We start from the raw sequence: 144,179 nt of genomic DNA on the forward strand, positions 1-144,179 counted from the left end.
TGAATACTCGCCCTGAGGCGACCCGGGTCAGTCAGCGCGCGTGGCCAGGTCTCGGTCACCAGTAGTTTCTGGTTGCGACGTGATTAACATCTCGCTGCGCTCTCTTATCCCGTGCGACCCTTTGTGTCCCCACGCTGTCCCCACGTGTTCAACCCTCACCTTAGATTCCTTTATCCACCTCTTTCACCTGTGTCCCTGTGTTGCTTGGTGCTTTAGTGTTCGATTATGGAGCATCCTCGTCGTTGCCCTGGGCCTATGGCCGGTAAATCTTGTGGAGCGTTCCTCTCTAAGCCGGAGGTTGATCCCCACACCTTGTGTTCTTCGTGTAGGGGCAGTGTGTGTTCCCCCTCAGCCACGTGTCCGAGTGCGAGTCTTGGCCCGAGATCCAATGGGCTCTCTACGGGACCAAGAAAAAGAAGGCATCCCAGAGATCACCCAAGAAGGCGAGCATCTCCTCTCCTTTAGCGTCGCCTGATGCTCCATCGGAGAAAGGTTCCCTGCCGCCTTCCTCTACCCAGAGTAGGGGACGAAGTAAGTCCATTGCGGGGTATAAGATGACCAGTTACCTGACCTCATCTTGGATAGCAATTCAGTAAACAGTCTTGATTCAATCATTGTTACTCATAAGAGAATTTTAAATTCAGGTTGTGCATTTCATGATTATCATTTTCAATTATGACTACACGGTTTAAAGTTTCATCAAACTGTTCAATAAGTTTTAACTAACTCGATCATTTGCCTTGTACAAGATTAATGTTATCTATTTTGTTATAGAATATAATGCCATATTTGAAGTTCATTCCTTACACTAATAAACAAAATTGTTAATGCAGTGTCAAATAATTTACTCGTGGATCTTGTGAGTAAGAATATCTGAAGTGTTACTGGGATGATTTGCAAAGGAGTTAATTTTAATGTTTCATAAATTTGTTTGAGGAGCCATGAACTTATTTCTTGCTTACAGTATCTATGAGTAAAGATGTATTTAATATTTATTTTAAAATCTGTGACAATTATGAATTAGATCAAAAGCAACATTTATACTAACACTCCAAGCTTTCTGTTTGCTACAAGCTAAGTAGTTGGATTTTGTTATTTTGGGAGTGCAACACTGTTGATACGTGGTTTATTTGTTTTAGATCTAATTGTAGTACTTTAATTTTGCTTGTTATATTATTTATATTTGTATAATATCGTGGATAATGACATGCCTTTATCTTTGGACAACACAAGTTGATATCTTCTGATAGTGAGTGATAAGATTCACAAGCTCTTACTTCCATTTGTTAAACTTCAAAAGTCCTGTGCATCATGTCTAGAAAGCGTATGTACGGGCCAACCCCAGGAATAAAGGCAAGGAATTGTTATATGTATTTCTTATTATCTACTTGTAATTTTGTTGTGTTAGTACACAACTGTATAGGCCACAGGTATCAGAATGTACTGTATAGGGTACAGTAATTTATAAATGACAAGGTTTATAGTACAATATGTATACAGTATATGTACGTTCAGTATGTTACGTATTTAAATCCGACTTACGATGAAAAAACATTTCCAACACAGAGTATGATCAGATCCCCTGTTATAACTAACAAACAAACAAACACACACTTTTTTTCCACTGATTTACAGTAACAAGAGGAGGGATAATGCCAACTTCAAAACTGAAAAGTTTACTTCCTAATGCTGCAACTATGGCTTCCTTCCACTTACACCACTAGAGTGCTCTATTCCTTTGTTTAAGAACATGTATTTGTTGAAGCAAACAAACTATTAAAATTTTTAAATTTTACAGGTGTTTAAACTTGGCCTCAACAAAAAGGACAGATGTTTGGATTATATGAGTTTTTTCTCCTGTTTGGTAAACAGTGGTTCAAATGTCTTGTACAAGCTTTCGTTATTCAAGACTTTTTATGTGGGGTGATGAAAATAATCTTATTTGTGTGCTGTCATGAATATTTTGTCCAAGTCATTAGATAGAATTTATAGTGTTCATATAGGTAATTCCCCATCTCTACCAAGCAAGAAGCTACCTAAATTTAAGGTATTTGCCTGCCTATAACTTACTGTGTACCAAGATTTATATGCAGCTCCTAGTCCTCGGCACAAGAGCAAACCCAGAAAGCAAGTAGATTTCATAAAACAAATGATGTGAAATAAAAGTGGCAAGATTTTCCCATTTCATTCAAACATTTATCAGAACACTGGCACAGTAAAAAAATTTAGCTAAGCAGGTATTAATCTAAAACTCCATGGTACTTGGACTATGCAGCTTAACGCATGTATTGTAACAGGACACAAAGAATAATAATGGTCTCTGATCAGTCTTCATGAGGAGAATCCAAGGGGTGTGCTGACACAAGGAGCCCTCTTTCCCACAATCCACTAGCTATGGCCATCTGAAAAGAAATATAAACATTAGGAAACTTGCATATAATTTTTTGGAAAACTGTAACATTTCTTTGCAGTTGATTGAATTTTTATTTCACAATAAAAATGGTAAAAATAAAGTGTCTTCTGTGCTTCTGGTAAGCTGAAAACTGAAGAACTTCAAATGTTGTCATTGGTTATGATGGAGAGATCATAGTACTGTACTTGGTATTATTCATGGGATGTCGTCCTTTTTCTTTTTTCTCTTGTGATTTTACTATAGAAACAAATCTACCAACAAATACAAGAAAAAGATCCTAATTTTTCTTGCAAATTTTAAATGGCTTTCTTCAGTGTGGTTGGTTCTTTACATACCCTACACAATTTTATATTGAAAATACTAGCAACTGAATAAGAACTGACATTACACCTCAAGCATTTGTAACTAGGTCTGCAAATTTATATGAAACTTACCTGATGTTCATAATGGTTCTCTAGAATTTTACCCAGAAGCTTTTCAGCTAAGATAGTAATTAACTTGATAAGCTCTTGTCATCTTCAGCTTCTATTGTTCTAAGAAGGCCAGAGAGTCTTAGGGCCAAAGCATAAATTCTAGCCTGCCATGCGCAGTTTTGAACCCTAGCCAAACTGCAATAGTTTTGCCTAGAGGTTCTCGTGCACCAGTGATAAAAAACCTACAATAACTGACGAGTTGGCGGGACCATCCTCGTTAGTTAACCTACGGTTTCTTTGGAAATGAGGATTCCAGACCCCTCTCTGTTCACTGATACGTCACTTGAAGATTGGAGTGCAGCTCTAGATTTTCTAAATTACCACGGATGTGGATGACGACGACAATAAAATACACTCGTGGTAATTGTCTTATTTTTCGGCTAAGGATCTCATGACTAAGACTTTTCCAGTAGGGGGATTTTTTTCTTGTAAGTGTCGTTAATGAACTACAACTTCTTTCTTTTATATCTTATCTCTCTTGCCTAGATTCTGAGCTAAGAATGAATTCAAGGTGAGAGGTTTGCCTCAATTTATTCATATTTCCTCTTTAGGATAGGAAGCTAAGTATTGTGTTCCATAATAGGTTTCTTTGTCCTGTGAGAGCTGTTAAGTACTATTTGGAGAGGACTGCGGACCTTTGAAGAAATGTTCCTAATTTGGTAAGTGGAGTTAGGATTTCTAAACGTCCTCTGTCCAAAATGGCTGCCCTTGACAAAAGTACTGGACTGGGTGGTGAGCCTAAGGTACAAGTTTACTGTATTATTTTAAGACTATATTTCATCATTTCCTATCTCTTTCCTTCAGTCTCTTATCTTCATCTGTGTGAGAGTCAGCAATATGAACATGGGGGAAGATTCAGGGAGATAAACAATTTTGATAAAAAAACTTATTTCTATACTCTCCTGATGTTCATATACATGCCCTCCCTCCTCCACCGACTAGTGACATCAAGAGGCGAGGTTAGTTTTGACTTAAAGACAACGTATGTACGTTGGTAACCACGCGAAAGTTATCAAATCCTAGAGTGACGTTTTGACAAAAAAAAGCATGTATAGAATACAATGCCAATGTTGCTGTCAAAACCTACATTGACTTGATACTGTACAAGAGGCCTAAACCTATGGGAAAGAAAGAAAACATGAAAGTTTTAGTTTTGAGGTAATCGCTGATCTGAGCCGAGCTTTGAAAGAGAGAATCAATCAGAACATCAAGTGACTTTAGATATAAGAAATATAAAAATTTCATTTTTCAATGAGAACCATAAGAGAAAATGAAACAAGTGATCTTTGTTTAACGTGCACATATAAAGAAAAAGTTTATGAAGTTTAGAATTACTTTTATAAAAATATGCCTATTACTCAGATCACAGATCACTCAGTTCAGTAATCATCCTCTTGGTTTTTATTATAACTTGAAAGAAAATTGAAGTTAGCATATGTGGAGAATATAGAAAAGAGAACACTAATTCAAAGCATAGTAAGAATTAACATGTATACTAAAGGGGAACATATAATTGTAAAGATGACAAATTTGGAAGTAATTTGTATTTTTCCTAATGAAGCTTCAGTGAAGCTTAAAGATGAGCAATAAGACTTTTAGTAAGGGTTACCCATCCATCCGCTAGTTAGCGGGGGTGGAGGTAGTTTGCTACCCCGCTCACTCACACCTGCGTTGAGTAACCACTTTTCCTTGGAGGTAGGACTTCTAGGGGGATAGGTGCTGGCGAGCCAATTTGTATAAATAGCTACAGGTTTGTATAATTAGGAAAGATGCAAAATACTTCCAAATTTGTCATTTGTGCCATCACTAATACAAACCAATGCTATTTGTAGGGGATGACTTACCCTTTAGGAGGGTGGAAGTGAGCATCAATCTCACTTGTCAGTATTTAACCCAGGTTTTTTCCATACGAGCCCGCTAAATACCGTGCTGCGGTCTACGCAAGCTGTGTGCTTGTGATACGACACCGTGACTGGTCCAGGTAAGAGTTCTCAGAGTCATCGGACTCTTCCGAGGGTACCATGGACATTACCCAATCCTTCGTCGCCAGGAGGTATGGGGACGTAACGAGTATATTTATCTATACCAGGTTACACATGGGAAATGTTTCTACCAGCAGACAGCGGAGGTCAGCTTTGCAGAGTACCGTAGATGCTGTTACCCCACAGGGTGGAAGATGAAAAAAAAAAGGAAGCCAGTTATTCTGTCATTCATCCCAGACTTAACCCTAGTTACACTCTCCCCTCCCCCATCTGCTACTTGTCCATCAAGGAGCCTGAGGTCTGGAATGGATTCTCTGGGGAGGATCTCTCTTGTGGACAAGAGCAATGGCCACCCGCAGGAGACTTTTCCTTGGAGAAGGAGAAAGTCTGGAAGACTCATGTCATCAATAGCCTGCCAGCGAGGAGGCAGAGAATTGACTTGTCTTTGGTGGCTAGGATCCTCTGCAGGGGAAGCATTCAGAGAGGCAGGAAGGTGTCGAGAAAGTTTCAATTAAGAAGTCTCTGGGGGAGGGTCTCGCCAGCGAACGAGAGGAAATATAAAAAGAAAAGAAAAACTCCCTCGGGAGGACAATCTTACCCGGACATGAGAAAGGTGTCTCCAGAGAGATCAGAAACATAATAAGGACTGCACACTCCCTTTGCAGACTACCATCGTCGGTCAAAGGAGTGCTGCTTCGTAAAAACTATAGAAAAAAAAAATACAATTAATTAATTAACTGATAAAAACAGAGTTATTACTGTAAACTAATTACTGAAGAAAAAACATTTGGGAGAACAGCCTACCCCCATAACGGGAAAGTTGTTCCCAAGCAGAGGATCTGCCGGTCGCCCATGTAACGAGAGAGAGCGGTGTTGTCAGCAAGGAAGAGCATAACCGAAGTCACGCTCTGGGTAGGACGCAGGCAGTCTTCCTCTGAACTTGCATGGAGTGAGCGACGTAAACATCTGACTGGAGAAGAAGTATTCACACGAGGACAACTCCCCTGTGGCAGAGGCTGGGTCACTGCACTCGTAGAAGCGTGGGGAGTCCACCAGCCTAAGGGTTCTCCAGCGTCAAAGGAGTAAGGATTGTGAGAGAAGGTTCTCTGCCCCCGAGAACATGCCGCAATATGCTGTCACACAAACAGTAACATTCAGTGTAATGAAAAGAAAGCTTTAATATATATAAAAACATTACATGAATGTTTTCATATATGAAAAAAAAAAAAAAAGTCTATATTAGTAAAACAAGTCAAATGGCTGGTTATCCTTTGGGAGGAGAGAGACAGGTGAGAGCCAAAAATAAAGGGGTTACTTAGCCCAGGTGTGCGAGTGAGCGGGGTAGCAAACTAACCCCCCCCGTAGCTACTGGATGGTTAACCTTCGGTAAAAGGCTTATGGCTCATCTTTCAGCTTCGCCAAAAGTAATATCCCCTGTAAATAGCATTGGTTTGTATTAGTGATGGAACAATATGACATTTAGTGAACATGATAAAACCCAGTAACTTTCTTCTTGGTAAGATGCATCCTGACAGATTACATACCTTTTCTTCTTCAGTCGCTAAAGGCAGACTTTCAATTGCAATATAGGATGGATAGGTATGAATTAAAGCCTCAACAGCAGGAGCAACTTCAGGGGTTATTTCCAAAAACTGCGGCTCCTCTTTGTGATACTCTCTACTATTTTCCAAACAATGGTAGATATGCACTTTATCTGCTTCTTCTGCCACAAGTCTGAAATAAAATTATTTTCATGTTATTTCCTAGCAAATATATTTTAATACTCAACTACAATCAACATCTGATAGATCTTGCTCCAGCAATTTCTAATTGAATATTTAATTTACTCTCTAATCCATTTACATAAATTCACAGTAATACACACGCTAAAATCCTAATGATATAAATTTGATTATATATCAGTTAATTCATCAATGTTCTTTTCATATTGGTTTAATGAACAGGTGGCCATACACAACATAAAAACGTTGTCTAATAATCCTCTACACATGTCGTCTGTTAGCTGTCTAGCAGCCTTGTTTCTTTTGGACACACTCTTGTTTTCATAAAAAAAACCTGCTGGCTCCTGCAAATGCATAGGGTAAGGCTCTTGTCTCGCCACCAGGTAACACCGCTTCTGCTCTTGAAGCTGGTGCGAGCAGATGTCCTGGTTACCTCTACCAGCTTTGGAATCTTGATTCAACTAGGAATGAAGATTCACAGTGGGGGGACTAGATTATTGTCGTAGACCAGATCAACCATACTTCGACTTCAGACCGACCTTCCCATTGCACTTCATGCATTTGATAGCCATTTTTTGTATATTAAGTGTAGGGGAGCAGACTGTAACCTGACTGATGTATGTGACAAACGTAGAGATTGGTCTCTCAGTGACAGGCCAGTATATGTTGACCCTATGACTGCCTTGGCTAAGTAAAGGAAAGTGTGGTTCAGTGGAACTAGTAGACTCAAGATTGGTATCAGATAATCAAGACCTAAAGTCTGTTGCATCTTAACTGGCAACTGGAGCCAAAAAACGATGTGGAAACTTGTCGCTGATTGGCTGTTGGTTCAGGCATCCTCTCATCCCGCTGACCAACGACGAAGCAAAACATTGCATTTGTCTGTGGTACATGATGTTCATTTTTGCTTTATACCTCACTTAGTTTGCGTAATATCTACCTGGTTCTTTGGTCACATACAGATTATAAGTAGATGATGAGTATTACCTTTAGAAAAAATTTCCATATCTTAAAAGAATATACATAAAAATGTTATTTTTATTAATAAAATAAATTTTTGAATATACTTACCCGATAATCATGTAGCTGTCAACTCCGTTGCCCGACAGAATTCTATGGAGGGATACGCCAGCTATCACAATACTAGAAGGGGGTGTACTTACCAGCGCCACCTGTGGCCAGGTACTCAATCATTTGTTGTTGACACCTCCTCAATTATTCCTCGGTCCACTGGTTCTCTCTGGGGAGGAAAGGGAGGGTCGATTAAATCATGATTATCGGGTAAGTATATTCAAAAATTTATTTTATTAATAAAAATAACATTTTTCAATATTAAACTTACCCGATAATCATGTAGCTGATTCACACCCAGGGAGGTGGGTGAAAACCAGTGTACATGATTAAAGGATAGCTAAGTATCCCATATTTCATATAACAGTTATCTCAAATAACAATGAAATAATAAGTACCTGGTAAGGAAGTCGAATAGAACCGTTACTCTGCCTTTTATTTAAAGTTCGTCTTCCTTACTGAGCGCAGCGTTCCTCTTGGAGGCTGAATCAACCCAAAGGTGCCAAAGTACAAGGGGTTGCAACCCTACTAAAGGACCTCTACCAAACCTTTAACCCAGGCGCTTCTCAAGAATGAACAGACCACCCGCCAAATCCAAGGATGCGGAAGGCTTCTTAGCCTACCGTAACAACCATAAAAACAACAATAAAAGTATTCAAGAGAAAGGTTAAAAAGGTTATGGGATTAAGGGAATGTAGTGGCTGAGCCCTCACCTACTACTGCACTCGCTGCTACGAATGGTCCCAGGGTGTAGCAGTTCTCGTAAAGAGACTGGACATCTTTCAGATAAAATGATGCAAACACTGACTTGCTCCTCCAATAGGTTGCATCCATAATGCTCTGCAGAGAACGGTTTTTATTAAAGGCCAACGAAGTAGCTACAGCTCTTACTTCGTGGGTCCTTACCTTCAGCAATGCAAGGTCTTCCTCCTTTAAGTGAGAATGTGCTTCTCTGATCAGAAGCCTTATATAGTACGAAAGCCCATTCTTGGACATGGGTCTCGAGGGTTTCTTGATGGCACACCATAAGGCTTCTGACTGTCCTCGAATAGGTTTAGACCTCTTCAGATAATATTTGAGAGCTCTGACAGGGCAAAGAACTCTCTCTAGTTCGTTACCTACCATGTTGGAGAGGCTAGGTATTTCGAACGATCTAGGCCAAGGACGTGAAGGAAGCTCGTTCTTTGCTAGGAATCCAAGCTGAAAAGAACATGTAGCTGATTCGGTTGTGAAACCAATGTTCTTGCTGAAGGCATGAACCTCACTGACTCTCTTAGCTGTTGCAAGGCAAACGAGAAAAGCAGTCTTGAGGGTAAGATCCTTGAAGGAAGCTGACTGGAGAGGTTCGAACCTAGATGTCATAAGGAACCTTAAGACTACGTCTAGATTCCAGCCTGGAGTGGAAAGACGACGTTCTTTAGACGTCTCAAAAGACTTGAGAATGTCTTGAAGGTCCTTGTTGGAAGACAGGTCCAAACCCCTGTGGCGGAGAACTGAGGCCAACATGCTCCTATACCCTTTAATCGTAGGTGTTGAAAGGGATCTCTCATTCCTAAGATGAAGAAGGAAGTCAGCTATTTGGATCACAGAGGTATTGGTGGAGGATATTGAATTGGCTCTACACCAGCTTCGGAAGACCTCCCACTTAGACTGGTAGACTCTACGAGTGGAAATTCTTCTAGCTCTGGCAATCGCACTGGCTGCCTCCTTCGAAAAGCCTCTAGCTCTTGCGAATCTTTCGACAGTCTGAAGGCAGTCAGTCGAAGAGCGTGGAGGTTTGGGTGCAACCTGTCTACGTGTGGTTGACGTAGAAGGTCCACTCTTAGAGGTAGAGTCCTGGGGAAGTCGACTAGCCATTGAAGTACCTCTGTGTACCATTCTCTTGCAGGCCAAAGGGGAGCAACCAGCGTCAGCCGTGTCCCTTCGTGCGAGACGAATTTCTGCAGAACTTTGTTTATAATCTTGAACGGAGGGAATGCGTACAGGTCGAGATGGGACCAGTTCAGAAGAAAAGCATCCACATGAACCGCTGCAGGGTCTGGAACAGGGGAACAATAAAGCGGAAGTCTCTTGGTGATGGAGGTGGCAAACAGATCTATGGTAGGTTGACCCCACAAGGTCCAAAGTCTGTTGCACACACTCTTGTGGAGGGTCCATTCCGTGGGAATGACCTGATTCCTTCTGCTGAGGCGATCCGCTGAAACATTCATATCGCCCTGGATGAACCTCGTGACCAGTGTGAGGTTTAGACCTCTTGACCAAATGAGGAGGTCCCTTGCGATCTCGTAAAGGCTCCTCGAATGGGTCCCTCCTTGCTTGGAGATGTAAGCCAAGGCTGTGGTGTTGTCTGAATTCACCTCCACCACTTTGCCTAGCAGGAGGGACTTGAAGTTCAACAGGGCAAGATGAACTGCTAACAGTTCCTTGCAGTTGATGTGGAGTAATCCTTGTTCCTTGTTCCATACTCCTGAGCATTCCCGTCCGTCCAAGGTCGCACCCCAGCCCGAGTCCGATGCATCCGAGAAGAGATGAAGATGGGGGGTCTGGATGGCCAATGATAGACCCTCCTTGAGAAGGAGATTGTGCTTCCACCACCGGAGAGTGGTCTTCATCTCTTGGTTGATAGGGATAGAGACTGCTTCTAGAGTCGAGCCCTTGTCCCAATGAGCTGCAAGATGGAATTGAAGAGGGCGGAGGTGGAGTCTCCCTAGCTCGACAAACAGGGCCAGTGATGAGAGGGTCCCTGTGAGACTCATCCACTGTCTCACTGAGCAATTGCTCCTCTTCAGCATGCTCATGATGCACTCTAGGGCTTGGTTTATCCTGGGGGCCGATGGAAAAGCCCGAAAATCCCGACTCTGAATCTCCATTACCAGGTACACAATGGATTGGGAGGGAATGAGTTGAGATTTCTCTATATTGACTAATAGACCTAGGTCTCTGATTAGATCTAAAGTCCAAGAGAGGTTCTCCAGACAACGACGACTCGTGGAGGCTCTCAACAGCCAGTCGTCTAGGTAGAGGGAGGCTCTGATGTTCGATAAGTGCAGGAATTTCGCTACATTCCTCATCAGATGAGTAAAGACCATAGGAGCTGTGCTTAGGCCAAAACACAGGGCTTGGAACTGATAGACAACCTTTCCGAAAACGAATCTCAGGAAAGGTTGGGAGTCTGGATGAATGGGAACGTGAAAGTATGCATCTTTCAAGTCCAACGAGACCATCCAGTCCTCCTGTCTGACCGCTGCTAAGACCGACTTGGTCGTCTCCATTGTGAACGTCTGCTTGGTGACATACTCGTTGAGAGAGCTGACGTCCAGCACCGGTCTCCAACCTCCTGTCTTCTTGGCCACAAGAAAGAGACGGTTGTAGAAGCCCGGGGATTGATGGTTCCGGACTATAACCACTGCCTTCTTCTGCACAAGTAGCGACACCTCCTGTTGCAATGCTAGCCTCTTGTCCTCTTCTTTGTAGTTGGGAGAGAGGTTGATGGGCGATGTGGTCAGAGGCGGTTTGAGGCAGAATGGAATCCTGTAACCGTACCTCAGCCAACTGACAGACTGTGCGTCTGCACCTCTCTTCTCCCAGGCTCGCCAGAAGATCTTGAGTCTGGCTCCTACTGTTGTCTGGAGAATCTGAGAGTCAGTTCTTTCCCTTAGATGTCCTGGGTCCTTTCCTAGACTTGCCCCTGTGAGAGTCTGGACGGGAGCTTCCTCGGCTGGGGGCTCTACCACGAAAGGGCGGTATGAACCTCGTAGCCGGGGTATCAGCCACTGGGGAGCGATAAGTCTTGGGGACAGAGGTGGTAACCTTAGACTTACGAGCCGATGAGGCTACAAGATCGTGCGTGTCCTTCTGTATCAGGGCAGCCGACAAGTCCTTAACTAGCTCCTCGGGAAAGAGGAACTTTGAGAGTGGAGCAAAAAGGAGTTGTGACCGTTGGCACGGTGTAATGCTGGCGGAGAGGAAGGTACATAGTTGTTCCCTTTTCTTCAATACCCCTGATACAAATAACGACGCTAGCTCACCCGATCCATCTCTGATGGCCTTATCCATGCAGGACATTATTAGCATGGCAGAATCTTTGTCCGCAGGAGAGGTTTTCTTGCTGAGGGCTCCCAGGCACCAGTCGAGAAAGTTGAACATTTCGAAAGCTCTGAACAACCCTTTCAGAAGATGATCCAGGTCTGAGAAGGTCCAACAAACCTTCGAGCGTCTCATCGCAGTCCTCCTAGGCGAGTCCACCAGACTTGAGAAGTCAGCCTGGGCAGAGGCAGGTACTCCCAAGCCTGGTGCTTCCCCTGTTGCATACCAAACGCAACCTCTCGAAGCGAGCTTCGTTGGAGGGAACATGAAGGAAGTCTTGCCAAGGTGTTGTTTAGACTGAAGCCACTCCCCTAAGATCCTTAAAGCCCTCTTGGAGGATCTAGCTAGGACAAGCTTAGTATAGTTGGACTTAGCTTGTTGAACGCCCAGCGAAAACTCAGATGGAGGAGAGCGGGGAATAGCAGAGACGAAGTGGTCTGGGTAAATCTCCCTGAGTAGAGCCAAGACCTTTCGAAAATCAATAGACAATGGAGAAAGCTTAGACTCCTCCACGTCTGATGAGGGATCAAGGTCTGCCTCCTCATCATCCGACACTTCATCAGCAGAGGGTAGCGAAGCGATAGGACCAGAATGCTGAACCGCAGAGTCAGAACGGGTAGGAACAATAACAGAGGTTTCCTCATCTTGAGGGAAAACCTGAGGCTCAGACTGCATAGGCTGAACAACAGACGAAGCAGAAGGCAGGCGCATGGGTGAAGGAGGTTGACTCCTAGCAAGAGTTGAACCCAAGGATTGCACAAGCTGAGCGGAGGACGGAGGCGGAGTAGTCCGTTCCTGTTCCTGTGAGATGAGAGGAGCATGAAGAGGTTGAGGCTGCGCAGAACAAGGTAAAGTTCTCGCAAGCTGAGGCTCCTGAGGCGCAAGTCCAGGGTGTAGAGGAGCTTGCCTAGAGGAGGGTTGAGCTCGCTGCAGCGATGGTTGAGCAGACAGACTCACGGAGGGGAGAGGTTGTTGTACCCCAACCGAGAGTTGCACCACTGGTGGAGCAGCAAGGGGAGGAGGAGGAAGAGTGGAATAACTCTCCTGATCCCAAAGCAAGGGTTGCCTTAAAGAAGGCTGAGGCTGAACAACACTGGGAACAGCAAACTCCGAAAGTGGCTCAACATCGTACGCCTGGCAGATGGTGCTGCGACCAGGCGGAGCAGGTGCAGGCTGGGCGAGCACAGGCGGAGCGAGAACAGGTGGAGGGAGTGTAGGCGGAGGAGGAGGTGCAACACTCTCAGCCCGACACTCACGCATCAAGTCCGAAAGCTGAGCTTGCATGGACTGAAGCAGGGTCCACTTGGGGTCGGCAGAAACGATAACAGACTGAGGTAAAGTCACAGTCGGGGTCTGTATAGGCAGAACCTTACTCCTCTTGGGCGGAGTACAGTCGACCGATGACTGAGGCGAGTCGGAGCTGAGCCAATGACTACAACCTGGCTGAGCACTCGCTGACTGAACTCTACGTTTAAGCGGTCTCGAGACCTGAGACCAACGTTTCTTCCCTGCATGAAGATCAGCGGACGAGAAGACGGGCTCAATCGTCTGCAGGTGGGAGTGACGGTCTAAGGAAGACACGCCCGCAACCACCGAGGATAATTCTGTGCGCCTAACAAGGCCTGTCGAACCCTTAAGCCCTTCGACATTGCTTCTCCCCTGGGCATGGGAGCTTGCAAGAGGTCCCGGACTGGGAGGACGACTGGCTCGCACAGAAAAATCCTCACGCACCACACTGGCACCACTAGCACTTGGCACTGCACAGACACTAGCACTCGTCACAGCACTGGCACTATTTCCACCCACTGCACTCTTGACCTTCAGTTCTTTAACCTCGGCCATCAGAGACTTATGGTCACTTACCACTGATTCTACTTTATCTCCTAAAGCCTGAATAGCACGCAAAACAGTTGACATATCAGGCGGAGGGCACACAGTAGGTTCGGGGGTAGCCACTACAGGGGTAGGAAAAGGTAGGGGATCATGAGGTGAGGAAAACATAGAAGAGTGAGAAGAACTTCTCCTAACTCTACCTCTCTCTAACTTAGATGAATATTTTAAAAGACGGACAAAATCCAATTCCGAAAGTCCGGCGCACTCCTCACATCGATTTTCTAATAGACAGGGCCTGTCCCTACAGTCAGAACAAGCGGTGTGAGGATCTACCGAGGCCTTCGGAATACGCCTATTGCAAGACCTACATCGTCTATGGGAGGGAGCTTGCGAAACGTCAGACATCTTGTTTCAAAGAGTTAGTCAAAAGGGTGATCCAAAAACAAGCCAAAAATTCATTAACCGTTAATCAGTATTTATATAAAAGCTATCTAGCTAATATAAAAAGGATTCCAGTATGCGACAGCCGTTAATCTAAGAGAATACTTCACCAAATATCCATGAATAAACTCGAAGACCATAAGCGTATCCCAGAACGTCTAGCTGGAAGCACGACAGAGGAATAATTGAGGAGGTGTCAACAACAAATGATTGAGTACCTGGCCACAGGTGGCGCTGGTAAGTACACCCCCTTCTAGTATTGTGATAGCTGGCGTATCCCTCCATAGAATTCTGTCGGGCAACGGAGTTGACAGCTACATGATTATCGGGTAAGTTTAATATTGAAAAATAAGAGTTGATGTGACACAAATGCTGAAAAGATTTTATATAAACTTTTTTTATATGCTGTTTTTATCCTACAAATAGGTGGATTTTGCAGAAAAAATCCTCTTGAATGTCATGAACCTAAAAAAACAATGCAAGGAAGGAAAATAAAGGTGAAATACTTGCCCTTGTATTGCGATATTGTCATAATCTAAGTGAGGTATAAAGGAAAAATGAACATCATGTACCGTGGACAAATGCAATGTTTTGCTTCGTCGTTGGCCAGCGGGAGGGGAACATGCCTGAACCAACATCTTACACCCGTTCTCTCCCTCACCACTTCGTTCCTAACCCTATCTACTCGAGATACACCAGCCATACTCCTCAGACACTTCATCTCAAACACATTCAATTTCTGTCTCTCCATCACTTTCATTCCCCACAACTCCGATCCATACATCACAGTTGGTACAATCACTTTCTCATATAGAACTCTCTTTACATTCATGCCCAACCCTCTATTTTTTACTACTCCCTTAACTGCCCCCAACACTTTGCAACCTTCATTCACTCTCTGACGTACATCTGCTTCCACTCCACCATTTGCTGCAACAACAGACCCCAAGTACTTAAACTGATCCACCTCCTCAAGTAACTCTCCATTCAACATGACATTCAACCTTGCACCACCTTCCCTTCTCGTACATCTCATAACCTTACTCTTACCCACATTAACTCTCAACTTCCTTCTCTCACACACCCTTCCAAATTCTGTCACTAGTCGGTCAAGCTTCTCTTCTGTGTCTGCTACCAGTACAGTATCATCCACAAACAACAACTGATTTACCTCCCATTCATGATCATTCTCGCCTACCAGTTTTAATCCTCGTCCAAGCACTCGAGCATTCACCTCTCTCACCACTCCATCAACATACAAGTTAAACAACCACGGCGACATCACACATCCCTGTCTCAGCCCCACTCTCACCGGAAACCAATCGCTCACTTCATTTCCTATTCTAACACATGCTTTACTACCTTTGTAGAAACTTTTCACTGCTTGCAACAACCTTCCACCAACTCCATATAACCTCATCACATTCCACATTGCTTCCCTATCAACTCTATCATATGCTTTCTCCAGATCCATAAACGCAACATACACCTCCTTACCTTTTGCTAAATATTTCTCGCATATCTGCCTAACTGTAAAAATCTGATTCATACAACCCCTACCTCTTCTAAAACCACCCTGTACTTCCAAGATGGCATTCTCTGTTTTATCCTTAATCCTATTTATCAGTACTCTACCATACACTTTTCCAACTACACTCAACAAACTAATACCTCTTGAATTACAACACTCATGCACATCTCCCTTACCCTTATATAGTGGTACAATACATGCACAGACCCAATCTACTGGTACCATTGACAACACAAAACACACATTAAACAATCTCACCAACCATTCAAGTACAGTCACACCCCCTTCCTTCAACATCTCAGCTTTCACACCATCCATACCAGATGCTTTTCCTACTCTCGTTTCATCTAGTGCTCTCCTCACTTCCTCTATTGTAATCTCTCTCTCATTCTCATCTCCCATCACTGGCACCTCAACATCTGGAACAGCAATTATATCTGCCTCCCTATCATCCTCAACATTCAGCAAACTTTCAAAATATTCCGCCCACCTTTTCCTTGCCTCCTCTCCTTTTAACAACCTTCCATTTCCATCTTTCACTGTCTCTTCAATTCTTGCGCCGGCCTTCCTTACTCTCTTCACTTCTTTCCAAAACTTCTTCTTATTCTCTTCATATGACTGACCCAGTCCCTGACCCCACCTCAGGTCAGCTGCCCTCTTTGCCTCACGTACCTTGCGCTTTACTTCCACCTTTTTCTCTCTATATTTTTCATACTTCTCTATACTATTACTCTGCAGCCATTCTTCAAAAGCCCTCTTTTTCTCTTCCACTTTTACCTTCACTCCTTCATTCCACCATTCACTGCCCTTCCTCATGCTGCCTCCAACAACCTTCTTGCCACATACATCACTTGCAATCCCAACAAAATTTTCTTTTGCTAACTTCCACTCCTCCTCTAAATTACCTGTTTCTCTTACTCTCACCTCGTCATATGCCATTTTCAACCTTTCCTGATATTTACTTTTTACCCCCGGTTTTATTAGCTCTTCAACCCTCACTAGCTCCCTTTTACATCCACCTACTCTATTCCCCCACTCTTTTGCTACAACTAATTTTCCTTCCACCAAAAAATGATCAGACATACCGTTAGCCATACCCCTAAACATGTGCACGTCTTTCAATCTTCCAAACATTCTTTTAGTTATCAACACATAATCCATTAATGCCCTTTCTACTACTCTTCCATTTGCCACTCTTACCCATGTATACTTATTTTTATCTTTCTTTTTAAAAAAGCTAGCACTTATTACCATCTCTTGTTCAACACACATATCTACCAGTCTCTCACCACTCTCATTTTCACCTGGTACGCCATACTTCCCAATGACACCTTCTACCTCTCCAGCGCCCACTCTAGCATTTAAGTCACCCATAACAACTACATAATTCCTTCTACCCAGTCCTTCTACACACCTAGTTAATTCATTCCAGAACTCATTCCGCTCTTCTTCACTTTTCTCACTACCTGGCCCATACGCACTGACAAACGCCCAACATTCCCTACCCAACCTAACCCTTACCCACATTAACCTAGATGATATCTCCTTCCATTCCACTACTTTACCTGTCATCCATTCACTCAGCAATAAAATCATAATGTACCTTATACAATTTCCTCTGATGAGACGAATGAGTGTATCTGGTAGTAACTCTACGCGATTAATAGCCGTTTTTGTCTTGGGACACCATCTCTCCCCTCCTCCATAAGCACTACATTGTTTGTCCTCTGAAATTGAAAAAGAACTGCAATACAATCCATGAACATCAAAAAATAAGAAAAGTTCATCAATACGACAACATACATACCACTAGAGGTAAGGGAAGAGAAAATACTCTTGGGTAAAAACAAATATTTATAACTACAAAACAAAAGAATCACTTTAACTTACTGGCTATTTATTGGACAAAATAAATGAAAACCTTAGTGAGGTTTTCCTAACACAAGATGGTCCAGACTTCTACAAGCAGCTAATATTTCCATGCACTAGATGTATGTAGTCATGCATCACCTTAAATTGTTATTTGGTTCCAGGAGTAAAGTAACCCTACAAAAAACACTTAGATACTATATCAACCCTTACAAGCAATCTCATAATATTGCTAACTTATAGGAATATGCTAATGTGCCTGCCTTTCATTCCAACAAGCGAGTTGTCCCATTTATTTATAGATCCTGCCTTTTGCTCATTGATGTGAGTTCTTCATTCTTAGGTCAGTAAAAAACTTGTGGCAACCTGATGTCCAATAATAGCCAGCTTATAGCATAAACAATTCACTGTATCTTTGAAATCATGATGACAAGTATTAGTTATGAATTTAACACATGGATACCCTACTACATGCTGTACACTGATGACAAATAGTCATACATTCAATACAAAGGTATACTAACATATACACATTTCATTATACTGCCAAGAAGAAGTACTGTCAATAAAAGCTTGACATCTGAATGACATAATAAATATGACTATTATTTATACCACCATTTTTATGCATTTTAACCAATTTATACACTTTTACCTGTATTTCAATATTTCATTTGTGGTATCATAGTCTTTTATTGCTTTATTTTATGGATTTAGTCTAACAATTTGGCATATGCAAAAATTATCCTTTTTCTTTATAGATATAATTGTACTCGGTAAAAAAAATTAAACATTTCTAACTAACCTGGTGTTAGATATGGAGGCAAGCAATCGTGGATAAAGGAAGCTCCTCGCTGATCAACGCAAGCGTCAAAAGGTGCATTTTCCATCATACGCATTACTAAATCACAGACCTGAAAATATGTGACATGAACATCAATTCTTGAGTCATTTCCAATGTTACTGATGTCATAAAATCTTTATAAAGAATCTTTTTAATTTTCGGCTCTGATGATTATAATGAGAGAATAATAAAAATCTGGATCCAAAATCCGTTTGCTTTTTCTTCTATAAACAAGAATGGCTACTACCATACTCATTTTAAACCATGATATTTAGATCCCTGAAAATAATGGTGAACATCAAAAGTTATTTGTGATGGATAATGACAACAATAACGCTGCTGAATCCAAATTTTTACAGTGTTGCATATAAAATACCTGTACATAGATTAAAGGAAAGTCCATGTTATACAGGAATAAGTTAAAAATTGGTTAATTCAAGAAACTACAGTATATCACAAACTGTGAATCCATCTGTATAAAAAAATCAAGGTAAGATGTTCTCTTAGAATTAACTACTAGTTCTATATCTCATCAAATCATTTTGTGTTATGTCATTTTGAAGTTCATTGTTTTAGTTTGGAAGAGAAATTCATCTTATTTCTTTTTCCAAATTTTGTTATACTTATTAGCTCTAATATGTATAAATTTAATAAAAAGGTAGTTAAAAAGTTGAACAGTAGAACAATATATAGTATTAACAATGATAAGAGGTTGCTTTGGGTTTAGAGGGTGTCTAGGGAGTTGTGAATTATTTGATTGTTAAGATGACAGTCTTGGAACCAATAAACAACTAACATTTTATGACTGTATAAATAACCGGGTAACTATGGATCACTTTCAATATAATCTACAGGAACAATCTTCAACTCCATAGTTTGAAAACATCCACCTTCTGAAACACACTTGAGATTTGTCGACCTTTTGTTTTCTCAAGAATTCTTGCATTTGAGGATGCTGAGGAATTGCTACTTGATAAGCCATAGTAACTCCTCAAATGAATCATGGTTTTATAAATTTGCAATTTGTTATTAACTCCCAAGACTTTTAAAGGCAATAAAAATCAGAATATATAATGGAATATAAATTCACATGAAAACCCTAAAAACTTTGTTGACCAATATGCCAGAAAACAAACCATATTTTTCTGTACCTTTTTCTTAAAACCTTCTCTTTCTTCTGGATGACGGTCCATATGGACAATTCCCATGTAATCAAGGTACTGTCTGGGAATTCCTCGTCTAAATTCAACATCTTCAGACATTGCCAAATTCAAAGCCTGTGGCAGCAGCTGTAAGGAAATATGAAAATAAAATAAATCACAAAAACTTCATTAAAGATAATCAATATATCAATAAACTCCATAAGCTTTGCTATTACACAAGCAGGTAGAATAATTATTAAATTTTCAAGATTGATAGTAATGGACTGTAATACAAAGAAACTATATCTTAATGACATGGCAAAGTCATAACATCAGTGATAGACAAGTATGTGGTGTGAGTGATGCACTTGCTGATAGCACTTTATCAAAGGTTGCTTACATTGTCTTCATTAGTGCTTTACCTCTGCAAACTCTTTCATAACAATGATGATAATGATACAATATCCTCACAAACCATTTCCTTAACACAAAACTTTGATAATACAAACCATTGTATTATTAAAACTATTTTACCCATTCATATCTGTTAGCATACATACATACATATACCAAAGGCACTTCCCCCAATTTTGGGGGGTAGCCGACACCAACAAGAAACAAAACAAAAAAGGGGACCTCTACTCTCTACGTTCCTCCAGCCTAACCAGGGACTCCGCCGAGTTCAGCTGGTACTGCTAGGGTGCCACAGCCCAACCTCCCACATTTCCACCACAGATGAAGCTTCATACTGCTGAGTCCCCTACTGCTGCTACCTCCGCGGTCATCTAAGGCACCGGAGGAAGCAGCAGGGCCTACTGGAACTGCGTCACAATCGCTCGCCATTCATTCCTATTTCTAGCACGCTCTCTTGCCTCTCTCACATCTATCCTCCTATCACCCAGAGCTTTCTTCACACCATCCATCCACCCAAACCTTGGCCTTCCTCTTGTACTTCTCCCATCAACTCTTGCATTCATCACCTTCTTTAGCAGACAGCCATTCTCCATTCTCTCAACATGGCCAAACCACCTCAACACATTCATATCCACTCTAGCCGCTAACTCATTTCTTACACCCGTTCTCACCCTCACCACTTCGTTCCTGACCCTATCTACTCGAGATACACCAGCCATACTCCTCAGACACTTCATCTCAAACACATTCAATTTCTGTCTCTCCATCACTTTCATTCCCCACAACTCCGATCCATACATCACAGTTGGTACAATCACTTTCTCATATAGAACTCTCTTTACATTCATGCCCAACCCTCTATTTTTTACTACTCCCTTAACTGCCCCCAACACTTTGCAACCTTCATTGACTCTCTGACGTACATCTGCTTCCACTCCACCATTTGCTGCAACAACAGACCCCAAGTACTTAAACTGATCCACCTCCTCAAGTAACTCTCCATTCAACATGACATTCAACCTTGCACCACCTTCCCTTCTCGTACATCTCATAACCTTACTCTTACTCACATTAACTCTCAACTTCCTTCTCTCACATACCCTTCCAAATTCTGTCACTAGTCGGTCAAGCTTCTCTTCTGTGTCTGCTACCAGTACAGTATCATTCGCAAACAACAACTGATTTACCTCCCATTCATGATCATTCTCGTCTACCAGTTTTAATCCTCGTCCAAGCACTCGAGCATTCACCTCTCTCACCACTCCATCAACATACAAGTTAAACAACCACGGCGTCATCACACATCCCTGTCTCAGCCCCACTCTCACCGGAAACCAATCGCTCACTTCACTTCCTATTCTAACACATGCTTTACTACCTTTGTAGAAACTTTTCACTGCTTGCAACAACCTTCCACCAACTCCATATAACCTCATCACATTCCACATTGCTTCCCTATCAACTCTATCATATGCTTTCTCCAGATCCATAAACGCAACATACACCTCCTTACCTTTTGCTAAATATTTCTCGCATATCTGCCTAACTGTAAAAATCTGATTCATACAACCCCTACCTCTTCTAAAACCACCCTGTACTTCCAAGATTGCATTCTCTGTTTTATCCTTAATCCTATTAATCAGTACTCTACCATACACTTTTCCAACTACACTCAACAAACTAATACCTCTTGAATTACAACAATCATGCACATCTCCCTTACCCTTATATAGTGGTACAATACATGCACAGACCCAATCTATTGGTACCATTGACAACACAAAACACATTAAACAATCTCACCAACCATTCAATTACAGTCACACCCCCTTCCTTCAACATCTCAGCTTTCACACCATCCATACCAGATGCTTTTCCTACTCTCGTTTCATCTAGTGCTCTCCTCACTTCTTCTATTGTAATCTCTCTCTCATTCTCATCTCCCATCACTGGCACCTCAACACCTGGAACAGCAATTATATCTGTCTCCCTATCATCCTCAACATTCAGCAAACTTTCAAAATATTCCGCCCACCTTTTCCTTGCCTCCTCTCCTTTTAACAACCTTCCATTTCCATCTTTCACTGTCTCTTCAATTCTTGCGCCGGCCTTTCTTACTCTCTTCACGTCTTTCCAAAACTTCTTCTTATTCTCTTCATACGACTGACCCAGTCCCTGACCCCACCTCAGGTCAGCTGCCCTCTTTGCCTCACGTACCTTGCGCTTTACTTCCACCTTTTTCTCTCTATATTTTTCATACTTCTCTATACTATTACTCTGCAGCCATTCTTCAAAAGCCCTCTTTTTCTCTTCCACTTTTACCTTCACTCCTTCATTCCACCATTCACTGCCCTTCCTCATGCTGCCTCCAACAACCTTCTTGCCACATACATCACTTGCAATCCCAACAAAATTTTCTTTTGCTAACTTCCACTCCTCCTCTAAATTACCATTTTCTCTTACTCTCACCTCGTCATATGCCATTTTCAACCTTTCCTGATATTTACTTTTTACCCCAGGTTTTATTAGCTCTTCAACCCTCACTAGCTCCCTTTTACATCCACCTACTCTATTCCCCCACTCTTTTGCTACAACCAATTTTCCTTCCACCAAAAAATGATCAGACATACCGTTAGCCATACCCCTAAACACGTGCACGTCTTTCAATCTTCCAAACATTCTTTTAGTTATCAACACATAATCCATTAATGCCCTTTCTACTACTCTTCCATTTGCCACTCTTACCCATGTATACTTATTTTTATCTTTCTTTTTAAAAAAGCTAGCACTTATTACCATCTCTTGTTCAACACACATATCTACCAGTCTCTCACCACTCTCATTTTCACCTGGTACGCCATACTTCCCAATGACATCTTCTACCTCTCCAGCGCCCACTCTAGCATTTAAGTCACCCATAACAACTACATAATTCCTTCTACCCAGTCCTTCTACACACCTAGTTAGTAGACCCACCTATAATTACAGAACGACTCGTAATTCTGATTAACTACCAGGTTTAAACAGCCCCATTCTCTTTAAGGACCCTGCTTTCTCAGAGGAACAGAGATAAAATAATTCCATTTTACTCGACTAACAAATTCAACAAAGAAAATGGGTCCCAGATGTACATACCCGAGCCAACAAAATACCACATATCACTACAATTCATAAATGTAAGAACAATGGAAATTATTTTCACTTGACTATTCCACATCCTGTGCATTCTTAATTCTTTATTACCTGTACTGATAAATATCAAATGTTTAAAGTGCTTTGCATTTTCTTAATTAAACAAACAAGATTTCAGCAAAGCTTACCTAAGATGTTAAAATTTATAATGAGGTGTTGGTAGTTACTGGTAGGTGGTAGGGAACTATATCCCCTTGTCAGCATATTGAATATCCACTTTTGACCTTTATCTAGGACTTGCAGGATGGTTGAGGCAAGAAATGTAACTTAAAGGATAGAGGTTTGCATAGTTTTGAAAAATGCATAGCACTTAAAAAATTGTGGATTGTGGCTGCACGAATCCAAACCCTAGTCCTTAAATAGGAAACACAACTTTAGGAAGAGGTCCTTATAAACAAACTGGTTGGTTTAAACGCCTGGGGTCAGACCATTCAGACCTGTAGAGGTGAGAAAATGTCAACTCCTATCCACCTCCTACTGACCTGATAAAAATTCAAGTGATAGGCTAGGTCTCTGCTGACAACAGACGTCATGGAGGAACTAAATCCTGATAAGGATTTGATGTCTGAAATGTATGGTCAATTTAAAGAAATGGATTATATACATTAATGACCATCATTCCTCAAGTAAGTAGGATGGGGGAGATGCTTCTGGATCCGATACAGCGTAATGGTATGACTGATACACCCCAAGGGAGGGGAAAGAAAGAGGAAAGAGGGACAGACATTCTTACCTCTAGTCCTAAACTTACGATGCAATCGCTATTTTAGACAAGATGCTTCTTTTCTTGTTAGGGAGTTAGGTTCGCTACATAACCTGCTGAGCAACTACCACTGGTCCCAGAGACGTTGTGTTTCCTAAGAACTTGTAAGTATGTTCTTGAATATAGTGGGCTGTAAAGGTTGTCTGCCATTCCAAGACTCTGGCTTTCAAAATTTGTGCCATTAATAGGTTCTTTGTAAAGGGTAGCATTGAACCAATCCCTCTGACTTTGTCAGTGCCTACTTCAGCGGGTTCTGGATCCTCAGTCGACGTAAGATATGCTTGTACGATGGTTTCTTGAAGTCAGAAGAATATAGTGTTCTTGGAGATCTTCCTGAATCTGTCATGCCCTCACAGGACAAAAACCCAACTCGCCTAGATTATACGTGGTACCTTTAAGGGAGGAGATGGCAAAAGACTCACAGCTGGGGTAGTGAACAGCAAGGTTCTGAGTCTTTACAATAAATTAAGGAATGAAGAACAAGACCTTCTTCCATCCCTAGGTATGAAATGAGGATATTCGACATTCCATGAAGTTTGCCTATTTGTTTTGTTGAGGCCAAGCCAAGGAGGAAGACTGTCTTGTCAGATCTTTATCTGACACAAAACCTCTAAGGTTTGTCCGGGGCACTTTTGAGAGACCTGAGAGCTTGGCTGACGTCCCACGCAAGTGGCTCGAGTTCCCTAGGAAGAAATGACTGGTCAAAGCTCCTCATGAACATAGACAGTTACCTTGATGAGCAAAGAGCAGCATTTACGGAAGACGACACTCCATAGCAGTCCCCTTGATGAGGTTCGTGTCTTCCAGCCACTAAGCTAGTTCAACTGTTACTTCCAGGAACGCTGCTGACCAGAGTTGTTTTAGACACCACTGTAAGACTGCTGGTGAAAACCGATCACTAGTACAAGGAACGTAAACTCGTGGTGGCTTTGGTATGTCACTGCTCCTCCCACGAAATTATGCCGAGGAACTGTTCCAATTCTCAAAACACTTCTAAATTGGTCCCCTGTGCTACAGTGACTTATTTGAGGCATTATGACTGCTAGAAAGGAAGAGATAACAGGAACGTGAATTAGTTACCTGGTGATTCAGACGTTAACTATAATTGTGTGGTTCCCCATCATGGTTACTAATCATAAGATTACCGATCCTGATATTTCTGATCACCATACTGGGCTGATCCCATAGGAAATGATCATGAAGAACAAATATGAGGTACCCTATCTTGCTGGAAGCAAACACCATCGGAATGATCCCAAGAAGATGAAACAAGAAGGGAAAATGCACAAGAAACCCTTGTCAGTTGTGAAAGGGAAAGGGAAATCTCACAGTCTGTGTAATAAACGAGAACGACCATAGGTTCCTCTTCCACCAGTAGCGTGTAATGGAAGAGCTGAAATGAGGCAGATGGGAGAAGTTGATAATCATATTTGTGAAACTTGTGCATATAGAAGTTGGTACGTGTGTATGATTAGTCTTCGTAGATGGCTGTAAGCACAGATGATGGTAAACATGGAGGACTAAACACATCTAACACATCTCTTGGGGGATGCCTTTGAAGTTTGTGCAAGTGAAGGAATCACCAGTGTCCAGGAAACGTTCCTGGCAGGGGAGGGGCAAGATCATGGTTCCACTTCCAGACCAACAATGCTAATGCCTTCTCTTACAAAACTTGGCACTGGTAGCAGAGGCATGAACCCTTGTATCTTGACGCCTTCCCAGGAGTTGAGTTTTGACACAGCGATGTTCCTCCCACAAAACCAAACCATCACTCCAGAATCAAGACTGATCGATCATCCTGTGTTTCAGTGATTTCTTTATAGGCAAGTATCATAAGCTAATTTTTGGTTGTCATCTCTTGAACTCTGCAACATGCAAAGGGGAAGTAACAGTAGGAATGTGTACCTATATCTCTTTACCAAATACAGTTTCTCTCTTTTGGAGAAAGAGATCATCCAGGAAGGGGGAGGAAAGGGGAAAAATGTTTAGAATCCATGTTTCTTCTCGGCCCTCACTCCCTCAGGCACCTGACCGAGAACAGGTAAAAGGAGTGAAAACACACACTTATAATGGCAGAACACCTCCATAGTGTTGCGTGTGCTTATATTTCTTTCCTCTAAGGAATAACTCTCAGCACTTACTCTCCCATAGAGAGAGAAATGGTAGGAGTTACGCATACGTAAAAACTTTGTGAACTTCTTAGCGAAGATGAGGCAGGGGAGAAGGGAAAATTTTAAGTTCTTCACTGGATTCTGGAATGCCAATAACAACACTCTCACGGGAATGGAGACCACAACAGTAGTACAACCAGGTGTCTTTCAGGATTGGCAGACACTGAAGAAAAGGGAGATACCTCTTACTTTCAGACTCAGTGGCAGAGGAACTCTTCTTCCAATGAAGACCAGTGATGTCCAAAGAAAACTAATATTCTTAGGTTTACATTGTCATCATTGTAATGGCCCCACAAGAGATAGAACAGCAACAGACATGCCATCCGACAGGAACAAGTACAGTATATTGGATTCTGGCAGGTAGAACAGAAAACTGTTACACAATTATCAATATTGTATCAAGAAACACTACACATCTTTAGCTTCTTCCACTAATACTCTCCGAACATAAACATCTGTAAGATCATTTATTCAATCTAAAAGAAAAGTCAAAAGATCAAGACAGCCAGATGAGTATGCCGAAAAGCTTAACGAACATTTTCCAGCTTTGCTTTATTTATACTCCCATTACGGTCAAAGGTTTGTATTACATGCAGAAATAAATATAACTTTCATAAAAAATATCTTAAATTATTAACCAATCTTATTGAGCACAGAACTGTCTTATTCCTCACTATAAGGGTTTGTTCTTTCATGAGGTAATAACTGGAGCAAGCTAATATTGTAGTAGTTGGAAAGCTGAGAAAGGATAAACCACAGGTAAGAGGTGAAAAGCAAATCAAAAAATTGTGCAACTGGTGTACAAAATGCTGCGTATAAATTTTAGCATCTAGTGTGGGCCACCCAAGGGACATTAGAAGTAGTAGTAGTAACCAAGCTACAACCCTAGTGGGAAAAGAAAAGCAGGATGCTATAAGCCTAAGGGCTCAAACAGGGAAAATAGCCCAGCGAGGAGAGGAAATAAATAAACTACAAGAGAAGCAATAACAAATAACAACATTTACTGAGACAAATCTTTCAATATATAAAATACATATAAAAATGTTATTTTTATTAATAAAATAAATTTTTGAATATACTTACCCGATAATCATGTAGCTGTCAACTCCGTTGCCCGACAGAATTCTATGGAGGGATACGCCAGCTATCACAATACTAGAAGGGGGTGTATTTACCAGCGCCACCTGTGGCCAGGTACTCAAGTACTTCTTGTTGACACCTCCTCAATTATTCCTCGGTCCACTGGTTCTCTATGGGGAGGAAGGGAGGGTCGATTAAATCATGATTATCGGGTAAGTATATTCAAAAATTTATTTTATTAATAAAAATAACATTTTTCAATATTAAACTTACCCGATAATCATGTAGCTGATTCACACCCAGGGGGGTGGGTGAAAACCAGTGTACAAGATTAAAGGATAGCTAAGTATCCCATATTTCATATAATCAGTTATCCACAATAACAATGAAATAATAAGTACCTGGTAAGGAAGTCGACTTGAACCGTTACTCTGCCTTTAATAAGATCGTCTTCCTTACTGAGCGCAGCGTTCCTCTTGGGAGGCTGAATCAACTCAAAGGTGCTAAAGTATACAGGGCTGCAACCCATACTAAAGGACCTCATCACAACCTTTAACCTTGGCGCTTCTCAAGAAAGAATTGACCACCCGCCAAATCAACAAGGATGTGGAAGGCTTCTTAGCCGACCGTACAACCCATAAAAAGTATTCAAGAGAAAGGTTAAAAAGTTATGGGATTATGGGAATGTAGTGGCTGAGCCCTCGCCTACTACTGCATTCGTTGCTACGAATAGACCCAGGGTGTAGCAGTACTCGTAAAGAGACTGGACATCTTTGAGATAGAATGATGCGAACACTGACTTGTTTCTCCAATAGGTTGCATCCATAACACTCTGCAGAGAACGGTTCTGTTTGAAGGCCACTGAAGTAGCCACAGCTCTCACTTCATGTGTCCTTACCTTCAGCAAAGCAAGGTCTTCTTCCTTCAGATGAGAATTTGCTTCTCTAATCAGAAGCCTGATGTAGTAAGAAACTGAGTTCTTAGACATTGGTAGAGAAGGCTTCTTGATAGCACACCATAAGGCTTCTGATTGTCCTCGTAATGGTTTTGACCTTTAGATAGTACTTAAGAGCTCTAACTGGGCAAAGTACTCTCTCCAGTTCGTTCCCCACCATGTTGGACAGGCTTGGGATCTCGAACGACTTAGGCCAAGGACGGGAAGGAAGCTCGTTTTTAGCCAAAAAACCGAGCTGTAAGGAACATGTAGCCGTTTCAGATGTGAAACCTATGTTCCTGCTGAAGGCGTGGATCTCACTTACTCTTTTACCTGTTGCTAAGCACACGAGGAAAAGAGTTTTTTAATGTGAGGTCCTTAAAAGAGGCTGATTGGAGCGGTTCAAATCCTGATGACATAGGGAACCTTAGGACCACGTCTAGATTCCAGCCTGGAGTGGACAACCGACGTTCCTTTGAGGTCTCAAAAGACCTAAGGAGGTCCTGTAGATCTTTGTTGGAGGAAAGATCCAAGCCTCTGTGGCGGAAAACCGCTGCCAACAAACTTCTGTAACCCTTGATCGTAGGAGCTGATAGGGAGCTTACGTTCCTTAGATGTAACAGGAAGTCAGCAATCTGGGTTACATTGGTACTGGTTGAGGAAAAACTGCATTGGCCTTGCACCAGCTTCGGAAGACTTCCCATAAAGACTGATAGACTCTGAGAGTGGATGTCGTCCTTGCTCTGGCAATCGCTCTGGCTGCCTCCTTCGAAAAGCCTCTAGCTCTTGAGAGTCTTTCGATAGTCTGAAGGCAGTCAGACGAAGAGCGTGGAGGTTGGGAGTACCTTCTTTACGTGAGGTTGACGCAGAAGGTCCACTCTAGGAGGAAGAGTCCTGGGAACGTCGACCAGCCATTGCAGTACCTCAGTGAAACATTCTCTCGCGGGCCAGAGGGGAGCAACCAACGTCAGCCGTGTCCCTTTGTGAGAGGCGAACTTCTGAAGTACCCTGTTGACAATCTTGAACGGCGGGAATGCATACAGGTTGAGATGGGACCAATCCAGCAGAAAGGCATCCACGCGAACTGCTGCTGGGTCTGGAATCGGAGAACAATACAAGAGGAGCCTCTTGGTCATCGAGGTAGCGAATAGATCTAAGGTTGGCTGATCCCACAGGGCCCAAAGTCTGCTGCAAACATTCTTGTGAAGGGTCCACTCTGTGGGGAAGACCTGACCCTTCCGGCTGAGGCGATCTGCCATGACATTCATATCGCCCTGAATGAGCCTCGTTACCAGCGTGAGCTTTCGATCTTTTGACCAAATGAGGAGGTCCCTTGCGATCTCGAACAACTTCCTCGAATGAGTCCCTCCCTGCTTGGAGATGTAAGCCAAGGCTGTGGTGTAGTCGGAGTTCACCTCCACCACCTTGTTAAGCTGGAGGGACTTGAAGTTTATCAAGGCCAAATGAACTGCCAACAACTCCTTGCAATAGATGTGAAGTGTCCTTTGCTCCTGATTCCATGTTCCCGAGCATTCCTGTCCGTCCAGTGTCGCACCCCAGCCCGTGTCCGATGCGTCCGAGAAGAGACGGTGGTCGGAGGACTGAACAGCCAATGGTAGACCTTCCTTGAGAAGAATGCTGTTCTTCCACCACGTTAGAGAAGACCTCATCTCTTCGGAAACAGGAACTGAGCCCGTCTCTAGCGTCATGTCCTTTATCCAGTGAGCAGCTAGATGATACTGAAGGGGGCGGAGGTGGAGTCTCCCTAACTCGATGAACAGGGCCAGCGATGAAAGTGTCCCTGTTAGACTCATCCACTGCCTGACTAAGCATCGGTTCCTTCTCAGCATGCTCTGGATGCATTCTAGGGCTTGGAAGATCCTTGGGGCCGACGGACAAGTCCGAAAAGCTCGACTCTGAAGATCCATACCCAAGGAGACAATGGTCTGGGATGGAACGAGCTGAGACTCCTCAAAATTGACCAGGAGGCCCAGTTCCTTGGTCAGATCCATAGTCCATTTGAAAATCTCCAGACAGCGACGACTTGAGGGAGCTCTTAAAAGCCAGTCGTCTGACGGAGCCGGACACAAGATCATGATACTGCTGCACAGTCTGTAAACTGTCAATCATGGGCAAGCGAGGAAGTACAGTGACAACCCGAATCTGTCTAGACTGTCTGGGTCGTACAGACAACTCCTTAACGGGTTGCTGAGGTTGCCCACTGCGTCACAACAAGTCCCTTCTGTTGGTTGTTGAACGTCTTCCCCGTGACACATTGACTCCGTAAACAAAAAATCCTCTAACAAGGACTAAGCTTGGACTGCATGTCATGCAACACAGCTCAAGGTCTATGGGAGCAGGTGTGGTAACAGACGGGATTAGCGGCTGAAGTGTAACCATTACCTTCCCTGTAAGCATGTTATGCTTAAATAAAAGTCCATAAGAGGTTATGCAGCTAAAGGCTCCCTCCAAATGACAGAGTCCTCAAGGGAATATCAGAAGGAGGGAGAAAAGAACTTTCTCATCTACAGGGACCTTATCCTAGAAAAGCTAAGTTCTCTGAGTGAGGGTTCACTGGTGCAAAGCAGCAGACTAGAAGGCAACGTTATGAAACTGCTTGACAGTCTAGTGAGTTGGCAACAACCCAAGATGTGTTGAGAAGCATGCGGTAAGGTATGCAGAGCATGATGTATGCAGAGTATGCTGTATGCAGAGCATGCTGAATGCAGAGCATGCTGTATGCAGAGCATGTTGTATGCAGAGCATGCTGAATGCAGAGCATGCTGAATGCTGAGCATGTAGGAAGTAGAGCCTGCTGTAAGCAGAGCCTGCTGAAAGGAAAGCAGAGCGTGTGCATGGCGTTTAACATTTCTCAGAAATTCCATGACCAGTGCTAGAGTGCTTAATGCATGCTTGCATGGGGTTTAAACCATGGTAAGCTGAACAGCAGAGTCAGAACGAGCTGGAACAACAACAGAGGTTTCCTCAACTTGAGGGAAAACCTGAGGTTCAGACTGCATAGGCTGAACAACAGACGGAGCAGAAGGCAGGTGCAAGGGTGAAGGAGGTTGACTCCTAGCAAGAGTTGCACCCAAGGATTGTACCAGCTGAGCGGAGGACGGAGGCGGAGTAGTCCGTTCCTGTTCCTGAGAGATGAGTGGAGCATGAGAAGGTTGCATGGTGTAGATGAGCTTGCCTAGATGAGGGTTGAACTCGGTGCAGCGCTGGTTGAGCAGACAGACTCACGGAGGGGAGGGGTTGTTGTACCCCAACCGAGAGTTGCACCACTGGAGGAGCAGCAAGGGGAGGAGGAGGAAGAGTGTAACTCTCCTGATCCCAAAGCAAGGGTTGCCTTAAAGAAGGCTGAGGCTGAACAACACTGTGAACAGCAAACTCCGAAAGTGGTTCAACATCGTACGCCTGGCAGAAGGAGCTGCGACTGGGTGCAGCGAGTGCAGGCGGGTGCAGCACAGGCTGAACGGGTGCAGGAGGTTGGTGCACCACCGGTGCAGGCGGGTGCAGCATAGGCTGAACGGGTGCAGGAGGTTGGTGCACCACCGGTGCAGGCGGGTGCAGCACAGGCTGAACGGGTGCAGGAGGTTGGTGCACCACCGGTGCAGGCGGGTGCAGCACAGGCTGAACGGGTGCAGGAGGTGGGTGCACCATAGGTGCAGGAGGTGCAACACTCTCAGCACGACACTCACGCATCAAGTCCGAAAGCTGTGCTTGCATGGACTGTAGTAAAGTTCACAACATCGTACGCCTGGCAGATGGTGCTGCGACCAGGCGGAGCAGGTGCAGGCTGGGCGAGCACAGGTGCAGCGAGAACAGGTGGAGGGAGTGCAGGCGGTGCAACACTCTCAGCCCGACACTCACGCATCAAGACCGAAAGTTGTGACTGTATGGACTGCAGTAGAGTTAACTTTGGGTCGGCAGACACTAAGGTCTGCTGAGGTAAAGCCTTAACAGCAGAGATCTGTTGTGGCAGAACCTTACTCCTCTTAGTCGGAGTGTAATCACTGCATTCGGGTTGTGAACTTTAACTTCGTACGTCTGGCATAGGTCTGGACTTAACGTTTAAGAAGTCTTGAGACCTGAGACCAGCGTTACTCTGCCTTTATTTTCTCCCCTAATCTCTTCTGCAGACGAGCAAAAAAAAAAAAAAAAAAAAAAAAAAAGGGCTCAATCGTCTGCGGGTGGGAGTGACGGTCTCGGTAAGACACGCCCACAACCACCGAGAATACTTCTGTGCGCCGATCAAGGCCTGCTGAACCCTTATGCCCTTCGACATTGCTTCTCCCCTGGGCTTGGGAGCTTGCAAGAGGTCCCGGACTGGGAGGACAACTGGCGCGCACAAAAGTACCCTCACGCACTAATCACTTATCACTTTGATTTCTGTTTGCACTTATTTCACTGAACTCGAAACTTTAAGTGGTTTGTACCTGAAATACGCAATTCTATCCTTTCTCAAAGTTAGTAATTGCTAAAACAGAATTACAATGTAACAGAAAAAAATAATGAAAGATAAATCAGTGGTTGGAAAGAGACTAAACACTAGATCACTCTAGAAACGTTTAGTTTCTTCCCCTAAAGAGACTAGGGAGAAGAGCCAAAAATCGATAATGACGTTACTCGTACGCCTGGCAGGCTTGAATGAAACGTTTATCCTCTTTCTCCCTCCGTCTCTATCTCTCTCTCTCTCTCTCTCTCTCTCTTGACTTAGAACCTGAGAGAAGAGCCCAATCATATATATCGTTAAAACATATTATTGTTAAAGGAAAAAAACTGAAAAGTTCCTTTATTAGGATCAAAACCATTAAGTTAAGAAAGAATGAACAAAACGCTAGACACGGTTACTCTTACTGCAACGTGAAACCGTGAACATTCTTTCTCTATCGTAACGATAGAGTGCAAGTTGAACGTTCTACAACTGCAGAGACAAAACAAAACGTTAGTTCAGCTTTGAAAACAGTACGAGACTGTCAAAGAAAAAACTTTCAAACTCTGTGGCGGAAATAGCATAATATGTTAACAGGTAAAACCGAAATGACGGGCTCAAAGTTTATTAACTTCGGTAAAAGACCGCCTACTATTAGGAAGGTCGAATATAAACAAATATAAAAATTAATTTTAATGAGTTTATAATAAAAGGAAGTTAATCGAAGAGGCCTATAAGAGGCGGAGAGATATAAAATAAATCTATAACTTTGTTACTATCTCTCTCTCTAGCAAAATTAAGAAAGAGAGTCTATACTCTCTTAGACACCAACACTTCCGTCTAAGGAAAGGGTCGGCCATTGAAAGGTGAACGAGAGTTCATACTCTCTCGTCACCAAAATTAATCAAATTAATTCCAAAAGCTAACTAAGCTAATATAGAAGTTTTCCAGTAAAGCGATAGCCGAAATCAAAGAGAAATACTTCACCAAAGTCGTGAAAATACTCCAAGAACATAAGCGTATCCCAGAACGTCTTGCCGGAAGCACGACAGAGGAATAATTGAGGAGGTGTCAACAAGAAGTACTTGAGTACCTGGCCACAGGTGGCGCTGGTAAATACACCCCCTTCTAGTATTGTGATAGCTGGCGTATCCCTCCATAGAATTCTGTCGGGCAACGGAGTTGACAGCTACATGATTATCGGGTAAGTTTAATATTGAAAACTTCATATATAAAAACTTCAAAAAAACATGAGAAAGATAAATGAGATAAAATAGTGTGCCTGAGTATACTCTCAAGTAATGTGGACATTACTATTTTCAAGGATTACATGAAGTCTCATGTAGTACTCTTATTCTATATAATCATATTTCATATCTAATTACTTTAAAATATGATAATTTCATCATGTTTTTCACTGTATTGCAGAGATCATGGTACATGATAAATGATACTTGACATAAAATCCCACTGGAAATCAGGGTCAAGAATTTTGAGCTATGAACCCCTGGCAAAGAGAAATAGATTAGCCAGGCACCAACTACTATGTCTAGATAGTCTGATGTTGGATCCCTTGTTCTAGGATCAGAGCAAAGTTTTCCATACTCCATAAACATCAGACCAATATATATGAAGCCTTATGTATTATCTTTTTTTTAAATTCATAGCTTGTGGCCTATAAAACTCAAAATGAATCAATGACCCATTACTAGAAAGTCGTAAGCCAGACAATGTTTTGGTAGATGAGACCAGTCAATAAGTGCTAGAGGAAAGAAGGAAAAGATATGAAAGGGGTGAAACATGAACAATGGAAAAGCCACTACACCATCTTGAATAAAAGATATTCAATATCAACCTGAGGCAAGCCAGTCATCCATGAACTTGCCTAAATATAAGAAAACTTAACAAAAGATTGGGAAGAGCCTTACTACTGTATAATGATATAGTGTAAATGAAAAGTGGGTGCACTGCTTTGTAGAAATTATACAGGAATGGGTTTGCTCGACTATGCCAAGAAAATACTGATTAAAGTACACAGGGAAAGACTAAGAAAACTATTAGGTAATCTGCATCAGCAGTTCTTAATGCCCTCCCTTTCTACAATCCTTTGTAGCTTTTACCATTACTATAATTACATCCAAAGGGCTTCAAGCTGATTCCTGATAGACACCAACATTTACCACAGTCTTCTGATACCCTTGCCCTTGCTTCATCAACCCACACTCCAACAGCATATTTTTGTCAGGAATAGAGCGATAGCAGTAAAAATCATCACTTTGCCTTTTATGTTTTTCAGAAAATGAGAAAGGTATAAAAAAAAAACACGAAAATGAAGAAAATAGGGAAATATAAAGTATAGTTATGGTATGATTTAAAAAAAAAAGTTTTCAAAAAAAAAAAATGAAAAGAAAAAAAAAATTTGCTAAAAAAAATGGGGAAAACCTGAATCATACATGAAAGTATGTAACTCACATTCTAACTGGCTGCAAACCATAAATACAGACAAAAAATAATTAGTCATGGCTATTACCAATGACAAGTAACACTGTCTAGCAAAGTATATATTTCGGCATTAATAGAATGAACAATTAAAATAATTAATTACCTTTTCCAGATAATGACCCCAACTGTTTTTCTGATACGTTGATAGAGTAATATGTAGTGAATGCTCGTTTTCCACAGCATGGCCCTGATGAATATATCCACGAGGAAAATATAAAAGATCACCTGGTTCTAAAATGGTATCTAATATTGGCTTTCCAATAATCTTGTCTGTAAGGTTTGGACTGGAATAATCTGGTAACACCTCATCATCATTCCTGTAACAATAGATTTGTCATAAAAAATTACTTTGAAGAAACCATAATAATTCATAATCCTGGACTTAATCTTACTAATATAAAAAATTTATGCCCCTCAAAATTCATGCAAAAGTAAATGGTGCTTGATATAATGATAAATATTTTGTTCTACAACAGCATGGGCCTTCCTATAGGCCTCAATCTTGCTAGTTGTAGATTTTCAATTCTGACAAACTGTTCTTTATACCTACTAATCATGTCTTCAGATATCTCAAATTTTGAGTTTTTTACTTTTTTTCCACCTTTTGGACAGCACATCTTACCACCAACTCTAATCCATTTATGAGTTGAAATTATAAGGTCACACCACATCAAAATATTTAGCATTTTCTTAGTCAATATCCATGTTTCTATTTCATATAGTACAGGCCTTATGTACCCACAATAAGCCTTTGGTCTCTACAAATTTGACATTGTCATTTTTCATTACTTTAGTCTTGTAATTTCTAACCATTTCATCCTTGCTGCTGCCACTATCCTCCTTAATGCTCATCTAACCCCTACATCTCAATTCAGTGTTTTTTCAACATAACAGAAATGTTCTCCTCTTCTTAGAGCTACCCAAATACCACAGTGTTCCAAACTCTTCTATCTTCTCCGCTTCTCATGTTATACATTTCAAGGATCTAAAATCTTACCCAATATACATTACATAATCCAGATGTCTTGTGAGACATATTTGGCACGAAGTACAGCACAGAGCACACTTCTAATACCCGATTCAGTTTTCTCTATTCCACTCTTCCACATTTTAAAGATAATCACTTCCTTCCCCTCAGTTCTGCTGTTAGAACTGTCATTTGCATACAGGTGTTACCAGAGAACCATTTCCAGCAATCTTTGGTAGTTTTCTCATTTATGATAATAAAAAAATATTTGAAAATGTGGTATAATTGCTTCCTCAGCATGGCACTTTACCAGGAATTGCCTAATTTTAAACACTGCTTCAGTTGTTGACCCTTCAGGCAAAAAGCAAAACTGACAAAAATAAATCTTTGCAAATTTTCTTACGTCTCTTCTGGCTGCTTTTCTAATATTTTCATTGCATGTACAAGATGTCTTATTCCTCTGTAATTTCCACACTACAGTTTGGGATACTCCTGTTACCTGTAGCAATTAGGTTTTCATACCATATGAAAAAGTCACAGACGTAAACAAAAAATCATTCTGATTTCATTGTCATTTCTTACCACAGGTGGTCCTAGTGCTTTTAATGCTTAGTCTTCCCAGGAACCCTTACATTCTCTATTGGTTAGTCTATCATACCACTATATTCCAGTTCACATTTACTTTCTACCTTCAGCAGCATTCATATTTCTTCCACATTTTCTAAGCTATATTGCTATCCTGAATATCCTAAAGCCACTATCATTCCAGTACAGTAGAAGTTAATTTTCTATTTTTAACTTTTTCAAATCCATCCTCTTTTTTGTGTAAACCTTATCTCTTCTCTACTTTCATTTGCCATACTTGGATTTCTTCTCTTCAATTTCTAACTCTACAACTTAATTCCACCAACATTCTCTTTCTACATATCTCTAATGTTAACCTAACACACATTTCTGCAGCTGTTTGCACGGCATTTTTCAGTGATTTAAACAAATAACTTTAAGATTCTATATTTGATATTCTGATAACTATATTTCTCAATTTTCTGCCCAGTATTTAAACAGTTTGTGCAACCTTTTCACATGCCCATCTATCCAGTAATGTTAATTTTTTTTTTTTTAAATAGCCTCACTGCTTGATCAAGTAATGAAAGCTGATATGCAGAGTAGTAGCACTAATGTCAAATTCCTACTTAAGGAGTGGAAGGTCAAACTGAAATTTTCTACTGTTGAGATAATTTTTTTTTACTCAAGCAAAACCTTAGTCACCACAAAATCAAACAAAATAATCAGTAATCATAATCTACAAACCAGTACTTTTAAAATAAAATAAAATAAATCACAATAAAGTTGATTTGAACTTTCTAAATAACCTAATGATGCAAGATATGTAACATGCACACAGACAAACCAAATGTTTTACTCATTGGTTACATTAAATTCTTGCAAATTAAGGATGCAAATGACCATTTTAAATGGGCATAAAGAGCTTTTAGACACATTTCATTGGCTATGCAATATTAATGACAAAACATACTCATATGGGGTATAAAAAACTCTTCTATAGCAATGTATAAAGGCAAAGAGTGCTACACAATTGGTTTAAACACATTACTATACCATAATGCTAAAGGCCTATCATGTTTTTCACTGTTATCCCTAAATTTGGGAGTCGGTTGCCTGATGCACCCTCTCTAATGCCTTCTATCAAAGGCCTATGGGCATCTATATATAGTATAAATAAGTTCAGTTTGTACAAGACAAAATGAAGTAGCACCAAGTTTGAATTCTAATGATTCCAGAGCCTCGAAATCTTTACAAACTTTTGTACATTCTACTACTCATCCGTTCCAATCCTACAATTCTACTCTTCATTAGGCAGCTAGAATGTTAGGCAGAAGATCGAGCAGATTTTTCTCTCAATATCCCTTCTCTCGCTAAAATAAGTACTTTTCATTAGTTTCATACTACTTATGTAGTTGGTGTGGTATATCATATGATTCCTTTACAACTCTGAGGGGGTTAACAAAGTTTCCATAAAAATGTTAAGTTTTTATGGCATTTTAACTTGAATAACTACAGGTTTGGTTAGCTTTCTGCACAGGGAAAGCACAGAGTTTAAATATCCGTTGTGAGAAGCATGATACCTCACGGTTCCTATTGGTAATTATGTTTCAAGTTACTGTTTATAGGAACAGCGTATATACTAAAAAGGGGTAAAACTTATACATTGTTAACAGAACAGCTGTCTTTTGTGGCTCAATAATGGTCAAGTAATTTAATTCTAGTCAAAAGGAATTACAGGGAGAAGTCAACGGCCATACCATATTGAAAACACCACTTCTCGTCTAGTCAGTACTTGGATGGGCGACTGCCTGGGACCACCAGATACTGTTGGCAATTAAATAGTTGTATTTAGTTTTATATTGATAAGTCATGCTAGCTTACCATCCAAGTTAATGATCAACCAATCTAGTTTTTAATTTATCTAACTTTCTTGGTTATTTTCAAAGGCCAGTGGGACTTCTCCTGTGGGCAGTAAGTTTGTCTTGCCTACCATTTCTTTAAAGTATCCTAATTAGTGTTTCTTCAGTAAGGGTTCTGAATATTCACTACACCTTACAGAGCAGAGTTCCTCCAGTTTGAGTCTCAATTTCTTAATTTACTTTATACGCTCTGCAGCTTAACCCTTACATTGCTGCAAAAACAGAGTTGGGTGGTTGGATTCATATAACCCAACTCTCGCTAAAGCAAGCACATTTAAACAATATCGTTTTAGTTTGGGAAATGGTGTTTATATCATTGACTCTCTTAAAATATTTGTTATTTGGGATGTTTCAGCTCACTTCATAGGTTGCATCACACGTTCACTCCGGATGACAATGTATTTTTTATCTCTTACAACCTTCGTCTCTAGTTTATCACAGATTTTCTTTAGTGCAGTAATTTCTTACTCTCATGTTTTTATCACCTTTACAAGTCTCACTGTAAAATATAAATTTTATATAGGGGTCTCAGTATTTGCATATCTGCAATTATAGCTGCTTTATATGACATCAAAATAATGAGGCAGACGACCGAGTTTGGTAGCTGGAGCCTTGTATCTACCTCTTGCTAAAGCAAGCATTTTAAAACAATAGTTCTTTTATTTTGGAAATGGCATTTCATATCGCAGACATTCTTAGATTATTTTGTTAGTGTAGTATTAGCCAAGCTGATAGGTTACATCGCATGTTCACTCCGGATAATGGATCGTTTTCGTTCTCTTACAAGCTAGGTCTCTAGTTCATCACAGGTTTACTTAAGCAAGATAATTTCTTACACCAGGGTTTTATTATCATTACAAGTTGAGCTGTAAAAGTCTTCCACATTATACTGTATTAGATTATTGATATTTAGCTAAGAATTATAGTTAATAATAATGGGTTAATTCTATAATAATAAATTTTATAAATATAATTATAATTATCATAATCAATATTTAGTTAAGAATTATAGTTAATAATAACGGATTAATTTTATAATTAAACTCATGAATATCACTCTGGCATTACACCCCTTGGAAGGTGCCATTATCGGACATCTATATCCCCCAGGGAGGTGCTGTTACATATGGTTGACATTTTAGCTATATGCCTCAGCATGTGCACAACACTAACATTCCAGTTGTAAACAGGATCAGTGTTAGGACATGTAGTACGTAGTAAATGACAAATTGTAAAGGAAAAGATCTGGGTAGGGTGATTCAAGTGTCCTGGATCTAATAAAAACCAAACTTAGAATTAAGTTAATGTTCAACTCAATTCTCCATAATTTAAACCATGCATTAACCCTGGATAGGTACGCTCCTCGGACACCCCTTTAAGGGTATACTCGGACGCGAACGACCCCGACGCCAAAAAAAATTCTTGAAAAATCAGTTTTTGCAGTAACCTCCTTTTTTCTTTTGCCAAAAAAAACTTCAATGAATGCTTAAAACAATTGTAAAGATAAATACTACTCATCTGCAGAAAAACTATTTATTATAAATATTTTAAAAAATTAAGTAGAAAAAAAAAAGACCTGACATAAAAATTCATAAAAAAAAAGTTTATACAAATATACACAAATCCTTTTAGGAATTGATTCTTGAATGTTTAGGACACATCTTGATGTATTTTGGATGAAGTCAGACCCATGTAGGTGAAGACCTGAAATGAGAAAAAAAGGGTAACTTTTTTTGGCCAAAAAAATTTGTCCAAATTTCATGAATTTTTTTGGGTACCCAAATGAAATAGGAAGTGGCTAATTTTTTTAGGGAATAAACATATGTTATCCTAAAATAGAAATATGTAAAAAAATCTTCATTATTTTGTAATTACATTTATATCAGGGGCCATATCTAAAGGTAATTTTTTGAGTACTTAGAAATTTCGTAAAAAAATACATATATTTAATATATAATATGATATTTATGCAGGTAAAAATATACCAAAATATCACAAATTCTATAGGGAACAAGAATATATATAGATAGGGCAACTTACGCTTCGGATATGTCCACAAAATGGCCGCCAACCACACTGACTCAGACTCCCTAATCTGCCACTTGAAATGTAGGAAGGGTATGTCAATTTCAAGGTGTTATTTACTAATCTAATTATTATTGGATATGCATAAATATTGTATGGTGGGTTGCTGGATAATTGTCGATTATTTTACGACTATAAAATTAAAATTCTGACCCAAAAAAATGTTTTTGAAGGGAAATAAAATCGAAAAAAAAAAATGTAAAATATAATATTTTAGCTAAAAAAATTTGATGATATTCAATCAAAAAAGAAGTAAACAAAATTTTCCCACAAATAAACATCTAGAGGAATCATTACTCTGTGATAGTTCCTTAGTACGTAGTAATTTTGAAAGAATTGGGAAAAAACGAAAAAATGGCAATCACCGGAAAATCGAACACATACCTATATATACGCCATATCTGGCTAAAAAAAAGATAGGCATGGGTAGCCAGATCATCTAGAAACACTTTCCAACACTATAAAAATATAAGTTTTGCGACACTACTTGCCAATTCCTTACGGTAACATGACTAAGCAAAAAAATGCAAAACAAATAAAAAGGGGCACTCGCGGAAAAATGGCTAACATTCTAATATACGGCATTTCAGAAAAAAAAAATTCAGCCACGTACTAGGCAAACCATCAAGGCACATTTTCCGACAAATAAACATCTAAATGAATCATTACTCTGTGATAGTTCCTTAGTACGTAGTAATTTTGAAAGAAATGGGAAAAACAAAAAAATGGCAATCACAGGAAAATCGAACACATACCTATATATACGCCATATCTGGCTAAAAAAAAAAGATAGGCATGGGTAGCCAGATCATCTAGAAACACTTTCCAACACTATAAAATTATAAGTTTTGCGACACTACTTGCCAATTCCTTACGGTAACATGACTAAGCAAAAAAATGCAAAACAAATAAAAAGGGGCACTCGTGGAAAAAAGGCCATTCTAATATACGACATTTCAGAAAAAAAAAATTTCTTCCACGTGCTAGGCAAACCATCAAGGTACATTTTCCGACAAATAAACATATAAATGAATCATTACTCTGTGATAGTTCCTTAGTACGTAGTAATTTTGAAAGAAATGGGAAAAAACGAAAAAATGGCAATCACAGGAAAATCGAACACATACTTATATATACGCCATATCTGGCTAAAAAAAAAAATAGGCATGGGTAGCCAGATCATCTAGAAACACTTTCCAACACTATAAAAACATAAGTTTTGCGACACTACTTTCCAATTCCTTACGGTAACATGACTAAGCAAAAAAATGCAAAACAAATAAAAAGGGGCACTCGCGGAAAAATGCCCAACATTCTAATATACGGCATCTCAGATAAAAAAAAAAAGACATGCACGTGTTAGCCCAACCATCAAGGCACACTTTCTAACACATAAACATGAAAAAAAAATCAATAATATACGGCAATTCCTTACTACGTAGTAAATTTTTACAAATATTGAAAAAAAAACAGAAATTGGCAACCGCTGTTAAATACCCAATATACCAATAACTACGTCGTATCTGACAAAAACAAAATCACGCATGGGTAGCCAGATCATCTAGACACACTTTCCAACACTAAAAAAGCAAAAGTTTTACGACACTATTTGGCAATATCTTACGGAAAAATGACTTGGCAAAAGAATGAAAAAAAATGAAAAAGGGGCACTCGCGGTAAAATGCCCGACATTCTAATATACGGCATCTCAGATAAAAAAAAAGACATGCACGTGTTAGCCAAACCATCAAGGCACACTTTCTAACACATAAACATGAAAAAAAAATGAATAATATACGGCAATTCCTTACTACGTAGTAAATTTTACAAATATTGAAAAAAAACAGAAATTGGTAACCGCAGTTAAATACCCAATATACCAATAACTACGTCGTATCTGACAAAAACAAAGTCACGCATGGGTAGCCAGATCATCTAGACACACTTTCCAACACTAAACAAGCAAAAGTTTTACGACACTATTTGGCAATATCTTACGGAAAAATGACTTGGCAAAAAAATGAAAAAAAATGAAAAAGGGGCACTCGCGGTAAAATGGTCCTCGTGGTGATGAACGACATTTTAACTAAAAAAAAAATCATGCACATGGTAGCCAAACAATCCACCAAGACTTTCCACAACTGATAACCTATACAAGTTGCACCATTCTACGACAATTTCATAATACGTAATAACTTTGATAATTATGCAAATTACCTTGGAAGGGTAAACTCGGTTGCGCTCGACCCCGACGCGTCTCAGAAATCGGGGAAGGAGTACAGCTACAGCAATGCACATCTGGACACTACTAGAGCGTGTAGGGGAGACACCTCCTGCATGTCGATCACCCACAAATTCAGTCACGGGGGTGAGTCACGTGAGAAAAACTTTTTTTTTTTGACGCTCGGGGTCGCGAACGACCCATCGTACCTATCCAGGGTTAATACTGCATGATCTGATAACTGTTATTGTCAATAAATAATCACACATATTAATATCTCAATCCATGACAAGACGCAACAAAACATTACACAGATTAAATAATTTAAAACACTTACACACTGAGCTGAGATTTTTCTATAGATCTCTGTAATAAAAAAATATAATGGGAATCACTAACCTTGGTGCATAAACTTTCCATCTTTTCCTTCCTTCCAACTGAAGTATAAATGCCTCTATATCATCCCAGTGTGGAGCAAAACCTTGTGTATCTGGAGGAGTCAGGTAACTGTAAAAAAGCAAACATAATATGATTGTTATAAAATAAAATTAAAACATTAGGAACAGATAATCAAAACCCTCTTAGAACAAGTCTGATATAATTCAAAATCAAAGCTCAATATATGTACAACATTTAAGCCTTCATGTGTAATGAGAATGAAAATAAGGCGAAAAATGTAATAAAAGTTTATAATTTAACTAAATACAGCAAAAATAAATGCTGAACTTTAATCAAAGTTGATTTAGGAAATACTGTATGGTAAAATTTGTGTAACTGAAAGCAACATGTGTGAGAATGAAAATGAATCTTTCAACCAGATAAATTCAAATAACTTTCCCTAACTTCCTTTTCTTTATCAATGTAAAAATTTAGTGTCAGCAAATAACCAGATGTTAATACTTATACAAACCCTTGACAATAATATACAGTATCAAAATTTTCCTCATAAAGACGGGTGATTAGATCTTTAAAATTTCTTCCTTTTATTGATACTTCTAATGGAAAGGAAAAGGAGGACAAATTGATAAAATGAAACATCAAGTGTGAGAATTAAAGCAGATTTGGTATTGGAAAGCAAAGCAGAGCTGCTGCATAAATAAAGTCACACACTAGAATGATGGTAGTAGATGAGCATTGGATGAGAAAGGTCAGACAAAAACAGTGTTTTTTAATATTTGCCATGCACAGTACAAAGCTTTTTCACATCAACTATTTCATCTCAACCAGTTTGTCTCATCTCATTCATCCTAATTTGTGTCACTAATAACAGTAAGAAATGAGTTAGCAGCTAGAGTGGATATGAATGTGTTGAGGTGGTTTGGCCATGTTGAGAGAATGGAAAATGGCTGTCTGTTAAAGAAGGTGATGAATGCAACAGTTGATGGGAGAAGTACAAGAGGAAGGCCAAGGTTTGGGTGGATGGATGGAGTGAAGGAAGCTCTGGGTGATAGGAGGATAGATGTGAGAGAGGCAAGAGAGCGTGCTAGAAATAGGAATGAATGGCGAGCGATTGTGATGCAGTTCCGGTAGGCCCTGCTGCTGCCTCCGATGCCTTAGATGACCGCGGAGGTAGCAGCAGTAGGGGATTAAGCATTATGAAGCTTCATCTGTGGTGGATAATGTGGGAAGGTGGGCTGTGGCACCCTAGCAGTACCAGCTGAACTCGGTTGAGTCCCTTGTTAGGCTGGAGGAACGTAGAGAGTAGAGGTCCCCTTTTTTGTTTTTGTTTCATTTGTTGATGTTGGCTAACCCCAAAAATGGGGGAAGTGCCTTGGTATATGTATGTATGTAATAACAGTACTCTAGCCAGCTCCTTTATTACCTCCTAATTACAACTAGTACCCAAATTTCTTGTTAACATTTCACCACTTCCCTACAGCTTCTAACCATTGTCTAATTTCTATCTACCTTGGAGACCATTCAATTTTGAGGAATTATTTTTCACTTATGGAGCATTTATGGTGAGCTTGTGTTATTTCAATCTGCCTTGGAAACTATTCAATTTTGAGGAGCTGTTCAACTTTTACAAAATTCCTTATGCCTATGGTGAAGAAATAAACCCAACCAATGAACTTGAGCTTTTATAGGCTAAGAATTTCTAAGCAATGGAAATATGTATATTCCGCCACACCCTTTGCAGAGGAAGTGTAGAATATGTCAAATGATTCAGCATATGTATAGGCAAAAAACAAATGTTAACCTAGAGAAAAGAGCTTTTGGCCAGATTGCAAGGCAGTCCCTAAGTACCCCATTTCCCCTTGTGGTTGTATCTAGGCGGGTGATATGTGTTTTGACAACTTCAATCTCAAGCATTTCAACCAGGAGTGATTCCATACTACATCCTATAACAGTTATTTTATAGGAACAGGAAAAATAAGTTAATAAAATTTCTATCCTCCAAAAAGCCTCCAGTGATTTTAATAGTTAAATTTTCTAATAATAATAATAATAATAATAATAATAATAATAATAATAATAATAATAATAATAATAATAAACAATAATACCAATAAAATAATAGCAATCCTATTGGCAGTAATTCTTTTCTTTTTTGCAATATCTTTTACTATGAATGCTTCTCATTAAATTACTGTACATCAAAATATGACAACATACTGCAATAATAGAATGAGAATTGAAAAAAGGAAAATGTAAATATACAATTAGTAAGATAGATTTTGTTATTGACTGTAAATCAACTCTTAAATGTCAGTATCTGTTGCTAAATGTGAGGTGGATATCAGATTAAGGCAAATTTAAAGATGTTAAACAGATTAGGAAAATTCCAATTGGAAAAAACAAAAAACAATACTGATAGTTTAGAGATACTACAAAGATATTTTATAATTTGCATCATGCTTTCAGCCAATTATTACTTTCATCACGCTCAAGTGGTGTCATTTATAAGAAGTGGAGTTGAGAGAAAATTGAGCAAATATAAATCAAATTGAAAAATATTTCTAAAAATATGAATTGTAAAAAATAAACAATTGATAAATAAAATGCATTCTGCAGTTATTGAAACTTACACATTTGCACCACAAAAACTGTTAAAATACTCTTGCAGGCTGGCGAGACACTTCCATACTCGGGGATGAAACGTCTGTGGGTTCAGCATACGTATACTACAGCCATTATTATAATAATCCCAAACAACAGGCGGATGGGCTTGTCCAATGGGATTGTGTGTCTCTCTCTTGCCATCAGTGTAAGAGGTTATATCCAAGTTCTTGGAATACAAAACCACTTGCTAGAACAAGAAAATAAAAAGCACTATTAACACCACTGCCAAAAACAGTTTAGTACATACATACATACATATACCAAGGCACTTCCCCAAGTTTTGGGGGTAGCTGACATCAAACAAAAGAAAAAAAAAAAAAAAAGGGGACCTCTCCTCTCTACGTTCCTCCCAGCCTGACAAGGGACTCAACCGAGTTTGGCTGTATAATGTAACAATAATGTACAACTACTGAACCTAAAACTAATCCTCATAGAAGGGTTCAACTTGATGTGTACCTTGAGTAGCACACTGCAAATTATACTAAAGGCTCTTTAAAACATGATATTTTTCCTATAAATATATTTTACTAACAAACAATGAAACTTCTACAACTTTATATTCTTCCAATTTACACTTTACATTTAACCCCTTCGCTACGAGGCAGCGGTCCCCACTTGGTAGCTGTATACAAGAATTATGACTATCGCATTTATTTTATAACCTGCAATTACATGCTCAATTTGTATATTTGTATGTTTATTTCATTACTCCTGAGTGATTACATAACAATTCCTCAATAGATAGCCTTTGAAATATATAAAAAAAACAAGTCAATAAAATATTTCACTTTATAAAGAAATATTAAAAAGATATGTTTTCTTTGACATAAAATATCTACAATAATGTATAATTACAAGGCATACCATTGACAAACTTGTCAAAGAGAGAGAGAGAGAGAGAGAGAGAGAGAGAGAGAGAGAGAGAGAGAGAGAGAGAGAGAGAGAGAGAGAGAGAGAGAATCGGCCGTAGATTTCACCATTCAATCATGTGTACAAAATATTTCTTTATAATTAGAAGATCAGAAAACATTGTTCATTACTGGCTATCTATCCCTAGGCATATAGCTATTCACACACATCAATACATATACCCTACCCCTGAAATAAATAATAAATATCTAGTTCTTGGAAAAAATTGTAATACGATATAAATGAATGAATTTTACAACACATGACAATCATCCTTTTGCTTGTGAAGAGGGGTAGGTAAGACTGAGATGTGAAATGCATCATTCGTAATTCTGCCTTTGGCTGTGGCGGGCCATGTAAATGCTTCTGAGGATGTTGTTAGGGATGGCTGGGTGAACATGGTACTGTATGTACTTCCAACTGGTTTGGTGCAATGGCAAAGAACAGCTGAGATTCTTAACAATTACAGTATTGTGAATGTAGCAATCCCCATTGCCAATGCAACCATACAGTCGAGTGTCACTAGTCACTAACAATAATTTTGGTGGCCTGTCTCACCTGCTCCCTCCACCTCCTTGCTGGCTCAGTAAAATGCACTAAACTTTTTGACCTCAAATCTTACAACCCTCATATTGTCATTTTAAATTCTTTTTCAAAATCTTTCGACCATTCCCCTTTTAAGAACTATCTAACCTCTTTTGTCTATCCACTCCTCTCATAAGACTATGATAAAAGAATAAGAGTCTTAATACCACAGACCTGCGCTCTATTTTTTTTTTCACCCCTTCACTACGAGGCAGCGGATACGCTATAAACAAGATTTGTCACCATCGGATATACATGTTCACTTACTCGATAATAACCTAAATTTCCATGTTTATTAGCTTTACTGCTGGTTACAGAATAAATTTATATTTCACTCTAAACAACCAAAATAACTTTTCCATTCATTGTGAAGTGATTATAGAATTATTTTTCAGAAATTTCTTTTATATAGTTATCTCTAAATAATGGTAAAGGACTGTTATTCTAAGTATTAAAAACTTTACATTCAATGAAGTGACTATGTTATTCCATAATAATTCCACGATACATAGCCGTCGAAAGATATAAAACTTCTTGTCAGTAATAATGGTCTTTACCTTATACAGAAATGTAATGAAAATATCCACTTGTTTCCTTTGATACAAGAACTATTATATAATGTATAATTTATAAGATAAACAAAAAACGAATGACAAAAATATATTTCTGCTCCTGAGAGAGATGTAATATAATCTAGAGTGCATTAGACATAAGGTTTACTTGTTCTGCCATTCCATCTTGTGTGCGACTCACTATGAACTAGATAATTTCTCCTTCCTGTATTTCGTAGCTTGGTAATAAAGACTGCGCATGTAAGAACATGACAAATATTCGTCATCATTCTCCAGATTGCCCGGAATATACTTCCGAGCGGGGCCCCTCTGATATTCCATAGAATGTCAATAAATGGAAATAATGATAGTAGGCTAACTTTTACTCATGAAAACAATGAACAATACTCATATGAAATACAGAAGACATGAAGATTATATCATTTTGTAGAAATGGTAGTTGAGAAAAAAGGAATAAATAAGAAAAAGATTAATCTCATCGTGTGTCAACTTACATTACTGGTAAAACGTTTTGGTCTGAGGCGGAGAACTGATGGTGTTTGAAGAGCTATGTTACATGTTTTCTCTGTGATTTGAACACTACGCCAATAAAGAAATACATTAAAATAGTCTTTACCAAATCCCAAATAACTAGAAATGCCATTATTTTCATTGGTGGTAAGGTGAGATGTGAGGATCTCTATGTCTCTAAGCTTGGGGTGTCGGCGGGGTTTGAGTAATGGCTCAGGTAGGAAATGTCGCCACTGGCTAGAGATAGTGGTGTGATATATTATATAGTTAAAAAAACAGACTAGAATAGCTCTTATATAACCAGAAATAAAGGCTAGAATCCCAAAGACTTCGTTGGTTGGCTGTCGAAAGTAAGAGGAGGGGCTGATATCTGTGAGAGGAGATTTTTTAAGTGAAATTTCCAGTGTCAATTGTGTATGATATATGACCATGTGTTATATTCTTTCGTAATATATACGAGTTATAAGAGAAATTTTAACCTCCATATGATTTATATTTGTAATTGTCATATCGACGTCCCAGAGTGTATTACCAGGCATGTTTTTGACGTATAACGACGTCATCGTAGCGAAGAGGTTATGAGCAAATCCTACAGGTGAGCCCTCTGAAACTCTAAAAATATGACTCAATGGCCTTGTTAAACTAATTCATAACAAAACTCTTGGACTAAGATATAAAAGACACCAGAAATAACTTTGTACATACTGTACATAGTCTTTAGAACCCTTTTTTATAATTTAAAAATTTTTTTTTACTTATACAGCAATTGTAGCTTGTACAGATGATACTACTTTCTTTGCATCATTTCTATCTCCTGAATATAGAATCTCTAGAGATCTAGCTAAATTTAGAGTATGGTTCAAATTATGTATTTTGATCCTAGCAAAACTCAAGATCAATTCATTGATAATGTTTCTTTCACTATTTTAACCTCATAAGTATTATTGTTTTTACAAAATAACTTTTGAAAAATACCCATTCCATCTCTTCTTCAATTGCACAAGATAGTATATTTGTTTACTACCAGAGACACCCAGGCCAGCTGCACAAGACATAAAAGGTTCATGATTTTTTTTTCTTCAAAATCTACCTCTTTGGCAGTTCTAGCACCTACACTGATACCACTATTTAGCAGCCAAAGACTGCTACTGGCTAAACCAACATTAGGATTGACATGGCCAATACCAGCTGTATCATGATGCAATGGTTTGTTCGCCTGGGCAGACATTGCTAAAGGCATATTGAAAATCTGTACTTCTGGCATCATAGGTGTAATAAGGCATGTTACATTAAAAATCATGGCACAGTAGACCTGGTCATTGCCGCTTGGTTGAGAAACAGGATGAATACGATAAAAATTCCTGAGCCATTCTTCTATCTTGAAACCAAACTGTCTACAGTACGAATCAGGATTGCGGAAAAGCATTTTCGAAATAGAGGAAACCATACAAAATTGAGAGATCGAAGTTTAGGAGGAAGCACTCGACTCTATAAAGTGGTGTGTAACATCAAAATGTTCAACAGATGGTACTGTACATAAAAACCAATAAGCATAACATACAATAAAGCTCATGCACAATGAAGATCGCTGTCACGTAAGACTGCTGTCCCACAGGAACAAGAATGAGGATACTAGTAGGTTAAACAAAAAAAACTGTCACACAGCTACAGTTATCGGGAAACAATTGCTAAAAATCTTTTCCATAATATACCTTGCACATAATGATCTGCAAATCAATTATCTAAAATATAAAGCAAATAAATAAAACAAATAGCCAGTTGAAGGCACCTGTAGTATGTCTGTACTATTGAACAGCTGGAAACAAAGTGGGAGCTTAATACCAACACCTTAAGTTTTAACAGCTGCATCCAGCATAGCTAAAAGCATAACCCTTTTAAAGGATAAAGGTATGTATTCGTATAGGAATAAACTTGAAATGCTAAAAAAACAATAAAAATCTTGCAGCTTACCTCATGAAGAATTTTGTCAAAGTCTTCAGTTGAGAACAGTCCTTTGTAATAATCTTTTTTATTGCGTTTGACTATCAAAGGTGCAGTCTCCCAGAATTTTCTGAAAAGTAAACATAAATCTATAAATGGTTCAAGATGAGTACCTAAAATAAAAGTATAGTACACAGAATTAAATGGTAAATCTAATTTTCTTCAAAATATTATTTCAATACTTACCTGGTCTTTAAGTGTTATACCTTTCTAAAAGTGTGAACGTCTTGATAAACATTAAAATACAGTAGTAATTTTTGTTCAATTGAGTATCTTCCCTGGAACTAGCATTTGGTCCAGCTGCATAATGCCATGATTGCTGCATTCAAAGAGAAGGGAAGAAGAAAGTAAAAACAACCAGACATGAAGTAAGACTAGGATTAAAAGGTGTTAGATGTGATGCTTCTTCTCCCATGAGGGAGCTAGCTTTGCACAAGAATATGTTGAGTAGCTACCACTGGTCCCAAGGGCAAAATGTCTGGGGATTTGTGGGTATATTCCCGCAGACAGTGGGAAACGAAGGTTGTCTGACACTTCCAGACTCCTTCCTCCAGGACTTGCGCCACGAACAAATTCTTCTTAAAGGCTAGGGTGGAGCCGATACTTCTAACTTTGTGTGCGCTTCCTCTAGCCTATCTATGTGCAGTTTCATCCGTTAAGTGGAGTAAGCACGTCAGATAGTCTTATGAAGCCAAAACAAAACTGTATTCTTGGAAATCTACTTCCTTATCATTCCAGTGCTGAAGAAATATCTCTGATGCCCTGGTCAGTAGTGCTGAGTTCTCTTGAGATAACTCAGTAGTGTCCTCACAGGCCAGAGACGCATGTCATCGCGATTGATGGTCACATCTTGGCTGGACGCAGTGGTGGGGAAAGAAAAAAAAAAAACTCACCAGGTGAGGTTTTTGTCTTCCAGACAGTATACCAGATCATCTCCCACTTCTTGCTCCACCTGAACCTGGAAGTGGGGAGGATCAGCTGGTGCTGATCAGTAACATTTCACATACCACTACTGTATAGCAATTTTTGGGGGAGACGCCCGTGAAGCACAAGTTTCTCCACTAACAAAAAATATTGTAGATGACATTGTCCCTGTTGCAATTGCCTGATACAGTAGATAGAAAGACTCTTGCCTCTGCTGTGTTTATCAACATTTCCAGGTACTGTATTCCATCCATCTCTTGGATGGAGTACCAATTGATTACGATCCACAAATACCAAAAGGAAAATAGTCTGACTTCATTCTCTGCTGCTAGAGCCAGGGGTTTCAGAAATTCAGTAGGTTATGTCAAGAATGTCAACAAAGAGTAAGTGAGGGGAGGATGAGAACTGGTGAACAATAGGCGGTATCCATCATGTAGGACCTCTATCACCCACTTCTCTGCTCCGTGTCTCTGCTATGTCACCCAATGCCTCAGTAGCATCACCTTACTCGCGGGAACTGGAGAATGGAATCACTGACATCAATGACCCCTACCTCCCTTTCTACCTCTACCACACTTTTACGCTCAGCAGGGTTGGGGGCGAAAGGAAGGGACATTGTCCCTAGCCTTCAAGATGGAAGTTACTAGACCCACAGATCAAGGAGACCACACATGTACAGGATGGAAACATGAAGCTCTGCAATGATGGCACTGGGAACGGTGACATTTTTAGCTTACAGACCAAGTGGTGTGAGGATCTTTTGTTTTTTGGAGACCTAGAATGCTGTGGTCTTTAATAAGGTATACAACACAAGGGGGTTTCAAAGGTTTGTTTCCTTATAAGAATAAAATTCCCTTCACCATAAGCTTACCTATTGATGTGTTTCCGCTTACAAGCAAGAGAAAAACATTATAACAAACAAAAACAAAACAAGGTCCAAGAGTCCAGAACCATAACTGTACCCATTGAAGAAGACAAAGTGGCTATTATGGGACAAGAGGGTGGGCAGGACTCTTCCCCCCCCCCCCCCCCCCCCCAGCACCACATGGCATTACTAGATTACCTTTTTAACAAAAATACTGACTGTTCCAAAGCCATGAGGATGTGTGTGTTTCATACAATGAAAGGTTTGGATTCACATAAGAACAAACATATACAATACAAACAGAACTACACAGTACTAGGCTAAAACAACTGATGTATTTTTATAAGTCCGGACAATTGTAACAAAACTATAAGAATGCTACACTAACAAATACTATAAAACAGTGAAATAACAGAAAATAATAAAATATCATCTTACTGAGAACTCTTCTTCACTATATAAGTCTGGGACAATTACAGTATAACAATACCGTACTACAAAAATACTGCACTATAAAACAGTGAAATAACAGAAAATAAAGAATTATCTTACTTGAAGAACTCTTCTTCACTATATGGTTTGATTATCCACTGGAAGGTTTCTTGGCCTACTTTCCGGCTGTCTCCACAATTAACAGCATCCAATTCCTCTCCTGTAACTAAAATGAGAATGGCAATCCCTTACAAAGACTGACTAAAGAATCTCTTGCCACCAAAAAAAAAAAAGAAAAAAAAAACACAAAAATCATTTCTTGAAAAATGTATTAACAAACATCACAACCATATTAGAACAGGTTATTTTATAAAAAAAAATCCAATTCATGATATAAAATTGAAATCTACTCAATTAAATATTAAAAAATACATTCCATGAATGCAGACAATGAAATAGTTATAGAGATAAACATATTCAGCGACTGCTTAATTTCTAACAACATATCTCGAAAACAAAATTCTTTAATAAATATTGGCAGTATCACATCTCCAATTTACCAAATTAAAGTGACAAGATTTAAAAGAAGTCTTTTTTTTCAATCATATCACTGAATTAACTCATCCAGTCCGCTGACTTTGTACATACTGAAGAAAACCGGGTTGTTGCCCTTCCATTTTCTTTCTAGACGATTATCCCTTTAAGGGGACTGTCCCCAATGGTGTTTGACATAACTTGAAAAAATAAAAAATAGTTTTGTTTCTATGTATGCAGAAACATGTCGTGCATGCTCTCCAGAAGTTTCAGTCAATTATTTTTACAAATAAGGAAGATAAAGCAGTCTTTAAATGATGACATCATCCTTATTGCGTCATCTGCATGACTGAGTTTGACAGAATAGTCTTTGTGTTTAATTTTGCGATTTTCTCAATTATGTTTCAAAATATCGTACGTCTGGCAGAGATGGAAGGCATTGGTAGAGAGTAGGCAGACGTAACCTATGATCTACGAGAAGACCAGCCAGTTTCCAAAGACGTATAGAAGTTATGATGCATGCGTTTGTTTGCTTGCATTTTGTACGTACAATGTGTTTTCAGAACGTCCTCATGAACTGTATAGCAAGGCCAATGTTACCTAAGGTCAAAAAAAGACCAAACAGAAAGCAGAGAGCAACAAAAGAGAGCCAAGAGAGGGAAACATGAAAAAGAGTACAAAGCTGGAACATTCTAACTAAAATTCTGGAAACAATGAGAGGCCGCTGGCAACTCATGACACCCTTACACCAAGTGTAATAGTACACTTAAGGTTTAATTACCTCGTTTAGGGAGCCTTCATATAGGAATAGAAAATAAAAGTACAAAGTAAGGTTACCATGATAATGTTATTTTGATGTTTCTAAGAAAAAATCTAAAATTTATAGCAAACCTCTGGGAGCTCATAACTCAAAAACATGTTATTTTTATTAATAAAATAAATTTTTGAATATACTTACCCGATAATCATGTAGCTGTCAACTCCGTTGCCCGACAGAATTCTATGGAGGGATACGCCAGCTATCACAATACTAGAAGGGGGTGTATTTACCAGCGCCACCTGTGGCCAGGTACTCAAGTACTTCTTGTTGACACCTCCTCAATTATTCCTCGGTCCACTGGTTCTCTATGGGGAGGAAGGGAGGGTCGATTAAATCATGATTATCGGGTAAGTATATTCAAAAATTTATTTTATTAATAAAAATAACATTTTTCAATATTAAACTTACCCGATAATCATGTAGCTGATTCACACCCAGGGGGGTGGGTGAAAAACCAGTGTACAAGACTAAAGGATAGCTAAGTATCCCGTATTTCATATAATCAGTTATCCACAATAACAATGAAATAATAAGTACCTGGTAAGGAAGTCGACTTGAACCGTTACTCTGCCTTTAATAAGATCGTCTTCCTTACTGAGCGCAGCGTTCCTCTTGGGAGGCTGAATCAACTCAAAGGTGCTAAAGTATACAGGGCTGCAACCCATACTAAAGGACCTCATCACAACCTTTAACCTCGGCGCTTCTCAAGAAAGAATTGACCACCCGCCAAATCAACAAGGATGTGGAAGGCTTCTTAGCCGACCGTACAACCCATAAAAAGTATTCAAGAGAAAGGTTAAAAAGTTATGGGATTATGGGAATGTAGTGGCTGAGCCCTCGCCTACTACTGCATTCGTTGCTACGAATGGTCCCAGGGTGTAGCAGTACTCGTAAAGAGACTGGACATCTTTGAGATAGAATGATGCGAACACTGACTTGCTTCTCCAATAGGTTGCATCCATAACACTCTGCAGAGAACGGTTCTGTTTGAAGGCCACTGAAGTAGCCACAGCTCTCACTTCATGTGTCCTTACCTTCAGCAAAGCAAGGTCTTCTTCCTTCAGATGAGAATTTGCTTCTCTAATCAGAAGCCTGATGTAGTAAGAAACTGCGTTCTTAGACATTGGTAGAGAAGGCTTCTTGATAGCACACCATAAGGCTTCTGATTGTCCTCGTAATGGTTTTGACCTTCTTAGATAGTACTTAAGAGCTCTAACTGGGCAAAGTACTCTCTCCAGTTCGTTCCCCACCATGTTGGACAGGCTTGGGATCTCGAACGACTTAGGCCAAGGACGGGAAGGAAGCTCGTTTTTAGCCAAAAAACCGAGCTGCAAGGAACATGTAGCCGTTTCAGATGTGAAACCTATGTTCCTGCTGAAGGCGTGGATCTCACTTACTCTTTTACCTGTTGCTAAGCACACGAGGAAAAGAGTTTTTAATGTGAGGTCCTTAAAAGAGGCTGATTGGAGCGGTTCAAATCCTGATGACATTAGGAACCTTAGGACCACGTCTAGATTCCAGCCTGGAGTGGACAACCGACGTTCCTTTGAGGTCTCAAAAGACCTAAGGAGGTCCTGTAGATCTTTGTTGGAGGAAAGATCCAAGCCTCTGTGGCGGAAAACCGCTGCCAACATACTTCTGTAACCCTTGATCGTAGGAGCTGATAGGGATCTTACGTTCCTTAGATGTAACAGGAAGTCAGCAATCTGGGTTACAGTGGTACTGGTTGAGGAAACTGCATTGGCCTTGCACCAGCTTCGGAAGACTTCCCATTTAGACTGATAGACTCTGAGAGTGGATGTCGTCCTTGCTCTGGCAATCGCTCTGGCTGCCTCCTTCGAAAAGCCTCTAGCTCTTGAGAGTCTTTCGATAGTCTGAAGGCAGTCAGACGAAGAGCGTGGAGGTTTGGGTGTACCTTCTTTACGTGAGGTTGACGCAGAAGGTCCACTCTTAGAGGAAGAGTCCTGGGAACGTCGACCAGCCATTGCAGTACCTCGGTGAACCATTCTCTCGCGGGCCAGAGGGGAGCAACCAACGTCAGCCGTGTCCCTTTGTGAGAGGCGAACTTCTGAAGTACCCTGTTGACAATCTTGAACGGCGGGAATGCATACAGGTCGAGATGGGACCAATCCAGCAGAAAGGCATCCACGCGAACTGCTGCTGGGTCTGGAATCGGAGAACAATACAAGAGGAGCCTCTTGGTCATCGAGGTAGCGAATAGATCTATGGTTGGCTGACCCCACAGGGCCCAAAGTCTGCTGCAAACATTCTTGTGAAGGGTCCACTCTGTGGGGAAGACCTGACCCTTCCGGCTGAGGCGATCTGCCATGACATTCATATCGCCCTGAATGAGCCTCGTTACCAGCGTGAGCTTTCGATCTTTTGACCAAATGAGGAGGTCCCTTGCGATCTCGAACAACTTCCTCGAATGAGTCCCTCCCTGCTTGGAGATGTAAGCCAAGGCTGTGGTGTTGTCGGAGTTCACCTCCACCACCTAGTTTAGCTGGAGGGACTTGAAGTTTATCAAGGCCAGATGAACTGCCAACAACTCCTTGCAATAGATGTGAAGTGTCCTTTGCTCCTGATTCCATGTTCCTGAGCATTCCTGTCCGTCCAGTGTCGCACCCCAGCCCGTGTCCGATGCGTCCGAGAAGAGACGGTGGTCGGGGGTCTGAACAGCCAATGGTAGACCTTCCTTGAGAAGAATGCTGTTCTTCCACCACGTTAGAGTAGGCCTCATCTCTTCGGAAACAGGAACTGAGACCGTCTCTAGCGTCATGTCCTTTATCCAGTGAGCAGCTAGATGATACTGAAGGGGGCGGAGGTGGAGTCTCCCTAACTCGATGAACAGGGCCAGCGATGAAAGTGTCCCTGTTAGACTCATCCACTGCCTGACTAAGCATCGGTTCCTTCTCAGCATGCTCTGGATGCATTCTAGGGCTTGGAAGATCCTTGGGGCCGACGGACAAGTCCGAAAAGCTCGACTCTGAAGATCCATACCCAAGGAGACAATGGTCTGGGATGGAACGAGCTGAGACTCCTCAAAATTGACCAGGAGGCCCAGTTCCTTGGTCAGATCCATAGTCCATTTGAAAATCTCCAGACAGCGACGACTTGTGGGAGCTCTTAAAAGCCAGTCGTCTGACGGAGCCGGACACAAGATCATGATACTGCTGCACAGTCTGTGAACTGTCAATCATGGGCAAGCGAGGAAGTACAGTGACAACCCGAATCTGTCTAGACTGTCTGGGTCGTACAGACAACTCCTTAACGGGTTGCTGAGGTTGCCGCACTGCGTCACAACAAGTCACTTCTGTTGGTTGTTGAACGTCTTCCCCGTGACACATTGACTCCGTAAACAAAAAATCCTCTAACAAGGACTAAGCTTGGACTGCATGTCATGCAACACAGCTCAAGGTCTATGGGAGCAGGTGTGGTAACAGACGGGATTAGCGACTGAAGTGGAACCATTACCTTCCCTGTAAGCATGTTATGCTTAAATAAAAGTCCATAAGAGGTTATGCAGCTAAAGGCTCCCTCCAAATGACAGAGTCCTCAAGGGAATATCAGAAGGAGGGAGAAAAGAACTTTCTCAACTACAGGGACCTTATCCTAGAAAAGCTAAGTTCTCTGAGTGAGGGTTCACTGGTGCAAAAGCAGCAGACTAGAAGGCAACGTTATGAAACTGCTTGACAGTCTAGTGAGTTGGCAACAACCCAAGATGTGTTGAGAAGCATGCGGTAAGGTATGCAGAGCATGATGTATGCAGAGTATGCTGTATGCAGAGCATGCTGTATGTAGAGCATGTTGTATGCAGAGCATGCTGAATGCAGAGCATGCTGTATGCAGAGCATGTTGTATGCAGAGCATGCTGAATGCAGAGCATGCTGTATGCTGAGCATGTAGTAAGCAGAGCCTGCTGTAAGCAGAGCCTGCTGTAAGGAAAGCAGAGCGTGTGCATGGCGTTTAACATTTCTCAGAAATTCCATGACCAGTGCTAGAGTGCTTTATGCATGCTTGCATGGGGTTTAAACCATGGTATGAAAATGGAGATAAGGTATGCTGAACAGCAGAGTCAGAACGAGCTGGAACAACAATAGTTGTGGTTTCCTCTTCAAGACTCCGTTGAGGGAACACCTGAGGCTCAGTCTGCAAAGGCTGAATAAAAGACAAGCAGAAGGAAGGCGCATGGGTGGAGGAGGCTGACTCCTAACATGAGTGGTTGAACCCAAGGGTTGCGCTTGCTGAGCGGTTGGCGGAAGCGGAGTAGCAAGTTCCAGTTCCTGTGGTGTGAGCGGAGCGCGATGAGGAAGAGGCTGCGCAGAACAAGGTAAATGTCTCGCAAGCTGAGGCTCCTGAGGCGCAAGGCTAAGGTGTTGTGGTGCTTGCCTTGTGGAGGGTTGAGCTCGCTGCAGCGAGAGCTGAGGAGACTGACTCATGGACGGGAGAGGTTGTTGTACCTCAACCGAGTGTTGCATCACTGGTGGAGCAGCAAGTGGAGGCGGAGGAAGAGAGGTATAATCCTCCTGATCCCATTGTAAAGGTTGCCTTAAGGAAGGCGGAGGCTGAACACCACAGGGAACAGCAAACTCAGCACGTGGCTCAACATCGTACGCCTGGCAGGTGGTACTGCGATCAGGCGGAGCGAGCGTAGGCGGAGGGAGTGTAGGCGGAGGCGGAGGAGTAACACTCTCAGCCCGACACTCACGCATTAAGTCCGAAAGCTGTGCTTGCATGGACTGTAGTAGAGTCCACAACATCGTACGCCTGGCAGGTGGTACTGCGATCAGGCGGAGCGAGTGTAGGTGGAGGGAGTGTAGGCGGAGGCGGAGGAGCAACACTCTCAGCCCGACACTCACGCATCAAGTCCGAAAGCTGTGCTTGCATGGACTGTAGTAGAGTCCACAACATCGTACGCCTGGCAGATGGTACTGCGATCAGGCGGAGCGAGTGTAGGTGGAGGGAGTGTAGGCGGAGGCGGAGGAGCAACACTCTCAGCCCGACACTCACGCATCAAGTCCGAAAGCTGTGCTTGCATGGACTGTAGTAGAGTTCACAACATCGTACGCCTGGCAGGTGGTACTGCGATCAGGCGGAGCGATCATAGGCGGGGGGGAGTGTAGGCGGAGGCGGAGGCGGAGGCGCAACACTCTCAGCCCGACACTCACGCATCAAGACCGAAAGTTGTGACTGTATGGACTGCAGTAGAGTCAACTTGGGGTCGGCAGACACTAAGGTCTGCTGAGGTAAAGCCTTAACAGCAGAGATCTGTTGCGGCAGAACCTTACTCCTCTTAGGCGGAGTGTAATCAACTGAAGACTGAGGAGAGTCAGAGCTAACCCAATGACTGCATTCGGGTTGTGAACTTTAACTTCGTACGTCTGGCATAGGTCTGGACTTAACGTTTAAGAGGTCTTGAGACCTGAGACCAGCGTTACTCTGCCTTTATTTTCTCCCCTAATCTCTTCTGCAGACGAGCAAAATAAGGGCTCAATCGTCTGCGGGTGGGAGTGACGGTCTCGGTAAGACACGCCCACAACCACCGAGGATACTTCTGTGCGCCGATCAAGGCCTGCTGAACCCTTATGCCCTTCGACATTGCTTCTCCCCTGGGCTTGGGAGCTTGCAAGAGGTCCCGGACTGGGAGGACGACTGGCGCGCACAAAAGTACCCTCACGCACTAATCACTTATCACTTTGATTTCTGTTTGCACTTATTTCACTGAACTCGAAACTTTAAGTGGTTTGTACCTGAAATACGCAATTCTATCCTTTCTCAAAGTTAGTAATTGCGAAAACAGAATTACAATGTAACAGAAAAATCTAATGAAAGATAATTCAGTGGCTGGAAAGAGACTAAACACTAGATCACTCTAGAAACGTTTAGTTTCTTCCCCTAAAGAGACTAGGGAGAAGAGCAAAAACGATAACGACGTTACTCGTACGCCTGGCAGGCTTGAAGAAACGTTTATCCTCTTTCTCCCTCCGTCTCTATCTCTCCTCTCTCTCTCTCTCTTGACTTAGAACCTGAGAGAAGAGCCCAATCATATATATCGTTAAAACATATTATTGTTAAAGGAAAAAAACTGAAAAGTTCCTTTATTAGGATCAAAACCATTAAGTTAAGAAAGAATGAACAAAACGCTAGACACGGTTACTCTTACTGCAACGTGAAACCGTGAACATTCTTTCTCTATCGTAACGATAGAGTGCAAGTTGAACGTTCTGAACGTCAACAACTGCAGAGACAAAACAAAACGTTAGTTCAACTTTGAAAACAGTACGAGACTATCAAAGAAATTCTTTCAAACTCTGTGGCGGAAATAGCATAATATGTTAACAGGTAAAACCGAAATGACGGGCTCAAAGTTTATTAACTTCGGTAAAAGACCGCCTACTATTAGGAAGGTCGAATATAAACAAATATAAAAATTAATTTTAATGAGTTTATAATAAAAGGAAGTTAATCGAAGAGGCCTATAAGAGGCAGAGAGATATAAAATAAATCTATAACTTTTGTTAAGCAAAATTAAGAAAGAGAGTCTATACTCTCTTAGACACCAACACTTCCGTCTAAGGGAAGGGTCGGCCATTGAAAGGTGAACGAGAGTTCATACTCTCTCGTCACCATAATTAATCAAATTAATTCCAAAAGCTAACTAAGCTAATATAGAAGTTTCCAGTAAAGCGACAGCCGAAATCAAAGAGAAATACTTCACCAAAGTCGTGAAAATACTCCCAGAACATAAGCGTATCCCAGAACGTCTTGCCGGAAGCACGACAGAGGAATAATTGAGGAGGTGTCAACAAGAAGTACTTGAGTACCTGGCCACAGGTGGCGCTGGTAAATACACCCCCTTCTAGTATTGTGATAGCTGGCGTATCCCTCCATAGAATTCTGTCGGGCAACGGAGTTGACAGCTACATGATTATCGGGTAAGTTTAATATTGAAAAATACTTTTTCACATTTTGGTACATTTTTCCCACTTACTTATTGTTAAATTTTTAGAGAAAGATATTGAAAAGAGGAATAAAAATCCTATAATTCTGCGTGACAGAATTTCTATTTTATTTTATTTTCATTTTAACGATTATTTTGCGTCTAGACGAGCAAAAACAAAAACAAAATTCATAAAAAAGGAAAACCAAATTCTAATCCACAGAACTATACGGTTTATAGAGTAGTATTTATGCTATGATTTTCAATACAATTGGTGTCATATGAGTAGAGAAAACTGTACCTGAAATTTTTTTTAAAATCATGATTTTTGCTAATAAATAAAAAAGTTTTGGATCGTCTTTAAATTTTTATATGATGAAGGTATTATATATGCCTAAAACATATAAAGTGTATTTTGAATAATTAGAAGAAAAATGCAGGATATAGCGGATGGTCCCCTTAAGACCAATCGATAGGAGTTTATGTGCCACTCCCATTTCTCTCCCCATAGGAGAGGGTGTTGGGCAGTCTTTCACTGAGGACGAAGAAAAAACAATAAAAATTTGCACGCTATTATGCTTTCTCCTCAGCTTTTCGCAACGGCAGTTATCTTTTGGAACGAAACCACTCCTGTTAGCATAGCGAGCAACTTTTGGAACGACACCACTATGTGAGCATCTTCTGGAATGTTACCTCTTTTTGTTCATTATTGCCATTCTATTAGTAATCGCTCATTCCTATGGTAGTTCCATTTCTCTAGTTCACTCTCCCATTAGAGCAATACTAGGTACAGTGTGCTGCTAGGTCTTTGTTCACTCCTGAGAGCGCACCATTACACAAGTACACAATCACAAGCTGCAACCTTAACTGCTCAGTCGCAGCTTGTGATCAATCGCGCACCCTCTTACCTGCTTGTAATCGCCCGCACATCTTTCGACCTGGTCACGATTGATAGTGCATCCTCTCACTTGACTACTAGATCCCTCTCCCATGGGAGTACTGCTACTAGCCCTCATATTTGTTCCGCATAAATTCAATCCGAGGGAAGGACTCAGGTTAGTATAGTTAGGACAAATACAAACTATACTTCACAATGGGTCAATTTTGGGCTTAGCATGACGAGTGCTATTCTTGTGGTTGCACTTAGGCATATAACTTGAAGAAGTTACATGCTGGTGCCCTCATAGCCGTTTGCACATAGCCTCCCTTACTGGTCAATTTGTGAGCCCCGACTCTTGTTAAGATCTCCCCTTTACTCCGGAATATGCTGGTAACAGATAGTAAAGATATGCGCAAACACACCAATTAAGCATTCCTTCAGCATACCCCAAGACCTGTTCCTGAGCCCAGGCCTAAGGACAGTTGACTAACAACCATTTCAGAAAAGACAGGGTCAAGGGCAAAACAGAGAAGGGAGAGAAAAGCAGGGCCAGGTACTTGCTTCGACAGTAAATGTAACAAAATTGTAACAATACAGAGAAACATAGAATGGCATGCAAAATACCAAAGCTTTCTCCACTTTTAGACTCTTCCACTAGGAGCAGCAATTCTCCTACCAGTGGGAGAATGCTTGTAACCCTGATGGAGGATGGAATGGTATCTCAGGATAGAACAGTGAACTATGGACGTACTCCAGTAAATGTTTCGTCTCCTTTTCATAATCTCTTCTCCTCTAATTTGACCACCAGTGACATAATCATCCTACAGCCTGGAAGAGGTTTAGGTCATGCTGAAGAAGGAAGAAGTTGTCTGGGGAAGCGAGACCAGACGTAGACCTTTCATCCATGAAAGAGTTTGTCAAACTTCATCCGAGATGGAAACTTCAGAAAATCAAGCCATTGAACCTCAGGACGTCAATTGACCTGAAGGATGCATACTTCCAGATCCCAATCCATCCAGTCTCTAGGAAGTACCCCGATTTTGTTATGCCAAGCAGAGCGTACCAATTCAAAGTTCTTTGCGTTGGTATCTCAAATGCCCAGCAATTTATCACCAGAGTTTACTCTGGTATCAGCATGGGCACATGCCAAAGGCATTTGTCTTCTGCACTACCTGGATGATTGGTTAATATTGGCTGACTCGGTGGACGACTCTCTTCTACACTGGGACAACCTCCTCTTGTTCTATCATGATCTGGAGGTCTGGGGATCATGGTCAATTGGGAGAATGGCCAGAGACTGATTTTTTAGGGTAGACATTGACACCGTTGTGAGAAGAGTCTTCCTACCTTAGGACAAACCAGCACACCTTCAAGAGATGGCTTTCCCTTTCTGTCAACAGCCCCCATCTGACAGTGCAGCTTTGGCAAAAGTGGCTGAAGCATCTGCCTTCCCTGAAATGTCTCGTTCTAAACGGTCATCTCCCCCTGAGGTCCCTTCAACATCAGCTGAAGAGAGACCGGTCACAAGACTGCAGTCACTCTATTAGTAGTTCTGACAGGAGAGGGTCCCAAAACTTCAGAAATATGCTGTACAGAACAAACCCTTTGAAGGACTAGCCCCTGCTAACATGTGCACCGGAGCTTCATTGGTTCATGAACGCATCAAAAGAGGAGGGGGAGTTCACTTCTACTAACCCTAAAGTCAGTACCATGGACCAACCGGGTACGTTGATTCTATTTCAATGTGTTGGGGCTTCAATCGGCTCCCCTTGCACTCCAACACTTTTATCCTCTTTTGCCTGGTCACTCGGTGCTGTGAATAAGCAATAACAGCACTACCACAAAATCTTAGGTAACAAACAAGGTGGTACGGTTTCTTTGTAGCTTTACCAATTGACAGTAGAGATCCATGAGTGGTCAATGCTCAACCCTATCGCCCTAACAGCCGACATTATTTCCAAAAAAAGAGAATCTAGGCAAACAAACTGAGTAGGAGGATGCAATCATTGGCCTAGAATGGTCTTTGCATCCTCAGATAGTGAGCAAGACCCTGACTTTGATGGGGTCCTCCAATAGTCGACCTGTTTGCAACCTCGCTAATCAGAAGCTTCTGATATTCTGCTCACCAACACCTGACCAAGAAGCAGTGTTCGAGGATGCCTTCCAACATACCTGGAAAGGCGTGATCTGCATGATGAGGAGTCTCTTGAATTGAGTCCGGTCCACTCGCAACTTAACATGACTCTTATAGTGTCGAGAGGGCCCAAGTAGATTGGTACCCGGACCTTCTACTCCTCCTGATAGACTTTGAGAATATCACCTCCTTTGCCCGACATGCTCTGTCAACCACAAGCCCACAGATTCCAAAAATTTGGTAGAATCACATCGGCTTCAAGCGGGGAAGTTATCCGGCATCTCCTCTTAGACAAGACTTTTCTAGCAAATTCGTACGCAAAATATCATGATAATTGCGGGAATCATCAACTTCCATGCGCCAAAGCAAGTGGGTCATGTTCTGTGGTTGGGGAAGGGGGCTGTCTTCTCTCAGAGCATCAATGGCAGGTTTAGCCAAATTTTTACTTTGAAAGGCTACTCCTGAATGGCAGAGGCAAGGGACAGTGACATTGCCTGTCATGGGTAGATACCAAACTTTTGAAGGGATATGTTACTAAAGACAAAAATATCTATTCACAAAGTGTGAGCAGCGAGACAAGATTCGACTACCGTATTGTTTGGTCAAATTTGTCATCACTTCTCTTTCGTCAGCATTTTGAAAGTAAACCGAGCCTTGAAGAAGAGCAACTGCAGCAATAGGGGAACTCCTGTTTTGACCAAGATATCATCATCTTAATTAGTGGAGTCAGGATATTTTGAGAAACCGAGCCTGAGGGATATCCTTGTTTATGAAATATGTCATCATGGGTGGACACGTGCAACAGAAATTTCTTCTAGAAGCTTCCATGGCGTGATCGTTTTTGAGAAGGCCAATCGAGACAGAATTGTTAAAAAAAAAACTCTTCATTGGAAATGACTACTGCCCACTGTAATTAAATCTGCCCTTACATGGGTATATAAACTTCAAGAGGAGATTGTTCAGGGGAGATAAGATAGGACATAAGATAAGAGAGGAACTATGTCCGAAGCACATGAGAACCAAGTCCAGACGAGATAAGAAACAGAAACGACCAGGAGTCTGATAGAGTCAGTTTCCAACCTTCCCATCAGACGACAAATGTCTATCTCCAAAATCTTATTATGGTTGAGAAAAAGAGACAAATTGAAGCAGCCAGCCCTCCCTGCTTGTGACGAGAAGTAGCCAACACTGCCTGCAGCCTGGCCTTAGTTCAACACTATCATCGAATTCCTGGAGAAGACTTTTCATGTCCCATCTTGATGCCAACCTTTCTGTAACGTCTTTGAATCTGGTCATCTTGCCAGCTTCACCTGAACTTCAGCCGCCCTTCTGCAACGTTTTCAAGCCTGAAGTCGCTGTACCAGTATCGTCTTAGCAGCAGAAAACTATTTCTTAAATATTTCTACCTTACTGACTGTTCCCCTTTTCTATTGATGTTTTGATTGATTTGATTTGTCAGTTAAAGTAAACGGATTAGTAACACTGATTTTCTTTATAAGTTTGTGAATAAACGTGTTGTGTTTTTTCGTGAGTTTCTTTTTATATTATTTCCCTTATTTCAATGGTAGTTGTTGGAAACTTTTATTTTCATTAGTAAAATAAATGCCCTAGAGACCTACCACATGTGATCAGCACCCAAGACCCTCTCCACCCAAACTAGGACCAGGGAGGGCCAAGCAATGAATGCTGATGACTCAGAAGACAGACCTATTGGCTCCCTCAAACCACCCAACCTTAGCTCACAAGGATGGAAAGGTTGTAGACACTAAAGGTACTAAATAATCTGAGCGGGACTCCAACCCACGTCTGGCAAACACCATGCAGACGTTACCAATAACGCCACAACAACCTCCGTAGAGAAAAGCTCTGCTCGGTATTGGCAGTGAGAGGCTATTACTCAGCCTTAAAGTTTGGTCTTTGGGCTGAAAGGAGTTGATATTGCCACTTGGGGGATTTCTCCATGGTCATACAGTTTTGATCAGTCCTGACCTCACAAAAAGGTGATACAACCAGCTTCAGAAGTTACTAGTCTTTTGATCCTTTAAGAGGACACCTTCTAAAATGTTGAGGCTTACCTCAGGAAGGAACCTTCCCTTGAATAGGTTTCTTTCTTAGCCTAACCTTCAACAAGTGAGTTAAGTAAGCATCATTGGCTCTCCTTCAGCGGAACTCCTACCGAACGTTGGGGACAGGTCTTGTCTACTTCTTACTGAGCTTTTAGCTAAAACCCAGAATACATCAGTTCTCTATTCCAGGGTTTCTTTGTCTCAGATTGCAAGTCTGAGAGAGGTAACTCATGATCTTGATCAGCTCCTTTTGAGTTTTGTAAGGACAGTTGACCGTCGACTTAAACGTAAACAACAACTTGACCTCACCGGAGCCTCATCATTAATACCTCTTACTCCAGGTGGAGCTTGGGGTAAAACTCATGATATCAGGGGTGTAGTTACGACTGTCAATCCGTAAGAGCCTCTCTGGCGCATTTGCTACAGGCAGGCGTGTGAAAATGTCAGTCATTACTGAATGTGGAAATCAACCCAAAGGACCCTAGACATTAGGACATTTGGCATTGGATCGAGGACAAACGTTACCTGTTGCACTATGCTTAAAGTGAAGACTGACTGGCCCTTTGTTTCGACTTTCATCTTCCCCTCTATCGGGGCACAGCACCAGAAACCCAGTAAGCTGGAATCAATTTGCTTGCAAGCAAGCCCCACTTTATTTGTAGCTTTTCTTTTACATTATTATTAGCATTATCATTACTAGCTAAGCTACAACCCTACTTGGAAAAGTAGGATGCTATAAGCCCAAGGGCTTATAGAAGTGTCATTCAAAACACTCATTACTAAGGGGAGTGTGGCAAACTCATTCAAATACATATGGCTTACGGGTGGAACCAAGCAAACCCATTGATATACATATGCCTTGTCGTTATGACAGATTTTCTCATCTGCAACCTTTGTTGCTCGAGCCGTGGACCAGCTGGTACTGTCAAACCACGGGTGCACAAGGTGAGAAGGAATCTTAGCTCTGTACCACTTAACCTGGGATAAGTTTTCAACCTGTTGGAAGGGGCCTTCCTCCCATCCAAGGATGAGTTTCTTATATAAAGGACATAGGTTTGTATTTTTCTTGGAACAAATGACAAATTTTGGAGATCATTTGTATTTTTCTTAACTATACAAAACCGAGTCCTTTATTCATATTTACCACCCATCACCTAGACCCCATAAAAAGCCCAAGCTGCAACTGGGAGCTTCTGAACTCCTGAAAGGTAATTACTGCCAACCTGTTTACACCTTATCATAAAAATTACAACTGCCATGTTCTCTAGTTTCGCTGTTATCTCTCCTATGAAATTAATTCACTCCGGTTTTTATAGCGAGGAAAAATACAAATTATCTCCAAATTTAACAAATTTATGAGATCCATGATAATAAATAAAAATTCTATTTTGAAATTTATTATTTCAACACTTACTTGGCTTTACGTGACCAGAAACCTACTGGAGAGCGAGACCTGAGCAAGCATGCTCTCTGACCCCGGGTCGTCTCTGGGCGCGTATCACTCCGTCAGAGATGCCCTGCATAGAAAACAGCAGTAGGGTAAACTATACAAAATTCTGGTCGGATGGGAGGAGATCCCAGATACTCCTAAGAAAGTAGTTCGAGGTAAGTACTTCGTGTTGGAACAAAGAAGCATTAAGAACATTTTTATATACAGTACACTGTACCATGCTAGTATTTACTACTTACAAGCTTCTATGACGCACTCCATCTCATCATCACTTTCCTCCCATTCATTGCTTTCAACAAGAGCGTCTTCATCTTCATCTTCATCATTCTCAGAAGAAGTATCTTTACTTTCCACTGCCTTCTTTTTCACAAGCTTCCTCACTTCTGCTATTTTCTTTTTAAGATCTGCTTGTTTCTCAGTTTTTACACTTTTTGGTTTTTTTACATTATTACTCTTCTCTTTATTTAACTTTTTCACCTTTTTCTCTTTCAATGTTTTAGTAACCTTTTCATTTGTAGATTCATTTTCATTATCTGGAGCCAAGGCTTTCTTCTTTTTTGGCTTCTTTTTCTTGACATTTAATCCATTTACTCCATTTTCTATCGGCAAAGTTTTCTTCTTTTTGACAGGTTTAACGGCACCACTTCTAACAACAACAACACTAGTCGATTTGGGATCGGAATCTTCTGTTATTGAAATACCAGCCTTTTTTAATTTTTTGGTCTCTATCAATTTCTTCCTTTTCAATTTCTTTATCTTATTTCTACTAACAATTGCTGGGTTTTTGGTTACCTCTGGAACTTTCTGAAAAATAAAAAAGAAATATGTTATTTTCATTAGTAAAATAAATTTTTGAATATACTTACCCGATAATCATGTAGCTGTCAACTCTGTTGCCCGACAGAATTCTATGGAGGGATACGCCAGCTATCACAATACTAGAAGGGGGTGTTCTTACCAGCGCCACCTGTGGCCAGGTACTCAAGTACTTCTTGTTGACACCTCCTCAATTATTCCTCGGTCCCACTGGTTCTCTATGGGGAGGAAGGGAGGGTCAATTAAATCATGATTATCGGGTAAGTATATTCAAAAATTTATTTTACTAATGAAAATAACATTTTTCAATATTAAACTTACCCGATAATCATGTAGCTGATTCACACCCAGGGGGGTGGGTGAAAACCAGTGTACAAGATTAAAGGATAGCTAAGTATCCCATATTTCATATAACAGTTATCTCAAATAACAATGAAATAATAAGTACCTGGTAAGGAAGTCGAATTGAACCGTTACTCTGTCTCTTTTTTAAGTTCGTCTTCCTTACTGAGCGCAGCGTTCCTCTTGGAGGCTGAATCAACCCAAAGGTGCTAAAGTATACAGGGCTGCAACCCATACTAAAGGACCTCATCACAACCTTTAACCTCGGCGCTTCTCAAGAAAGAATTGACCACCCGCCAAATCAACAAGGATGTGGAAGGCTTCTTAGCCGACCGAACAACCCATAAAAAGTATTCAAGAGAAAGGTTAAAAAGTTATGGAATTATGGGAATGTAGTGGCTGAGCCCTCGCCTACTACTGCATTCGTTGCCACGAATGGACCCAGGGTGTAGCAGTACTCGTAAAGAGACTGGACATCTTTGAGATAGAATGATGCGAACACTGACTTGCTTCTCCAATAGGTTGCATCCATAACACTCTGCAGAGAACGGTTCTGTTTGAAGGCCACTGAAGTAGCCACAGCTCTCACTTCATGTGTCCTTACCTTCAGCAAAGCAAGGTCTTCTTCCTTCAGATGAGAATTTGCTTCTCTAATCAGAAGCCTGATGTAGTAAGAAACTGAGTTCTTAGACATTGGTAGAGAAGGCTTCTTGATAGCACACCATAAGGCTTCTGATTGTCCTCGTAATGGTTTTGACCTTCTTAAATAGTACTTAAGAGCTCTAACAGGGCAAAGTACTCTCTCTAGTTCGTTCCCCACCATGTTGGACAGGCTTGGGATCTCGAACGACTTAGGGCAAGGACGGGAAGGAAGCTCGTTTTAGCCAAAAAAAAACCGAGCCGCAAGGAACATGTAGCCGTTTCAGATGTGAAACCTATGTTCCTGCTGAAGGCGTGGATCTCACTTACTCTTTTACCTGTTGCTAAGCACACGAGGAAAAGAGTTTCTAATGTGAGGTCCTTAAAAGAGGCTGATTGGAACGGTTCAAATCCTGATGACATTAAGAACCTTAGGACCACGTCTAGATTCCAGTCTGGAGTGGACAACCGACGTTCCTTTGAGGTCTCAAAAGACCTAAGGAGGTCCTGTAGATCTTTGTTGGAGGAAAGATCCAAGCCTCTGTGGCGGAAAACCGCTGCCAACATACTTCTGTAACCCTTGATCGTAGGAGCTGATAGGGATTTTACGTTCCTTAGATGTAACAGGAAGTCAGCAATCTGGGTTACAGTGGTACTGGTTGAGGAAAACTGCATTGGCCTTGCACCAGCTTCGGAAGACTTCCCATTAAGACTGATAGACTCTGAGAGTGGATATCGTCCTTGCTCTGGCAATCGTTCTGGCTGCCTCCTTCGAAAAGCCTCTAGTTCTTGAGAGACTTTCGATAGTCTGAAGGCAGTCAGACGAAGAGCGTGGAGGTTTGGGTGTACCTTCTTTACGTGAGGTTGACGCAGAAGGTCCACTCTTAGAGGAAGAGTCCTGGGAACGTCGACCAGCCATTGCAGTACCTCGGTGAACCCTTCTCTCGCGGGTCAGAGGGGAGCAACCAACGTCAACCGTGTCCCTTTGAGAGAGGCGAACTTCTGAAGTACCCTGTTGACAATCTTGAATGGCGGGAATGCATACAGGTTGAGATGGGACCAATCCAGCAGAAAGGCATCCACGCGAACTGCTGCTGGGTCTGGAATCGGAGAACAATACAAGAGGAGCTTCTTGGTCATCGAGGTAGCGAATAGAACTATGGTTGGCAGACCCCACAGGGCCCAAAGTCTGCTGCAAACATTCTTGTGAAGGGTCCACTCTGTGGGGAAGACCTGACCCTTACGGCTGAGGCGATCTGCCATGACATTCATATCGCCCTGAATGAGCCTCGTTACCAGCGTGAGCTTTCGATCTTTGACCAAATGAGGAGGTCCCTTGCGATCTTGAACAACTTCCTCGAATGAGTCCCTCTCTGCTTGGAGATGTAAGCCAAGGCTGTGGTGTAGTCGGAGTTCACCTCCACCACCTTGTTAAGCTGGAGGGACTTGAAGTTTATCAAGGCCAGATGAACTGCCAACAACTCCTTGCAATAGATGTGAAGTGTCCTTTGCTCCTGATTCCATGTTCCCGAGCATTCCTGTCCGTCCAGTGTCGCACCCCAGCCCGTGTCCGATGCGTCCGAGAAGAGACGGTGGTCGGGGGTCTGAACAGCCAAAGGTAGACCTTCCTTGAGAAGAATGCTGTTCTTCCACCACGTTAGAGTAGACCTCATCTCTTCGGAAACAGGAACTGAGCCCGTCTCTAGCGTCATGTCCTTTATCCAGTGAGCAGCTAGATGATACTGAAGGGGGCGGAGGTGGAGTCTCCCTAACTCGATGAACAGGGCCAGTGATGAAAGTGTCCCTGTTAGACTCATCCCCTGCCTGAATAAGCATCGGTTCCTTCTCAGCATGCTCTGGATGCATTCTAGGGCTTGGAAGATCCTTGGGGCCGACGGACAAGTCCGAAAAGCTCGACTCTGAAGATCCATACCCAAGGAAACAATGGTCTGGGATGGAACGAGCTGAGACTCCTCAAAATTGACCAGGAGGCCCAGTTCCTTGGTCAGATCCATAGTCCATTTGAAAATCTCCAGACAGCGACGACTTGTGGGAGCTCTTAAAAGCCAGTCGTCTGACGGAGCCGGACACAAGATCATGATACTGCTGCACAGTCTGTAAACTGACAATCATGGGCAAGCGAGGAAGTACAGTGACAACCCGAATCTGTCTAGACTATCTGGGTCGTACAGACAACTCCTTAACGGGTTGCTGAGGTTGCCGCACTGCGTCACAACAAGTCCCTTCTGTTGGTTGTTGAACGTCTTCCCCGTGTCACATTGACTTCGTAAACAAAAATCCTCTAACAAGGACTAAGCTTGGACTGCATGTCATGCAACACAGCTCAAGGTCTATGGGAGCAGGTGTGGTAACAGACGGGATTAGCGGCTGAAGTGGAACCATTACCTTCCCTGTAAGCATGTTATGCTTAAATAAAAGTCCATAAGAGGTTATGCAGCTAAAGGCTCCCTCTAAATGACAGAGTCCTCAAGGGAATATCAGAAGGAGGGAGAAAAGAACTTTCTCATCTACAGGGACCTTATCCTAGAAAAGCTAAGTTCTCTGAGTGAGGGTTCACTGGTGCAAAAGCAGCAGACTAGAAGGCAACGTTATGAAACTGCTTGACAGTCTAGTGAGTTGGCAACAACCCAAGATATGTTGAGAAGCATGCGGTAAGGTATGCAGAGCATGATGAACGCAGAGTATGCTGTATGCAGAGCATGCTGTATGTAGAGCATGTGTTGTATGCAGAGCATGCTGAATGCAGAGCATGCTGAATGCTGAGCATGTAGTAAGCAGAGCCTGCTGTAAGCAGAGCCTGCTGTAAGGAAAGCAGAGCGTGTGCATGGCGTTTAACATTCCTCAGAAATTCCATGACCAGTGCTAGAGTGCTTTATGCATGCTTGCATGGGGTTTAAAAAATCAACATAATGTTTACCTTACATTCATAACTCATGATTCATATTTTTGCCATGGTTTGAAAATGGAGGTAAGGTATGCTGAACAGCAGAGTCAGAACGAGCTGAAACAACAACAGTGGAAGGTGCAGAAAGTTCCTGTTCCTGTGGTATGAGTGGAGCGTGAAGAGACCGAGGTTGCGCAGAACAAGGTAAAGTTCCCGCAAGCAGAGGTGTCTGAGGCGCAGGATCAGGGTGCACGGGTTGAGCTCGGTGCAGCAGCTGAGGAGACTGACTCACAGGTGGAAGAGATTGTACCTCCACCGAGAGTTGCACCACCGGTGGAGCAGCCAGGGGAGGAGGAGGAAGAGTGGGGTAATCCTCCTGATCCCAAACCGAAGGTTGCCTTAAAGAAGGCTGAGGCTGAACAACACTGGGAACAGCGAACACAGAAAGAGGTTCAACATCGTACGCCTGGCAGATGGTGCTGCGACTGGGTGCAGCGAGTGCAGGCGGGTTGAGCACAGGCTGAACGGGTGCAGGGGAGGTGCAACACTCTCAGCCCGACACTCACACAACAGGTCCGAAAGCTGTGCTTGCATGGACTGTAGTAGAGTCCACAACATCGTACGCCTGGCAGATGGTGCTGCGACTGGGTGCAGCGAGTGCAGGCGGGTTGAGCACAGGCTGAAAGGGTGCAGGTGGAGGTGCAACACTCTCAGCCCGACACTCACGCAACAGGTCCGAAAGCTGTGCTTGCATGGACTGTAGTAGAGTCCACAACATCGTACGCCTGGCAGATGGTGCTGCGACTGGGTGCAGCGAGTGCAGGCGGGTGCAGCACAGGCTGAACGGGTGCAGCCGGTTGGTGCACCACCGGTGCAGGAGGGTGCAGCACAGGCTGAACGGGTGCAGGCGGTTGGTGCACCACCGGTGCAGGAGGAGGAGGAGGTGCAACACTCTCAGCACGACACTCACGCATCAGGTCCGAAAGCTGTGCTTGCATGGACTGTAGTAGAGTCCACAACATCGTACGCCTGGCAGGTGGAACTGCGATCAGGCGGAGCGAGCATGGGGGGGGGAGTGTAGGCGCACTCTCAACCCGACAAACTGATGACTGAGGAGAGTCAGAGCTAACCCAATGACTGCATCCGGGTTGTTGAACTTTACTTCGTACGTCTGGCATAGGTCTGGACTTTACGTTTAAGAGGTCTTGATACCTGAGACCAGCGTAACTCTGCCTTTATTTTCTCCTCTAAATCTCTTCTGCAGACGAGCAAAATAAGGGCTCAATCGTCTGCGGGTGGGAGTGACGGTCTCGGTAAGACACGCCCACAACCACCGAGGATACTTCTGTGCGCCGATCAAGGCCTGCCGAACCCTTTTGCCCTTCGACATTGCTTCTCCCCTGGGCTTGGGAGCTTGCAAGAGGTCCCGGACTGGGAGGACGACTGGCGCGCACAAAAGTACCCTCACGCATAACACTGACATACTTTGCACTAATCACTTATCACTTTGATTTCTGTTTGCACTTATTTCACTGAACTCGAAACTTTAAGTGGTTTGTACCTGAAACACGCAATTCTATCCTTCTCAAAAGTTAGTAATTGCGAAAACAGAATTACAATGTAACAGAAAAATCTAATGAAAGAAAATTCAGTGGCTGGAAAGAGACTAAACACTAGATCACTCTAGAAACGTTTAGTTTCTTCCCCTAAAGAGACTAGGGATAAGAGCAAAACGATAACGACGTTACTCGTACGCCTGGCAGGCTTGAGGGAAACGTTTATCCTCTTTCTCCCTCCGTCTCTATCTCTCTCTCTCTCTCTCTCTCTCTTGACTTAGAACCTGAGAGAAGAGCCCAATCATATATATCGTTAAAACATATTATTGTTAAAGGAAAAAAACTGAAATATTTCCCAAAATGAAAAGTTCCTTTATTAGGATCAAAACCATTAAGTTAAGAAAGAATGAACAAAACGCTAGACACGGTTACTCTTACTGCAACGTGAAACCGTGAACATTCTTTCTCTATCGTAACGATAGAGTGCAAGTTGAAACGTTCTGAACGTCAACAACTGCAGAGACAAAACAAAACGTTAGTTCAACTTTGAAAAAGTACGAGACTATCAAAGAAATTCTTTCAAAGACCTTAAAATAGCATAATATGTTAACAGGTAAAACCGAAATGACGGGCTCAATGTTAATTAACTTCGGTACCAAGAAAAGACCGCCTACTATTAGGAAGGTCGAATATAAACAAATATAAAAATTAATTTTAATAAGTTTATAATAAAAGGAAGTTAATCGAAGAGGCCTATAAGAGGCGGAGAGATATAAAATAAATCTATAACTTTTGTTAAGCAAAATTAAGAAAGAGAGTCTATACTCTCTTAGACACCAACACTTCCGTCTAAGGGAAGGGTTGGCCATTGAAAGGTGAACGAGAGTTCATACTCTCTTCGTCACCAAAATTAATCAAATTAATTCCAAAAGCTAACTAAGCTAAAATAGAAGTTTCCAGTAAAGCGACAGCCGAAATCAAAGAGAAATACTTCACCAAAGTCGTGAAAATACTCCAAGAACATAAGCGTATCCCAGAACGTCTTGTCAGAAGCACGACAGAGGAATAATTGAGGAGGTGTCAACAAGAAGTACTTGAGTACCTGGCCACAGGTGGCGCTGGTAAGAACACCCCCTTCTAGTATTGTGATAGCTGGCGTATCCCTCCATAGAATTCTGTCGGGCAACAGAGTTGACAGCTACATGATTATCGGGTAAGTTTAATATTGAAAATAATAAATTATAGTTTTCTGAAAATCCAAAATTTCCTAAGTTTTGTTTTACAGGTCCAAAGGACTAGTCTAAAAAAAAATTCACTTTCAGACAGACCATACCTTGTAAAGAAATCTAAGTGACCTCAATATTAATCACTTTACGAGGCACAACCCATTTCGACACAAATATTTCTTAATGTTTAATGATTTTATACCAAAGTATGTATCACGCCTTTTAATACTCAAGTAGAGATGCAATCTACATGAATCTGTCACTATATTGTATAATTGAATAACTTATACAGTAATCTCATGACTATCTACACTACTCAATATTGGTGAGTACCTTCGGTTATCCCAAAATCATCCTAACAATGTTTAGTCTATCCACATATACACTAAGTTAACCCTTTTATCCCAAAAGGACGTACTGGTACGTTTCACAAAACTCATCCCTTTACCCCCATAGATGTACCGGTACGTCCTTGCAAAAAAAATGCCATTCAAATTATTTTTTGCATATTTTTTATAATTTTTTGAGATACTTCAGGCATTTTCCAAGAGAATGAGACCAACCTAACCTCTCTATGACAAAAATTAAGGCTGTTAGAGAAATTTTTAAAAAAATATACAGCAAAATGTGCTTGATAAAAAATAACCCTTGGGGGTTAAGGGTTGAAAATTTCCAAATAGCCTGGGGGTAAAAGGGTTAATGCTAACATAGAAATATAACACAAATTACAGTCACTTGTATGTTTCCTAACTATACAAACCTGACACTTTTAATGGGAGTATGACTTCAACAAAGCTGGAAATAGCCGTTAAACTTATAACAAGGTAGAGCAAACCTCACTTTGACCTTTACCCTAGGACTCGTGGGGTGGTTGAGGTGGGTATCTCAACTTAAAAGTTCTCAGGTTTGTATAGTTATGATAAATACAAATTATTTCTGATTCGTTCCTAGTCACACAAAGCATTGACCTTTAATAGGAGACTTAAGTCTTAGGAGAGCAGAAGTCCCCTATAACCAATCTGACCATTTAACTAACCCAGGATATGTCTATGTTCTTTGGCCCTGTAGAGAAGTGAGAGTCAAGACTCCTGTTAACCTCCTAACTACTTGAGCATGACAAAGTCACAGGTGTTGGCCTAGGTGCCTACCAAAGAACTGGTAGAAGATTAATGAAGAAGCTATATCCTTTCGAATATGAAGTCCGAATATATGGGCATTATGTCTGCCCTCTGACTTGTCTAGAAGGATAGGGGAGATACTTCAACATAATACAACTTAAATCAAAATTTACTTGGTAGCATAGCTTACCTACGTCTAACATCCAGTCCAGCAACATAACACAACAGTTGCATTCAAAGGGAGGGGAAAAAGAAAGGAAAAGTGGCCAGTCATTCTTACTTTTCATTCCCTGGGTTGTGTGACAACTATTATCTTAGACAAGATGCTTTTTCATCCCAGGCTTGCTACACAACCTGTTGAACAGGTGCCACAGACCTCAGGGGACCTGTAGTACACTCCTGAAGGTAGTGGCCAGTGAAAGTTATACGGTGTTTTAAGGCTCTTGCATTCAGCACTTGTTTGTCAATGCTTTCTATGGCTTCCCTGGCTAGTTCTAACCAGGAATTTCCAGAGCAGGCCTCAAGCCCTGTAGGGCTCCAATAAGATGATCTATAGAAGTTTAAAGACCTCTTACTGGAGCTCTTGTTGCTTCTCCAAAGATGTTGATCTAATAAGAATCAAACCTTCAAAAACACAGACAGATCCAATCTCTAGGTTTTTGCCTCCCCTGGGGCTGGACCTGAACTGGGTACCAATAAATTGGTCATATCTAATGACTTATCTGGGGGGAATCACCATGTTCTGAGAGATAATCATTCGGGCTGTTTCCTGTACGATCCAAAGCTGCGCCTGGAGAGTACATCCGATGACATTAATGGAACTGGAATATTCCTCACTCTCCCAAGAAGATAGTGTGTGTGACGTCTCTCATAAAGATCAGAAAATATCTCATAGATATGAAGTTTTGAAGATTCATCTTCAGAGAAGATGGGAGTATATTTTCTCATTGGAGAGGTTGATTCCATCGGGGGAACTTTGAAGACGGTTACCAAGAGACTATCGCAGATGACGAGATCGAAGGAATTGGGCTGGGTGGAGAGGGAGGTAGGAGGAATTTCCTTCCTTCCCTTACTTAAAGAAACAATCGCAGATTTCTTATTTGGTGACAACAGCACTGAGGAAGGTGAGGATTAGTGATTAACAGCACCTTCTCGAGTCTAGGACCAAACTGAGGGGTCACATCAATAATTTTCTCTGCAGGGGAAAATGGGGCCAAAGAGGAAGACCTAGCCCCCAATGTTGCTAAGGCTTGCAGGGGTTTCTCCATCAATGAAAAACCCTTAAGATCTAAGGAGGTCCCGAGGGTACTGTGAGAGTAGTCATTAGCAGTGTTGCCTTCTGAAAGTACAACGTTGTACTCACTCCAAATTGAAGAGCAAGGCTTGTTCTAAAGGTAATTCTAAATCTTCCTCCTTCTTTGTCACCTCACCGGAGCGTGAAGACGGAGTTCCTGATCATGAAGGTGACCCAATATGCCCGGACAGAACCACATGCCTGCACATGGATTCTCTATTCCAAAAGGTACACAGTAATCTAGAAAGATATAAAAAAAAAAATAAATATAGCCTAGTTTGTCACACTGATAATACATCCGTATTACCCAACAGCTGGCCGCCAATAACTACCGATACCTCGTTATAAATTTTAAGAGACGAATTCCCAGCTTTGCTTGACTCACTTCTGTTAATGGATGAGTTTGTATTTGTATATAAACAAAAAATCTTTTGGCATCAAAGACAGTATTCTCCATCCCAGCAGCACTGGAGAACACACTTTAGGCTTCATGAGCTTTTCTGCAAACTAATTCCCCTTTGAGGGAGATCATGATAAGTACTCCAAGTAGGGAGAAGATGCTTGTAAATCTATGATGTTCATACAATACTTCCTAAGCCTGAGAAACATCCATCATTTGATATCAACAATCAAGCCAGACTCCCCAATATAACAATATCTTGACAGTAATTTGGGGCAGACCACAAAAGAGACAGCTATAGTAAACAGGGAGATAAAAATGCATGGACACAAAAAGGAGGTTAACAACTTTTTCTTCTGCCTACCATTATCAAATACTGTACCTTCTTACTAAGCATCAATGACAGTTTTTCAGCATGTGCCAAGGATAGCTCTACATAAAAAGGCAATGGTTTGTAATCTCTTATGAATAAAAAGCAAAGAAAAAGAAAGCCCAACAGAGTTTGAAAATCAACTAATAGAAACCATACAGGTAATGGTGTAAAAATTTAAAGATGAGATATTAACCCTTTTACCCCCAGGCTCTTTGGAAATTTCCAACCCTTAACCCCCAAGGGGTTATTTTTTTCCCAGCACATTTTGCAGTATATCTTTTTTAAATTGCTATAACAGGCTTAATTTTTGTCATAGAGAGGTCAGGTTGGTCTCATTCTCTTGGAAAATGCCTGATTTTTTCCAAAAAATTATCAAAAATATGAAAAAAAAAATTTTTATAGCATTTTTTTGCAAGGACGTACCGGTACATCCATGGGGGTAAAGGGATGGGTTTTGTGAAACGTACCAGTACGTCCTTTGGGGGTAGAAGGGTTAATGGAGCTATTTCACTCACTAAACAATGATGGAATTTGCAATCTTATGCATGGAAGGTTCCCTCAGAACACAAATATATAAATCAAATAAATTATCTGTAGCACAAAGCATAGGTCAAAACCACATTCTTGAATAATGAATACTAATTAGAAAAGTAAAGATTGGCATACTGTACCCCTTTTGCATAGACTTCAAATGCAGTCAGTGGTTTGTTGCTCACTTTCATGTTTCGTAAAGGGCACACACACTAAAACCTGTAAAAAAAAATACTTAATTTTCTATAATGTACAGTATAGATATGCACACACACAAATACTTAATAATGCATAAACACAATATGCGCTTTGTAAAAGAACTCTGTTCATGTATCTTGCTATATGTTTTATGTAATCTACATAAAAGATAAGAATATCAAATAATGTATGCTGAAACCACAATTCACAGACACCATGTAACAAGATACTTAATACTATACTGTATTGCCCTTAAGTAGGTATTGATGACTAAAATGATTTTTTCAATAAAAATTTCATATTTTATTAAAATTGTTACTGTAATTATAGTACACAACTCAAACTTTATCTAAAAATTATTACTATAATTACAGCACACAACTCAAACTTTATTTAAATTTTTTTATTGTAATTGCAGCACAAAACTCTAATTTCAAAGCATGAAACAATTAGATACGCAAGAGGATGGTTAATGTTTTTACCCCTTGATGGCAATGGTTGTTCTACAATAGAATGTAGGTTACTGGAAGGTTTCAAATTAGCCAAAGCATAATCCTCAAATCAGTCCTACCCATCAATAAGAGGATGAACCTTGTGAAACTTGTTTGTGGAATGATCTTCCTAATCGGGTTGTTGAATCAGTAGAACTTCAAAAGTTCAAAGTTGGAGCAAATGCTTTTTTGTTGACCAGACGGACATGAGTCTTTTTATAGTTTATATATGACATTTTTGTTGTTGACGTTGTTAATAGTTTATATATGATATATCTCTTTTGACATTACTTTTTTTAGAATGATTTATTGTTAATTTGTTCTCTTCAGTTATTTATTTCCTTATTTCCTTTCCTCACTGGGCTATTTTTCCCTATTGGAGCCCCTGGGCTTATAGCGTCTTGCTTTTCCAATTAGGGTTGTAGCTTGGATAGTAATAATAATAATATCAGAAATTCCTCATAAAAATTTGAAATACTGTCAATATTACAAATTTCTTAAATATTTTGTATTCTTCCTAACTATATACAAACCTAAGTACTTTAATACAATATAGCCATGATGTCAGTAGTTACTGATAGGTGGTAGGGAAGCCCCGCCCCCTGCCAGCACACTGAGTAGCTACTTTAACATTCACCTACAAATTGTAGGATGGTTAAGGTGGGAAGTGTAACTTAGAGTAAAGTTTGTAAAATTAGGGGAAAAAAAAAAACTTGATTAAAAGATCTGCAATTTGTTCTTACACAATACAAACCTTGACCTTTCATCGGAGACTCACTCTGAGGAAGGGAGGAAGGCCCCAAAACCAACTTGGTTGGTTTAATGACCCAGGAAATGTCCATGCACTTTAGTTTTGGGGAAGAGCAAAAGTGATGACTCTCGTGAACCTCCTAACGACCTGGACATGGAGATGTCACAGGTGTTTAAGTTAGCTCCATAATAAGAGACTGGTAGACGGTCATGAATGTATGGCCCATGAGGAATGGGATCATACATTCCATTCATTTTCCCACTTGTCTAGAAGGATGAGGGAGAAACTTCATTACAGAACTTGTCTGTAAAGAAAAGTTACTCAGACATGAGGCTTGCCTGCTTCTAGCATTCAATCCAGCACATAATGAAGTGAATATTTCAATGCAACAGGGAAAAAGGAAAAAGAGAACTACCAAACATTCTATCTCTCATAGAAGACTTGTGTTGCAACCATTATCTTACACAAGATGCTACTTATCCCATGAAGGAGCAGGTCCACAACATGGCTTGTTGAGTAACTACCGCAGGACCAAGGATAAGGTTATCCAGGCACCTGTAAGTAAACTCCCATGAGTGGGCTAATGTGCAGCAACAGTTGTCTGTTGTGCTAGACTATTACCTTCAGCACTAGCACTTCTGACAGGTTCTTCCTGAAGATTTGGGAGGATCTGATATCAACGTGTGTACTTAAAATTGGATCATACTTCCAGAATCTCAAGGTATAACACAGCTACGGGTGCTCGAGTCAGGAGAAGCAATGTGCTGGGTACTTAGACATTTTTATCTGTATGACTATGTAAACACCATTTCATTTTCTAAGTTGTGTATCCTCTCACAACATGATTACTGTACTATATAATTATTATTATCATTAATATTATTGTTATTACAGTGAACCCTCGTTTATCGCGGTAGATAGGTTCCAGACGCGGCCGCGATAGGTGAAAATCCGCGAAGTAGTGACACCATATTTACCTATTTATTCAACATGTATATTCAGACTTTTAAAACCTTCCCTTGTACGTAGTACTGTTAACAAACTACCCTTTAATGTACAGAACACTTAATGCATGTACTACAGTACCCTAAACTAAAACAGGCACAAATATTAAAGGTGATTTTATATCATGCATTTCCTAAACATGCTAAAAAGCACGATAAAAAATGGCAACCAATGTTTTGTTTACATTTATCTCTGATCCTAATGAAGAAACAAACTGGAGGTAGAGCTTTGCTTATTACCCAGACATATTTCCCATACTTTTCCCTTAGAACTACATCACATCTTCCTACTTTAGATATATATATATATATATATATATATATATATATATATATATATATATATGTGTGTGTGTGTGTGTGTGTGTGTGTATATATATATATTTATATGTATACACATATACATACCTACATATATACATAAATACATGCATATATATATATATATATATATATATATATATATATATATATATATATATATATATATATATATATATTATATATGTATATATATATATATTACTGTATATATATGGGTTATGGAAAAAATCCGCGAAGTGGTGAATCCGCGATGGTCGAACCGCGAAGTAGCGAGGGTTCACTGTATTACTATTATCATGGTAAATATATGATACATTAATTCATAGTGAAACAGGAATTCACTATAAATATTGGATGGTTGCAGGCTACTTTGGCATTTTTCTCTTTATGATTTAAGGGGGCTGGGACATAATAACTTACGTAGCGATCGATTAAAATATGAACACTATTGTGTGCCTATGGGAGACTGATCCACTGATTTCAATAGCTTTGGGAAGCTTTCTGTGTTTTTGCAATGTTGTATTCACCAGCTTAATTTTTTAACCAATTGTGAGCTTCCAAATATCTATGCAAAAGTTCCCGGATATTGTTCTACAACAGCCATTCTTTTTTCACCTTTCCCTTCAGTTCCTGTATGACTACCATCATAAGAATACATCTCAAAAAGGAAAGTACTGTACAATCTATTTCAAAATTAGTGAAATTTCATTTATATAGGTAATTGATTATGTTGAAAATGCTCTCCATTAATTATACTGTATATGTATTGTTGCTCATCTGAAGGTATAAAATATTCCCAAAATAATGACCATCCATCGTCAGTCCAGACATCGATAGACAGCCCAACCATCCATCGATTGCAGTGCACATTCAAGGAGTATACTGAAGGATATATTTTCATATCAAGCAGCCTAAGTAAATTATTTTGTAGTACATTGGAAAATGGAATCAATCTTTTTGTTGACAAAAACAATGTAATGTATTTGATTTTATGTATTATGTTGTAGGCCCACTTTGGAGAATAAACCGATTGAAATTGTAATTGTAATTGGTGATTAGCAGTTTGTGAATAAGATGATGAGTTTGTCAGTTGAAATGGATGATGATTTAGTCAGCAGGAGAGAGTGACACTGATTACTGATGATGTATTAACACACAACGTGTAAATATAAATTCATTGAGATGTACTAAGAACTGGAAAACATATGTGAATCGTGTGTTTAACTTGAAACATATATTTCCTTTTTGGATGGTGAGGCATGTTTTGTATACCTAGATAAATAAATGTACTTTGTGAATTTTAATGAGTCTCTGGTTGATTTACTGAAAGTATACATTTTTAATGACAAGTCATCATGTAAATAAGTGAAGATGTTAATAAAGTTTACATGTTTTAGTTAAATCCTAATGTTCCTTTCTTCTTTAATTTGAGGTCCAAATCAATCAATAGTGCTGTACAATCAAACGATTGCTGGACAGCAAGCCCGGCCTCATTGTGAGCCGCAACCATATCCATTATTATTATTATTATTACTAGCCAAACTACAACCCTAGTTGGAAAAGCAAGATGCTATAAGCCCAAGGGCTCCAACAAGGAAAAATACCCCAGTGAGGACAGGAAATAAGGAAATAAATAAATGATGAGAATAAATTAACAATATATCATTCTAAAAACAGTAACAGCCTCAAAACAGATATGTCCTATATAAACTATTAACAATGTCAAAAACAGATATAAGCCCCTTGTGCTTGTATGGTTGGGAGATACTGCCTTATTGACAGTTTCTTTCCAGAACCTCAAAATGTATGTCATAAGTTTGACAGTCCCTTATCTAACCAAGCTGAGGATACTATAGCCAAGTTGAATAAACAGATTTCAGATGCAGAAAACTCCCTGAGGTAGAGTATGTTATCAAGAATTCCTCCGCCTGCTCTTTCTCGTCAGCGTAAGTTTTATATGCTTACAGGAACACATCCTAACCCTTTACCTATTGACCCAGATATGGCTGCCCTGATAATGTGTACTTTTTATGAGCAGCTTATTCATGAAATGGCGGCCTTCTCGGCTCCTGAGTTGCAGAATCTGGAAGCTGTAGCTGCCATGTCAGCATTCCAAACCTACCGATTGCTGCGCCAACGATGGATCCATAGATGGCGCTGCGCAATCGACCAATAAGCATGGATCAGATGATTAGGATACTTTAATTTCCAGCCACTACATGAACCACATTTTTTGTACTATAGTCCATTTCTTTTATTGAGGCAGATTTGCACCAACTCGCAGCGGTGCCCTTTTAGCTCGGAAAAAGTTTCCTGATCGCTGATTGGTTAGAATTATCTCGTCCAACCAATCAGCGTTCAGGAAACTTTTCCGAGCTAAAAGGGCACCGCTGCGAGTCTGTGCAAATCTGCATCGCTAAAAGAAATTGACTATAGTTATCTTATGAGTATACATTTATAACCATTATTATTGTTATAAATCAATTTCTTTTTTTTTGTTTTCACCCCCATCCTAATCCTCAGTTTAATACTGTGATCATCCATTAATGTTTTCAGTAATAGTTTACAAAACCACGCTCTCCATTTACTCCAATATAATGTAATCCTGCAGTTCTCACCTTTTTGCAAAGTAATTAGGTGGTTATTTAAATTCTGGGAAAGCCATTGTAAACTAATACGTTGTTTTCATAAGGGGGTAGGAAAACGGATAAAATAGATGGTTCTTGTATTTGGTTAAAAATAAAGTATTTTATACTTAGTATTTACTCATTATTATAATTACTACAACTAGCTAAGCTACAATCTTCGTTGGAAAAGCAAGATGCTATAAGCACAATAGCTCCAACAGGAAAAATAAACCCAGTGAGGAAAAGATATAAGGAAACATAGTGTGCCCGAGTGTACCATCAAGCTACCGATATCCGAGAACTCTACCCCAAGACAGTGGAAGGCCATGGTATATGAGTTATGGTATACCCAGGTGTAAAATTATATTTATGGACGGGATTTTTCTTTACAGCATTATCCAGCCAGTCATACGATCAAATAACGGTATTATTGTACTAAATGAATAGTTTCAGAAATATATAGAGTATATAGTAAAACTTTACCAAAATAATTACACTCGAGGTAGTGGTACCTCAACGGGTGGTTGGTAACCGGGCCAACCTAAAGCCTACATAATGTACTTACAAAAGCTTCAATATATTAATCCTCTATACAGTTGAATACGTGGCACTATACGGGTGTACAACGGTCTCTTGACAAAGCAGTAGAAATTAGAAATTTAGAATCCAGTCAACGTGAGGATCGTTAGGCTCGTGAGTGTGTCCTCGTTTGGCATGGCCATTCTAAGCCTTGTTTACATTAGGTATAGGGTGTATGTTTTGTAACGGCTCCCCTTTAACATTAGAGTGTCTTGTTGAATGTCAATTAAAAAAAGCCAGAGGGTCACGTATATGACAATATACGAATATATTGAAATATAAGAAAAGTAGGAAAATACCATTATAACTGATAAAATAAATATATGGCACACTAATTGTAACAAAAATATTTGCTAACGTTGAGACCTGAAGTGAAAAAAGCAACATGCTTTAATATGCAATTTTTACAAAAGTGTTTGTCTGGCTATAAAGGCCAGACGAACTAATAGAACCCAAACTTTATTAATCAAGAGGAGCCAGGCATTAATTCAAGCAAGATGATCAAGAGGAGCCAGGCATTAATTCAAGCAAGATGACATATATCTTGAACACATGCTCAGGAGCACACGTGATGTTGGTTTTGTTACTCCTGCAAGGAAATCTGCTTCGTAGTAGAAATTTTAATTATTTTGCACTTGTATTAACTACTGCAAACTTTGATGATTGGGGGAACTAACTTTTTTCATCCTGATATATCATTATAGTTCATATCAATATTACCAGATGTGTTACCTATCACCAGAGTAAATAGGTTTTTTAAGGCTTAATCTCTGATGTGTTACTTTCATGCAATACCTGTAACACAATCCGTATGGCACATTTATACATATTCTTTACAAATACATCAACAACTTTCATCTGCATGACACATTTATACATACAGTATTCTTCTCTATAAATACATCGACAAATTTCTTATATTTTATATCTTCAATGAAGTGTGAGGCAAGTGCATTGCATGTTATGGAAGATGACTTATAGCTCCAAGCATTTTGAGGTTATTATAACCTGTGTTCCTGCTATTATTATCATCATCAAAACACTATTTAAACATTCTTCACTAAAGGGTTAATGACTTGTTTTGTGTTCTCAAGTTACTTACGTTTGCAAAAATCTGACACTTGCAATATACGTCATATTTTCTATGTTATTGCCAATGAAGCACTTTTCTTACTCAATGGGAAATATATATGGCCCAGAAGTTCGTACAGATACAGCAGTCAGTAAATTGAAATTAATTTCTTTGCAATTGATTTTCGCTACAGCAGTCAGTAAATTGAAATTAATTTTTAGCAATTGATTTTCGCTACAGCAGTCAGTAAATTGAAATTAATTTTTAGCAATTGATTTTCGCTGCAACTGCTCTTCTTTACAGTTGTAACAAAAAACATGAAGGGCCCCTGAGTATACAGAATACTTGTTATTTGTTCGAACATTATGCAAGTGGATACTGCAGTTGTGATTTCAACTCATTGTGCAACAAGTTACTAAGGACGCCTCCTGTCTTCTGTGACTCCTTTGATAGACCAAAAATCCAGAAAGCTCCTTTAAACTCTTCGTATCTTAAAAGAATGAGTGCCAGTAAGAGGAAACCTAAGCTCATCGCCTTTGACCTAGGTAAGTTATTGTAGCTTAGGGTAAGTATCCTTGGCTATGCTTGTCTTATGTTCACTTTATTATCAATTAGATATTGTAGTTCTACGGTAGTAGTTTAGGGCTTTGGCTCTGCTTGTCTTATGTTTAAAAGCCACTCATGAATGGCAAAGCCAAGGGACTGACAGTGGCCGAGTGGGTAAATTTGTCTATATTTATGATCAGCACCCAACCTATAACCATGGAGGGCCAGACAATGGCTGCTGATGACTCGGCAGGTAGCCCTATAAGCTGCCCCAATCCACCCATCCCTAGTTCACAAAGATGGTTAGGTTTTAAAGATTTAAGGTTTAAAGGTCACTCAGGAAGCAGGACAATGCCCTATAGACTGACTATTTATATGATCAGCGCTCAAGCCTCCTCTCCACCCAAGCTAGGACCAGGGAGTGCCAAGCTAGGGCTGATGATGTCTCAACAGATAGACCTATAGGTTCCCCCAAACCCCCCCAACGTTAGCTCACAAGGATGGTAAGGTTGCGTACACTAAAGGCACCGTGTCTGAGTGGGACTCGTACCCCCGTCTGGCAAACACCAGGCAGAGACGTTACCAATCAGGCCACAACAACCCATGCAGACACTACAAGAACTATCAAGCAGTAGGCCTATAGGCTGCCCCAAACCACCCATCCCCAGATCACAAAGATAGTAAGGTTGCAGACACTACATATACTATCAAGTTTGAGGGGGCCTTGAACCCTGGTCCGGTGTGACGGTCTGAACCAACCCCCGGTCTCACAGTACTCCTTTATAATCTGAGCATGCGCGAACATTACCGTTTGCCAGTGCATACAAGATTGATGTTTTATTTTCCTGTAATGTTAGCGTGCGCAGCTCAACATTACCGCTTGCCAGTACATACAAGCTTGATGTTTTATTTTCATGCGAGCGAAGCTAGCTAATGGCGGAAAAGAACCATTATACAATGTCAAGGAGAATTCTGAGACCGGGGGATCGTTCAGACCGTCACACTGGCATTCACCAGGGAGGAATGTTTCCAATAGGCGACTGCCACCCTAACTAAGCATTAAATATTGCATTTTTACGGTAGATGACGAAATCCACATAATTTCCCGGTTTTATTCTTTGTTAGTAAGTACATCGTCCCATTTGCTTAACCGTTTTACCCACAATGGACATACTGGTACTTTTCGTAAAACTCATCCCTTAACCCCCATGGACATACTGGTACGTCCTTGCAAAAAACTGCTATTTACATTTCTTTTTGCATATTTTTGATAACTTTATGAGAAACTTCATTCATTTTCCAAAAGAATGAGACCAACCTGACCTCTCTATGACAAAAATTAAGGCTGTTAGAGTAATTTAAAAAATATATATTGCAAAATGTGCTTGAAAAAAAAAAAATGTCTGGGGGTTAAGGGTTGGAAAGTTCCAAATAGCTTGGGGGTAAAAGGGTTAATTTATAATATTGTCAATTCATTCTTTGTACCAAATTACATCATTATTCATGTTAGTTATTGTTGGTAAAACTAACAAATTTGGTGACCCCTACTTTTTACTGTTCTAAGAGAACAATATTTATTATAACTCGTCTATATAACCTGAAGAAATATGGTATTCTGAAAGTTATCATCAAAATCATTCAAATTACCTTTAAATACTCCAGAAATATCTTACGATTGAAGAAGTAGGTTATAGTTATGGATGTGAAAAGTTTTGGTACTAAAAAGCACGGTTCGCATAGAAAAAAGCTTGTTTTCTTCGAAAATGATATTTGTTTTCACGACAAATAAATACTTAGTATATATATATATATATATATATATATATATATATATATATATATATATATATATATATATATATATATATATATATATATATATATATATATATATATCCACCAATAATGGGGAACCCCCCACTGGGTATCCAGGGTTTTGGGTGGGGAAAATATACTGGGAAAAGGGTAAATAATGGTTAAACAAACCTTTTTTTTTTCTCTATATATTATTTTCTGGGACGCATTATAAATCCATGTAAAACTCCACAAATTATTTATATTCGATACTAATGGTATATTTTTCATTTGAAAAGTAAATAATGTGATTTCACCGAATTTTACTTCATTTCTTTTATAATAAAACCAGATTTAGTGGTATAGTAGAGAAGGAAGTAGTCAAACTGGTTGTTCTGTTTGTTTGCTGTTGAAATGAAGGTCAAATTCCGTTGAAATATGTTATTTGCTGCAGGAAAACATATATTTTCTGTTCAAAATGTTTTCCTGTCTGTAACTGCAATTTTGCTAAGAATTATTAGTTATGTAATTATACCCAATGTCGGTAAAGCCTCTCCCAGAAGGTATGGACAAGATGCCTTAGGTTAGGTGGGGAAGTTTAGGTTAGGTTGTATCCTTTCTTCATTTCCCTTGTGAAATATGGGATTCTAGGAGTGACCTCTCGTGTTTCAGATGCCTTTATAACTTGAGAAATAGTTTTTTACAATTATAGTCATCAAAGTCGATCAAAGTATCACTGTCACCTTCTATAGTCCAGACATTAAAAGAAATTTTTCCATTAGTATTTGATGAATGATTATGAATCTGTCAGTCATTTCCTTTACAGTAACCCTTTTACCCCCAAAGGACGTACTGGTACGTTTCACAAAAGCCATCCCTTCACCCCCATGGACGTACCGGTACATCCTTGCAGAAAAATGCTAAACAAATTTTTTTTTTTCATATTTTTGATAATTTTTTGAGAAAATTCAGGCATTTTCCAAGAGAATGAGACCAACCTGACCTCTCTATGACAAAAATTAAGGCTATTAGAGGAATTTAAAAAAGATATACTGCAAAATGTGCTGGGAAAAAAATAACCCCCTGGGGGTTAAGGGTTGGAAATTTCCAAATAGCCTGGGGGTAAAAGGGTTAAAAAGTACTTTCTATCAACTATTTTACCTTATTACAAATCTTCAGTAGCTAATGTACTAAACAGTAATTCAATCAGCTTCTAAAAATACGCTTCCAGTAAAAGATTCCAGGGTCATAAATTTCGGAAAAATTTTACTTCATTAGCATTGGTGAGTAAGCTCGGTACCACAGTAAATTTGTGCAGTTTTCCAAGTTATTTTATATTTCATACAATCATATTAACCCTTTTACCCCAAAGGACGTACTGGTACGTTTCACAAAAGCCATCCCTTTACCCCCATGGACGTACCGGTACGTCCTTGCAAAAAATGCTATAAAAAAATTTTTTTTTTCATATTTTTGATAATTTTTTGAGAAACTTCATGCATTTTCCAAGAGAATGAGACCAACCTGACCTCTCTATGACAAAAATTAAGGCTGTTAGAGCAATTTAGAAAAAAATATACTGCAAAATGTGCTGGGAAAAAAATAACCCCCTGGGGGTTAAGGGTTGGAAATTTCCCAATAGCCTGGGGAAAAAGGGTTAACCCATCTGAAAGCTGATTCCTTAGTAAAATCTGGATTATTTAGTGATACATCATGAATTATCTTTATTATACTACTTTTATATCTCTTAATTTAATGTTTTTCTTTCAGATTATACTTTGTGGCCCTTTTGGGTGGATACTCATGTTGATCCTCCATTTAAAAAGGACAAGTAAGTACTGTATCTAAAAAAAATTTATATTTCCATTTACTCTAATATTTGGATAATACATAACATTATAGTAATTTGATGTTATTGGAGCTTAGTATACCATAAAGTTGTTCTTTTATTACAATGATTTTATTCTTCGAATAGAAGAAAAAAGCTCAACTACAAATGGATATAAATGATTGTGCGAGATATAGGTACATCAGCTGGTTTGGCTAATTACCATGAGAGGTGTTAGAAAAGCCAATAAATGTAAAAGGCATTAGCAACCACCATTCTTAATACAGTACTTGTCTTAATTTTCTTCATCAAAGTTGTAGCATGGAAGTTCTTTTACAGTAGGTTGAGTATGAAATTAAAATATCTGTTTTGTATACTGTAGATATGTTTTATCCTGATTGTAGATTTTTAGCATTTATTTTTTGGCATTTTTTTATTTTAGTAAGTTGTCTAATGCATTGTACAATATTGTAGGATATGGTAGGTTTGAACTGTCAAGGTTTATATGCTGTGATTACTAGTTATCAAAAGTGTCTAAGTATTTGACTTTTATCTCTTTTCTGTTACACTCACTTTTTAAATATTTAACTTAGCCGGTGAATATATAATAGCTGCTGCTCCAGCGGCTCGACAGAAAAACACACAAAAACTCGCGAGCGATCGCTATGAAGGTTGCGGGTGTGCCCACCAGCGCCAACTATCGGCCAGATACCGCATATGCATGTAAACAAGCCTCAATTCTTCTCTGTCGGCCTTAACGACAAGACGTATCATTACTCGCTGTATAACCTGGAGTTTTCTCAACAGACTTGGTGAAGTACTTCATTTTGGTTTGAGCTTTCGCAGTGCAGGTGTTTTTCCTCAACTTAAACTCTTGAACTCTTTTTTGGACAGATTTAATTGTTGATGATTTGGATTGTTTTTTTTGGACTTTCTTTGACTAATTCAAAATGGCTGACGCTTCTCAAGTTCCTAGATTTCGTAAGTGTAATGCTAGGGATTGCAATAGGCGTCTTCCAAAGGCATCTCTCGACCCACATACTGTGTGTTCTAATTGTCGGGGTAAAACCTGTCAATTAGGAGATCGGTGTGAGGAATGCGTGGGCCTTTCGGAATTCGATTGGCTCGAATATGACAAATATTCTCGTAAGCTAGAGAGAGATAGGGTGAGGAGGAGTTCCTCTAGATCAGTAGATTTTTCCTCTCCCCATGCCCCTGAACCTAATCCTTCCCCTGTAGTGGTTGTGCCTGAACCCCCTACTGGCACTCAGGAACCATCAATGCGGGACATGTTACGTGCCATTCATGCCTTGGGTGAAAGAGTTGAGTCATTAGCTACAGATCGTAATCAACTCATGACGGACGTTAAAGAGCTAAAGTGTCAGAGTGCCACAGCGGAAAATCGTGGGAAAGTGATTAGTGCGCAAAGTGTTTTCAGTGTTGCGACCGAGGGTTCGTCTGTTCGTACCTGTTGTTCGCCTAGTCCGAGACCTCTTGCAAGCTCCCAAGCCCAGGGGAGAAGTAATGTCGTACGACTTATGGGTTCGAGAGGCCTTGATCAGCGAACAGACGTTCCCTCTATGGTAACAGGCGTGTCTCATCAAGACCGCCCCTACCATAAGACGAGAGAGACCATTTTCTCCTCGTCATCCGAAGGCTTTTCGCATAAGAAACCGTGGAGCAAGGTTTCAAGGCCCTTGAAGCGAAAGTCGGTCCCTTCAGGACAGGTCCAGCGTCCTGGTTGTAGCCATTGGGACAGCTCTGACCCCTTACAGTCATCGGAAGACTGCTCGCCGCCTAAGCAGCAACGTTTCACAGGCTCAGAGAGTCTTGGTGTAGGCAAGGTTGTGCAGTCTCAGACGTTAACCCCGTCTTTTACCGCACCCATTCCCGTTGATCCTAAATGGGTTGTACTGCAAGACATGCAGATCAAGCTCGCCTCCCTTATGGAAGACTATTCTGCTGAAAAGGTTCACGATGATCCTCGCCGCTTAGCTAATCGAGATCCTGGCCTTCAGCCGCCAAAACGAGCCTTTGCTCGTCCTGTTGACGTTGACGTTGCTAAGTCACGTCAATCGCGCTTTGTAGAGCCTCACTCGATGCAGTCACGTGTTGACTTTCAGCCGCATTTGGACGTTCAGCCACTTCCTAATGCTCTTGTTGACGTTGAGGACGTTCGCCAACCAGCGGAGTTGACTTGTTTTGACGCTGAGCGTCAACCACCGCAGTCTAGAGTTGTTTTGACTGCTCAGACTAGGCAGTCAAAACAGTCTCGAGTTGACGTCGACCGTCCTCCCGCTCCTGTTGTTGTTGACAGTCAGGCGGTTAAGCAGTTACATGACGTAGCGTCCTGGACTGCTAATAATGCACCAGTGCTTGTGGACTCTGCGTGTCAAGCATTGCCAACCCCTTTGCTTGTTACTCAGCAGTTGTCGGATGAAGATCCTTCAGATGAGGACGTTGCTGACCCTCATCATGATGATCATCCTTCGGATGTAGACGAACCTAGAACGGTTCCTCCTTCAATGGACTTTAAGAAAGTCATGTTAATTTTCAAGGAGCTTTTTCCCGATCACTTTGTTACCGTTGCTCCTCGTTCGCCACCGTCTGAGTTTGCTCTAGGCTTACCTGCTAACATGCCAGCCTTTACTAAGCTAGTGCTCTCTCGCTCTTCCAAGAGAGCTTTACGACTTTTAGGCGACTGGTTGGATACCAGGAGGAGTTTGGGGAAGACGGCCTTTGCCTTCCCTCCGTCAAAGCTCTCGTCTAGATCGAGCGTCTGGTATGCCACGGGAGAAGTTCTCGGCTTGGGAGTCCCTGCCTCTGCCCAGGGTGACTTCTCAAGCCTCGTAGACTCTCCCCCCCGCCTAGCCATGAGACGCTCGAAGATTAGTTGGTCCTCCTCGGACCTTGACCATCTGCTGAAAGGCGTATACAGGGCCTTTGAAGTTTTCAACTTCCTTGACTGGTCATTAGGAGCTTTAAGTAGGAAAATCTCTTCGGCTGATAGAGATGTCTCCTTACTGATAATGTCATGTATGGATAAAGCCATCCGCGATGGTTCCAATGAGCTCGCCTCCTCTTTTACGTCGGGAGTCTTAAAGAAGCGAGAGTCCCTTTGCTTTTTTCTTTCGGCAGGAGTTACTCCCTGTCAGAGATCAGAACTGCTCTTTGCTCCCTTATCAAAGTTTTTGTTCCCGCAACAATTGGTTAAGGACATAGCTTCTTCGCTTGTGCAGAAGGACACCCATGACTTGATGGCGTCCTCTGCTCGCAAGGGGACTCCTTCTACATCCTTTGCTGTAAGACCCAGGATCGACACTCCGGCATCCAGATTTATCCCGCCCTTTCGTGGCAGAGCTCCCAGCAGGGGAAGTACTCGTGCCGAGGGAAAGAGAGGAAAGAAGAGAGGAGCCAAGTCCTCACGTGGCAGAGTCTGACTGCCCACAGCCTCAGACAGCGGTAGGAGCCAGATAGAAGAGCTTCTGGCAGGCCTGGGAGAAGAGGGGCGCAGACCAACAGTCTGTTCGGTTGCTCAGAGAGGGGTACAAAATTCCGTTTGTACGCAAACCTCCTCTAGCGACAACTCCCATCGACCTCTCTCCCAGGTACCGAGAGGAGTCAAAGAGACAAGCCCTAAACCTAGAAGTGTGTCTGTTGCTAGAGAAGGGAACGGTGGTGAAAGTCTCGGACCTTCAATCACCGGGGTTTTACAACCGTCTCTTCCTAGTCCCAAAGAAGACAGGAGGTTGGAGACCGGTGCTAGACGTCAGTGCGCTCAACGTCTTTGTTACGAAAACAAAGTTCACTATGGAGACCACAAAATCAGTCTTAGCAGCGGTCAGAAAGGGAGACTGGATGGTCTCTCTCGACCTACGAGACGCGTACTTCCACATCCCTATACACCCAGATTCCCAACCGTTTCTGAGGTTTGTTTTAAAAAATGTGGTATACCAGTTTCGGGCCCTGTGCTTTGGCCTAAGTCCTGCTCCTCTCGTGTTTACGAGGCTTATGAGGAATGTAGCAAAATTCCTCCATTTATCGGGAATCCGAGCCTCCCTGTACTTGGACGACTGGCTTCTCAGAGCTTCGTCCAGTCATCGCTGTCTGCAGGATCTTCATTGGACATTGGATCTGACCAAGGAATTGGGACTTTTGGTCAACCTAGAAAAGTCCCAGCTGATCCCATCCCAAACTATACTGTATTTAGGGATGGAGATTCGCAGTCCAGTTTTTCGGGCTTTTCCGTCTGCCACCCGAATAGATCAAGCCCTGCTCAAAGTCCAACTAATGTTGAAGAGAGAACGGTGCTCAGTCAGGAATTGGATGAGTCTAGTAGGAACTCTATCATCCCTGGAGCAGTTTGTCTCGCTAGGAAGACTACACCTTCGACCTCTCCAGTTCCATCTAGCCTTTCACTGGAACAAGGACAAGACGTTAGAGACGGTCTCAATCCCGGTCTCCGAACCAGTAAAGGCATGCCTGAAATGGTGGAACGACAATATCAGTCTGAGAGAGGGACTTTCACTAGCAGTTCAGAACCCAAACCACGTACTATTCTCAGACGCGTCGGATTTGGGTTGGGGTGCGACCCTGGACGGTCGGGAATGCTCAGGTCTGTGGACCTCAAGTCAGAGGAGCATGCACATCAACGGCAAGGAGCTTTTGGCAGTACACTTGGCCTTGATGAAATTCAAGAGTCTCCTTCGAAACAAAGTGGTAGAGATCAACTCCGACAATACCACAGCCTTGGCGTACATCTCCAAGCAAGGAGGCACCCACTCCCTCACGCTGTACGAGATCGCAAGGGACCTGCTCATTTGGTCAAGAGATCGAGGCATCTCCCTGTTAACGAGGTTTATCCAGGGCGACTTGAACGTCTTAGCAGACTGTCTCAGTCGGAGGGGTCAGGTAATTCCTACGGAATGGACCCTCCACAAGGACGTGTGCAAGAGTCTTTGGGCGACTTGGGGTCAACCCACCATAGACCTCTTTGCCACCTCGATGACCAAGAGACTTCCAATCTATTGCTCTCCAGTCCCAGACCCAGCAGCAATACACAGACGCATTTCTCCTAGATTGGTCTCATCTGGACTTATATGCATTCCCACCATTCAAGATTGTCAACAAGGTACTGCAGAAGTTCGCCTCTCACGAAGGGACAAGGTTGACGTTGGTTGCTCCCCTCTGGCCCGCGAGAGAGTGGTTCACCGAGGTACTTCGATGGCTGGTAGACTTTCCAAGAAGTCTTCCTCTAAGGGTGGACCTTCTACGTCAGCCACACGTAAAGAAGGTACACCAAGGCCTCCACGCTCTTCGTCTGACTGCCTTCAGACTATCGAAAGACTCGAGAGCTAGAGGCTTTTCGAAGGAGGCAGCCAGAGCGATTGCTAGAGCAAGGAGAACATCCACCCTTAGAGTCTACCAATCGAAGTGGGAAGTCTTCCGAAACTGGTGCAAGTCAGTATCTGTATCCTCGACCAGTACCTCTGTAACTCAAATAGCTGACTTCCTCTTATACCTGAGGAAAGAACGATCTCTTTCAGCTCCCACTATCAAGGGTTACAGAAGCATGTTGGCATCAGTCTTCCGTCACAGAGGCTTAGATCTTTCTAACAATAAAGATCTACAGGACCTCCTTAAGTCTTTTGAGACCACGAAGGAGCGTCGTTTGGTTACACCTGGTTGGAATTTAGACGTGGTACTAAGATTCCTCATGTCAGACAGGTTCGAGCCGCTACAATCAGCCTCCCTGAAAGATCTCACCTTAAAAACTCTTTTCCTGGTATGCTTAGCCACAGCTAAAAGAGTCAGTGAGATTCATGCCTCCAGCAAGAACATCGGATTTTCATCTGAAACGGCTACATGTTCTCTACAACTTGGTTTTCTAGCCAAAAACGAGCTGCCTTATCGACCTTGGCCGAAATCGTTCGATATTCCAAGCTTATCGAATATGGTTGGGAATGAACTAGAAAGAGTCTTATGCCCTGTGAGAGCTCTTAAGTTCTATTTAAAACGAACTAAACCTTTACGAGGCCTGTCTGAAGCTTTATGGTGTTCAGTTAAGAAACCATCTTTGCCTATGTCAAAGAATGCTTTATCCTATTTTATCAGACTGTTAATACGAGAAGCTCATTCCCATCTGAGTGAGGAAGACCAAGCTTTGCTGAAGGTAAGGACACACGAAGTTAGAGCTGTCGCAACTTCCGTGGCCTTTAAACAAAATAGATCTCTGCGAAGTATAATGGACGCAACCTGTTCGCGTCTTTTTATCTTAAGGATGTCCAGTCTCTTTACGAGGACTGCTACACTCTGGGACCATTCGTAGCAGCGAGTGCAGTAGTGGGTGAGGGCTCAACCACTACAATTCCCTAATTCCATAACCTTTTTAATCTTTCTCTTGAAATGTTTTTATTGTTGTTTTTGGGTTGTCCGGAAGGCTAAGAAGCCTTTCGCATCCTGGTTGATTTGGCGGGTGGTCAAAGTCATTTCTTGAGAAGCGCCTAGATTAGGGGTTTTGATGAGGTCCTGTTGTATGGGTTGCAACCCTTGATACTTCAGATCCTAGGGGTCGATCAGCATCCTAAGAGGATCGCGAGGCTCCGTAAGGAAGACGTACTTAAAAAGGCAGAGTAATTGTTCAAGTCGACTTCCTTACCAGGTACCTATTTATTTTGTTTTTGTTATTTTGATAACTTCTAAAATGAAATAAAACTCTTAGCTCATAATAATGTAAACATATATTGCTGGTCTCTACCCACCCCCCTGGGTGTGAATCAGCTATTATAATCACCGGCTAAGTTAAATATTGAAAAATGTTATTTTGATAATAAAATAAATTTTTGAATATACTTACCCGGTGATTATATATTAACCCTGGATAGGTACGCTCCTCGGACACCCCTTTAAGGGTATACTCGGACGCGAACGACCCCGACGCCAAAAAAAATTCTTGAAAAATCAGTTTTTGCAGTAACCTCCTTTTTTCTTTTGCCAAAAAAAACTTCAATGAATGCTTAAAACAACTGTAAAGATAAATACTACTCATCTGCAGAAAAACTATTTATTATAAATATTTTAAAAAATTAAGTAGAAAAAAAAAAGACCTGACATAAAAATTCATAAAAAAAAAGTTTATACATATATACACAAATACTTTTAGGAATTGATTCTTGAATGTTTAGGACACATCTTGATGTATTTTGGATGAAGTCAGACCCATGGAGGTGAAGATCTGAAATGAGAAAAAAAGGGTAACTTTTTTTTGGCCAAAAAAATTTGTCCAAATTTCATGAATTTTTTTGGGTACCCAAATGAAATAGGAAGTGGCTAATTTTTTTAGGGAATAAACATATGTTATCCTAAAATAGAAATATGTAAAAAAATCTTCATTATTTTTTAAATTACATTTATATCAGGGGCCATATCTAAAGGTAATTTTTTGAGTACTTAGAAATTTTGTAAAAAAATACATATTTAATATATAATATGATATTTATGTAGGTAAAAATATACCAAAATATCACAAATTCTATAGGGAACAAGAATATATATAGATAGGGCAACTTACGCTTCGGATATGTCCACAAAACTTACGCTTCGGATATGTCCACAAAATGGCCGCCAACCACACTGACTCAGACTCCCTAATCTGCCACTTGAAATGTAGGAAGGGTATGTCAATTTCAAGGTGTTATTTACTAATCTAATTATTATTGGATATGCATAAAAATTGTATGGTGGGTTGCTGGATAATTGTCGATTATTTTACGACTATAAAATTAAAATTCTGACCCAAAAAATTTTTTTTGAAGGGAAATAAAATCGAAAAAAAAATGTAAAATATAATATTTTAGCTAAATAATTTGATGATATTCAATCAAAAAAGAAGTAAACAAAATTTTCCGACAAATAAACATCTAGAGGAATCATTACTCTGTGATAGTTCCTTAGTACGTAGTAATTTTGAAAGAATTGGGAAAAAACGAAAAAATGGCAATCACCGGAAAATCGAACACATACCTATATATACGCCATATCTGGCTAAAAAAAAGATAGGCATGGGTAGCCAGATCATCTAGAAACACTTTCCAACACTATAAAAATATAAGTTTTGCGACACTACTTGCCAATTCCTTACGGTAACATGACTAAGCAAAAAAATGCAAAACAAATAAAAAGGGGCATTCGCGGAAAAATGGCTAACATTCTAATATACGGCATTTCAGAAAAAAAAAATTCAGCCACGTACTAGGCAAACCATCAAGGCACATTTTCCGACAAATAAACATCTAAATGAATCATTACTCTGTGATAGTTCCTTAGTACGTAGTAATTTTGAAAGAAATGGGAAAAAACGAAAAAATGGCAATCACAGGAAAATCGAACACATACCTATATATACGCCATATCTGGCTAAAAAAAAAGATAGGCATGGGTAGCCAGATCATCTAGAAACACTTTCCAACACTATAAAATTATAAGTTTTGCGACACTACTTGCCAATTCCTTACGGTAACATGACTAAGCAAAAAAATGCAAAACAAATAAAAAGGGGCACTCGTGGAAAAATGGCCATTCTAATATACGACATTTCAGAAAAAAAAAAATTTCAGCCACGTGCTAGGCAAACCATCAATGCACATTTTCCGACAAATAAACATATAAATGAATCATTACTCTGTGATAGTTCCTTAGTACGTAGTAATTTTGAAAGAAATGGGAAAAAACGAAAAAATGGCAATCACAGGAAAATCGAACACATACTTATATATACGCCATATCTGGCTAAAAAAAAAATAGGCATGGGTAGCCAGATCATCTAGAAACACTTTCCAACACTATAAAAATATAAGTTTTGCGACACTACTTTCCAATTCCTTACGGTAACATGACTAAGCAAAAAAATGCAAAACAAATAAAAAGGGGCACTCGCGGAAAAATGCCCAACATTTTAATATACGGCATCTCAGATAAAAAAAAAGACAGGCACGTGTTAGCCCAACCATCAAGGCACACTTTCTAACACATAAACATGAAAAAAAAATCAATAATATACGGCAATTCCTTACTACGTAGTAAATTTTTACAAATATTGAAAAAAAACAGAAATTGGCAACCGCAGTTAAATACCCAATATACCAATAACTACGTCGTATCTGACAAAAACAAAATCACGCATGGGTAGCCAGATCATCTAGACACACTTTCCAACACTAAAAAAGCAAAAGTTTTACGACACTATTTGGCAATATCTTACGGAAAAATGACTTGGCAAAAAAATGAAAAAAAATGAAAATGGGGCACTCGCGGTAAAATGCCCGACATTCTAATATACGGCATCTCAGATAAAAAAAAAGACATGCACGTGTTAGCCCAACCATCAAGGCACACTTTCTAACACATAAACATGAAAAAAAAAATGAATAATATACGGCAATTCCTTACTACGTAGTAATTTTTACAAATATTGAAAAAAAACAGAAATTGGTAACCGCAGTTAAATACCCAATATACCAATAACTACGTCGTATCTGACAAAAACAAAGTCACGCATGGGTAGCCAGATCATCTAGACACTCCAACACTAAACAAGCAAAAGTTTTACGACACTATTTGGCAATATCTTACGGAAAAATGACTTGGCAAAAAAATGAAAAAAAATGAAAAAGGGGCACTCGCGGTAAAATGGTCCTCGTGGTGATGAACGACATTTTAACTAAAAAAAAAATCATGCACATGGTAGCCAAACAATCCACCAAGACTTTCCACAACTGATAACCTATACAAGTTGAACCATTCTACGACAATTTCATAATACGTAATAACTTTGATAATTATGCAAATTACCTTAGAAGGGTAAACTCGGTCGCGCTCGACCCCGACGCGTCTCAGAAATCGGGGAAGGAGTACAGCTACAGCAATGCACATCTGGACACTACTAGAGCGTGTAGGGGAGACACCTCCTGCAGGTCGATCACCCACAAATTCAGTCACGGGGGTGAGTCACGTGAGAAAAACCTGTTTTTTTTTGACGCTCGGGGTCGCAAACGACCCATCGTACCTATCCAGGGTTAAAGGACCCTCCCTTCCTCCCCAATAGAGACGCAGTGGAACGAGGAGAAAATTGAGTCTTTGTTTACATTGAGTACTGGGTATCTGGACGACAGATGGCGCTGTTGGGCACACCCGCAACCTGTGTAGCGATCGCTGGCGAGTTTTACCTTAGAGTTTTCTGTCGAGCAACAGAGTTGCAGCTATTATAATCACCGGGTAAGTATATTCAAAAATTTATTTTATTATCAAAATAACATTTTTGAACGTCTTTTGGAAAAAAAGCTTAATAGGTTTGCTGAAGGTAATCATCTGTTCCCTAGTTTGCAATTTGGTTTTTGTAAAGGCCTTGGAGCATGCAATGCCCTTCTTACAATCTCCAGTGCTGTGCAGAAATGCCTTGATTGTGGAAAGTTCGTATGATTGGCCTTGATTTTAGTGTTGCCTTTGACCGTATTAATCATGAGGCCCTTTTTCAAACTCAAACAGTTGGGAGTGGGTGGGTCATTTCTGAGCATTATTATTGAATTTTTAAGTAATAGATCTCAAAGAGTTGTTGTTGATGGTCACCATAGTGAGTATAGGAATATGATATCTGGTGTTCCACAGGGTAGTGTTCTTAGCCCATTGCTATTTGTACTATATACACATGACATGTGTTTTGGTCTAGAAAATAAGCTTGTTGCATCTGCAGATGATGCTACACTCTTTGTACAGGTATCAATTCCATCTCCTGAATGTAGGTCTGGGGTTGGTGAATCCCTTAATAGAGATCTAGCTAGAATTAGTGAATGGTGCAAAATTTGATTGTAAGTAGATCAAGGACAGTGTCTCCTCAGCATCCAGATCTCAGAATTGATAATGTTTCTTTAACTCTGTATGACTTTTAAGATTTTAGGTGTGATTCTCGACAGCAAATTTACTTCTGAGAAACACATTAGGTCTGTGCCTTCTTCAATTGCAAAAAAATAGGCTTATTGAGAAAGTCTTTTAAGATTTTCAGTGGTCAATCAATTCTGAAGAAGTGTTTTAATTCTTTCATTCTACCTTGTTTCAAGTATTGTTCTCCTGTCTGGTCTTCAGCTTATGATGCTCATCTTCCTTTGTTGGACAGGAACTGACAGTCTATTAAATTTTTAGTTCGTTATTCATGTTGCATAAGATTTTTCATAATTCTGATCATCCTTTACATTCAGATCTTCCCAAACAGTTCCATCCTATTTGTAATACTAGGCATGTAGTTATTTCTAATAATCAGGCCTTCTCCATCATGAGCTTAATACTACACAGTATTCTATAAGTTTTATTCCAGTTGTGACCAAGTTGTGGAATGATCTTCCTAATTGGATAGTTGAATCTGTAGAACTTCAAAAGTTTAAACTTGCAGCAAATGTTTTTATATTGAACAGGCTGTCATAAGTTTTTTATAGTTTATATATGGAATATCTTTTGATGTTTTTACTGTTTTTTAAAATATTTTATTAATTGTTAATTATTTCTCATATTTATTTATTTCCTTTCCTCACTGTGCTACTTTTCCCTGTTGGAGCCCTTGGGCTTATAGTACCTTGCTTTTCCAACTAGGGTTGTAGCTTAGCTAATAATCATAATAATAATAATGATAATAATAATAATGATAATAATAATAATGATAGGTCGAGAGCAGTGGCTTCTCATCATCCATATTTCAGCATTGATAATGTTTCTTTAATTCTATACGACTTAAAATTTTATGTGTGGTTCTTGATAAGTAAATGTACTTTCGAGAAACACATTTCATCTGTTTTTTCTTTAATTACACAAAAAATTGGCTAATGAAAAAGTCTTTTAAGATTTTTGGTGATCAATCTATTCTTAAGAAGTATTTTAGTTATTTCATTCTGCCTTGTCTCGAGTATTGTTCTCCTGTCTGGTCTTCAGCTGCTGCATCTCATCTTAATTTGTTGGACATGAACTTATGGTCTATTAAATTTCTTATTTCTGATCTAGATATTAATCTCTGGTATTGTCGTTCAGTTAGTTCTTAATGCAAGTTTGCACTAGATTTTTCATAATTCTGACCATCCTTTGTATTCAGATCTTCCCTGACAGTATGCAGTTAATTTTATTAGTCCTTCCTTCTCCATCATGAGGTTTAATACTATACAGTACAGTATTCTCAGTTTTGTTCCAGCTATGATCAAATTGTGAAATGTTCCTCCTAATCAGGCAGTTGATTTGGTGGAACTTCAAAAATTTGAACTTACAGTGAATGTTTTAATGCTGAACAAGCTGACATAAGTCTATGATTTATTTATGAAAGATCTATTTTAATGTTGTTACTGTTCTTAAGATATTTTACAGGTATATTAATTGTTCATTACTTATTATTAGCTTATCAATTTCCTTATTCCCTTTACTCACTGGGCTGTTTTTCAATATTAAACTTAGCCGGTGATCATATAAGCTGTCAGCTCTGCTGCCCGACAGAAAAACCTAAGGACAAAATACGCCAGCGATCGCTATACAGGTGGGGGTGTACCTCAACTGCGCCATCTGTCGAGCAGGTACTCAAGTACTCCATGTCAACACAGAACCAATTTTCTCTCTGTCGTGCCACTGGCAAGACCTACTAAATACGCTGTTACTAACTGGATTTGTTTTCACAACTATTTGGTGAAGTACACTATTCTAGTTTTGAGCTTTCGCTATGCAGGGGTTTTATCTTCATCTCAAAACTTGAACTCGTTTTGGATAGATTTAATTATGGTGACAAAGAGAGTATGGACTCTCTTTCACTTTTAAATGGCCGACCCTTCCCTTAGACGGAAGTGTGTTTAGGTTTTTAGTAATTTTGCTTAACACGTTATAGATCTATATATTTTATATCTCTCCGCCTTTATTAGGCCTCTTCGATTAACTTTCCATTTATTATAAACATATTAAAATAAATTTTTATGTTTTGTTTATGTGCGACCTTTCCTGATAGTAGGCGGTCCTAACTTGGAACCGAAGTTAATCAACGTTGAGCCCGTTATATCGTATTTAGCCTTTAAAGAATTTAAAACTTTTTAAATTTAATGTTTTATGAAAGAATTTCTTTGATAGTCTCGTACTGTTTTCAAAGATGAACTAACGTTTAGTTTTTTAGACTACGCAGTTGTTGACGTTCAGGACGTTCAACATGCGCTCTATCGTTACGATAGAGAGAGAGTGTATCACGGTTTCACTTTGCAGTAAGAGTAAATCGATTCTGACGTTTCGTTCATTCTTTCTTAGCTTAAATGGTTTAAATTCTAAATTAAAGGAACTTTTTATTTGGAAAACCTTTCAGTTTTTTCCTTTAGCCAAATAACATGTTTTGACGATATATAATTGGGCTCTTCTCTCAGGTGCGAAATCAAGAGAGAAAGAGAGAGAGAGATAGAGACGGAGGGAGAGAGAGGAGAAAAACGTTCCGTTCAAGCGGGTAACGTTGTTCTCGTGTTACTCTCCTCCCTAGTCGCTGTACGGGGAAGAAGGTAAAACGTTTCTAGGGTTTTATTCTTGTCCCCAGGCTATGTGCGGTGAGAGATTGTAAACGTAGTTTATTTGAACTAGTGTTTAGTCTCTTTCCCAGCCACTGAATTCTTTATCTTTATATATGTTTTCTGTTTTTGCTAGTATTAATGAGCTGCATTATACGACTGTTTTCGCAATTACGACCTTTTAATGAAGGGTAGAATTGCGTGTTTCAGGTAGAAATCAGTAAAAGTTTCGATTTCAGTGAAATAAGTGCAAAACAGAAAATCGAAGTGATAAAGTGATATGCGCAAAGTGTTACAGTGTTGCGTCCGAGGGTTCGTCTGTTCGTGCCTGTCGTTCACCTAGTCCGGGACCTCTTGCAAGCTCCCAAGCCCAGGGGAGAAGTAATGTCGAACGACTTATGGGTTCGTCAGGCCTTGATCAACGAACAGACGTTTTCCCTCCGTGGTTTCGGGCGTATCTACCCAAGATCGCCCCACCCACACAAAGACGAGAGAGCCCATTTACTTCTCGTCTGCGGAAGAGGTTTCTCGTAAGAAACCTTGGACCAAGGTCTCGCAGCTTATTAAGCGCAAGTCGGTCCCTTCCGCGCAAGTCCAACGGCCCAGGTGTAGCCACTGGGTCAGTTCGGACTCGCTGCAGTCTTCCGATGACTGCACACCTCCTAAGAGAGGCAAAGTGGTACCGCAACAGGCAGTAACACCGTCTGTTGCCGCACCTGCTGCTGTAGACCCTAAGTGGTCTTTGCTACAGTCTATGCAGACACAGTTAGCATCTTTTATGCAGGAGTATCGTGCGGAGAAGGTTGACGCTGCACCCGTTAGCCTACAACCAACCACGGTTGTGCGTACAGTAGACGCTGACGCTACCTGCTCCCGCACTCCGCCTGTGAGAGTTCCACCACCCATGCGCAGTGTATCCTGCCAGCCGCACGTTGACGTTCACAGACGCACGCTACCCTCCGTTGACGTTCGCGAGTTACCACAACAACAGGAGGGTGGAGTTAAGTTGCTTTGTTTTGACGCTGTGCGTCAACCTCCGCAACCCACTGTGGTTACCGCTACTCGCCCGCAGCAGACTAGTCAGTCAGGAGTAGAGGCTTTGCTTCCCCACACAGCTATGGTTGTTGCCAGCTCACAGACTGTCAAGCAGTTACATGACGTTGCCTTCTGGTCTGCTACTAATGCCCCAGTGCTGTATGTCCTCACGCACCTGTTGTGGTTGACAGTTCAGTTTTTGACAGTTCACAGACTGTCAAGCAGTTACATAACGTTGCCTTCTGGTCTGCTGCTAATGCACCAGTGAGACCCTCACTGAGATAACCTAGCTTTTATCTGACAAGGTTCCTGTAGATGAGAAAGTGCTGTTCTCCCTCCTACTGATATTCCTTTGAGGACTCTGTCATTTGGAGAGGAGCCTTAAGCTGCTTAGCCTCCTATGGACTTTAATTAAATCATGATGATTTTTTAAGGATCTTCGTCCGGATCTTGTAACTGCTGCTCCTCGTTCGCCTAACGTCAGAACTTACACTAGGCCTAACTACTTCGAAGCCGTTGTTGTTAAGCTAGTGCTCTCTTGCTCTCCTAGAGAGCGTTACGTTGGCTAGGCGACTGGTTTTTGCACCAGGAGGAGTTTTAGGGATACAGCCTTTGATTTCCCTTCTTTTTAACTGGCTTATAGAGCGAGAGTCTGTTAGGACACGAGAGAAGTTCTCGGCTTGGGAGTTCATGCCTCTGCCCAGATAGACTTCTCAATTCTGGTAGACTCGCCCTGGCGCCTAGCCAGGAGACGCTCCAAGTTGTTTACAGGTCAACTTCTCAACTTTTGTCGAGCCTTTGAAGTTTTGCTGTACTATTATGTCACACATAACAAGGCTTCCAGGGATGGTAAATGGTTCCGCCTCAGTCGCTAACCCCGTCTGTTGCCACACCTGCTCCCGTAGACCCTAAATGGGCTTTGCTGCAAGACATGCAGTCCAAGCTTGTGTCCTTGATAGAGGACTTAAATACGGAGAAGAACCTTCTGGCCAACAACCTTCCAACCGGTTGGTTGTGCGCCCTGTTGACGCTGAGGTATCCTACTCGCGTCTGCCAGTTGAGGTGGTTCCTCCACCGATGCGACCCAGTGTGGGTTGCCAGTCGCACGTTGACGTTAAGCGACGCTCGGAGGTGGTTGTTGACGTTCAGTGTGTCACTAGGAAGACGTTCAACAACCAGCAGAGGTGACTTGTTGTGACGCAGTGCGTCAACCTCAGCAACCCGGTAGGGTGTTGACTGCACAACCCAGACAGTCTAGACAGTTTCGGGTTGACGCTGTACTTCCTCGCGCACCCATGGTTGTTGACAGTTCACAGACTGTGCAGCAGTGCCATGATATTGCGTTCGGCTCCGTCACGCATCCACCAGTGCGACCGGATTCAGCGAGTCAGACGTTGCCCACTCCGTTGCCGTTTCCTCATCAGTTTCGGATGAGGAACCCTCTGATGAGGACGTTGCTGAACAAGACGATCAACCCCCAGCCCTGCTATCCATCCAGAAGATGCTGAAGAAGGAACGCTGCCCAGTCAGGCTGTGGATGAGTCTGGTAGGGACACTGTCATCCGTGGATCAATTTGTGTCACTAGGAAGACTACACCTCCGTCCTCTTCTATACCATCTAGCTTTTCACTGGAAAAAGGACAAGATGCTAGAAGCGGTCTCGATCCCGGTTTCCGGAAAGATAAAGTCTGGTCTGACTTGGTGAAAGGACTATATCAACCTTAGAGAGGGTCTTCCCCTGACTGTTCAGACTCCCAACCACGTTCTCTTCTCGGACGCATCGGACGTAGGCTGGGGTGCGACATTAGACGGTAGGGAATGCTCGGGATTATGGAACTCGAGTCAAAGGACAATGCATTTCAACTGCAAGAAGCTACTGGCAGTACGTCTGACCTGGAAAAGCTTCAGGTCTCTCCTTCAAGGCAAAGTGGTGGAGGTGAACTCGGACAACACCACGGCTTTGGCGTACATCTCCAAGCAAGGAGGGACCTACTCTCTGACATGGTACGAGATCGCAAGGGACCTCCTCACCTGGTCAAAAGGTCTAGACATTTCACTAGTAACGAGGTTCATCCAAGGCAACTTGAATGTCATGGCAGATTGTCTCAGTCGGAAGGGACAAATAATTCCAACAGAATGGACCCTCCACAAGGATGTATGCAAGAGACTTTGGGCCACCTGGGGCCAGCCAACCATAGATCTCTTCGCAACCTCGATGACCAAGAGGCTCCCAATATTTTGCTCACCAATCCCGGACCCAGCAGCAGTTCATATAGATGCCTTTCTACTAGATTGGTCACATCTAGATCTATATGCATTCCCTCCGTTCAAGATTGTCAACAAGGTACTGCAGAAGTTCGCCTCTCACGAAGGGACAAGGTTGACGCTAGTTGCTTCCCTCTGGCCCGCGAGAGAATGGCTCACCGAGGTACTTCGATGGCTAGTAGACGTTCCCAGAACACTTCCCCTAAGGGTGGACCTTCTACGTCAGCCACGCGTAAAGAAGGTACACCAAGGCCTCCACGCTCTTCGTCTGACTGCCTTCAGACTATCGAAAGACTCTCGAGAGCTAGAGGCTTTTCGAAGGAGGCAACCAGAGCGATTGCTAGAGCAAGGAGAACATCCACCCTTAGAGTCTACCAATCGAAGTGGGAAATCTTCCGAAACTGGTGCAAGTCAGTATCCGTATCCTCGACCAGTACCTCTGTAACTCAAATAGCTGACTTTCTCTTATATCTGAGGAAAGAACGATCTCTTTCAGCTCCCACTATCAAGGGTTACAGAAGCATGTTGGCATCAGTCTTCCGTCACAGAGGCTTAGATCTTTCCAACAATAAAGATCTACAGGACCTCCTTAAGTCTTTTGAGACCACGAAGGAGCGTCGTTTGGTTACACCTGGTTGGAATTTAGACGTGGTACTAAGATTCCTTATGTCAGACAGGTTCGAACCGCTACAATCAGCCTCCCTGAAAGATCTCACCTTTAAGACTCTTTTCCTGATATGCTTAGCCACAGCTAAAAGAGTCAGTGAGATTCATGCCTTCAGCAAGAACATCGGATTCTCATCCGAAACGGCTACATGTTCTACAACTTGGTTTTCTAGCCAAACACGAGCTGCCTTCTCGGCCTTGACCAATATCGTTCGATATTCCAAACTTATCGTATGGTTGGAAATGAACTAGAAAGAGTCTTATGTCCTGTAAGAGCTCTTAAGTTCTATTTAAAAACCTTTACGAGGCCCGTCTGAAGCTTTATGGTGTTCAGTTAAGAATCCATCTTTGCCTATGTCAAAGAATGCTTTATCCTATTTTATCAGACTGTTAATACGAGAAGCTCATTCCCATCTGAGTGAGGAAGACCAAGCTTTGCTGAAGGTAAGGACACACGAAGTTAGAGCTGTCGCAACTTCCGTGGCCTTTAAACAAAATAGATCTCTGCAAAGTATAATCGACGCAACCTATTGGAAAAGCAAATCAGTGTTCGCGTCTTTTTATCTTAAGAATGTCCAGTCTCTTTACGAGAACTGCTACACTCTGGGACCATTCGTAGCAACGAGTGCAGTAGCGGGTGAGGGCTCAACCACTACAATTCCCTAATTCCATAACCTTTTTTAATCTTTCTCTTGAAATGTTTTATTATTGTTTTTGGGTTGTCCGGAAGGCTAAGAAGCCTTTCGCATCCTACTTGATTTGGCGGGTGGTCAAAGTCATTTCTTGAGAAGCGCCTAGATTAGAGGTTTTGATGAGGTCCTTTAGTATGGGTTGCAACCCTTCATACTTCAGCTCCTAGGAGTCGCTCAGCATCCTATGAGGATCGCGAGGCTCAGTAAGGAAGACGTACTTAAAAAGGCAGAGTAATTGTTCAAGTCGACTTCCTTACCAGGTACTTATTTATTTTATGTTTGTTATTTTGAATAACTGCTAAAATGAAATACAAAATACTTAGCTCATAATAATGTCAACATGTAATGCTGGTCTCTACCCACCCCCCTGGGTGTGAATCAGCTTATATGATCACCGGCTAAGTTTAATATTGAAAAATGTTATTTTTATTAATAAAATAAATTTTTGAATATACTTACCCGGTGATCATATATTAAAGGACCCTCCCTTCCTCCCCAATAGAGACCCAGTGGGCTGAGGAGAAAATTAGTTCTGTGTTGACATGGAGTACTTGAGTACCTGCTCGACAGATGGCGCAGTTGAGGTACACCCCCACCTGTATAGCGATCGCTGGCGTATTTTGTCCTTAGGTTTTTCTGTCGGGCAGCAGAGCTGACAGCTTATATGATCACCGGGTAAGTATATTCAAAAATTTATTTTATTAATAAAAATAACATTTTTTTCCAATTGGAGCCCTTGAGCTTATAGCATCCTGCTTCTCCATCTAGGGTTGTAGCTTAGCTGGTAATAATATCCAAATAATTTCCTCTAGGAAAAACTGAACATTGAACAGAGCTAGACAATAATTGACTCGGTTTCCCACCTGTTGAACTGTGGAACTAAGGCATATACAGTACACCTCCAACTGGAACCTAAAGTTTTTTTTCTTTTAATAATGAAGAGTGGAAATTTTACAATGTTGTCTGTATAAATTATTGAGTAGAAGTAGGTAAAGCAATACCTTTGTGGTGGCACAATCAATTATCAACTCATGTTTGATAATTACCCTATGTATAAAGCAGTTTTCTCTCTCCTTGGAGTGCAAGTGGTGTCCTGTTTATATTCGTAGCAGTTCTCTAGCAGTTCACGCTTCGCCATAGTAATAGGCTCTAGTAAGGCAATGACTATATTGTGCATGCGTTTATGAATAATTCGAGAAAGTTATTGCCTGTGCTGTAGGCCAAGAAATATGAAAATTACCTTTTTTATTTTTAGAACTATTATTGTCATTGAAAAAGGGTAACACTGTATTGTTTGGATTTACTTTTAGAACAAAGAGGGTAATGTAGTCTAGAGATGGTAGAACGTAATAGCGTTGAAATTTATTAGTCAATTCAATATGGAAATGTTACAAGATAAAGTATCCAGCCATGTACAATGTATAACTTAGCATTTTATTAATATTTTCAGGATTAATATTTTCAGGAAAGGTGTTGTGTATGATGCCAGAAATAGGAAGGTAAAATACTACCCAGAAGTTCCTGATATTTTAAAGAAGCTTCACAAAGAAGGTTATCAAATAGCAGTTGCATCTCGCACAAGTGAAATTGATGGGGCAAATCAATTATTGGATCTCTTTGGCTGGAACCAGTATATTACATACAAAGAGATATATCCGGGCACCAAGGACAATCACTTTTTAAAGTAAGTTCACGTCTGTCTATACCCACATAAAATCTATAATTTAATTACCCTGAGTTTTGAAAGAGTGAGCCCAATAATTGGGTGTTAGAGATTAGAGAAATAGTTGGGTGTTATATAGCACTGGTAGGTAAAGTTCATGCTTGGTTTGTTTATATGTTGTAAAGTAATGTTTATTTGTTACATGTGTGATTGTTGTGTACCTAGACATTACATTCTATGTGATTAAGTTTTTATCCATTGTTATTATTATGAAGTAATCTCTACCACTAACTAAATGTAGATTGTTATAAAGTGGGTAAACTGGACCACTAACCGGGATAGAGAATGAGGATTATTTTGACAAATGCAAAAGGGAAATTCATCAGTAAAAAAGTAAATTTTCAATATTAAACTTACCCGGTGATCATATAGCTGTCAGCTCTGCTGCCCGACAGAAAAACCTAAGGACAAAATACGCCAGCGATCGCTATACAGGTGGGGGTGTACATCATCAGCGCCATCTGTCGAGCAGGTACTAAGTACTCCAATGTCAACAAAGAACCAATTTTCTCTCTGTCGTGCCACCGGCAAGACCTACTAAATACGCTCTTGTTTTCTGGATTGATTTTCACGTTATTTGGTGAAGTATTCATTTCTGGTTATTAGCTATCGCTGTGCAGAAGTTATCTTCAATACTTCCTTGCATTCTTTTATTGAATTTTGGATTATTTGTTGACGACTTGGATAGATTTTTAATTCCCCCTTTGACTAATTCAAGATGTCTGACCCTTCTCAAGTCCCCAAGTACAGAAAGTGTAGCGCTAGGGACTGTTCAAGGCGTCTTCCGAAGGCCTCTATCGATCCGCACACCATTTGTTCCAATTGTAGGGGTAAAGCCTGTCAATTGGAAGATCGATGTGAGGAATGCGTTGGGCTTTCGGAATTCGATTTTCAAGAATTCCTGAAATATGCACGTAGGCTAGAGAGAGATAGAGTAAGGAGGAGTTCGTCTCGCTCAGTTGATTTGTCCTCTCCCCATGCCCCACAACCTATTCCTTCCCCTGTAGTGGTTGCACCCGACCCCCCTGCTAGCTCTCATCAACCTTCGATGGCAGATATGATGCGTGCCATCCAGGCTCTGGGTGAGAGAGTCGAGTCATTGGCGAATGACCGTAATCAACTCATGGCTGACGTCAGGGAGTAGAAAGGTAAAAGTGCAGTGGGAAGTGAAGTGAGTGTTAGTGCAGTGAAAAGTGTCAGTGTTACGCATGAGGGTGCGTCTGTTCGTGCCTGTCGTCCTCCCAGTCCGGGACCTCTTGCAAGCTCCCAAGCCCAGGGGAGAAGCAATGTCGTACGACCAAAGGGTTCGACAGGCTTTAATCAGCGGACAGACGTTCCCTCCGTGGTTTCGGACGTATCTTGCCTAGATCGTCCCACCCACAAGAAGACGAGTGAGCCCGTTCATTCCTCGTCTGCGGAAGAGGTTTCACGCCAGAAACGATGGACCAAGGTCTCACGGCCTCTTAAACGCAAGGTCCCTTCCGAGCAAGTCCAACGGCCCAGGTGTAGCCACTGGGTCAGTTCGGACTCGCTGCAGTCCTCCGACGACTGCACACCTCCTAAGAGAGGCAAAGTGGTACCGCAACGGGCAGTAACTCCGTCTGTTGCCGCACCAGCTGCTGTAGACCCTAAGTGGTCTTTGCTTCAGTCTATGCAGACTCAGTTAGCTTCCTTCATGCAGGAGTATCGTGCGGAGAAGGTTGACGCTGCACCCGTTAGCCTACAACCATCCACGGTTGTGCGCCCAGTAGACGCTGAGGCTGCCTGCTCCCACACTCCAGCTGTGAGAGCTCCACCACCCATGCGCAGTCGACCCTGCCAGACGCATGTTGACGTTCACCGACGCACGGAACCCTCCGTTGACGTTCGTGTGCTACCACAACAACAGGAGGGTGGAGTTAAGTTGCCGTGTTTTGACGCGATGCGTCAGCCTCCGCAACCCACGGTGGTCTCCGCTAACCGACCACAGTCAGGAGTAGACGCTTTGCGTCCCCACTCAGCTATGGTTGTTGCCAGTTCTCAGACTGACCAACAGTTCCATGACGTTGGGTCCAGTGCAGCTACGCATGCACCCGTGCTGCCGGACTCAGCCGACCAGCTTTTACCTACTCCTTTGCCGCTTCCTCCTCAACATTCAGACGATGGACTCTCTGATGATGACGACGCTGCACATCTTGACGACCAACACTCGGACATCGACGAACCCAAGACCACGCCTCCCTCCTTAGACTTTAGGAAAGTGCTTGCGCTGTTCAAGGATTTATATCCGGATCAGTTTGTGTCTGCAGCACCACGCTCGCCTCCCTCTGAGTTCACTTTAGGCATGCAGTCAGCAGCTCCTGCCTTTACGAAGCTCGTACTCGCTCGCTCGTCCAAGAGAGCTTTAAGGGTACTGGGAGAGTGGTTGCAGTCCAAAAAGCAACTTGGGAAGACAACCTTCATGTTTCCCCCGGCCAAGCTTGCTTCCAGATCTAGCGTCTGGTATGCCACGGGAGAAGTTCTCGGCTTGGGAGTTCCTGCCTCTGCCCAGGACGACTTCTCAAGTCTGGTAGAATCTCCCCGCAGGCTGGCTATGAGACGCTCCAAGATTTGCTGGACTCCTTCGGATATGGACCATCTTATGAAAGGAGTATTCCGAGCATTCGAAGTCTTTAACTTCTTGGACTGGTGTTTGGGAGCGTTGAGCAGGAAGACCTCCCCTTCTGATAAGGAAACTTCCATGCTCATTATGTCCTGCATGGACAAAGCCATACGGGATGGTTCTAGTGAGCTTGCGGCTTCTTTCGTGTCCGGGGTCCTCAAGAAGCGGGATCACCTTTGCTCCTTCTTGTCAGCTGGAGTCACCCCATGTCAAAAGTCGGAGCTTATGTTTGCTCCTCTCTCGAAGTGCCTCTTCCCTGAGGAGTTGATCAAGGAGATTGCCGCCTCCTTGATCCAGAAAGACACTCATGACCTGGTGGCGTCATCCGCACGCAAAGCCACCCCTTTGCCCTCTGTGCCTAGACCCAGGTTGGACACTCCAGCGTCAAGATTCATTCCGCCCTTTCGTGGCAGAGCCGCCAGCAGAGGAGGTGCTCGTGCCGAAGGTCAACGCGGGAGCAAGAAGAAGGGTTCCAAGTCCTTTAAAGGCAGAGTCTGACTGCCACCTTCTTCAGACAGCAGTGGGAGCCAGGCTCAAGAACTACTGGCAGGCCTGGGAGAACAGGGGCCTAGACGCACAATCTGTGAAGTTACTCAGAGAGGGGTACAAGATTCCATTCTTGCGCAAGCCCCCTCTAGCAACAACTCCCATCGACCTCTCTCCCAGGTACAGAGAGGAGGACAAGAGACTAGCTTTGCAGCAAGAGGTGTCCTTCTTACTACAAAAGGGAGCGGTAGTCAAAGTCCGGGACCATCAATCCCCGAGCTTCTACAACCGTCTCTTCTTAGTGGCGAAGAAGACAGGCGGGCGGAGGCCGGTGCTAGACGTCAGTGCCCTGAATGTCTTTGTCACAAAGCAGACGTTCGCCATGGAGACGACAAAGTCGGTTCTAGCATCGGTCAGGAAGGAAGACTGGATGGTCTCGTTGGACCTAAAGGACGCTTACTTTCACGTCCCCATCCACCCAGATTCCCAACCTTTTCTAAGGTTCGTTTTCGGGAAGGTGGTATACCAGTTTCAAGCCCTGTGCTTTGGCCTAAGCACGGCTCCTCTTGTTTTTACGAAACTGATGAGGAATATTGCCAAATTCCTGCATTTAGCAGACATCAGAGCCTCCCTCTATTTGGACGACTGGCTTTTAAGAGCTTCGTCAAGTCGTCGCTGTCTGGAGAATCTAAAGTGGACTCTGGAACTGACCAAGGAATTGGGTCTCCTGGTCAATATGGAAAAGTCCCAACTCGTCCCATCCCAAACTATTGTGTACCTCGGTATGGAGATTCAGAGTCAAGCTTTTCGGGCTTTTCCGTCGGCCCCCAGAATCAGTCAAGCCCAAGAATGCATCCAGAACATGCTGAAGAAGGACCGATGTTCAGTCAGACAGTGGATGAGTCTGATAGGGACGCTTTCATCACTGGAACAGTTCATCGCGTTAGGGAGACTCCACCTCCGACCCCTTCAATTTCACCTAGCTGTTCACTGGAGAAAGGACAAGACGCTAGAAGCGGTCTCGATTCCTATTTCTGAGAAGATGAAGTCTGCACTGACTTGGTGGAAGAACAACATTCTCCTCAGAGAGGGTCTGCCACTGGCTGTTCAGACCCCCAACCACATTCTCTTCTCGGACGCATCGGACACGGGCTGGGGTGCGACATTGGACGGTCGGGAATGCTCGGGCACGTGGAATGCGGATCAAAGATCGTTACACATCAACTGCAAGGAGCTACTGGCAGTTCATCTGGCCTTGAGAAGCTTCAAGTCCCTCCTTCTAGGCAAGGTGGTGGAGGTGAACTCCGACAACACCACAGCCTTGGCGTACATCTCCAAGCAAGGAGGGACTCATTCGAGGACGTTGTACGAGATCGCAAGGGACCTCCTCACCTGGTCAAGAGATCGAAACATTTCGCTAGTAACGAGGTTCATTCAAGGCAGCATGAATGCCATGGCAGACCGCCTCAGCCGGAAGGGTCAAATCATCCCAACAGAGTGGACCCTTCACAAGAATGTATGCAAGAGACTATGGGCCTTGTGGGGTCAGCCTACCATAGATCTGTTTGCAACCTCGATGACCAAGAGGCTCCCAGTTTATTGCTCACCGATCCCGGACCCAGCAGCAGTTCACATAGATGCTTTTCTTCTGGATTGGTCCCATCTAGACCTTTATGCATTCCCCCCGTTCAAGATTGTCAACAGAGTACTGCAGAAGTTCGCCTCTCACGAAGGGACAAGGTTGACGTTGGTTGCTCCCCTCTGGCCCGCGAGAGAATGGTTCACCGAGGTACTGCAATGGCTAGTAGACGTTCCCAGAACACTTCCTCTAAGAGTGGACCTTCTGCGTCGGCCTCACGTAAAGAAGTTACACCCAAGCCTCCACGCTCTTCGTCTGACTGCCTTCAGACTATCGAAAGACTCTCGAGAGCTAGAGGCTTTTCGAAGGAGGCAGCCAGAGCAATTGCTAGAGCAAGGAGGACATCCACTCTTAAAGTCTACCAATCGAAGTGGGAAGTCTTCCGAAGCTGGTGCAAGTCGGTCTCAGTATCCTCAACCAGTACCTCTGTAACTCAGATAGCTGACTTCCTTTTATACCTAAGGAAGGAAAGATCTCTTTCAGCTCCCACGATCAAGGGTTACAGAAGCATGTTGGCAGCAGTCTTCCGTCACAGAGGCTTAGATCTTTCCAACAACAAAGATCTACAGGACCTCCTTAAGTCTTTTGAGACCTCGAAGGAGCGTCGGTTGGCCACACCAGGTTGGAACTTAGACGTGGTACTAAGATTCCTTATGTCAGAAAGGTTCGAACCACTTCAATCAGCCTCTTTTAAAGATCTCACTTTGAAGACCCTTTTCCTCATCTGCTTGGCAACAGCTAAAAGAGTCAGTGAGATACACGCCTTCAGCAGGAACATTGGATTTACATCTGAAACGGCTACATGTTCCTTACAGCTTGGTTTTTTAGCCAAAAACGAACTGCCTTCTCGTCCTTGGCCCAAATCGTTCGATATTCCAAGCCTGTCTAATTTGGTTGGAAATGAACAAGAAAGAGTCCTATGCCCTGTAAGAGCTCTTAAGTACTATTTGAGACGTACCAAGCCATTAAGAGGACAGTCAGAAGCTTTATGGTGCGCTATTAAGAAACCTTCTTTATCTATGTCGAAGAATGCAGTTTCTTATTATATCAGACTTTTGATTCGAGAAGCTCATTCCCATCTGAATGAGGAAGACCTTGCTTTGCTGAAGGTAAGGACACATGAAGTTAGAGCTGTCGCAACTTCAGTGGCCTTCAAACAAAACAGATCTCTGCAGAGTGTAATGGATGCAACCTATTGGAGAAGCAAGTCAGTGTTCGCATCATTTTACCTTAAAGATGTCCAGTCTCTTTACGAGAACTCCTACACCCTGGGACCATTCGTAGCAGCGAGTGCAGTAGTGGGTGAGGGCTCAACCACTACATTCCCCTAATCCCATAACCTTTTTAATCTTTCTCTTGAAATGTTTTTTATTGTTGTTTTTTGGGTTGTACGGAAGGCTAAGAAGCCTTTCGCATCCTGGTTGATTTGGCGGGTGGTCAAATTCTTTTCTTGAGAAGCGCCTAGATTAGAGGTTTTGATGAGGTCCTTTAGTATGGGTTGCAACCCTTCATACTTCAGCTCCTAGGAGTCGCTCAGCATCCTATGAGGATCGCGAGGCTCAGTAAGGAAGACGTACTTAAAAAGGCAGAGTAATTGTTCAAGTCGACTTCCTTACCAGGTACTTATTAATTTTATGTTTGTTATTTTGAATAACTGCTAAAATGAAATACAAAATACTTAGCTCTTAATGTTAACATATATTGCTGGTCTCTACCCACCCCCCTGGGTGTGAATCAGCTATATGATCACCGGGTAAGTTTAATATTGAAAAATGTTATTTTCATTAGTAAAATAAATTTTTGAATATACTTACCCGGTGATCATAGATTAAAGGACCCTCCCTTCCTCCCCAATAGAGACCCAGTGGACCGAGGAGAAAATTGGTTCTTTGTTGACATTGGAGTACTTAGTACCTGCTCGACAGATGGCGCTGATGATGTACACCCCCACCTGTATAGCGATCGCTGGCGTATTTTGTCGTTAGGTTTTTCTGTCGGGCAGCAGAGCTGACAGCTATATGATCACCGGGTAAGTATATTCAAAAATTTATTTTACTAATGAAAATAACATTTTACACAACTATGCAAAAAGAAAACAAAGGTAATGTATAGAAAAGGAAAATACTTAATAGGCAGGGCAGTTTCATGAAAAAGATTCAGGAAAGCATCAGAATTTTCTACTGTGTGTTGCATGATACGCTGTTGATCCATGACTACTTCATTGTAGACAGAAAATATAACTTGTTTCCTATTTGCCTACTATTGCTTTTCATCCTTATGTTGTGAATTTCTGGTGGGTTTCTTGTTAGTAAAACCCTACTCTAAAGGTATGGAAATGTTCAGTGGTAAGCTAATATATTTTTAGTCAAGACACTAGATCCAAAAAATCTCTTAGTTTTCCCGTAGAATTCCTTCTTTACATAATTTTTCTGTATTTAAATAATGTGTAAGTTAAAGATTGTGTTAATTTTGTCTAATTTAAAACTTTATTTTGAACTCAACAATATTCTTCTCTACTATAAAACTCAAGGATCTAGTAAAGGATGCTTCCACTGACCATGCATAAGCTCTCAGAAGTATAATTTAGTGATCTGATCAATCTACTTTGTACAGTAGAAAAGAATAAAGCTATTCTAACAATCCAACCATCATCATTTTTCATATGGCTAATTCTGGAGTTAACAACTCTCGGTAGCACAGAAAAGGAGCACAAAAATCACTGGTCAATGTATTACTAAGGGAAGTGTCTATGATAATGAGTTGTAATTAGATTATTCCAATGCCTGGATATTGTTAAGTATTTTTGCTGCTGCATTCTTATTTGTTGGGGCAGAGTTGCAATACTAGTGTTCATCCCTTGATCCTTTCCTAAATATTAGTGTGCTCAAAATTTTTTTTTGCCCAACTTAACCTATTTGGTTGTTCATAAATTTCCTTTTGCATAAAATATACCTCATAGGTGGAAAATATGGTCCTAGCTCTACAAGCATTCCAAGAACATCTGCAGCGTTGATGAGCAACCACAACCCAGTTATTAGCCTACATAAAAGATAAAAATTGGTGTTTGGTTTTGCACCCCTTTTGCAAGTTAACAAAGCAGATCCAGGTCTGGGCGGCATTTCACTCTGTAGAGATATCAGCCATGTACAAAGCAGGCAAGAGAAATGTACTAGCAGATGCACTCAGTTACCAGGAGAATGTTATAGGGTTGAAGTGGTCTCTGTATGCTTGCATAGTGGGGTTTTCTGTGGATCAACCCCTTATTTTGTTCTATCATTCCAGACCTAAGGCAGTGTTTGAAATCGCCTCCCAAAACCCATGGTATTACCTTGATGCATATGTTTCTCTGTTCAACCTGATCCATTCACTGATACAACAAGTGATGATTATGCCAGGACTCAGGATGACCCTGGGGGCTCCAAGATACTGTAGCCACACGCTGAGTGGTATCCTGATCTGTTAGCACTTCTAGCCAAGGTCCTGAGAGAACTACCTCAGTAGTCCACACATCTCTGTCGTCTGCATCCTCAGAGGTACCACCAATCTGTAAAGCTGCTGGAACTTCATGTTTGGAGACTATCCAGCATCTCCTTCAATCAAAATGCTTTTCACATGGCACTGCACAGATTTCTGGATACCAGCAATGGTCCTTTGCCGCTGTCTACCATAGGAAGTGGGCCATCTTCTAGGATTGGTGTCATGGAAGGGATACTTTGCCGGTCAGAACATCTCTAGCTCAGATCACAGATTTTCTCAACTTCCTTTTGCTGAGAGAAACACCTCAGTCTGGGCTATAAAAAGTTACCAATCAATATACCTCTCCTCCTTTGAGGGAAATATCTGTGCTTGTGAAGAGCTTCAAGCAGTCTTGTCCACACCAAGGCCTCAGGCCCCTGTAGTGGGACTTGACTCTCTTTCTGAAGACTTTTATGCATCCCGCATTTAACCCTTTAAGAAGGTCGTCGACCAGAGATCTGAATTCAAAACAGTTGTTTTCCTAACCTTAGCTTTGGGGAAGAGAGTAGGCAGGGTGCAGGGTTTGTCTTATGTAGTCACCCATGCTAAGATTTGGAAGAAGGTCTCTTTTAATCATGACGAAACCCTGAACCCTTTAGGGCAGGTTCAAGACCTCCACTCTTCTCTACGTGGACTGTCAGGCAATAATCAAGATACTTTTGTGTCCCATATGGGCTGTGCTATCTGAAGAGGACCTGATACTTCAGACCTGAATGTCAGTTCCTCTTTGTTTTCACTGGCAGAAGTAAGAAAGAGGTGTCAAGGAATACAGTCTCTTTTATCTTCCATCTCGTTCTGGACTACTATCACCTTCAGGGAAAGTGATCCCTCTACTGACCACTTACTAATCTTCATAGTACAGACCTGGCCCTTTCAGCTTATTCATCCCAATGATGAACAGATAGAAGGTTACCGGAGTCATCTCCTTTGCTCCTGTATGGAACTAGGCAGACAAAATTTCCAGGGAAGAAAAAGAACCAACCAGTTCAGTTCTAGGATGACTTATCAACTCACCAATTAGTGAGTCTTCCTATTTTAAAGGACAAAAGGTTTTTTTATGCATAGGAACGAATTTTAGAAATAATTTGTTTTCTTTCTACCTGTACAAACCTCGTTACATTGCTTGTAATAGAATTTATCCCTCTCTTACTTTCAATTGTGCCCCATCTCCAATAGAGTGTGGGAGTGAGCAATATGAACATCAGGGGAAGTACAGTACTTAGAATTTTAATAATAAAATTTCTTATCTCTATACTCACCTGATATTTGTATACATACTTGCTTATAGTATCCAGAAGAGGAATGATGTTGACTTCAAAACTGAAAACTATATTTGCTGATGCCACAACCTTGGTTTTATACCAGTACTGTTAAAGGGTTCTATTCCTTTGTTAAGGGCACGTATCGTTTGAAGAGAACGAAAATGGGAAAAAATTTTAACTTTACGGTAAGTGTCAATTAAACTGGGCTTCTGGAGAGGCAGCAATAAGAACATCATGTGAGTTCAGACATAAGAAATTTTATTACTAAAATTATAAATACTGTCTTCCCAACCCTGCATTTTTTGTAATACAGTAAGTCAGAACAACACAGGGAATGACATAGTAATTGCCAGTACCAAGATGGATACCTGGCCAAGTGATGGTAATGATGCCAGGGAACTGTTGACCAAAAGACTAGGCTTATATAAAATACTGGGTTAATGAATACTGTATTAAAAAGTGTCTTTTTAGAAATACAGTATCATATTTTATATAATCAGCTTTGAATGAACCTTTCAGACAGTAAACATTAATATATTTTGAGTTTTGATGTGAAAAGTTACTAAGCATTTTCCTGTATATGTCATTTTATTCCTATTTTCAGGATAAAGAAAGACTCAGGACTGGAGTACAGTGAAATGCTGTTTTTCGATGATGAGCACCGTAACAAGGTTGATCTTGATAAAATTGGTGTATTAATGATTTTGGTTCCAGAGGGAGTAGATAAAAATCTTATTAAAAAAGGTCTAGAAGAGTATGCACAGTCTTAGGCAAAAAGATTTTTTATTCCCTCTTATCGGGTGACTCATTACATTATTTATTTCTTTTAGGAAAAGTGTATTAAATTTATTTTTATTATAGACTTGGTTCTTTACTAAAATTTCACCATTGTCATTATTCAAGTGTAACCCTTTTGTTGTAGGTTTATGTAAAGGAACTAGAAGATTTTTTCTCAATTGTGTTGTCAAGCAGACAAGCAAACTGTATTCCTTGAGTTTTAACTATTCATACATTCACATTTTTTTATTTTAGTAGAAAATTTGCATTTGAATAGATTAAGGGTTAGATTGCTGAAGCAATTGTTATTTAAAGGTTAAATAGCCAAAGAAATTGTTATTTAATGTAACTATATTTGAAATTAAGAAAACTTTTGAATATTGAAATCTATAAAGTCTATATAGGTTAGTAAAAGTACCTTTATTTGTTTTAAGAAAATTGTATGATGCTAGTGGTAATAGTTTAATACTGTATCAAGGTCCTCCCAAAGAGGTAACAGTAGTAGGTAATGAAGCTATTATGTGATCAGTGTAAGGAAGTTTTCTCATTTATGGTAAAATATTCAGGGTATGGAACTATCTTTTTGTTTCCATGAAACGATTGGATTATTTTTAACAGTACATGTCATTCAAGAGATGGAATGAAAAATAGACCTAATTTGGAAATTTTGATGGAGTTTCATATATGCAGTTATGATAAGATTTAGCAACATGTACATGAAAGCAAATTTATTATTAGTCAACCAACACTATTAGCTCTCCCCAGTTTCCAAGTGTGTAAAAAGCTTTGGAGTACAATATAATGAAACTCCAAGCAACATAAGTGATATACTTTACAGTACATTAGTTAATGAATTTTTTAAAAATTTAAGATATCTAGTTCCTGAGAAATATGTTAGCAATAAATTTCTAGAACTAGGGAGCTAACAATTATATAAATGTAGTATATACAGTGATGATATTATTAGTGCTACTGATTATAATTTTGTTGTAAAGGAAAGTTTGGTACATATGATGTATGTAAGAGATTTTACAAGCTTTGAATAACTCTATTGAGCATAAAGCTCTTGTCTGGCCATAGCTTTAATGATATTGTTGCAGGTGACATGGTTGTCAGATTTGGATACCAAGTAATTATGTTTATTACTACTGTTGGGTCTGCAAAAATCTGTACAATATTTAAATCAATAATGACTTTAACCCTTTAATATAGTATTTTAATTAATCCATTACTTGGTTTCATGTATGCTTATTATTAGTTCTGTTATTTTATTTCTACTTGAGTAATAAATGTAATTTTATTTCATAGTGTGTTACATTTGAATTACTGTATAGTTTGTTAGTAAGATGGTCACATTGTGCTAGAAATTTAGTGCAAATCTTGAATTTCATGTTGCTCACTCATACATACATACATATAGGCTACCAAGGCACTATCCCCAATTTTGGGGGGTAGCCGACATCAAACAAATGAAACAAAAAAGGGGACCTCTCCTCTCTACGTTCCTCCCAGCCTGGCAAGGGCTCATTCTTACTCAACCTAAATCTGAAATGTTTCCCTCCAAACCAAGACGTTTTTATGTATATTACCCAAAATTGGGGGAAGTGCCTTGGTATATGTATGTACATACATACATACATATACCAAGGCACTTCCCCCAATTTTGGCGGGTAGCCGACATCAACAAATGAAACAAAAACAAAAAGGGGACCTCTACCTGTACCTATAATTTACTTTTACTGCTTGTTGATTTTATGATATCTCACTCGTACCTGTTTATTTTCTTTCTATGGTAGTAAAGTAACATGTTTTGCTTGAGAACATGTCATTAGTAAATATAAAATCTGGTGATTGGAAATAATTCCAGGATACAATGCTAAAGACTGTCTAGATACAACCAACACATATTCCTAAGAAGTTCAAACTTTCAGTAAATGTTTTAATGGTGAACAGGTTGACATAAGTCTCTATCCATAGTTTATGACAGTTCTATTTTAACATTGTTACTGACATTGAGTTATTTTATATTTTTAGTCATTACTTCTCATATACCTGTAGTTTATTTCCTTATTTCCTTTCCTCACTAGGATATTTTACCTGTTGGAGCATTTGGGCTTGTAGCATCCCGCTTTTCCAACAAAGGATGTAGCTGAATTAGTAATGATAATTATTATAATAATAAATAATTGACCATGAAGACAATATTTGGGGAGATATCTTAGGTCAAGTCTAAAGGAAAGTAGATTTAGATTTCTTAGTAATGGTTCAAAGGTAGGGTTGAAGCAGTGTGTGATTTGTATCCTAGTATTTTGTTATGACTAAAATATTTACCGGACGATACATTCCTCTTGTCAACTGCAATCATGAGTCATTTGTATGTTGCTGCACATTAGATTTTTTTTGCTTGCAGGTTAGAATTTTTCAAGATCCCATTACAACAGTGAAAATAAATTTGCATGGGGTTTTTTAGAAATATAAGAACTGATTTTTCTCCTACCAGAATTCAATTTTAAATGGTTTGTGCCTACGCTGCAGTAGGTATTACAAAAGTTTCTCAAAGGTAACAAAAATTATGACAATTTTTAATATCAACATGTATCAAAATGTTAAAACAAATATGCATTTATCAGTATAAAATACAAGTGTCTGTGAACCTGAATCATGACTGGAAAAAAATGAGTGTTTATTTGTTCTATGTATGGATCTGTAAATGGAAAAAAAAATAGGATTTTGATGGTGAGCAGTGTAGGAAATTAATTTTCTAAGTGTCATCAATAATGATATCAAGCAAATGAAGTGGCTCTATCCTAAATATACTGAATTACATAGGGTTTTATAGTTCACAATGCACTTCGCTCTGCAGTACTGAAGATTCTTTGCAGTGTTCCTTTATCCCTTAGCTGCACACCCCTTTTTAATCTACTTATGTCCTTACCTTATACTTTGGTTCTCGTGTACCTTCTTTCATCTTGTTGTCCAACATCATTATCTTTATACAGGACACATAAGTGCTGAATGGCCTCCCATCCCCCCCAGTGCTGGGTCTAATGACCCAATCCAATCCTGGCTGGGAGGCAAAGATTTTGTGGACCATATATACTTAAGCGTATGTTAGATAAAGCTCATTTAATATTGATAGAAAATAAGATCATGCTGCTGATGATAATTAAAATGATAATGTTTGAATCATTTGATTACTTGAGAATTGATAATCCAAATAAGGAATTGAATTGTTAGATGTAACAATGATATAGTTGTTTGCTCCTAAAACTAAAGAGGTATCTAGTGATATTGATGTTAAGGAAAACAATTATCTGGTAATACATTCTTGAGCTTCAGTCTAACTGAGAAGTAAAGCAAGGTTGTTAATGAAAGTTATTTATTTTGTTGATAATAGGCAATGTTGTTAATTTTCCTTTAGGTACTAGTAAAATAATTGTGGTAACTAGACTACATGGAAGGGTAGAAGGTGCAGTAATGGTGAGGCACATTACAGATACACTTAATTCATTATTTAGCTTACATGACTAATATCATACTTTAGCTTGCTTTCAATGTAAAAAATGTAGTCTTACTTAGGAGGAATGTACAGTAACTTCAAAGATTCTGAGTCTGTGGAGCCTATGCTAGTGACCACAAAATATAAGAATGTAATTCAGTTTGTCACAGTTTAATGAAATATGAATGGTGTTGTGAAAAAGAGTATGAATATTACTAAATTATTTAGATCATGACAATCTTTTTGAGGGAACTTTCTATATGTCTTAAGAAGGGACTTCATGCTTATTGCAGAATTACAGAGCCATTGTCTGGGCTGGAAGGAAAAGTAGTCCAAATGAAAAGAAGGTGAACTATTTCTAACAGTTCAATGGATAGTACATTTATTTGTTAATTTATTCTTCCATACCCACATTAAGACTGTAGCCCTGTTTTACACATTCACAATTAACTACATAAGACTTATTCTGCTATTATTGTTATTATATTATTGTTTTTTAAATATTAAACTTAGCCGGTGAATATATAATAGCTGACGTCTCCGACGGCTCGACAGATTCCAAAAACTCGCGAGCGATCGCCGTGAAGGTTGTGGGTGTGACCACCAGCGCCGACTATCGGCCAGATACCGCATATACTTGTAAACATCTCCTTTTCTTCTCTGTCGGTCTTGTCGACAAGTTGGTTCCACTCGCTTTATGACCTCGAGTTTTCTACCGAATTGGTGAAGTACTTGGTTTTGGTTTTATTGCTTTCACCGTGTTGGATTATTCAATACTATCTTCAAAAGAAATGCTTTTGAAAGGAGAGGAAAAGTGTTTTGCCCTTGCTTTATATTTTTTTTATCTCTGGTTTTTCCATAGAGTAAAGATGGCCGACCCTTCCCTCAGTGTACGGAAGTGTGTTTAAGGCTTTTAGTAATTATTTTATCACGTTATAAATTATTGTTGATATTTATAGATTTTCCTCTATATATTTTATATCTCACCCGCCTTTATTAGGCCTCTTCGATTAGCTTTCCATTTATACTAAACATCAAGATAAATTTTATGTTTTGTTTATATGCGGCCTTTACATATTCCTTGTAGGCGGTCCTAACTTTGAAAACGAAGTTAAACAACGTTGAGCCCATTCAACTTTTATTTTTGTTAAGTTTAAATCCATTGCTCTGTAAGAGTTATGAAATGAATATTTTTTAGAAAATATTTTAAGAAATATATTCTTTGAATAGTCTTCGTGCTGTTTTTTTCAAAGATGAACTAACGTTTGGTTTATTTATGCTACGCAGTTTGCGCTCTATCGTTACGATAGAGAAAGAGAAAATCACGGTTTCACTTTGCAGAAAGAGTAAATCGATTTTGACGTTTTGTTTATTCTTCTTTCAAACTGAAGTGTTTTAGATACTAAATTAAAGGAACTTGTTAATTTTCAATTTCTTAGTCCTTTCAGTTTTTTCCTTTGGTCAAATAACCTGTTTATTGACGAAGGGTGAGTGGGCAATTCTCTTGTGTGTGACCGATCTTTATTCTCGTCCCAAGTCTCTGTACAAGGAGTTTGGGAGCGAGTAACGTTGTTCTCGATTCAGTTTTTTACTCTCGTCCCAAGTCTCTGTACGGGGAGAGAGGATAAAACGTTTTTAGTTTTTATTCTCATCCCAAGGCACTGTACGGTGAGAGATTGAAAACGTAGTCTTTAGTGAACTAGTGTTTAGTCTCCTCCACAGTCACTGATCCCTTTTTAACTTTATATATTTCCGTTTTATTCGATGTATATGTTTATTGATTTTTGCATGTGTGTTTCATTTTGTACTAATGTGCTTAAATTATACGACTCATTTCGCAATTATAACCTTTTGATGTAAGGGAGAATTGCGTGGTTCAGGTAGATATCAGTTTTATTCATGCCTAATGTGAAATTATTGAAAAATACGATATCAGTGAAGTAAGTGCAAAAAACATGTTCTGTGTTGCGGAGGGTTCGTTTGTTCGTGCTTGTCGCTCCCCTAGTCCGAGACCTCTTTCAGGCTCCCCTGCACCAGGGAGAAGTAATGTCGTAGGACTTAAGGGGACGAGAGGCTTTAACCAACGTACAGACGTTCCCTCTTTGGTATCGGACGTTTCTCGTCAAGATCGCCCTTACCATAAGACGGGTGAGACTGTGTTCTCCTCATCATCCGAAGACTTTTCGCAAAAGAAACCTTGGCACAAGGTTTCTAGACCCTTGAAGCGAAAGTCAGTCCCTTCAGGACAGGTCCAGCGTCCTGGCTGTAGCCATTGGTACAGCTCTGACCCTTTGCAGTCGTCGGAAGACTGTTCGCCTATTGAACGCAAGTGTAACACGGGGTCCGAGGGTCGCGGTAAAGGCAACGTTTTGCCAACACAGACGTTACCGTCGTCTCGGCCCGTTCCGACTCCCATTGATCCTAAATGGGTTGTCCTGCAGGACATGCAGACTAAGCTTGCCTCCCTTATGGAGAAGTATGACGTTGAGCAGGTTCACAATGAACCTTCGCTTTCGAGTCGCCGTTACGCTAAACTAGACTCTGGCCGTCAGCCGCCCAAACGAGCTTTTACTCGTCCGTTTGACGTTAGTGCTGACGTTTTCTTGTACTTTGAAACGTGATGTCAGTAGTTTTTCACGTCAGTCACGTGACATGGATCCTCCCTCGCTGCAGTCTCGTGTTGACTTTCAGCCGCTGCCGCAGTCTCGTGTTGACGTTCAGCCGCTGCCGCAGTCTCGTGTTGACGTTCAGCCGCTGCCGCCGCAGCCCCGACCTGACGTTCGCCGACCGGCTCAGTTGCCTCGACTTGACGTTGAGCGTCAATCACCGCAGTCGAAGGTTGTTTTGCCTGCTCAGTCTATGCAGTCAAGGCAGTTCCGACGTGACGTCGAGCGTCAATCAACTTCAGTTGTTGTTGTTGGTCAGTCACAAGGATTTCAGTCCTTTCAGCAGCGGCGTGACGTCGCTTCCTCTACTGCTACTGCTGCTCCTTTGCTTGTTGACATTGCCTGTCAAGCGTTGCCGCCGCGGCAGGTCTCTCCTTTTCATGAGACTCGGCAATTGTCGGACGAGGTTCCTTCAGATGAGGAAGTTGCTGATCCTCCTACTGATATTCCTTTGGGGACTTTGTCAGACGGAGAGGAGCCTAAAGCTGCTCAGCCCTCTATGGACTTTAAAAAAATCATGCTGATTTTTAAGGATCTTTTTCCGGACCATTTTGTAACTGCTGCTCCTCGTTCGCCTTCGTCAGAGTTTACGCTAGGCCTAGCTACTTCGAAGCCGTCGTTTTCTAAGCTAGTGCTCTCTCGCTCTTCTAAGAGAGCTTTACGTTTGCTAGGCGACTGGTTGATCACCAGGAGGAGTTTGGGGGAGACAGCCTTTGCTTTCCCTCCTTTTAAACTGGCTTCTAGAGCGAGCGTCTGGTATGACACGGGAGAAGTTCTCGGCTTGGGAGTTCCTGCCTCTGCCCAGGGAGACTTCTCAAGCCTTATAGACTCTCCCCGTCGCCTGGCCATGAGACGCTCCCAAGATTTTATGGTCGGCTTCAGAGCTAGACCATCTCCTGTTAGGAGTTTTTCGAGCGTTTGAAGTTTTTATTTGTTGGATTGGTCCCTGGGAGCCTTAAGTAAGAAGGTCTCTCCAGCTGTCAATGTATTGCTGTACAATTATGTCATGCATGAACAAGGCTATCAGGGATGGCTCCAATGATCTGACAGCCACGTTCACTGCAGGAACAAGGCTATCAGGGATGGCTCCAATGATCTGGCAGCCACGTTCACTGCAGAAGTACTTAAGATGTAAGTGCGCTCAATGTGTTCATTGTCAAGACAAACTTCACGATGAAGACTACCAAATCTGTCTTGGCAGCAGTAAGGGAAGGCGACTGGATGGTCTCTCTCGACCTTCAGGATGCATACTTCCACATCCCGATTCATCCAAACTTTCAGCAACATCTGAGGTTTGTGGACGGGAAAGTAATGTACCAATGTCGAGCACTGTACTTCGGCCTCATTCCTGCTCCTCTTGTTTTTACAAGGCCCTTGCAAAATGTAGCAAGCTTTCTACACTTTTTGAGGATTCAGAGCCTCCCTTTATTTTGACGACTGGCTAATCAGGGCGTCGTCATTATATCGCTGTCTGGAGAGCCTCTAATGGACATTAGACCTAACCAAGGAGCTAGGTCTCATAGTGAACGTAGAGGAGTCGTAACTTACAGTACCCCATCCCAGACTATTCTTTATTTGGGAATGGAGATACAGTGTCTGATTTTTCGGGCCTTTTCGTCTCCCACAAGAATGGAACAAGCTCTGTTAAAGTCCTTCACTTGCAAGAGAAAAACAGTTGCTCTGTAAGAGTTTGAACTAGCCTCGTGGGAACTCTTTCATCGCTGGAGTAGTTTATCTCTCTGGGGAGACTCAACCTATGCCCTCTCCAATTTCACCTAAACCATTGGAACAAGGAGAAGGGCTTAGAGAGTATCTCTTTCCCAATCTCCAACTCAGTCTAGACATGTCTGACTTGGTGGGACAGCAACATCAGACTTCGAGAAGGTCTTTCTCTTGCGATCAAGAACCCAAACCATGTGTTGTATTCAGATGCATCGGATTTGGGTTAGGGAGCTCCACTGGACAGTCTGGAATGCTCGGGTCTTTGATCCACGGATCAGAGGGAACTCCATTTAAGGCAAGTAACATCTCTCCTTTGGCGAGATTTGTGCAAGGAAAAATGAATGTCTTGGCGGACTGCCTCAGCAGAAGAGGACAAGTCATCTCCATGGAGTGGACGTTGCATAAGACTGTGTGCGAGAAGCTATGGATGACATGGGGTCAACCCACCATAGATCTTTTTGCGACTTCTCTGACAAAGAGGCTCTCGACTTACTGCTTTCCAGTTCCAGATCCAGAGGCAGCCCACATAGACGCTTTCCTGCTGGACTGGTCTCACCTGGACGTTTATGCCTTTCCACCTTTCAAGATCCTAAACAAGGTGCTGCAGAAGTTCACCTCTCACGAAGGGACCAGGTTGACATTGGTTGCTCCACTCTGGCCCGCGAGAGAGTGGTTCACAGAGGTACTTCTATGGCTGGTAGACGTTCCAAGAAGTCTGCCGTTACGGATGGATCTCTTGCGACAGCCTCACGTAAAGAGATTTTATCAAAGCCTCCCCACGCTTCGTCTAACTGCCTTCAGACTATCGAAAGACACTCTTGAGCTCGAGGGTTTTCGAAGGAGGCAGCTAGAGCGATCGCGAGGGCTAGAAGATCCTCTACCATCAGGATCTATCAGTCGAAATGGGAGGTATTTAGAGACTGGTGCAAGTCCTCCTCTATTTCCTCTTCCAAGTGCCTCTGTAGCGCAGATTGTGAATTTTCTGCCTTATCTGAGAAACGGTCGCTCCCTCTCTGCATCCACCATTAAAGGCTACAGAAGCATGTTAGCTTCTGTTTTCAGGCATAAGGGTTTGGATCTTTCTAATAACAAAGATCTCCAAGACCTGCTTAAGTCTTTCGAGACTTCCAAGGAGCGTCATATTTCGACTCCTGCTTGGAACTTGGACGTGGTCCTACAGTTCCTTATGTCAGACAGGTTTGAACCATTAAATTCAGCCTCCCTGAAGGATCTTACCCTCAAGACACTTTTTTTTGGTGAGCTTGGCTTCGGCTAAAAGGGTTAGTGAGATACATGCTTTTAGCAAGAACATCGGTTTCTCCGCTAATAAAGCAGTATGCGCTCTTCAACTTGGTTTTTTTGGCCAAGAATGAACTTCCGTCTCGTCCTTGGCCTAAATCATTTGAAATCCCCAGTTTTTCTGAGATTGTGGGGAATGAAGTTGAAAGAGTGCTGTGCCCCGTTAGAGCTCTTAATTTTTGTTTATCCAGAACTAAACCGCGACGAGGTTGTTCAGAGGCTTTATGGTGCTCCGTTAAAAAGCCCTCTTTGCCTATGTCTAAGAATGCGTGGTCTTATTTTATTAGACTTTTGATTCGGGAGGCACACTCTCAATTAAGTGAGAAGGATCATAGTTTACTTAAAGTCAAGGCTCATGAAGTTAGAGCGATAGCAACTTCTGTAGCGTTTAAGCAAAAAAGACCCATTAAAAGTATTATGGACGCGACCTTTTGGAGAGGCAAGTCGGTTTTCGCTTTATATTACTTGAAAGATGTCCAGACTCTTTATGAGGACTGCTACACACTGGGACCATTCATAGCAGCGAGTGCAGTAGTGGGTGAAGGCTCTACCACTACATTCCCTTAATCCCAATATCCTTTTAATCTACTCTTGAAATTTTTAATCTTATTTTGGGTTGTACGGGAGACTAAGAAGTCTTTCGCAATCTTTTTGATTTGGCGGGTGGTCAAAATATTGTTTCTTGAGAGCGCCCAGATTAAGGGTATTGATGAGGTCCTGTTATAGGGGTGTTCACCCTGGTTATAGCAGATCCTGGGAGTCTTTCGGCATCTTAAGAGGATCGCTGGGCTTCATGAGGATAGCGGACTAATGAGGCAGAGTAATAATCAGAGTCTGCTTCCTTACCAGGTACCTATACTTAAGTCTGTTTTTTTAATAATTGTCAAAAACTCTTGAGCATATACGCCTTTATTGTATTAATACTGGTCTCTACCCACCACCATGGGTGTGAATCAGCTATTATATATTCACCGGCTAAGTTTAATATTTAAAAATGATATTTTGATTATAAAATAAATTTTTTAATATACTTACCCGGTGAATATATAAATTAAAGGCCCTCCCTTCCTACCCGATAGAGACCTAGGGGACTGAGAAGAACTGGAGATGTTTACAAGTATATGCGGTATCTGGCCGATAGTCGGCGCTGGTGGTCACACCCGCAACCTTCACGGCGATCGCTCGCGAGTTTTTGGAATCTGTCGAGCCGTCGGAGATGTCAGCTATTATATATTCACCGGGTAAGTATATTCAAAAATTTATTTTATAATCAAAATATCATATTATTATCAGACGAGAATTATTATTATAGATGATAATGATCATGAATGGGTGGTAAATCAGTTGTTGTTTGCGGATGATACTGTTCTGGTTACAGACTCGGAAGAGAAGCTTGGCCGATTAGTGACAGAATTTGGAAGGGTATGTGAGAGAAGGAAGTTGAGAGTTAATGTGGGTAAGAGTAAGGTTATGAGATGTATGAGAAGGGAAGGTGGTGCGAGGTTGAATGTCATGTTGAATGGAGAGTTACTTGAGGAGGTGGATCATTTTAAGTACTTGGGGTCTGTTGTTGCAGCAAATGGTGAAGTGGAAGCAGGTGTACGTCAGGGAGGGAATGAAAGATGCAGTTTTGGGGGCAGTGAAGGGAGTGGTAAAGAATAGAGGGTTGGGCATGAATGTAAAGAGAGTTCTGTATGAGAAATTGATTGTACCAACTGTGATGTATGGATTGGAGTTGTGGGGAATGAAAGTGACGGAGACAGAAATTGAATGTGTTTGAAACAAAGTGTCTGAGGAGTATGGCTGGTGTATCTCGAGTAGATAGGATTAGGAACGAAGTAGTGAGGGTAAGAACGGGTGTAAGAAATGAGTTAGCAGCTAGAGTGGATATGAATGTGTTGAGGTGGTTTGGCCATGTTGAGAGAATGGAAAATGGCTGTCTGCTAAAGAAGGTGATGAATGCAAGAGTTGATGGGAGAAGTACAAGAGGAAGGCCAAGGTTTGGGTGGATGGATGGAGTGAAGGAAGCTCTGGGTGATAGTAGGATAGATGTGGGAGAGGCAAGAGAGCGTGCTAGAACTAGGAATGAATGGTGAGCGATTGTGACGCAGTTCCGGTAGGCCTTGCTGCTTCCTCTGGTGCCTTGTATGACCACGGAGATAGCAGCAGTAGAGGATTAAGCATTATGAAGCTTCATCTGTGGTGGATAATGTGGGAGGGTGGGCTGTGCCACCCTAACAGTACCAGCCGAACTCGGTTGAGTCCCTTGTCAGTCTGGGAGGAACATAGAGAGGAGACATCCCCTTTTTTGTTTCATTTGTTTGCTGTTGGCTACCACCCAAAATTGGGGAAGTGCCTTGGTATATATACTTATGTATTATTGTTAATACCGTTATTATTATTCCTGTTTTCCTGAGGCTACCCAAACCAGTTTAGCTTTTTGGTCTTGTGAAATTAAGACACTCTTGATGCACCTTTATGCTTATGGAACTGTAGACCAAAATTATATTTGTTCCTACACAGATACAAACCTTTGTATAGAATGGAGTCAGGGAAGCTGGAATATGGCAATTAAAAATTATAACGAGGTGTCAACAACCAGCAGGTAGTTACCTGTCAGTAGCTGGGAAACAACCAACCACCGCTGGCTGACTATTGGACCACTTCAATAGCAGATGTTCTCTGTTCACTGGAGTTTCGGCAAACGTAATTCTTTCTTTTTCTTCCAGTGTCTTTATGAACTGTTTTTTATGGGGTTTTAGTGAAGGTTCTGCGCCTTCCTGAGTGAAAGAGGTGATCCTTGCCTCATGCTTTTTCTGCAGAAGATTCGACCGCAGCCAAGGGCTTCTTGTGACAAATGTATGTTGTGGTAGCCTTTTGAATTTGTCCCTGCCTCTCGATCTGCAAGACTGGAATTCGAGACTCAATCAAGTTTCCCAATGGCTTCCTTCAAGGGAAAACAGTTTTCAGCAGGAGACAGAATCTCTTTGCCTCTGGAGATATCCTTGAAGTCACTTAGCTGATACCTCTCGCCTTGACCCCTATAGACCCATATACTGTACTTCCCCACCTCTCCTCTCCCATTGGCCCATCTGAGGGCCATTTGGGCAAGGCGGGTTGCCATTAAATTGACAAGCCTCAAGGTAGGGAGTCCTTCCCGTTTCTCCGTGGGAAACGAGAGTCCTCCTCCCCAAGTGAATCTTTTATTTCAGATTCACTTGGCCAATTGCTTTTCTTAGGACTTTGAGGTTTCCTCAGGGAGTAGCTGGTGCAGGTGTTCTCTTCGAGGCTGACACGCGGTAGCAACTGCAGCCTGCCAGGGAAGTCATTGGCTCTTCTCAGAGCAAGGCACTGCCTTCTTCATGTCTCGACTTCCTCAGAAGCCTTCATTGGAGAATTGTCTCCCAGGCGCTGTTCAGTTGGGAAGCACCTGTCTTCACCTGTCCCACTAGAGGATCTCACCCTTGCAAGGAGCTGCAAGCTACTGCGAGTGTCTTCTTCAGCTCTTTGAGCTTTGGGCTTTGCCCCTCCAGAAGGTATCCTCCAAAGCACTGTACCTTCCAGAAAATGCTTGCAAAGTTACAAGCCAACCTTTACCAGATCCTTCGTCTTCGGAGGAGGATCTTGGACATCTCACACAGGCAGTCCTCTTCATCCTCTTAGAGCCTCATCTAGATTGTCTTGGAACTTCTAGATTTGACCTTCCTACTTCCACCTCAACCCAGTGCAGATGTGTCTCACTCAAATGTGCTTCACCTGGATGCACCTCATTCAAACGCTCCCAACCCAGACTTAACTCATCTAGATGAGTCTTCATACAGATGCACTCTACGTGGATTTCTTCGCTCCTAAGTTGTCTGTTATTTTTCACAAGTTAGCAAAAAGAGGTTCTTTTTGCACCTGTTGGAGAATTGGTAATGATACCCATTAGGTAAATGTTCTTGTGGTATTTCTAACCCTGCTGATTACCACCCAATTTCTCTAACTCATATTATCTAAAGTGTTTGAACGTCTTTTGGCAAAACATCTAAATAAGTATGAGGAAAGTAATCATCTGTTCCTTAGTTTGTAATTTGGATATTGCAAAGGCCATTCAAGTGTGTGATGCCCTGTTTACAATCTTCAGTCTTGTACAGAAATCCCTTGATTGTGGTCAGGAAATTTGTATGATTGGCCTCAATTTTAGTGCTGCCTTTGACGGTGTTAATTGGGAGTAAGTTGGTGTTCTTAGCATCATTATTGAATTTTTAAGTAATAGTTTGTAAAGAGTTGTTGTTGATGGACACCATATTGAGTATAGGAATGTGATATCTGGTGTTCACCAGAGTAATGTTCTTAGTCCATCACTTTTCTTACTGTATACACATGATATGTGATTTGGCCTAGAAAACAAGCTCATTCCATATGCAGATGATACTACTCTCTTTGCCTCAATTCCATCTCCTGAATGTTTTGGGGTTGCTGAATCCCTTAATAGAGATCTAGCAAAAAATAAGTTTATGGGGAATGAAGTTGAACCCTTTTGAAACTCAAAATATGATTGTTAGTAGGTCGAGGACAGTGGCTCCTCAACATCCAGATGTCAGCATCAATGATTCTTGAACTATACAACTCCTTTAAAATCCGAAGTGTGATTCTTTATTGCAAATTTACTTTTGAGAAACACATTAAGTCTGTTTGTTCTTCAATTGCACAAAAAATTGATTTTATTGAGAAAATTATTTTTATAATTTTGGTGATCAAGCTATTCTATAGAAGTGTTTTAATTCCTTCATTCGGCCTTGTTATAAGTACTATATTGTTCTGATTGATCTTCAGCTGCTGAATCTCAAAATAATTTGTTGGACAAAAACCTGCGGTCTAATAAAATTCTTATTCCTGATGTAGATATTGATTTCTGGCACTGTCATTCAGTTAGTTCTTTACATAAGATTTTTCATAATTCTGACCATCCCTTGTATCCAGTTCTTCCTAGATTGTATCATCCTTGTTAGCGAGCAGTGTACATACTGCACGCAGACCATGCTGGATATTTCCAGAACCTCGGTGTCGATTCTGGTTAATCTTTTGTTGACACGTAGAAGAGCCCACATGATTGTTCCCTATGTCTATATATAAGGCTGATAACTGTGAATGCCCTCAGTTCTGTTTTGTCTAGTCAGTTGTACTGTATCCACATAGTGCTCCCTTTATATTTCCTGATATGTTATACTGTAGAATACTGCGTCTATCAAGATATAATATAATCAATATAGAATTGTGTCATTTCTTCATTGCCTACTGCTCTTGCCAATAACCCATTTATTAGCAATCTTGTACATAGTACTAGCTTTGCAGTTAATTCTAACTGTCATGTCTTCTCCATAATAAGGCTCAATACTACACAGTATTCTTGAAGTTTTTTCCAACTGTGACCAGATTGTAGAATGATTATCCTAATAGGGCAGTTGGATTGTGGGAACTTCAGAAGTTCAAACTTGCAGCAAACTTGGCTAGTAGGCCTACAGTGGTAACATATGGCCCTAGCATTCACATGGCAGCAGATCAATCCTAGCCCGGGACCGTGAATTTAAGGTGTTTACTGGGGAGGCTACTGCTGTGGTTGGACACCACAGTCGGGTTTTGGGCTTACCCGGCAGACGTTCTGGTGAGTATCTATTCTGATGAAATAAACTAAAACCAGACATCTTTACCTTTATATTGAAGAGTCTGACATAAGTCTCATAGTTTATATATGACAGATATGCTTTAATGATGTTATTGATCATAGAATACTTTATATTGATTATTCATTACTTCTCATGTAATTTAGTTATTTTCTTATTTCCTTTACTTGTTAGTTTACTTTTTCCTGTTGGATACCTGAGGGTTATAGCATCCTACTTTTTCAATTATGGTTGTAGTTTAACTAGAAAGGATTATAATAACTATTATTAAACTTATTATTGTTACCTACTAAGTTCTAATCCTAGTTGTAGAGGCAGGAAAGTCGCTGTTCATTATTTTGTGTTTATTATTATTATTATTATTATTATTATTTGCCAAGCTACAATCCTAGTTGGAAAAGCAAGATGCTATAAGCTCAGGGGCTCCAACAGTGAAATAACCCAATGAGGAAATGAAACAAGGAAATAATAGAATTAATTAGCAAGTAAAGTAAAATATTTAAAGAACAGTAACGACACTAAAATAAATATTTCATATAAACTATAAAAAATGTAGAAAAATAAAAGGAAGAGAAATAAGATAGAATAGTGTGTCGGAGTGTAGCCTCAAGCAAGAGAACTCTAACTCAAGACAGAGGAAGATCATGGTACAGAGGCTATGGCACTACCCAAGACTAGAGAACAATGGTTTGATTTTGGATTGGCCTCCTAGAAAAGCTGCTTACCATAGCTACTGAGTCTCTTGTAGCCATACCAAGAGGAAAGTAGCTACTGAACAATTACAGTGCAGTATTTAACCCCTTGAGCCAAGAAGAATTGTTTGGTAATATCTGTGTTGTTAGGTATATGAGGACAGAGGAGAATATGTAAAGAATATCCCAGATTATTCAGTGTATGTGTAGGCAAAGGGAAAGTGAACCGTAACCAGGAAGAAGGATCCAATGTAGTACTGTCTGACCAGTCAAATCGATCAAATAACTCTCTCGCTGTAGTATCTCAACGGGTGGCTGGTGCCCTGGCTAACCTAATACCTAAAAAATTCGTATTATGAGTTGCTCGTTCTTCAGAATTTATTATTTCAAAATATTTTATTTTATTTCCAATTAAACAAGAAGGACCTAAGTCTAGCTTTTATTCTCTTATTTAACTGTCTATTGATGTCCATACTCTTTTTTTGTGTAAGTACAGTACCAGAACTACAGTATAGTACTTATTCTAAAATGTTAGCACATGTGAAAGACTAAATTTATTGTAAAAAAATATATTTTAGTTATTTTAAAATTTAACCAGATGGCGGTGACACTGAAGTTCAGTGTTGCCAAATCCAATTATGCTGTTATGAGCGCATTTTGTTAAATGAAGCTCTATCATGAAAAACATAATTTTAATACAACTTGCTCTAGATAATTGCTGTTTGCAAAGTCACATTTGATTATATATTAATTTTCACTTATATATGGTTTACACAAAGACGAAACTAGTGGAATAGCAAAAATTTGTTGTTATCGGGGCTTCATTATACTAAAGCATGTATAGATGCAGTACATGTCAAGCTTAACCACGCTTTTCTCTAATTACTATATTTTCATATCCTTATGCAAATGCAGGATAGTTTTGAAAGTTTAGTAACCAAATTCAAAAGGAGTAAATTATAGGATTGAAGACCTGTAAGTCTTCAAACTATTGATCACCATCTGCATTATCTTAAATTTCATTAAATTCTAACAACACTACTGAAGTAAAATGGAAATGCTTACTTACAGTTACGGGAAATAAATGTAAGAAAAAGAAATGTTTGTCTGAAGTTACTAAAGAATCTCTCTTTAGCATCTTAACAAAGTTAGCACATTTAGCTTAGGATTTTGTGATTCAGTTGGTTGGCAATACCGACAGAGAGCAGTCAGAAATTGTAAACAGTCGAAGTTAGTGTAGCTCTCCTAGTGACGGTGAAAGGATTAAAATTTCGACACCTGTTATAAAGGTACATTTCCTCCTCGTGGATCCAATTTTCATGTATTTAATGTTTGCTTAGTGAAAATATCTGTAGTAAAGACATTTCTGTAAAGGTTTTCTACGTGAGGGCGTCCTAGCTAGCTTAGATATGCATGTGTTAGTTTACATTCCAAGTGCAGTAATGAATGTAAAGACGGGACTGAGGTAGACGTGAACTTGTTTCGTAATTCTGTCAATGTTATAATAACTTGGTAATATTTATTAGATACATTCATCTCGGATTAGTTATCTATGTGGTATTATTTGAATTGGTCGTAAGCTTTTCCCATCGCTACCTATTCGATTTTTTCTTTACTGTGGAACCTACAAATAGGAAAATTAGTAGTTGGATTTTATTGCTCAAGTCACGTCTTTCAAGATTCAAAACTGCTAGTTATGTGGCTCTTTAACCTTTAAGACTACCTTGTAATTCTTGAAAGTCACAATGTATAATTAAGCTCATTTATGTATATTTGCACAATAGGCCTAGGCCTAGGCAGTAGTATGATACTTGTAATTTCATGCCATGTGCAAGAACTTAGTATTCCCCAATATATTATTGATTTGTTCTCTTCATTTATTTATTTCCTTATTTCCTTTCCTCACTGGGCTATTTTTCCCTATTGGGGCCCCTGGGCTTATAGCATCCTGCTTTTCCAACTAGGGTTGTAGCTTGGATAGTAGTAATAATAATAGAGATTAATTTGTTTCTGTGGGTGAGATATAATTAAAAACGAATGGATTATATCAGTTAGAAAGTGGGGATATGCACAACTCTCACCTTAGGCCGATGGGTTTATGACTTGCTCTTTGTGATCGGTATCGAGCCTGCCAATAAATATAGTGGGCAAAGTCCAAGGTATTATTGTAGTGTATTACAGGGCAATGTAACCTAGGAAAAAACTAGGGTAGTTTGTAGCGCCACAGCCAAGCGTCCTAATTTGCTTATTATCGCTCCGACTGTTATCTTGTATAGAATAAAAACGTTTGGAAATGGTCTACGGATCTTAAATATGTTCGGAGGGGCGCAGCCCCCCTGGGTAAGGTCACGTCTTTTAGCATAGGTTAGGTGGGTTTTTTAAGTTAGCTTCTCCTGTCGTACTTGTAGGTAAGGAAACTGTTGTGGAAGGGGGGGAGGGGCGAAGCCCCCCTGGGTAAGGATACGGCTTTTAGCATAGGTTAGGTGGGTTTTTTAAGTTAGCTTCTCCCGCCAGAATCGTTTTTAGAACGACGGCCACAGTTCAGAATATTCCCGTTTTCTACGGGATCTGGCCATCACCCTACAAAGGCTCCAAAAACTATACAGAAAATTCAAAATTAACAAAGTTCACCAGGTCTTTACCAGCCCCGCCTGACCCCTTCCTAACCTGACCTAGTGGGTCAAAAGTAAAAGAAGTACAGGCGTGCATTCTAACCTAATTTAATACATTTGATCACCTTTTGTAAACTATAAGTCATGGAAAGGGAAACAAAGCCTTCCATCCTAATAAAGTCACTCGGCAACTGCATACTTGCGAACGCAATAGAGTGATACTGCATCGTTAATATTTATCGTATGTTAAGGGCTCAGGTTTTTATTAGGAAAAATGCAAATTATATTTAAAATTTGCAATTTTGATCTCATTATCATGTATAGTTTATAGAAAGGTATAGTTTATCACTATTTTCAGTAAAATTGTACTAATTGATTATTTGCGACAAAAATTAGTATCATTTTCAAGAAAAACAGACAGTTTTCTATAGGGACAAGTTGGTTTTTACTAGGAAAGGTTTCCCCGACTGTAACTAAAATAATACCCTATTTTCATATACACAGCCCTGTGAAATACTTTATTGTATCATATGTTTATGTATGCAATCTTCAGTAGGTGAAAGTATTTTATTGACATAATTGCAGTATTTCATCTTTTATCCTTTCAGGTTGCATGGAGAGGATGGCCCTTATCAAAGTGTACTGCCTAGTGGATTGATATACACCAGTATTGGTGTTGTGAATCAAAAGTCAGAAGTATTAGAATTATATGAAATTTTCAGTAATGAAAGTAATTGTGATCTATTTTATTGATATATTTGCCATTTTACTGTGAATCAACATGCTTCAGATGGAAACATGAATGCAGAATAAGGTTATTGGAAACAAATTAATTGTTACATTTAATCCTTCACAATGGCAAATAGGTCACATAGGTTATTGAAAAAGCCTTTTAGAATTATGAAAGCCGATTTGTTGTGATATTAGTGTTATGGTTAAGCTATGAAAAATGGGGTGGTGTTTAACTTTCTCCCTTATATTACTGGAATGCATCCACTCTGCTCTGGCTTACCCCATACCACAAGATGGTAAGTTTTTACATATTTTTTTGCACCTGTAAAATTTGCAAGTTTAAATTTTGTTAATACCATTTGGCTGGTTAAAGGAAAATTAGTGGACCACAGAGTGATGTCTGTAAATTGAAGTGATTATTGACTATAGGTTAGATATACCAAACAGTATTTCAATATAAGTGGTATTAGTTAAATTTGCTGTTGGTTGGTTTGTCTTGTTTTCTATTTAGTGTGTTTTTGTTTTCTAGTTTACCTCTGCAGAAGAGAGAGTACTGTTCTATAATGTATAAAGTTCAATTGTTTCATTAAAAGTTATCCCGCTGTGTGACTTGTCTTACAAGTTCTGAGTCTCTTAGGTTAGATCATTCAATTTGGTAATAAAGATCCAAGTTCCATGTTCAGGTATTTGTTCTTACATAAAATACAAAACCTTGTCCTTTAATTAGGGAGATTATTTCACTGTAAGCTGGAATTGGTCATTGAAATTGATATCGAGCTGTCTGTTCTCTCTCCACCTTTGCCGTGACTGTTGTGTTTGCAGCATTCTTTCAAACTGTGATTTCTGTTACAGTGTTTGGTTGTTGATGACATGCACTGTAAATGGGAAATTTGTGTTTGCCAGGGAGAGGGCAGATGCTGCAACCGCTTCATATCGAAGACGGATGTAGATCCGCACTTCCTCTGTGCTTCGTGTCGTTGGCATTTCTGTTCGTATACGTCCCCTCAAGGCAAGTGTCAATCTAGGCCTCTGTTGCAGGTGGCAGGCTTATGCTTTGAATGGAAAGAACCATACTAGGCGTTCATCGGGGTCTGATTTGAGCAATGTCCAAGAAGACACTGGCAAAGGCTGCTGGCTCTTTGGGGAGTGTGTCTGCAGTTTACGCCCCTGGATCGGTCACAAGTAAGACACAGAGGTTCGGAAAGCAATGTTCGTCATTGGCTTCCTTTTCAGTCTTTGCCAGTGTGCTGGGAACCCCGAGTGTTTACCTCATCCCCTCTTCTTTCCTGGACATTGGATATCAGCTCCTCCCTCCTTCATGCCAGGATTGCTAAAGAAAGGAGGGCACCATTTGACGTTGTTCTGTAACACGTGTGCTTTAGTGGATGAAGAATGTGGGGCGGTAGCCCATACTCGCCATGTGTCCTGGCATGAGACTGTGCTTGACCCTCTTCCCTGACTAGTTGCACCATAGCACAGTGGTTGCATACCAGATCTTCTGGGCTTTCCTGTGCCTTCATCGGCCCCTGAATACGAGCGTTGTTCTTTCCTTGGGACGGAACGGATGTCTTCGTGAGGGGGAGTAGATTCTCCAGAGCATGTTACCTTACCCTCGTCCATGGCAATAGACAGGGTTGCTCAGGAGTTTGGGACTTCAGTTCGAAGCCCACTGAGACTGACTCCCATAAGTCAGAAAGTTCTTTTCTGGAGGTCCTTGTGCCTATCCGTGAGTGCAACAGCCTAGGGGAGGCAACTGAGGTCCCCATTGGTAATTGATCATCATTTGTGTCCCTCAGGGATGGAAGCCCTCACTGGCGTTGCCTTGGTTGGACCTTGTGGACAGCCCCGGACCAGGTGGATGATCGATCTGTATCTGAAAATGTGCTCATTTTAGGAAGGTTGAACAAGAGCTTGCCTCCTCCACTTTGTAGGCCGTGTTGAAGATTCTGTACGCCTGAGAGCGTCGCGTTTGCACCTTTGTAGGTAGACCTGTCAGTTTGCGCCATGAAGAGAGAGATTCAAGGTGCAATGCATATCTTTCTAAGCCATGGAGGCTTCAGCCTTTTCCTCTCTCCATGCTTGTCCCTCTTTTACTAGTGGTAGGGCCTGTCTCCTGTTGTAATTGAGTTCCTTATGGAGCACTCATCAATGACAAAACCCCCTGGTCTTGTGGTCATAGGTGGAAGCGATGATATAGAAGAACGAGCTTGAAGTAATTTGTCAGATATTTTGGCTTTTACAGTAGCCTTTTCCTGGTGAAAGGTAGACCAGTCATCGACCTCTCTCCACTGAACAAGTTTATGCACCAAACACTTCATGATGGAATTATGGTACAGTATACCAGATCAAGATTTTGTGCTTCAGACTGTGTACGTCTCCTTATGTATTCACCGTGGTAGCTGCTTCGGGCCCCTTGTTAGGGACATGTCTCTTGATGTACTTCAATAATTGGTTGATCCTGGCCTCCTCAGAGAGGCAGTATTCAGGATCAAAATTGGATTCTCAATTTTTGCCGCGATCTGGGGATTTTGGTGTACTGGGAGAAGTCGATTCTCATGACAAAGCGTGGGTTAAAATACCTCGACATGCTGATAGACTCTGCAGCAGCAAGAGTCTTTCCCACAGCAAATGCAGGGAGATTGTGTAACTCTTTCTGTCAAAGACAGTCGTTTCAGCTCGGCAATGGCAATGTCTTCTCGGACATTCACCAGGGATTACTTCACTGTTGTCTGAAAGATCATTATGTATCCACCAGGAGTCTCCCGTGTCACTCTGTGCTAGTGTTACAGGAGGGCCAGAGTGATCTGGCCTGGTGGTTTAACGAGAACAACCTCACTAGAAGATTCCCACTTGACTTCTCACTTGTGGGTTTGCATCTGTTCTTGGACATATTGAAGGACTGGTAGGGAGCACTCCTGGATGACCTGATCGCTTCATGGTTGTAGACCAAAGAGAGGAAAGACATGTGCACCTCAACGTCCTTGAGATGCAAGTAGCCTTGAGGGTCTTGGAGGCATTCCAAAACATTTCAGGAAGCACTCAGTAGTGCTGGTTAGCAAAAGCATCACTGTAGTGGTTTACATCAACATGCAAGGTGGCGTGATCTCGCTCACACTCAGGCCAAGACCAATGTACTTGGGGACACACTCAGTCGTCAGGGACAGATTGTAAGAGCAGTGTGGTCCCTATATCCTCTTGTGGTGGGAAAGAAGCGCTTCTTTCCCTTTGGTGCTCTCCAGGGATCAATCTTTTTGCCACACGATTTAAAAGGAAGCTCCCTGTTTCAGACCCATGGGCAGTGTTCGAGGATGCCTTCCAACACCCGACGGATCACCTGGATGTTTAAGCCTTGCCCCCGTTCAGCCTGATCCAACTGGTAATAAGGTAGTAGGGCATGATGCCGAATACACTTATGCCAAAAGACAAGAGGCCAAAGCCATGAAGCCAGACGGACAGTTAGCTGAACATACACAGTCTTAACGAACAGGATGGAGAATGGAAAATTTAGTTTTATGACACATTTAGTTTTACGAGCATTTTGCTGAGGAAAAGATACAATGAAAATAATAAAAACTGGAAATGAATAGGATAGATAATTAAAATCCTTTTCCATGAAACTTTCTTTTGAAAGAAAAATTGGAAACAATGGCATTCTTTAAATAATAATAAAGCCAAATAAAACAGTGCAAGTGATATACAACTTATATACTAGCATAAAAGTCAATTAGTAATTCAAAAAGCAAGTAAAGACAAACATTTATTATATATATATATGAACATTTTAACTATTGTAACCATTATTCGTAGCTGTCGTGCAAAAAAATTATTAAAATAAAGCAAGAATAAAACCTTTTATGTAAAATATAACTTGAATCATAAAATGAAAATATAAAGCAAGAATGAAACCTTTTATGTAAAAAAAATTGTAAGCCAAGGCAAAATGCAAATAGGCTAGACTCAAGTCTTTGGTTGATATATATTTTGTTTGTCCATGAAATATTAATTTCCACAAATGTCTGCTTGATTAAAACTTCATTTGTAGCTTGGTCTTTTCTTGTAATTCTAAGAAGCTTTCGTAATGTGAGATGCATTGTATTTTTTTTTTTTTAAGCTGCATGCCAACCTTCAAGTGAATTGTTATTTGCAGGTAAATTATCCACAACGAGTTCACGTGAACTGACCATAATAGCCTTTCTACCATTTCATCGATTGTAGGATCTAGTTGAACGAGGAAATTTTTCAGATAATTCTCTCTTAAGGAACTCTGTGATCAAGCTCAATGATTAGAAAATTTCCAGCAAAAAAATAAAATTCAACCATTTGTTTTTATATTTCCCATGTTACCAATAGCAAAATTGATCATTGTTCTCCTTGTTTCAATAACAAATTGGTAATTTTTCATTAAAAAAGATTTACCTTTATGGTAATTTAATTGAGGTTTATGGTAAGTATCTAATTTACGACCAACCCAAGATTGCTTTGACTTGTCCATTTTTTTCCTTTCCATTCAACTTCATGTTCATTAGGCTTCTTGGCATCAGCCCCTTGTCTTTCTGCTTAAGTGCATTCGGCATTGTGTCCGCACACGGGTAATCAACAGGGTACTGAGTACACCAGGAATAAGGATTACCCTGGTGGTTCCCAAATGGCCACATGTCAAGTGGTATCCCAAACTGCTTACTCTTCTGGTCAAAATCCCTAGAGATTTGCCCCTCCTGGCCAACTCTTCTCTGTTAGCTGCACCTGCAGAGGCACCCCTGGTCCGTGGAGTACTGTAGTTAGCTCTTCACAGGTGGAGACCATATAGCATCTCCGAGCAATAGACTTTTTGCGAGAGACTGCATATATGTCTGAATATCTCTGGGGAGGTACTCTACAGATGTCTACCAGGCTAAGTGGGCCAGCCATTGGTACTGTATTGTGAAAAGGGTATTTTCCAGTCTTGCACACAGATTGCAGATTTCCTCATCTTTCTCCGCCATGAGAAGCGTCTCTCAGTCGCGGCTGTCAAAGGATACCACTCAGACTTGGGTATGGTTTGTCTTCTGAAAGGCTTAGATCTATCAGCTTCCAAGGAGTTGTTTACTTGTGAGAAACTTCGAGCAGTCTTGCCCACCTTGGGATCTGAAGCCCCCAGAGTGGGATGTGACCTTAGTCCTCAGGGTTCTGATGTATATCCAGTTTGAACCATTGAAGAGGTCGTCAGACAGATCTGACCCTTGAGACTGTCTGTATACTGGCCGTAGCATAG

The 144,179-nt window shown here is 40.8% G+C and overlaps 2 protein-coding genes and 1 long non-coding RNA gene across 4 annotated transcripts in view; 2 read left to right on the plus strand and 1 right to left on the minus strand.

Annotated features, from left to right (window-relative positions):
* Positions 1-2,172: 2,172 nt before the first annotated feature.
* Positions 2,173-84,669, minus strand: NO66 (Bifunctional lysine-specific demethylase and histidyl-hydroxylase NO66). Its single transcript, XM_068361841.1, has 13 exons — positions 84,526-84,669; positions 78,706-78,784; positions 67,605-68,169; positions 52,662-52,767; positions 50,291-50,390; positions 45,710-45,930; positions 43,080-43,187; positions 35,025-35,238; positions 19,437-19,574; positions 18,247-18,355; positions 17,176-17,299; positions 6,413-6,602; positions 2,173-2,402 (listed from the first exon to the last, which is right to left on the minus strand). The coding sequence occupies exons 2-13, from the start codon at positions 78,754-78,756 to the stop codon at positions 2,325-2,327; spliced, it is 2,004 nt and encodes a 667-aa protein (XP_068217942.1). The 5' UTR covers positions 78,757-78,784; positions 84,526-84,669; the 3' UTR covers positions 2,173-2,324.
* A 1,252-nt stretch (positions 84,670-85,921) lies between these two features.
* Positions 85,922-121,247, plus strand: LOC137630392 (magnesium-dependent phosphatase 1-like). 2 transcript variants are annotated; one of them, XM_068361842.1, is made up of 4 exons: positions 85,922-86,156; positions 89,722-89,782; positions 109,462-109,680; positions 119,868-121,247. In XM_068361842.1, exons 1-4 carry the CDS (start codon positions 86,111-86,113, stop codon positions 120,031-120,033), a joined length of 492 nt encoding a protein of 163 aa, XP_068217943.1. In that variant the 5' UTR covers positions 85,922-86,110; the 3' UTR covers positions 120,034-121,247. The 2 variants fall into 2 exon arrangements, with proteins under 2 accessions (XP_068217943.1, XP_068217944.1); XM_068361843.1 differs by having other exon boundaries at positions 85,924-86,156; positions 109,447-109,680.
* A 15,537-nt stretch (positions 121,248-136,784) lies between these two features.
* The window catches only part of LOC137630394 (uncharacterized), an 11,993-nt gene continuing 4,598 nt past the window's right edge, over positions 136,785-144,179 (plus strand). The window contains exons 1-2 of the long non-coding RNA XR_011041702.1: positions 136,785-136,873; positions 138,805-139,224. This is a non-coding gene — a long non-coding RNA (uncharacterized lncRNA). The remainder of the gene's footprint in view (positions 136,874-138,804; positions 139,225-144,179) is intronic.

Source organism: Palaemon carinicauda, chromosome 38 (assembly GCF_036898095.1).
Source record: "Palaemon carinicauda isolate YSFRI2023 chromosome 38, ASM3689809v2, whole genome shotgun sequence".
NCBI lineage: Eukaryota > Metazoa > Arthropoda > Malacostraca > Decapoda > Palaemonidae > Palaemon > Palaemon carinicauda.

What these genes read in the sequence shown, in the direction of transcription:
- NO66 (XM_068361841.1), bottom strand. Translation starts at nt 78,756, where the DNA reads ATGAAAGTGAGCAACAAACCACTGACTGCATTTGAAGTCTATGCAAAA. An exon ending in TTGACAAAATTCTTCATGAG is followed by an intron (nt 45,931 to 50,290) that starts GTAAGCTGCAAG and finishes TTCTTGTTCTAG; the next exon opens with CAAGTGGTTTTGTATTCCAA. An exon ending in TAGCGACTGAAGAAGAAAAG is followed by an intron (nt 2,403 to 6,412) that starts GTATGTAATCTG and finishes ATTTCTTTTCAG; the next exon opens with ATGGCCATAGCTAGTGGATT.
- LOC137630392 (XM_068361843.1), top strand. Translation starts at nt 86,111, where the DNA reads ATGAGTGCCAGTAAGAGGAAACCTAAGCTCATCGCCTTTGACCTAG. An exon ending in CCTCCATTTAAAAAGGACAA is followed by an intron (nt 89,783 to 109,446) that starts GTAAGTACTGTA and finishes TAATATTTTCAG; the next exon opens with GATTAATATTTTCAGGAAAG. An exon ending in AAGGACAATCACTTTTTAAA is followed by an intron (nt 109,681 to 119,867) that starts GTAAGTTCACGT and finishes TCCTATTTTCAG; the next exon opens with GATAAAGAAAGACTCAGGAC.